At 43.2% G+C, this 142,700-nt stretch overlaps 8 protein-coding genes and 1 pseudogene across 31 annotated transcripts in view; 7 read left to right on the plus strand and 2 right to left on the minus strand.

The window, feature by feature from the left end:
• The window catches only part of LOC121543527 (V-type proton ATPase subunit E 1), a 3,756-nt gene extending 22 nt beyond the window's left edge, over positions 1-3,734 (minus strand). The window contains exons 1-10 of one of the 3 annotated variants that reach the window (XM_041853464.2): positions 3,656-3,734; positions 3,458-3,519; positions 2,718-2,783; positions 2,120-2,229; positions 1,770-1,836; positions 1,602-1,691; positions 1,182-1,250; positions 973-1,067; positions 721-808; positions 1-113 (exon numbers count right to left, since the gene is read on the minus strand). The exon at positions 1-113 is cut by the window's left edge and continues 22 nt beyond it. In XM_041853464.2, the coding sequence (XP_041709398.2) occupies positions 51-113; positions 721-808; positions 973-1,067; positions 1,182-1,250; positions 1,602-1,691; positions 1,770-1,836; positions 2,120-2,229; positions 2,718-2,783; positions 3,458-3,490 (681 nt within the window). In that variant the 5' untranslated portion in view covers positions 3,491-3,519; positions 3,656-3,734 and the 3' untranslated portion in view covers positions 1-50. Of the gene's footprint in view, positions 114-720; positions 809-972; positions 1,068-1,181; positions 1,251-1,601; positions 1,692-1,769; positions 1,837-2,119; positions 2,230-2,717; positions 2,784-3,457 lie in introns of all 3 variants that reach the window. The other 2 variants (XM_041853462.2, XM_041853463.2) reach the window with 2 other exon arrangements.
• Positions 3,735-10,415: 6,681 nt separating this feature from the next.
• Positions 10,416-15,207, plus strand: LOC121542482 (bcl-2-like protein 13). The gene is made up of 3 exons (XM_041851874.2): positions 10,416-10,557; positions 10,844-10,934; positions 13,977-15,207. The coding sequence occupies exons 1-3, from the start codon at positions 10,514-10,516 to the stop codon at positions 14,946-14,948; spliced, it is 1,107 nt and encodes a 368-aa protein (XP_041707808.2). The 5' UTR covers positions 10,416-10,513; the 3' UTR covers positions 14,949-15,207.
• Positions 15,208-20,736: 5,529 nt separating this feature from the next.
• On the plus strand, positions 20,737-22,654 carry LOC121542481 (transcription factor Spi-C-like). The gene is made up of 5 exons (XM_041851873.2): positions 20,737-20,780; positions 20,936-21,023; positions 21,231-21,334; positions 21,495-21,594; positions 21,814-22,654. Exons 1-5 carry the CDS (start codon positions 20,778-20,780, stop codon positions 22,347-22,349), a joined length of 831 nt encoding a protein of 276 aa, XP_041707807.1. The 5' UTR covers positions 20,737-20,777; the 3' UTR covers positions 22,350-22,654.
• An 11,799-nt stretch (positions 22,655-34,453) lies between these two features.
• LOC121543522 (myosin-binding protein C, slow-type) lies at positions 34,454-72,785 on the plus strand. 22 transcript variants are annotated; one of them, XM_041853447.2, is made up of 35 exons: positions 34,454-34,710; positions 42,690-42,713; positions 43,880-43,957; positions 46,438-46,656; positions 47,386-47,643; positions 48,486-48,536; positions 50,651-50,692; positions 51,336-51,377; positions 52,345-52,455; positions 53,040-53,188; positions 53,289-53,406; positions 53,513-53,561; positions 54,355-54,411; positions 54,934-54,942; positions 56,545-56,708; positions 56,902-57,034; positions 61,163-61,171; positions 61,592-61,716; positions 61,883-61,988; positions 62,067-62,233; positions 62,361-62,526; positions 62,795-62,901; positions 62,994-63,130; positions 63,242-63,506; positions 63,588-63,776; positions 64,430-64,564; positions 64,717-64,884; positions 66,968-67,056; positions 67,158-67,353; positions 67,655-67,794; positions 67,967-68,126; positions 68,478-68,689; positions 69,766-69,952; positions 70,702-70,740; positions 71,919-72,000. In XM_041853447.2, exons 1-34 carry the CDS (start codon positions 34,689-34,691, stop codon positions 70,716-70,718), a joined length of 4,101 nt encoding a protein of 1,366 aa, XP_041709381.2. In that variant the 5' UTR covers positions 34,454-34,688; the 3' UTR covers positions 70,719-70,740; positions 71,919-72,000. The 22 variants fall into 22 exon arrangements, with proteins under 22 accessions (XP_041709381.2, XP_041709372.2, XP_041709380.2 ...); XM_041853438.2 differs by lacking the exon at positions 70,702-70,740 and having other exon boundaries at positions 71,919-72,785; XM_041853446.2 differs by lacking the exon at positions 70,702-70,740 and having other exon boundaries at positions 68,553-68,689; positions 71,919-72,785.
• Positions 72,786-72,801: 16 nt separating this feature from the next.
• LOC121543526 (cholinephosphotransferase 1) lies at positions 72,802-86,509 on the plus strand. Its single transcript, XM_041853461.2, has 8 exons — positions 72,802-73,520; positions 76,843-76,990; positions 77,242-77,383; positions 77,546-77,630; positions 79,877-80,008; positions 83,650-83,808; positions 84,108-84,233; positions 84,444-86,509. Exons 1-8 carry the CDS (start codon positions 73,281-73,283, stop codon positions 84,558-84,560), a joined length of 1,149 nt encoding a protein of 382 aa, XP_041709395.1. The 5' UTR covers positions 72,802-73,280; the 3' UTR covers positions 84,561-86,509.
• LOC121543525 (N-acetylglucosamine-1-phosphotransferase subunits alpha/beta-like) lies at positions 86,510-107,604 on the minus strand. The gene is made up of 21 exons (XM_045214408.1): positions 107,321-107,604; positions 106,986-107,071; positions 106,718-106,837; positions 106,264-106,314; positions 105,556-105,758; positions 104,877-104,941; positions 104,519-104,653; positions 95,751-95,912; positions 95,275-95,454; positions 94,912-95,082; positions 94,576-94,699; positions 94,244-94,450; positions 92,549-93,729; positions 92,096-92,295; positions 91,721-91,940; positions 91,414-91,527; positions 91,229-91,314; positions 90,865-90,963; positions 90,290-90,457; positions 89,208-89,298; positions 86,510-88,422 (listed from the first exon to the last, which is right to left on the minus strand). The coding sequence occupies exons 1-21, from the start codon at positions 107,450-107,452 to the stop codon at positions 88,351-88,353; spliced, it is 3,867 nt and encodes a 1,288-aa protein (XP_045070343.1). The 5' UTR covers positions 107,453-107,604; the 3' UTR covers positions 86,510-88,350.
• A 7,744-nt stretch (positions 107,605-115,348) lies between these two features.
• On the plus strand, positions 115,349-119,426 carry LOC121580096 (DNA damage-regulated autophagy modulator protein 1). The gene is made up of 7 exons (XM_041895149.2): positions 115,349-115,698; positions 116,442-116,509; positions 118,025-118,167; positions 118,621-118,798; positions 118,899-118,957; positions 119,102-119,194; positions 119,293-119,426. The coding sequence occupies exons 1-7, from the start codon at positions 115,568-115,570 to the stop codon at positions 119,335-119,337; spliced, it is 717 nt and encodes a 238-aa protein (XP_041751083.2). The 5' UTR covers positions 115,349-115,567; the 3' UTR covers positions 119,338-119,426.
• Positions 119,427-128,598: 9,172 nt separating this feature from the next.
• LOC121580097 (DNA damage-regulated autophagy modulator protein 1-like) lies at positions 128,599-130,107 on the plus strand. The gene is made up of 5 exons (XM_041895150.2): positions 128,599-128,730; positions 128,834-129,011; positions 129,112-129,170; positions 129,315-129,407; positions 129,504-130,107. The coding sequence occupies exons 1-5, from the start codon at positions 128,599-128,601 to the stop codon at positions 129,546-129,548; spliced, it is 507 nt and encodes a 168-aa protein (XP_041751084.2). The 3' UTR covers positions 129,549-130,107.
• An 8,550-nt stretch (positions 130,108-138,657) lies between these two features.
• LOC121547879 lies at positions 138,658-139,627 on the plus strand (annotated as a pseudogene).
• The last annotated feature ends 3,073 nt before the right edge of the window (positions 139,628-142,700 follow it).

Here is a 142,700-nt window from a genome sequence, read left to right on the forward strand (position 1 = left end):
TCACACAACAAAAATAAATAACTCCTCTTCAAGACGATGGATGGCGACACTCAGTCCAGAAACTTGCGGTTCTGGTTCTGACCAAAAAGAGCCACTCGAACCTCAGGCATCATCTGAGCAGAAAGACAGACACTGGATTAGTGTCAAGCTGAACCTCATGAAAAACCACAGAGTAAGGGGCCAAACTATATCTGAGAATTTGCAGTACAATCATGTGCAAAACTTCACACAGCGTATACATCTGAAGAGTTTTGTTAAGCCGATAGCTTTATGTGAGGATATTCACACTGTTGGTTGTTTATATAGTCCATTAACTAGATGTGCTAGCTGTTCATAGTACATTTACATTTTAGTCATTTAGCAGACGCTCTTATCCAGAGCGACTTACAGTTTGTGAATACATATTTTTATTTTATTTTATTTTTTTATACTGGTCCCCCGTGGGAATTGAACCCACAACCCTGGCGTTGCAAACGCCATGCTCTATCAACTGAGCTACATCCCTGCCGGCCATTCCCTCCCTTACCCTGGACGACGCTGGGCCAATTGTGCGCCGCCCCATGGGTCTCCCGGTCGCGGCCGGCTGCGACAGAGCCTGGATTCGAACCAGGATCTCTAGTGGCACAGTTAGCACTGCGATGCAGTGCCTTAGACCACTGCGCCACTCAGGAGTACATGGGCGCCACTATAGTTCCTGTGAGAATGTCCCTGTGTCCTTACCTGCTGAGCCATGAGGTCCAGTCTGCTCTCTAGGGTGTTGGACACCTTGATCTTCCCATTAGCGTTGTAGATCTCAATACCTCCAGAACTGAAGGAGACACACAAACATCTTTGAATTAACTCATGAACCCTTGACTGACACCTTAGTCAATTGTTTTTCAATGACGTCGTGTTAATCAATCAATACTAATTCAAAGTAAAACCTATCTGAAATGAATGGGTTCACATTGAGACAAGGGATTGTCCTCTTACATCTCTGGGGACAGGAAGTTGTCCTGGTCGATGCGAACCTCAATATTGTTCTTCACTGCTGCTTTATAGATGGGAATGGTCTTCTGAATAGCCGCCTGAATAGGAATTCAACATAAACATCATATGAATCATGCATCAACCCAGCATACAAAGAAATACACTTGAACAACATTTAACTGTTAGGATAGAGTGAAAGAGTTAATTCTGACCTGAACCACCTGCAAGTCCTGTTTACGACAGCGGATGGTCACTTTGGCCTCAAGAAGCTGATAGAAACCCTGATATTCAACAGCAGAGCAACAGACACATGAAAAACATTTGCTTTAAATAAAAAAACACCTTACAACGCCTTTGACCTAAATAACTTGTAGGCCTATGTATATGCGTGTAACTGATAGACGCTACTGAATGTAAATGTAATTTATGAATGTAGTCCTATAGTAATAGGTCTCTGTTTCTCTCAGCGTTGTAGTTCTCCTTGAGCTGTTCTTGTCTATTAATGTTCTGTATAAAACACTAAACCCGTGTCAGTGACAAGTATTTTATTATTTCCATTTTAACTTAACGCGATTATAGTATTGAATACCCCCAACTTTATTGTACACAATGGTAGAAAGAAAAGGCCCCACCTGCAGAACCAGCCCATCCATCAGTGCTGGGTACCTGGCTGGGTCCTTGGCTATGTTGGCCAGCCGTTGACGCGCCTCGCTCAACATTTCCTGAGTGCACACATTGAGAGGGGTTAGCCTATTATTTACATAGAACGCGTTGCTGTAGTAGAACATCATGCCACTTACTGAAATCATGTCGTCGCGAGCCTTCAACACCTTAAGACGAGCCTGGTTCATCAGGTTAGACATTTGACTGTAGAGGAAGAGAGGCAAGTTAACAAGAGCCTGTGGCACAGGACCACATTACAAGTCCAAGCAGGTGTAAGCTATAGCTAATGTAACATATACTGTGCTTCTTACAATGGAGGAGCTGTTGGATGTGACTTCAAATTTCAAATATAAAAGATTTAAAAGGAAGTTGCGCGTCAGACAAATTCCTCTTTAGAGAAAAGAAAAAAGAGATTGAGCAAGTCTCTGAGGCAGCTGAGAGACTAGCAGCAACACTTCCTGAGCTGCAAAGAAAAAGAGTGACTTACATTTTCTTCTGCTGCTCGATCTGCTTCTCTTTCTTCTCGTAATACTCCATGATCTTCAACCTCTGGGTCTGCACCAGACGGCCCTTCTCAATGTTGAACTCCTCTTCCGCCTGCAGGGGGAGACACTTGTCACTCAGAGTAAAATAATAATATAATAATAATAATAATAATAATAAGCCATTTAGCAGACGCTTTTATCCAAAGCGACTTACAGTCATGTGTGCATACATTTTTACGTATGGGTGGTCCCGGGGATCGAACCCACTACCCTGGCGTTACAAGCGCCATGCTCTACCAATTGAGCTACAGAGGACCAGTATGCAATGAGGAGGCCCTGTCTTTATGATGGTAGGGTAATTTCCTCACTACTGAGGATACATTTTAAGAAGAATTGAACCAGTAGAATTGTTAAGGGGACAACTAAAATGCTTGCTTTCATTTAGTCAATTCTCATGATGTCTTAGAGGAGTGATTATGCTATCTAATTTCAGTTGAATGTGCCATCTTTTGCAAATCTTTTGAGGTTGTGTGTGCTGAAAACACACACTAGATTTGTGTGTGCTGAACTATGACAGTCACTTGTGAATGAGCACTGTACCTTGGCATCAATTTCCTCTGCCTTCTCATTGGCCTCCTGCTCAATGAAGGCCATCATGTGTTTGATCTATACAGGGGGATAGAACAGTGTGAATTTGAGAGGAGTTGACAGTAAAAGACTCACCACATTAGGCATGCTTTCCAAGTCATGTTTTATACTGAAGAAAGTCAAGAGGCAGACTTAGGAAGCTTCATTGCCCTGTACATTAATTAACTTGTGTCTTTTGGTTCCACCATGTGGTGTGGAATGTCTGCCTGGTGTTTAGCTTACATTTCTGTTTCATAATTGTCCCTGTAATGTTCATCTAACAAAACATAAACCATAAACCACAGAGGGAACTGTAATTATGAAGCCTCCTAATCAATTATACTTCATATACAGTGCATGAGAAGGATTGGTGAGACAAGACACCCAGACATAGGATCACTCAAGTTCCTCAGCTGACCATGGGTTTTCCCATCATGTGACCATATATTGCATCTCTCCCTCACAAATACAACACTGAGTAAATGTATTTTGCAATTAGATGTCTAAATTCAATTTATCAACAATTAAACGTCCTAATCATACTAGACATTGTGATTGTATTTTAGTAGTAGTATTTTAGATTTTTTTCAATGACAACGTTGGCATGATACAATCACAATTCTGCTCCTTACAAATATACTGTTGCAATCATTTATAATTGGACATTTAGATGGATAGAGGGTGAAGGTTAAAAGGCTGTAATTGCAATGTACCTGCTTCTGAACGTCGGCATCGCTGAGCGCCATGGTTGCAGCAGTCTAGGATATTCTGTTTCCTTGAAGAAAAGATAAACACCGTGATTTCAATACAATAAATGCAACCTGCTTTACAATATTGTAAATCCTTTAGTGCGATGTATCAATCAATTAATGAAATACCAGTGAAATACAGCTAGGAATGTATGAATTAACCGTTGTAGTCGTGACTAAAGATGTCTACGCTGGATCAGCTGATTTTCCACGTCACATGATGTTTACTTCCGGTCTCACCCACCAATAAGATGTGTGATGAGCAGACACCACTGGTACTGTATATCATGCCTGCTACGTTAGGTTAGGGGTATATATTAACAGAAACGAGTGAGTGCAGTGGATACATTTGTAAAATATATAATAAAGAGTGGTGGGAAAAGTACCCAATTGTCATACTTGAGTAAAAGTAAAGATGCCTTAATAGAAAATGACTCAAGTAAATGTGAAAGTCACCCAGCAATAACTACTTGAGTAAACGTCTAAAAGTATTTGGTTTTAAATATACTTAAGTATTAAAGTAAGTATTCAGCCCCTTTGTTATGATAAGTCTAAATAAGTTCAGGAGTAAACATTTGCTTAACAAGTCACACATATAATTGTATGTGTGGGATATAGAGAAGAGGTAGTCATTCACAGTGAATTTCAAACACAGATTCCACAAAGACCAGGGAGGTTTTCCAATGCCTCGCACAGAAAGGCACCTATTGGTAGACGGGTAAAAAATTGGTAGATTTTTAAAAAGCTGACATTGAATATCCCTTTGAGCAAGGTGAAGTCACTACAAAGATACAGGCGTCCTTCCTAACTCAGTTGCCGGAGAGGAAGGAAACCGCTCAGGGATTTCACCACGAGGCCAATGGTGACTTGAAACTCTTATAGAGTTGAATGGCTGTGATAGGAGAAAACTGAGGATGGATCAACATTGTAGTTACTACACATTACTAACCTAAATGACAGAGTGAAAAGAAGGAAGCACATACAGAATAAAAATATTCCAAAACATGCATCCTGTTTGCAATAAGGCACTAAAGTAAAACTGCAAAGAATGTGGCAAAGAAATTAACATTTTGTCCTGAATACAAAGTGTTGTGTTTGGGGCAAATCCAACAAAACACATCCCTGAGTACTATCCATATTTTCAAGCATGGTGGTGGCTGCATTATGTTATGGGTATGCCTGTCATCGGCAAGGACTAGGGAGCTTTTTAGGATTAAAAGAAACAGAATAGAGCACAGGTAAAAAAACTAACAGGTAAAAAACATAAGGCCAAATATACACTGGAGTTGCTTACCAAGATGACATTGAATGTTCCTGAGGGGCCTAGTTACAGTTTTTACTTAAATCGGCTTGAAAATCTATGGCAAGACTTGAAAATGGCTGTCTAGCAATGATCAACAACCAACTTGACAGAGCTTAACTAATTTTTAAAAGAATTATTCGCAAATATTGTACAATCCAGGTGTGCAAAGCTCTTAGAGACTTACCCAGAAAGACTCAGCTGTAATCGCTGCCAAAGAAGATTGTAACATGTATTGACCCAGGGGTGTGAATACTTATGTAAATTAGATATTTCTGTATTTCATTTTCAATACATTTGCAAAAATTTCTAAAAACATGTTTTCACTTTGTCTTTATGGGGTATTGTGTGTAGATGGGTGAGAAAACAAATCAATTTAATCAATTTTGAATTCAGGCTGTAACACAACAAAATGTGGAATGAGTCAAGGAGTATGAATACTTTCTGAATGCTTGTATTACAGTTTTTCTCCATTGGTTTGGCTCATTTCTTGAAACAGAAATTACATTCTCAAAACTACATGGACAAACCTCCAAACCACTTGGCAATTGTTCACAACAGAATTGAATTTCTCATTCATTTCATCAAATTGCAAATGTCTAAGTACATGTCTCAATGTCTCAGTACATCTTTGCAAATGATTAAGTACAGGTAGCCTACATTTAGCACAATTTCCAAGTGAATAGATCTTGTTGATCTAAACTGATTGTTGATTCTCAGTCTAATGGTTGTTCGCTCCAAAACGTGTCAGCCGTCATTTCATTGTATAAGTCATCACATGCACAATAGTCTGTTCAATTGTCAAAATTAGTCAAGAACATAATACCATGAATACCATATATGAATCCCTTGGAACATTTGATAAATTTATTACAGCAATTGACAGTCAGGTGAAACTAGAACTTGACTAACGAAGGAGGAGTTTCACACATCTCAGATGACCAATCAAACAGTATGTTTAGTTACCTGACAGGTGCTGTCCATGACTGTGAATGCTGCCAAACATGTATGTAAAGAGCTTGACCATGCAGGACCAGTACAATTTCTGAACATGGAGGCACCTGGCCAAGTAAATGAACAAGGGCAACTGCCTGCTCGAGGGAAGAGGAAGAAGAAGAAGAGGAGGAGGAGGAGTAAGGTGCGTGGTGGTGGAATAGGGGGAAGAGGCCGAGGAGCACGAAGACACCATGCTGTCCCGGATGAAATTCGGGGCCACAATTATAGACCATGTCATCAACCATGGCCTCACAATGGCGGAGGCAGGTGCGCCGAGTGCAGCCTAATGTGCCTCGCTCAACAGTCTCCTCCATCATCCAAACCTTTCGCAGGGAAAACAGGTATGTAGTCAGTCAATGATGGAATTATATGTTGTATAGGACAGGACACTGTGCATAGAGCAAGAAATATATTTATTTACATATTTACCTATTCATTTAGTGTGTGTGTGTGATAGGCCTACAGTAATATCTTACCTCAATGGGATGTTATGATACTAAAAATGACAAGAAAAAACATTGGAGAAAATAAACTATGGAATAGTTTATTTTCTACAGTATTGATGATACAGTTTACAGTAGTATTCCAGTCACTGTGCAGTGATGCATTAGAATTGTGGTAAAGTTACTGTAAGTAAAACAACAATACAATTACATAGGTAACTCATTCTGTAAGGAATACATAAGGTATACATTACGAATGGAGTGTTGTCCTTTGACTTCTATATCTAGGATTGGACGACAACCTTGCACAGGTGGCAGAGGAAAACTTCTCAATGAACAACAAGAACAAGAGATCTGTAACATGGTGATGGCAAATAATGCCATCACATTGAGACAGATCCGCGCTGCAATCCTACAAGACAATGCCATATTCCAAAATGTCAACTCTATAAGCATCTCCACAATAGACCGGATATTGAAGAAGCATCAGATGACAATGAAGCAAATTTACAGGGTACCATTTGGGAGGAGGTCAGAGATCTGGCCGTGTGGTGCCAGGACAACAACCTCTCCCTCAACGTGACCAAGACAAAGGAGATGATTGTGGACTACAGGAAAAAAAAGAGGACTGAGCACGCCCCCATTCTCATCGACGGGGCTGTAGTGGAACAGGTTGAGAGCTTCAAGTTCCTTGGTGTCCACATCACCAACGAACTATCATGGTCCAAGCACACCAAGACAGTCGTGAAGAGGGCACGACAAAGCCTATTCCCCCTCAGGAGACTAAAAAGATTTGGCATGGGTCCTCAGATCCTCAAAAAAATTCTACAGCTGCACCATCGAGAGCATCCTGACTGGTTGCATCACCGCCTGGTATGGCAACTGCTTGGCCTCTGACCGCAAGGCACTACAGAGGGTAGTGCGTACGGCCCAGTACATCACTGGGGCAAAGCTCCCTGCCATCCAAGACCTCTATACCAGGCGGTGTCAGAGGAAGGCCCTCAAAATTGTCAAAGACTCCAGCCACCCTAGTCATAGACTGTTCTCTCTGCTACCGCACGGCAAGCGGTACCGGAGTGCCAAGTCTAGGTCCAAAAGACTTCTCAACAGCTTCTACCCACAAGCCATAAGACTCCTGAACAGCTAATCATGGCTACCGGACTATTTGCACTGCCCCCCACCCCATCCTTTTTACGCTGCTGCTACTCTGTTAAGTATTTATGCATAGTCACTTTAACTCTACCCACATGTACATATTACCTCAACTACCTCAACTAGCCGGTGCCCCCGCACATTGACTCTGCACCGTTACCCCCCTGTATATATAGCCTCCCTACTGTCACTTTATTTTACTTCTGCTCTTTGTTTTTCTCAACACTTTTTTTGTTGTTGTTTTATTCTTACTTTTTTTGTTTAAAATAAACGCACTGTTGGTTAAGGGCTGTAAGTAAGCATTTCACTGTAATGTCTGCACTTGTTGTATTCGGCGCATGTGACCAATAAAATTTGATTTGATTTGATTTGATTTAGAGTGAAAGAGCTGCGGTACCAGTATGTACATGTAAGTCAGTTACTGGTTGTCCATCATTATAACATTTTTACAATTAAGCAGTGGTTCCCAAACTTTTTTGGCTTCAGTACCCACTTTACCTGATTTGTGTATCCAGGTAATCCAGGTATGGAAGTATTTGATTTATCTGACTTCAACATTTCGCCTAAAAACTGAACTGGGGCTTACTGTATGATGCAATTATCATTATAATCCTTATTTTGAAGAATATAACACAATAAGAAAAGGGGTCAAAGAGCTGCAATTAGTGCCTCCCATGTAAATCTATCTAATACTGTGGGTTTTACTGTAACATTTCAGTAAGTCTAGTCATTGATGATTTCCCCCTCCCCTTTCTGTCAAATACCCCTGTAGTACCTCTGCATGGGGTACATGTACCCCAGGTTTGGAACCACTGGAGTAGTGGCCAGTAGTATATTGAACTTGTGGAGAACATAGAACATTCCTATGTAATTGTCTGTAACTGTAGTGTATGACTCTTCTGTATGACTGATTTGATGTTTTCTTTTGCACGCTATTGTAGAGAATAATGGCATTGGAAGGAAAACGAGACCCATCACATCCTCGTGTTTGTGGAGTGAGCTGGTTCAACCTGGCCAGGAGCGAAGACGTGGCCGTGAATATTGGCCACCGGGCCATGGTGGATGTCCCAGGCCAGCGAGGGGGCAATATAACTATGTGTGCTGCCATATCGGAGAATGGTGTGGCCACTCACATCCCCAGTCGTTTGGCCCATACAATACACAGAAGCTCCTCATCTTCTTGGACCGCCTTCATGTTGATTTGATCCCTTGGAAATGAGAGCGGTCTCGTAGGGCCTCACCTACCACAATATGTCATTGTATGGGACAATGTGAATTTCCACCGTGGCCCGCTCATCAGGGCCTGGTTCACTACTCATCCAAGGATGGTCATGGTGTTCCTACCACCTTACTCTCCTTTCCTCAATCCTATTGAGGAGTATTTCTCCGCTTGGAGGTGGAGAGTGTATGAGCATCGGGCTCAAGATCAGAGGTCCCTGCTCCATGCAATGGGCAGCTGCGTGTGAGGATATTACAGGAGATCAGTGTAGGGGATGGTTGGACATGCACCGTTTCTTCCCTCGTTGCATCGCAAGGGAGAATATACGCTGTGATGTGGACGAGAATCTGTGGCCAGACAGACAGCAGCGTGTGGATGGCCAGGAGGGTGAGGACAGCGACCAGTGAAGAACTGTTAGTTGTGAAACTCCCAGCTTTATTTACAGCACTGTAGGCTGCATATAATTTTCATTGTTTTTTGTTTGTGTGTTTATATTACAGTATATTATGCTGTATACATTTTCTTTTACTCTGATGTATGGAAGTTACTTTATGTGTGTGAATGATAATGGTTACAATTTCCTTGCAGTATGAGTGCAATGTGTGATGTCAAACCTTGGAGGCTACTCTTACCTAAAATCCTATTTATTTTTTTCAGTTTTATACACAATTGTATTCTGTTAGCTAGACAAAAAACAGTACAGTAACCATTGTCAATGAAGGACTGGGCTAAGACTGAAAGGTGGACATGAGGGATATTTCAATGGTCCTCTGCCATAGTGACAAAACATCTAAACATTTTGACTTGCAGTGCTTACACAATGCCAAAGGACCGAAGCATTTTGGGGGCACTGACTGTTTAAATGAGAAGGAGGAATTTAGTTTTGACACATCGTGAACTGTTTTGGGAGAGGTATGAGCTTTTGCAGGTGAACCATGGTGTTGTGCCGAACCATCCACGTTATTTTGGCTAAAGCACCAAGAGTGTTGAGAACGTCCGGTCTGTTTCCAAGAAATGAGCCAAATCAATTGAGAAGGATCTTTGCCATTTTCGTGGCACTGACTCCTTATATGGGAAAGGGAATTTAGTTTTGAAGCATGAGTGAACAGTTTTAGGAGAGATATGAGCTTTTGCAAGTGAGCTATAGTGTTGTGCTGAACTGTAAGACTGTTTTGCCAAATGATCTTAGAGTTTTGAGAATGTAATTTCTGTTTCAAGAAATGAGCCAAACCAATGGAGAAAAACTGTAAATTAATTGAAGCTGTCAAGCATGGACTTCTCACTGAATATCTTTCTCAAATGTTAATATTTTAAATGATTTGATACATGATTGTAGCTAATACCATCAAAATTAGAGGGAAATCAATTGCAGATAATTTCATCATCAGAGGAGGCTGGTGGGAGAAGCTATAGGAGGATGGGCTCATTGTAATGGCTGGAATGGAATAAATGGAACGGTATCAAACACATCAAACATATGGAAACCACATGTTTGACTCTGTTCCATTTATACCATTACAATGAACCCATCCTCCTGTATCTCCTCCCACCAGCCTCCTCTGGTCAACCTTTATTTAAAGTATTTTTGTAATAATCCTCAGGAATAAATTGTCTGTGCAAACTGACTATGTAGTCAATGGTGCAGACCATGGTGCTGCAGACCATGTATGGGCCTTGCCAGTAGATGATGCTAGAGGGTTAGAGGGTTAGAGGAATTCCATAAAGATAGCACAGACTTTCCATTCCGTTTCTGACTCAGTCTGCATTCTTTCCTTCTACAGCACAGTGAATTACTGTCTGTCATCTGGAAGTGTGTCAGAAAACTTTGGCCAACTGCCTGTGTACAACACTAACCTCTCTGCCTCCTCTGTACTGTTAATTATGTCACTCAGAGCAAGGCAATAGGCATAATGGATAGCAGAGCTATTTTCCCAAGCTGGCACAATGATGAATAGTAAGTATTCAATCACTTTGCATGCTGTAATTCTATAGCAGCATCTTACAAATGGAATATATTTATTTTCCCCTCCATAAAACATGCATGGCCACATTGTAGCCAACTGTTACGTCATAGTCTGGGCACTGGACAGGGGATGGAGAAAGAGAGAGAGTGGAAGAGTGAGATAGAGAGGGAGAGAGATAGAGATAGGGAGGGGGGTGCTCCTGTGTCCTGTGAAGCAGCTGGTAGTCCATTGCTAACTACAGCGTGTATGTCACCCTCTCTATTGCTGTGTCCTCAGCCCTGACTTCCTGTCCGAGTGCACGTCTCTTACTCTATTTCAACATCTGTCTCTTGCCTTCGACTTTCAACACTTTACAGAGAGGAGCCAGGTAAGAAAGACACTTATTTTATTCTGCTCTTAATTAATGGAATGCAAGGCCGCATCACAGGATATCTTGTTGTTTTAGGGTAGGGCTTTCCAACCCTGTTCTTGGAAAGCTACCATCCTGTAGGTTTTCATTCCAACCCTAATCGAGCGCACCTGACTCTAATAATTAGCTGGTTGATACGATAAATCAAATTAGTTACAACTGGGGTTGGAGTGAAAATCTACAGGAAGGAAACTCTCCAGGAACAGGGTTGGATAGCCCTGTTTTAGGGGAATTGTGGTGTGTGGGTCCATAGTACTGTAGCAGTATTAGTAGTACATAATAGTACACACAAGTAGTAGTAATATATGTAGTTGAGGTGACAGGGCCTTGTAAAAGCTTGCTTTGTTAAACCAATATGGAAGGGGTCTATATCAGCCACCATGGAGCTCTTTGATGTTATGAAGGGCACAACTCCAAGAGGTTTTAACCTTGTGTACCACCTGTCAACATAAACATACCACCTGTCGCTGGGTGTTGTTTGGTGGTTGTCATTAGTTACTAATTAAATCAACAGGGACAGGATTATGTCCGAAGTCTTGTGTCCAGCTAACTTGTCATTGGCATTGGAAAATACTAGCCTTTTCTCGAGTGTGTGTGTGTCTGTACGTCCCTGTGTGTATGTTTGTGTGTGCACGCGCGTGTGTGTGTCTGTTGTCATGTGTCTGTTTCTAGAAATCCAATAGGATAAGATTATCAGATGGTTCTCGAGGGGCTGAGAATGTGTGGTTTCCTCTGTCTGATATTCAGACTGACCTTGTATCTTTGGGGCTCTGATATCATGACCATGAGTCTCTGACATCACTACCATGGGTATCTGATACTATGGGGAAGAGAGCAGACCTGGGTTCAAATACTATTCGAAATCATTTCAAATACTTTATCTGGGCTTGATTGAACTTGCCTGGCGCAATGGAACCAATAGCATAGTCACAAAAGTGCAAACCCCGTCCATCTGGCACTGCAGACAGACTACACCAAACACTAAATGTATCTGAAATATTTCAAATAGTAATTGAACCCAGGTCTGGAAAGGAGTGGCACTCCACATTATAGGGATTTGTTTTAATTAAACTCTGTGGGGGTTAAAAGCCATTGTCAGGGGGTGGATCATTAGGAATCCTATAACGCAAAGAGGGTAATAAGTGAATGAGGCTTATTAGACAGAGTAAGCAATTTATATGCTTTAGAACAGGCACTGTACAGTACCCTTCCACATAAACAAGTTTGTGGATATCTGCCTATAGGCCTACTCTATGCATTGCAGGGAGAGCGTGATCACCATGTCACTGGTTCCCCTTGTGCCAAAATGTCTAGTAACATACACCAGGCAGGCCTCGATGTTAGAGAGAGGGCAGCTTTCTGGGCATGGTGCACTGGTCACATGACAGCTGGTTAGTCACTGCATTTGTCACATGCTGAAGGCTATGTGACTTCTATTCCATGGCTCACTCTTCCAAGCTAAACAGTGTGGGAATTATGGGAAACGGGGTAGGGTTGTAAGAAATGAGTGGCTACTTAGAAACGTGACTTTGGGCTGATGAGAATTTCTTTTGCCTGTAATGACAGTGACATGAGTTCCAGCTGTGATGATTTGCATAAAATGACTCAACTATTACATAAGTGTGCTTCTTGTTGGGTGCACTGCAAACACTAGGTCCAATTTCTAGATATTCTAGGTATTTAAAATGATTCCCCCTTCCCAAACAGCTTGCACTCAGCTTTAGCCGACGGATATTTAATCCACGGTCTTTGCTGATGTGCCTCTCAGAGACAGTCCATCTCAGGACAAACACACAATACGTTCTATGACTGTGCAGAGGAACACAAGTAGAATGGTGCAAGTGCATGAGCTGTTTGATCATTCAATGTTGATCAAACCAGGAAATATTTATTGTACACATGGATAAAGGTGACAGATATAAATGTCCTCTGTCACTGTGGTTCTATGCTTTTTCATGAAATAAACGGCTCTGACTTGATCTCAGAGTTTTGACTCTGTGCCTGGCATAGGACTACATGTGATAAAAGACCACGTGCATGCATAATGATTAATCAGGGTCACTCAATGATGGACAGATGTATTTCATCTCAATATACAAGGAATGAACAAATAAATAGAGTGGCATTTGAATGGAAAGGATGGACTGAAAGACAAGGGGACAATGAGAGGATAAAGAGTGCTGACACACAGTGCTCTGTAGGGGAAGGGTTGTACAAATGTCCACTCTGAAATGGGGGGTGGGGTTGATAAGTATTTTCTGCATGCAGGCCTGAGACCTGGTGCAAGGGGTGAGGGGCTGCAGGAAGCTTTTACTGTGGGATTTCTGACGTGTGTGTTGGGTGAATATTTCTCTACCTCTAACGTTTTGTTCAAGTGCAATGCGTTGTGTCCTCTGTTTTAGTAAGTGTGTGTGAGACGTTTTCAACTTGACAACTTCCTGGGTTTCTAACATCACTTCTCCTCTATATCCCCCCTCTCGACTACGCATCACGTCATGTGAAACCTCTGAAATGGCTTCCGCTCCTGGCTGACATGGAGATACATATATAGAGCCTATACATAGTCAGATATGTGAGAGCCAGGCTATACATAGAAAAGAATGCTGCAACACGGAGCAGAGGGTGCTACTTTTTCCACACAGAACTTGATCAGTTCACGTCACTGAAGGACATCTTCTAATATATTGGTTAACATTTTCCAGGGACCACAGCTATGAGATATCCTAGTCCCAGATCGGTTTGTGCTCTTGCCAACTCCATTGCTGCCATTTTCAAGCCAAACAATTCCATAAGTAGTTGGCAAGAGAGAAGTAACAGACTGGCATCCAAAAAAAACACACAATCATTCTAACAACTATGAAGTAGTTATAATGGATTTATATTCAACTCACTATAGTTGATTTATTTTTTGTTGATTTTAAGAATGTACTTTATTTGTTGAACCATATTATCCTATATGTTTTCATGTTAATGGTTGGTATGTCTGTTGTTTCTCTCTAGTGGCCAGTCTTCAGTCTGGAGGGCAAGGTCTCAGCAGTGTCCAGAGGGGAGGACAGTGGTGAGGTCAGTTCCCTGTCTGGAGAGCAGAAGCCTGATTGGCTGGGCCCCGCCACGCTGCGGCTGAGCCAGGGAGACAGTGGCGGGTCTGGCCCCTGGCAGACAGAGAGCAGTCTGGCAGAGTCCTGGTCCACAGTGGGAGACATGATGGACCCCGAGGACACGAAGAGCGTGGACAGCAGCGACGGAGTGGTCCACCTAGCTGAAGAGCGCAGCGAGAACCACTCCTCTATCTCCGACATGGTCCACCTAGAGCGGGAGGAAGAGGAGGAGATGCTGGCAGAAGAGGAGGAGGACGGGAGCCTGGGGGAAGAGGAGGAGCTACAAGCCAGTGCGATGAGTGTGCTGGGGAGAGAAGGAGAGCTGGCTGAGCTCAGGGAAGAGGAGCTGGGCACCCAGGAATTAATACCTTCATCAGAGGTGTCAGCTGACCACCAAGAGACTATGGATTTAATTATGTCTGTGGCTGAGGAGCTATTTGTCCAGGAGGAGCCTGCTGAAGTATCCCATGCCACCACCGCCTCTATGCCCATGCCAGTTTGGAAGCTAGAGCCTCCCTCTTCCTCCTCTACTCCTGTCCCCTCAATACCTACACTAGCTGAGTTACATTCAGAGCTCCAATACTCTATGCAGGAGCAGCTCCACCCTCCCCCGGTCCTAGGACCAGGAGCACCACAGCCACCAGACGAGAGCCAAACTAAGAGCCAGCCAGAGTCCTCGGTCTCGCTCCCCGCTGCCCAGGAGACACAGGAAATCCCACCAGTGACGCAGGAGGTTCCACCAGAGAAGACAGAGGCTGAGCCTGTTACATCGCTCCCTGCCACTGAGCTACCTGTGCTGCTGTGTGGGGGCGCTGCTATGGTGGCTATTGTGGGAGTGTTGGCTTATGGGGCTGTGGCCTACTGCAGAAAGTAGCAAACCCCTATCCTGTCCCAGCAGCCACATAACCCAGGTCTTTTCAAATCTACTCTAAACTATTCCACCAAGTACATACTGGATTTTACACAATGCGTTTCTTTGCATCTATGTAGTATTATGAAGGTTGGTTGCATTTTCTATCTATTTCCTGTGCTACTTCAGTTCACGTAAGAGCTCAGGAGATTTGGAAGAGCAAGAATAGTTGTTTCTCTGTATATTCACAGGAAATTACACTTTTAAAGTATTTGAAAAATCAGATCTTTGTTTGTTGCTTATTTTTTGTCCCTGTCAATGCACTATAAAACAACACACACACACACACACACACATTAATTATAACTATAGTTGAGCCACTTCAAGGGGTATTGTATAATGGCTTGTTCTGTGTCACTGTGGGCAAACTCAGTGACTACGTTTGTTTTTGATCAAATGTATTAGTGGATATGAATCTGTATAGTGACTCAGCTGCAAATCAGCTAAGGGCCAAAGGTTTTGTAGCAGGTGTGGATATCTGGGGTTACAGTAACCACCCTGCACTGCCCCCTGCTGCTCAGTTTGCTGTAATACAGAACAACAGCTGCCATTTGTCTACACTCAGCAAACATTCCCAACCTTAATTCTCGCTCTGTTATACAAAAATTATAAATGTTAACACTTTCTATGAAGTACATATGTTTACCGCTTTTTCTTTGAATTGAAGGGTTGACTAAATTAGATGTATTATTATAAGGTGTGATGTCAGTCTTTACCACTTTTCTATAGAGTACCTGTGGTTAAATTGTCTCTATGCTTATTGAACCACAAGCCAAAGTTGATCTAAACTGTTAACATTGACTGTCTCAATTTAACATTTGTTCACTTTATTCTGTTAATAGAAACCAGTGGCATGTACAGTTACTTTGATATACACAAGCTCACAGAACGTGACCACCGAGTCCTGTAGCGCACAGCGTGTAAAAATAGTCTGTCCTCGGTTGCAACACTCACTACTGAGTTCCAAACTGCCTCTGGAAGCAACGTCAGCACAAAAACTGTTTGTCGGGAGCTTCATAAAATGGGTTTCCATGGTCGAGCTGCCACACACAAGCCTAAGATCATCATGCCGATGCCAAGCGTCGGCTGGAGGGGTGTAAAGCTCGCCGCCATTGGACTCTGGAGCTGTGAAAACGCGTTCTCTGGAGTTGAATCACGCTTCACCATCTGGCAGTCCAATGGACAAATCTGGGTTTGGCGGATGCCAGGAGAACGCTACCTGCCCCAATGCATAGTGCCAACTGTAAAGTTTAGTGGAGGAATAATGGTCTGGGGCTGTTTTTCATGGTTTGGGCTAGGCCCCTTAGTTCCAGTGAAGGGAAGGCCCTTTCCTGTTTCAGCATGACAATGCCCCCGTGCACAAAGCGAGGTCCATACAGAAATTATTTGTCGAGATTGGTGTGGAAGAACTTGACTGGCCTGCACAGGGCCCTGACCTCAACTCCATCGAACACCTTTGGGATGAATTGGAACGCCGACTGCGATCCAGGCCTAATCGTCCAACATCAGTGCCCGACCTCACTAATGCTCTTGTGGCTGAATGGAAGCAAATCCCTGCAGCAATTTTCCAACATCTAGTGGAAAACCTTCCCAGAAGAGTGGAGGCTGTTATAGCAGCAAAGGGGGGACCAACTCCACATTAATGCCCATGATTTTGGAATGAGATGTTCAACGAGCAGGTGTCCACATACTTTTGGTCATGTAGTGTATATGCCCTGACCATGTCGTGATCTCACTGATATAGTTTTACAACCCTGTGGCCTCACAAACTTTATTCCACTTATCTAATCTGTGACAGTGGCTTTGGTACTTCTTGATTTTCATTGAGTGCCAGTAAATAAAGAAGTTGAATAGGTGTCGACTGTGTTGCGGTTACACTGCCCTTCCTTCATTGGTGTTGATATAAATAGACCTTTTGAATAGGGCCTGCAGAGAAGGGGAAGGAGAATGCTTCTTTGTTTGAAGAGATAAAGTGCCCTCATGGCTGCTTTATGATTAAATGTAAACACCTTGGCACCGACACACACTCGTACGCACCCACGCGTGCACAGACCACTCTCAGGCAACTATTTCAACATCATTCTTCCTGCTATGGGTTAATTGTTAGAACTATAGCTGTGATGTTGTAATCAAAACATGTACTTGATCACAATTGTATTTATTGAACTGCAGTGTTGGTTAAGGGCTTGAACACTAAGCATTTCACGGTAAGGTCTACACCTGTTGTATTCGGCGCATGTGACAAATACAATTTGATTTGATTTGATTTGAATCTATACAAATACATTTAGCAAAAAGTGGGAGTCAAGGGAGTCTGTATTATTTGTTGCATGGTTGTTGTTGTTGATTTATAGTTTACATTTGACAGAAGTTTGACCATGTTAATGTTTACAATGGAAAGAAAGCTAGAGGGGGAGAATGTTTAGGTACTGTGGTTTCTAGCCTTCGAGCAATCCTAGTCACAGAGAGGAAACATCACACAAGCACACACACGCTGACACAGACCCACACATCCACATCTATACGCACACATGCACCCACCACACACACAGTATGCAGTAAGTTAAAACGTATTTTCAATACAAAAACTGGCTAGTTATATAAATTCATGGTCTAATTCAGTGAGTGTAGACAGCGGTTTTACAGTATATCCCATTGGATAGGGATAGATATCATCTGTGCATCTTTATTGCATTGTGTCCATAATCTTTTAATCTACCCATCCAGGCAAGATCACCGCTGTATTCACACTCAGCGAACCTGAAAGGGGAACTTCAGGAGTCAGTCAGTTGATATTTAAAACGTATGTCGGCAGCATGTAATAAATGAACTTCTCAAAAATCCCTTGTTTATTTGGAGAGGGAGGAGTTGGGATTTGCGGACAAGACAAATACTTATACTTGAACTATGAATCATCAACGATAGCTTTTATGACTCAGGTCAGAAGTCTGAGCCATAATGCACAGACCAGTTCCACAGTTTCAGTCAAACAACACATATATCTATGTGTTAAAATGAGTGATAGCTGTACAACATACGGTTGTAACATTGACCATATGGTGTGGCCCACATTGAGTTACTGAAATATGTAATAATTACATTAATCATCTCAAAAAGGTTCAATGTATGTAATCAACTCACAGCAAGTTATAGTTACAGTACTTATGTATTGTATTTTTTTGTAAATCATCACCTAGTTTGTTTAATGCTTTGAAGTTTTGAGGGTGAAAATTAAATCAACAATTGCTGTTCAAAATATAGTGACTGTGGTGAGTAAATTAGCAATCCCTAGTGGTTCAGAGGGTGCAATCATGTTACACAAGGTTTTAACATAGGTGCAGACGATTCCATCATAAGAATTCGGGAAGTATGGTTTTTAATCATCTACTTTTCAATCTCCTACTGAAATCAACACTCACCATGTACACCTTACTGTGTTTGTTTTAGGCATACAGTATTATCCATTACAAGTCAGGATAAATCAGCAACATTGTATCAATTCTAAGACCAACACATTGCTAATCTACTGAAATACAGAGAAACTATTTGCCAGACACGATGCAACACTTTTCATTACTTTTGATAGGTCAGGAGCCATCCCCAGTGTGTCCATAATAACTTACTATGGAAAACGGCTAAATGGGCTAAAGGCTATATGGAGCTTATACTCTGGCTTTAGAATGGAAAACAAATATGTTTTTTTAATCATTTGATGTCAATGACGGCAGTATGGTTACAGATACAGTGCCTATAGAAAATATACACACCCCTTTCTTCACATTGTATTATGTTACAAAGTGGGATTAAAATTGATTTAATTGTAAAAAAAAAAAAAAAAAGGTCAACAATCTACACAAAATACTCTGTAATGTCAAAGTGGAAGAAAAATGTGAATATATTTTACAGATGAATGAAAAATAAAACACCAATATACCTTTATTAGATAAGTATTCACCCCCCTGAGTCAATACACGTTAGAAACACCTCTGGCAGCGATTACAGCTGTGAGTCTTTCTGGGTAAGTCTCATAAGAGCTTTGCACATCTTTACTGTGCAATATTCGGCCATTATTCTTTAAAAAATTCTTCAAGCTCTGTCAAGGTATTGGGGATCATGGCTGGACAGCAATTCTTGCCATAGAGTTTCAAGCAGATTTAAATCAAAACTCTAACTCGGCTACTCAGGAACATTCACTATCTTCTTGGTAAGCAACTCCAGCGTAGATTTGGCTTTGTGTTGTCCAGCTGAAAGGCGAATTCCTCTCCCAGTGTCTGGTGCAAAGCAGACTGAAGCAGGTTTTCCTCTAGGATTTTGCCTGTGCTGAGCTCCCTCCTGTTTATTTTCATCCTGAAAAACATCCCAGTCTTTGCCGATGTCAAGCATACCCATACCATGATGCAACCACCACGATGCTTGAAAATAAGGAGGCAGTTACTCAGTGATGTGTTGTGTTGGATTTTCCCCAAACATAAGGCTTTGCATTTAGGCCAAAAGTGTAATCCTTTGCTGTGTTTTTTGCAGTATTACTTTAGTGCCTTGTTGCATACAGGATGCATATTCTGTATATTTGTATTATTATTTTCACTCTGTCATTTAGGTAATTATTGTGGAGTCACTACAATTTTGTTTCTCACAGCCATTTAACTCTGTAGCTGTTTTAAAATCATCAATGGCCTCATGGTGACATCCCTAAGCAGTTTCCTTCCTGTCCTGCAGCTCAGTTCAGAAGGACGACTGCATCTTTGAAGTGTCTGGGTGGTGTAATACATCATCCACAGCTTAATTATTAACTTGACCATGCTTAAAGATATATTAAATGTCTGATTTGTTAATGTTACCCATCTACTAATCACTGCCCTTCTTTATGAGGCTTTTGAAAGGCTCCCTGGTCTTTGTAGTTGAATCTGTGGTTGAAATTCAATTCTTGACTAAGGGACAGATGTAGTATGTATGGGGGACAGAGGAACGGGTAGTCATTCAAAAATCATGTCAACACCTATTACTTCACATATAGTGAGCCCATGTAACTTATTATGTGATTTGTTAAACCAAATGTTACGTCTGAATTCATTTTGGTTTGCCGAAACAAAGGGGGTGAAAACCTATGCAACGACTATATTTTAGTTATTACATTTGTATAAATTTGAAAAGAATTGTACATTTTTCATTTCACTTTGACATTATGGAGTATTTTGCAATTAAATCTATTTCAATCCCACTTTGTAACGCAACAAAATGTGAAAAAAAGTTAAAGGGGGTGTAGACTTTCTATAGGCTCTGTAAGTGTTAGCCATATCAGACAATAGACTCAAAACACTGAAGATATAATGCAAATTATATATTAAAAAAAAACCTACATGGAAATTTCCCCCAGCAGTTCAAGGCTCAGATTTCAATTTACAGTAAAGTCTATATTTACTGAAAAGCATTTATGATAAGATAATATGTATGTTGATAAATATCAACCCAGAAATGCATATTAGAACGCTATTGAAAGATATTCCTGGATAAATGAAGTCATAAGAGAGGTTATTGTTGTTCATGTGATCTGATCTAGTGATTGTGGGAGGTGTATCTGATCTGCTCTTCCAAAAAGAGAAGTATTGCCAACCACGAGTTGACGTTGACCCATTTAAATAAACCAATCTCTTTATCTGACACTTCGTTTTAGCCAAAAGGTGAATATTGGGGGCTTACACCACTATATATTTACCTGCACAAGTATATCCATCTCACACAGACAGTGATCAGACACTACTCGCCTTGTCTGACGTTTACGCTCAAACATACAAAATGGTGAGTCGTGATGAATTGAAGATCAATTTTGTTTTATTTTAAATACATTTCATGTTGTTTTAGAATAAGCATTTTATTCCTATTCATTCTGTGGCTGAACTTTTCTCCGATTTGATGACATTGTAGTTGATTGCATGTTATTGATGTTTTCCTAGAGCTCCCTGGATAATGACATCAACCAGCACTTCCAGGATGCAATTGATGTGATTCAATGGCACTCTGACGATCCGTATTGTGATACAGGTATACTTATACTCCAACACTCATGCCAGAAAACTAGATTTAAATCTGAACGCTAACAATCACCATCATTATATTAGGCACAGACATTATTGTTAATACTTTTTTTGTATTGAGCATGCCAGGAAAATTATTTCATACGTTTTAGTCTCCTTGGTTCTGGCAGTGAAGACTGTATTGAATGACTACCCTTTTTCTCCCTCCACTTAGAGTACAAGTACTTTGAGCCTCCAATGCGACCGAGCATAATGTGCTCCTACCCCATCACACACCCGTCTGATGTGCCAGGCCCATATGACTGGAATGAGCAAACGGTGAGTGTACAGAACAAGTGGTTCTATTTTACCAGTATAGTACTATTGACTGACTTCTCCAAGTTTGCACTATTGTGATGTGTGGTTACAGTACATGTATGTGTCATGTCTCATGTGGATGTGACTCACCTGGCCAGTCTTTCTCTCCTCGTCTTGCCAGTCATGGCCTCATGTTGTTCCTGACGACTCACTGGGTCCATCTGGAACCGTGGAGTACCCCCAGTTCTACTCCATCGCACCGCCACCGAGGAACGGCAAAGGTGAGCAGAGTTTGGCCATTAGTGATGAGCGATGACAATGTCTGTAAGAGGTGTGAGAGAGTACAACTACACATGCTAGAATTGAACATGTTTCTAATACGTTAGTATTCTATTACTTCAGATTTTTGATTGCCAAGTATCAAATTGACATCATTACAACTGAATCTATGTCTGTTTAGAATTGTATTATATCTAAAGTCAAACTTTTAATATCATCAGGTCGCAAGAAGATGCGTCTTTATGAGTACCTGCATGAGTCTCTGGGCGATCCCAACATGGCTGACTCCATCCAGTGGACAGACCGTGGCAGCAGCACCTTCCACTTCATCTCCAAGAACAAAGAGAAGTTGGCCGAGTGCTGGGGCAAGCGCAAGGGCAACCGCAAGACAATGACCTATCAGAAGATGGCACGGGCGCTGCGCAACTACAGCCGAACGGGCGAGATCGTAAAGGTGCGCCGCAAACTCACCTACCAGTTCAACCCGTTGATCATCCAGAGGCTTGGGGGCATCAGTCACGTCATTCCCCCCGCCGGGCACCCCGGGGCTGGTCACCCTGGGCGGGAGGTGCTCCTCCACCAGCAGCATGCCCCAGCTGAACAGGCCTACTATGGCTCTGCTGCTGCACCTGACTGGCACAGCTGGTATGGACATTACTCCCTCCAGGGAGACTGTGATCTTGCCACAAGCTTCACTTCATCCAGTCACCAAGATGTGAACTCCGGTAATGTCACTGTGGAAAATAACAGAGGTTAATAGCTGCTTTAGCTAGCTGTCAATTCATACTGCTACTTTTGTGGGGGCCTACAACTTTGCAGCCATTGTGTTACGTGTGTCAGGAAACGTAACAGTCATGGTAAAGAAAATGTAAAAATGTTTTCCCTTCGTTAGTCAGCACCTTGTGCAGTTTAAAATAAAATGTAATGACCAATGATCAGGTGTTGTGGATCATTGAATATGTAAATAATGAAAATATATTAACTTTTTTTTATCTATGAGAACTGTCAACCAGTTATAAGCATTTGGTGTGGGTACTGTACATATAAAGGGAAAAAACGACAATGTTGGTTTCAAATATGAACATGTATTACTGCATGTCATTTTGTAAATAATGAATTGAAATACTTTGTATCTCGCGCACATTGATGTATTTAAAAAAATATTTGTTTTATAATTTGTGTTCGTACTGTGTATACTGTTTTATTTTAGGCAATTAATTATTCAACACTGCATCAACACTGACTTCATAACTGACTTCATAACTGACTTCAACACTGACTTCATAACTGACTTCATAACTGTGCCATTCTTGCTTACCTAACAATGGTGAAAGTGTCATGAGGTCCAACAAGTGTCCCATCCTTGTTGTGTCCTAGGAAAAAAACAGGCAAAAAAATGAGAAAACCATGAACTTTGTTGAATGAGCCAAATATGTCTGCTTGTGCAACGGCAATAACAACACTGTCTACCCCTCACTCACAATTCCCCATCAATCCATACTCTGTAAGACATGAACACAAGGTGTATCGCTTTCCCAAAAGGCCAACCATGGTGATAAGTGGTGTTTTCCTTTCAAGAGAGCCCATGGCTGCTCTTATCTTGCACAGCGGGGAGGATGTGGTCAGTCCTGGGAGACAGTGCTGCTCTGGTGGTGGGCTTTGTGGGGTGGTGGTCATTGTTCCTGTGGTGAAGGTTTACTTCAGTAGCCTAGTTGTGGTGGGTAGTGCAAGCCAGGCGATAAGCAAGGCAGCCCCAACTGGCTGTCATGTTGCGGAGGCATAATAAAAGGCTGGGTGTCACACAGTGCCTCCATGCATTTCATCTAACACACAACTCTGTGAAAAACCTGGGATCAGGACCTGTGACTGCAGCAATCTACGTGCATCCGACAATGATGGTAAATATGAGACTGTTATAAGCTTAAGGATAGACTGCACAGTGATGTATTTTGTCATCACACACACAAAAAACACGGGCGCATTGCTTTACAGAACGCTCCCAACAATCGGAACTGTATGTGTGAGTCTGCTGTACAATTTGAATCGGTTATCTTTGTCAGAATTCTTTCGAAGATAACCAGACAGATCTGGAGGTGATTTTGGACTTTCTGGAGGAACACTACAGACAGGGCACAGGAGGAGATGGTGAAGAAAAAGGTTATTCTCTATTAGTGTTACGAATCATACAAATAAATTGATTATTGTATATTTTTAATGCCACCTCTTGTTTTACACTATTGCAGTGGGAGGTGTCTGTGCTTTGCCTACCCCAGTGACCATGGAAGGAAACATTGGTGAAACTTGTTGTGATCACTGGTGCCATGAGGAAATGGTACGCATACAATGACAGCACTTTGATCTGTGAAAGATACACAGTACAGGGCTATAGTTCATTGGGTGATGTTTTGCTTGTCTCAATCATACAATTAAAACGTGTTTTTCAGGCTATGCAATCACACGGTGGCTACCCAACAACACTACTGGACCAAAACACCACTACACCGCCTGAGAAAGGGACAGACCACACATTGTCACATACTATGCCAGCAAGGCCAGCGCCCACACACCACACTGGACCTGCTGAGAGAGGCAAGTTCCCTTTTTGTGGTTAGTAGATACTGCCACTGGAGCTCATGCTGCCCTGAGGGACCAATACCTAAAGAGACCTGCCTTTAACTGTAAAGGACAATGGTCCCATACACCGCTTATCTCTGTACGTTTTACATACATATCAAATTAGCTAAATGTTTACAACTTTACCACTTAGCTGCGCCAACACCATCACAGCTGGGCATCTCACAAAGGGATTTTTATTATCAATTTTGAGGGGATATTGTTAACCGCTCCGCTCTATCTTATCATTGTTACTGTGGTTACAGGTAGAAAGGTGCGTCTGTTTCACTTCTTGTTTGAGATGCTGGAGAACCTTGGAATGGCCCACTGCGTTTCCTGGGTGCCAGCGGCAGCAGATGGAGTGTTCCGCTTCTCTTCCCGGAACAAGGAACAGGTAGCAGCACTCTGGGGGCAGAGGAAAGGCAACAGGAGGCCAATGACCTACCAGAAGATGTCCAGGGCGCTGAGGAACTACGCCCGGTCTGGAGAGATCTTCAAGGTGAAGAAGAAACTGACCTATCAGTTCAGCAGAGCCACCTTGAGTGCCTTGCGGAAGTGCCATCAGGGAAGACTGTAAAGGACACATTTTCACATGAAAAACTGTAATCCATTGTAAATATCAATCATCAATTCAATCATCATCAATTCAATCATCAATCATTTGAAGACTGACTTGATTTAGGCTATAGATTTTTATCAGTAGCTAGGCCTGTTGTGAGAGATTTTACACAGACAGAGGTATATGACTAGCATGTAGTCTAGGCTTTTGCTATAGGATACTACACTGAGTGTACAAAACATTAAGGACACCTGCTCTATCCATGACAGATTGACCAGGTGAATCCAGGTGAAAGCTATGATCCGTTATTGATGTCACTTGTTAAATGCAACTCAATATTCGGAAGGTGATCCTAATGTTTGGTATACTCAGTAATAAACATTTTAATACTACATGTGTCACACATATATGAGCATATAAGTATTATACATACATACTTATACATATATTATGCACATATACACTGAGTATACCAAACATTAGGAACACCTAAGGTGTCGAAAGTGTTCCACAGGGATGTTGGCCCATGTTGACGCCAATGCTTCCCACAGTAGTGTTAAGTTGGCTGGGTGGTGGACCATTCTTGAGACACATGGGAAACTGTTGAGCATGAAAAACCCAGCAGTGTTGCAGTTCTTAACACAAACTACTGCGCCTGGCACCTACTACCATACCCCGTTCAAAGTCACTTAAATATTTTGTCTTGCCCATTCACCCTCTGAATGGTACACATACACAATCCTTGTCTCAATTGTCTCAAGGCTTAAAAACGATTATTTAACCTGTCTCCTCCCCTTCATCTACACTGATTAAAATGGATTTAACAAGTGACATCAATAAGGGATCATAGCTTTCACCTGGATTCACCTGGTCAGTCTATGTCATGGAAAGAGCAGGTGTTCTTAATGCTTTGTATACTCAGTGTATATTTAGGCAATAAGGCCAGAGGGGGTGTGGTATATGGCCAAGGGCTGTTCTTAAACACAACGCAACCCGGAGTGCCTGGATACAGCCCCTAGCCGTGGTATATTGGCCATATACCACAAACTGCAAGGTGCCTTATTGGGGTTATAAACTGGTTACCAACGTAATTAGAAGAGTAAAAATTATTGTTTTGTCATACCCGTGGGCTTTCAGCCAATCAGCATTCAGGGCTCGAACCACCCCACTTTATAATAGATATTTTATAATATTTATGTTTCATAATGTTTACTTATGTTTCTTTCTTGTTAAATGTTAATAAAGTCTAAGAAATCTCATGAAAAATTATGTAATTGAAACGCATACCCAGACCTCCTAACCATGTCAGGTGACTAGTTTGGCATTGATGCATTTTCAATTAATGAAATGACATAATCCATTCAGTTTTTCAACTAAATGTAACAATGTTTCATGAGCGAAGTCTTCACATTTGCATGATGGGAACTACATTCACGGCGGGAAAAATCTGAGGCAGCCATGGAGCACGTGCATAATTAATCATCTCACCTGCCCAGCTGTTGACTCCACTGAGGTGTAATAAGAACGGTTGACACGATCGAGAGACGCCATGTTTCCACCTGATAAACGTTTCTTTGAAAAAGTATGTAGTAGGCCTATTGCTTATACATTAAAAGGAGTTCAGACAACGCTGCAGAGTGCCAAGGTGAGTTCGGGCTACTGCATTTTCTTTCATAGGCCCATATTTTGTTCGAGGGCATTTTCCGTTTGAAGTTGTTTGTGAAGAGTAGGCCTGGGGTCAGTGTATTCATTCCGCCAGTTGCAAAACGAAACAAGTTTCTATTGGACAAATTCAGGTATGTCCCGCCCCGTTTCGTTTAAACGTTTAAGAAACGTTTTGCAACAGAATTGGCGGAATTAATACGCCCCTACAGGAAGATTATAAAGTTATAGAGCCAACTGACTGCATCACAATATTTAGATTGGCTGTTAGCCTAATTGCTACAGATGTGACTGATTGAAGTTCGTTTAGGCCTACAATGGTTGGCTGTTCCTAGGTGTCATTCTACAATGCTACCCATACAATGGCCCTAAACAGTGCCAAATACTGTTGGTTAAAGGGGCCCATATTGCAGGAAAATATTTCAAGGCTATACATAAATATTAGGATAGAATTTAGGCAATAGACCTATTATGTTACTACAGTAGGCCTAATAAAGCATTTTCTTTGTCATTCAAGCTCCACATTTCTTGGTACATGGACTGGAGAGCTGGAGGGTTTGGATAACTTTTGTCAACCAGTCCAGAGAGAGTCATATTGTTATATCTAGCCTAGTTGTAAAAGAACGGACATCTGCACAGTTTCACATTGAACATCACTCTGTCGTTTAATGACATGTGCCACGCATTCTGACAACCCATTCATCCGTAACGCAGCACACTGTCGTAAACCATAACAACGTACAGTACGACGTACAGCACGTCGTACCATACATAACATTTCCCCCCCCTTTCCAAAACCAGGGACTGGTACCATATATAAAATGTCCATAGGGCAAGAACCTAGAGTGATACCTGTAAGAAATAAACATTAACCCTTAAACGGATGGACTCTCCAAACTAGCCAGTTCAGTCCATTAACCTGGAGGTTGACTAAGACACCTAACGGAGCCTAAGAATGAAAAGAGGTTAAGTAGTCCCCCAGATAAGCAGGGCGAGTTCGTGCCCGCATAGGCCTTTCTTCCACCGTCACCGCTTGTGGCTCTGGCCCTTGGGGAACCCACAGAGGCTGGGGCTCAGGTGGTAGTGGTGGAGGAGGTCCATCCGGTGGCGTCTCTGGCCTGCATGTCTGTTTTGTGTGCCTTCGTGTTCCTTGAGGGGCAGGGACTTTTCTGAGGCGGCTGGCGTGCCAGCGTGATCCATTGCTCATCATGAATGTGGCGGGCCCCAGTTGTCGACTGACCTGCAAGGGGTCCGACCAGAATGAGGCCATTTTGTTGCACCGCTGAGGCCGTCGGGCTCGGACCCAGTCTGACACTTGAATGATCGACTTCTTCACCCTGTGTGCCTTGTCAAAACGCTGTTTCATTGCTCTTTGGTGCCCAGGTCACTGCCTGCTGTTCTTGGGTGCGCCTAGTCGCCGGTTCTGCTACTCTCTGTGTTCTGAGTCTGTCCAGTGGCAGTTCCATCTCACGACCTAGCATGAGGGATGCCGGGAGACCTGTGTTGTTGTGTGTTTGCTTGCTCTGTAGTGCATTAGCGTTTGATTCAAAGCAGTTTGGAACGTGCACCCCTGGACCAGGTGCGCTCTGATGCCGTTCTTCAGCGTTTGGTTGAAGCGTTCCACCCCTCCGTTAGCTTGTGGGTTGTAGTAGGCCGTGCGGATGTGTTTGATTCCCTTGTTGCTGAGATATGAGGAGAACTCGGCAGAGGTTAGCTGGGGCCCATTGTCCGTGGTAAGGGTGAGGGGTAGGCCCCACCTTGTGAACAGGCTGTCTAGGATGTCCACGATGGCCTGTGCTGTGACAGTTCCGACAGGAACCACTTCCTGGCCACTTAGAGTGGAGGTCATACACCACCACCAGGAAGCGCTGATGGTGAGGGACTGCGTGTCCATGGATCTCGCCACAGATGTCCAGTTGGATGTGCTCCCAGGGGTGGGACGGCCATGCGAGAGGCTGCAGGGGGGTGGGGCGGACTGTCCTGTTTTCCCACTGAGGAGGCATGCAGCACAATCCCTGACCAGGGCTTCAATGTCGTGGTCGATGCCTGGCCACCACACAAGGTCTCGACATCGCTGTTTGACCTTGACTATCCCCAAGTGACCCTCGTGCGCCATGGATAGAACACGCGCACGCAGGCCACTCGGGACCACAGTGCAAAACCCTCGAGAGACACAGACTTCTTCCCAGCAAGAAAGTTCGTGCTTCACTCTGGCGAAAGTCGCCAGCTCTTCCGGCACATGTGCTGGCCATCCAGTGCGTATGTAGGTGCGCAGGGGTAGACAGTGTGGGATCCTGTTCCGATGCTTGCTTCAGCTCCTCCAGTGAGACGACTGACTGAAGAGGAGCGTAGAGCATTTGTGCAAGCTCTGTTTCGTTGTCGTCTGGCAAGACGGTTGGAGTAGGAGCGTCAAAGGAGCGTGAGAGGAGGTCTGCCACCACGTTATCCCTCCCCGGAGTGAACTTCAGCTGATAGTCATACTGTCTGAGGCGGTCGGCCCATCTGTGCAGCCGAAGTGGCTTGTGGCCAGTTCCTGATGCTGACAGTAGCGTTGTGAGGGACTGGTGGTCGGTTCGGAGTGTGAACAGACGGCCATATAGGTAGAGGTGCCACCTTCGCACGCCCAGACACAGGCCAGTGCTTCTCGTTCGCCCACAGAGTACCGTTGTTCTGTGGGGCTCAGGGCCCTTGAGGCGAAGGCGACGGGCCTCTCAATGCCATTCTGCAGCTGTGAGAGGACAGCTCCTAGTGCTCCAGCTGAGGCGTCACATGTGACAATGGTGTGGCAGACGGGGTCAAAGTGAGCCAGGACTGGGGCTGTGGTGAGCTGGCTCTTCAGTGAGCGGACCGCGTCTGAGCAGGCTGCCGTCCAGGCCCATGGCTCATCCTTCTTGAGGAGCTGGCGAAGGGGCGCTGTGGTCTGAGAGTAGTGGGGCAGAAACCGGAGGTAGTAAGCTGTCATGCCCAAGAATGAGGCCACCTGAGAGGCTGAGGTCGGTTCCGGGATCCGGTGGACGGCTTCAATGTTCGACATGAGTGGGGCAATGCCTTTGGCCGACAGGCGGAAGCCCACAAACTCGACGGCTGGAGCTGCAAAGGTGCACTTTCCACCGTTCAGGGTCAGGTTGTTCCGCAGTAGAGCACTGAATACTCTGTGGAGTCGATAATCATGGATGTGGAGGTCAGGGCCGTGGACCACGATGTCATCCAGATAGACCGCCACCCCAGGTATTCCAGCGAGGATGGTGCTCATCACCTTCTGGAAGCAGCTGGGGGCGGAGCTAAGTCCAAAAGGCATGCGTGTATATCTGAACACGCCAGCGTGTGTGACAAAGGCCGTGAGGTCTCTGCTAGCTGCATGGAGGGGTACCTGAAGATAACCCTGACGAAAGTCAAGCTTCGTGAAGATCGTGGAGCCATGGAATTGTGCGGTCAGCTCCTCAGCTGTAGGCAAGGGGTACTTATCCGGGACAACGGCCTTGTTCACAGCACGGAGATCCACACAGGTCCGGATTCCACCGGACTTTTTGGTTGCAATGACCAAGTTTGAAATCCCGGGGGCAGCGTTGACTGGCTCAATGATGCCTGCATCCAACTGTGACTGGAGATCTTTTGTGACATCATCACGCAGTGCAAAGGGAATGCGCCGCAGGGGGCTGCATGACTGGGGTCACTTCCCGGATTCACTAGGGGCCTGTGAGTAAAGGCTGTGAGGCAGCCCAGTCCATCAAACAGAGTCGGCCAGTTCTGTTGCCATGTGCAGGTAACCTGGTAGATAGCTGACCCACTGTCATCTCTCAGTGTGAATCCCAAGCCTGTGAAGAGGTCGAGGCCCAGGAGGTTGGCACCCGGCTTTGCAACATGAAATGTGAATGATGGCAGATGTTTGGTGCCGTAGTGTACTGGGACCTGGAGGGTGCCTACAATGTCTATCTTAGATCTACCGTACCCACACAGGGCAGTGGAGGGGGCTGTTGGAGTGGTAGGTGACTGAAAAACTTGTAGTAAGTGGCAAGGTTGAGCAACGACACCGCAGCGCCAGTATCCAGCAGCAAAGGCAAACCCACCTCACCCAGCTGCACAGTGCATGTCCTGAATGACACATGGTTGGTGGAGACGGTTCGGATTTCCGTGTGTTCATGTTGAGAGTGAGATGAAACGAAGGGCCTGTTCTGGGTGGAGCTAGTAGCAGGGGCAGAACGACACTTTCGCAAAGTGATTGTATTTTGAACAGTTCTTGCATATTTTCCCACGGGCTGGGCAGTTTGAAGCCCTTGAATTGTGAGAGCTAGCCCCACAGTTGCCACAGCTAGTTCTGTTTGTTTGTCTGTGTGCCTGCTGCACGGGCATGTCGGTGTCTGTGTCCATGCAGCTATCGACGCGGGAGGCGTGCGCAGGCGTGATCGTTGTAGTGCGCCTGCTCGGGCTGAAGCTGCTGTGTGAGAATGGCTGGGGGCCGAGTGTATGCTGCAGAGCTGTCTGTTAGCATAGAAGAGCATTCCAACGCCTTCAACCTGGAGTGCTATTTTAATAGCTCCATCTAGTTGTAAATTATCCGATTCCAAAAGCAGTTTCTCCCTTGTCTTTTCACATAACGTCCCCTCTATCAACTGATCCCTGATGATCTCGTCCTGAAGTGTCCCGTAGTTACAAGAGCTAGCCAAATCCCTCAGATTAGCCACGTAGCTTTGAATGGACTCACCCGGCCGTTGGTGTCTCTTCCGTAGCCGGTAGCGTCGGAGGAGCACTCGCTCTTTCCCGGCGAAGTGGTTCCGTAAGAGGCTGACTGCAGCAGTGAATGTAGGAGCCGATCCAAGCGCTCTGAAAATCCTCTGTCCCTCTGTACCAAGGCAGTGACGGAGCAGTGCTGTCCTCCGCTTGTCGGAGATTGTAGAAAAGTCCATAGCTTCTAAATAAGTGTTAAAACTATCAAGCCAGTTATTCCACGGGACTGGAGGTTCGCCAGGCACGGCGAGGAATGGTGCTGGCGGTGGTAAACTGAATTCAGCCATCTTCGTCGCCAATGTTATATCTAGCCTAGTTGTAAAAGAACGGACATCTGCACAGTTTCACATTGAACATCACTCTGTCGTTTAATGACATGTGCCACGCATTCTGACAACCCATTCATCCGTAACGCAGCACACTGTCGTAAACCATAACAACGTACAGTACGACGTACAGCACGTCGTACCATACATAACACATATGCCTCTGCTCTCAGGAAGGCCCCTGGGCTCAGTTTTTCAAAAGTTATCCATCCGTATTTCGCCTATCCGATAGGATTAAATGCATAAAAATAGAATGAATAGAATATATGAATCATTGACTTGAATGGGGACCCCGTTCTATTCATTCTATTTCTTTGCATTTATTCCTATCCGATAGCCGAAATCCAGATAGATAACCTTTAAAAAACTGGGCCCTGAAGTCAGAGAGACATTTGATCAGAGCATGGGGAGTTCCATCACCATAAGGAGGTAGGAGTGAGTCTATTTACAGTCTACTTTCCATGCTACCCTCAACGTTTAAAATGGGCCATTCTCCTCTGGGAACAGAATTATGCAGTAATGAGCATCACTGTAATAGCAGTCTCTTGGCTGAGTGTGATCCTTTGCCTGGTCTGTGTGATTGTCATCTCTCCTTTTGTGTGAGGTTAACAATTTGATGTAATCATTGACTAGAGTATGTCTACATACTATTGGTCTGCATGTGTACATGCCTGGGAGCATGTCATGCGTATGTGTTGGTGTTAGTTTCATCATGTGTTCATGGGTAGAATCGTAAGAGCTGTTATGTCCTTGTATTACCAGCAGGGGTCAGTGTAGTTCCTCTGAGGGGCACTGTTGCCCCCTGGTTGTCCCTATCAGCTCTCAAGGGTGACCTCATGGCTAAATCTCCCCTGTGATGCCAACTCCTGCCCAGACCAGGCAATTCCAAATGGTTTTGTGTGCTCTTTGTAGCAGACCCACATGATACTGCCCTAAGCCTTGCATTTACCGCTGGAGCCCACTCTGAGTTATAAATGGGGTACAGAGCCTGTGTGTGTCTGTTACCAAGAAAGGCCACATACTTCAAAACTATCTGTGAAGGCAGTCACCTAACACTAGGCCTAAGTAAGGTCACGTTTTTTTCTTCATGAAATCTGTCTGGTGTGAATCATTAAAGTCTTCCACGTCATTAGGAGACAATGTGCATAGTAGGTGTGCAGTATCATATGTAGAGATTCAACAAATTAGTTGTAGGGTTTCTTTATGAAGGGCTTTACTGTCCCATTTCAATAGGATAGCCTGAAAGGCTGCAGGCAGAGATGTCGTTTCAGATACAGTAAACACTCTTCTGTGGTCTTTGTGTTCAATGGACAGGGGCAGCACTGCGCTGATATTGGACACACCTCAGTATGTTGTTGATACAGTGAATGATAGCGCAAGATGCAGTGGAACTGTTTTCAGGAACAACTGACGTGTTGGTGAAATGGAATCCTGCTGTTGAGTGGTTATGTTATGTTAAGTCTCAGCAGGAGCCTGGGACTGCCCACGATAAGAAGCCCTCATAGTTTGTGTTCTAAAAGCACCAAGATGACCTCTCCTTTTAAGTCCCAACAGCTTTAAGCCTTGTTGACTGAATCGTCACTGCCTGATTTATCACTCACCCAACGTGCTAAAAGGTTAATTAGCCTCCTAGCAATCGCACCAATCTCAAAATTCTCTATCAAACCCTCTTTCCATGTCGGATATGTCAAATGTCAAGGTTCATGACAGCTTTTTATAAGCAATATAACCACCGCCCTGGCAGCTCTCCAGTATTTAGTGGCCCCACAGGCAGGCCTACTTACTTGGACAGCATCCCCCGAGGATTACACAGATCTCTGACACTTGGCAAGTCTATATAAGCTAGTCTTCTCAATCTTTTTATGTGCAGCGAACCCACAAAGTTACTCAAATAGCACTTAGTATAGGCCTAATGAATGTAACTGAATCATGAGGAACTGATTAATCTCACGCCCCGAAATGTCTCATTGCCTTTTATGCCCTATTTACCACTGTTCGTAACTGACCAGACCTCTCTCTCATTGCCTTATTTTGTACGCTACTTTTTGCATTCTGGAACCCTGACTGATGTGTAGGGTTGCAAAATTCCTGGAACGTTCAGTAAATTCCCTGGTTTTCCAGAAATCTTGATAGAAGGGTTGCAGATTTCCTGCTTATTCCCTCCTGACTCCGGGAATCCTCCAACCGGGATTCCGGGAAAACCAGGGAATTTATTGAAAGTTCCAGGAATTTTACAACCCTACTGATGCGTCATTTTTAGCTCCACTCACACAATGTCCACCTCATTCAGGGTTGATGACCTGGGCAATGGTGGCATCCATTTCACGGAACACTAAATAAACTCCCAAAGTGTTGTACTCCCAAAGTGCTGTCTATTTTTATACTGTATAGGCAACGGACGGCCCAAGAGCCTCTTTCTGCCTTCTATATATTACATTAATTAATTTAGAAACAGTTGAAATGTTCAGTCCCATTTCAGTTTTTTAAATGTGCATGTATTACTCCTAAAAGTGCATCTATTTCACAAACAATGTGTTATCTGTACCGGTTTTGATATGGTATTTTAGAGTTCCAGGATAGTAGTGTATGTACCCCTATCAGATTACATCACACCTGTACAGCAAGACATTTGACGCCACACAGCCCTGAGGGACCAGTGTAAAATACAAAGTAAACTAGCAGCTGGCCAGTTATGTACGTCATAGTGCTAACCTCAGCATCTTTTCATCTAACAACTTTCAGCAAATCAGAGGAAACCAATCATCCACCACTGTTTGGACGAGGAATTAGAGCCTTTAGAATAAGACCCCCCCCCCCCCCCCAGCACCATACAGAAGCCCTGGGAGAGCAGGCTATAGAGCTGGCATAGAGGCCAGTGAGGACAGTGATGCTGGGGGCAGGATGGAGCTGTACTGTCAGCTAGAGAGAGGAGGGGCCTGCTGCCCTGCTATATAAAGACAGGAAGCCAGTCTCCTCTAGATGTGTCACTGTGCCGCCTCTCCCCCATTGAGATTCCCACACTGTGCCCTCCTCATCTCTTCCCATCACTCTGGTCTGAGGGTCCCAGGTGGTAGCCCATCTTCATCTCTCTCCCTCTGGACTGAGGGTTCCCACGCCCCACCTGGCCTCCCATACAGTCACGCCGATCTGAAGGCACGTACCTACCTGCAGCTTTTCATTCGTTGACGCTTTTCTTGGGACCCGGCTCAAGATGCCAGAGCCCACAAAGAAAGGTAGGAGTGCCCCTGTTCTCCTCACTGAGTGTACAGAAAGGATTTCAGCATAGTGTACTGTACAACCTGTCCTGAAGCAACGCTTTGTTAGAATTTCAGACTGCATCTAGGATCCTGCTTGTTTAATGTATTAACAACAGCTGATTAACTGGTACTGTTAATTGTAATGCATATGTTATTTTACTTTCATGTTGTAATTATTGGTTGGTTTTCTCTACTGGCATACAATATGAGGAAAAGTTCCATTAACTCTTCATTCCTTTTTCTTGTTGTGTAAATAAAGGCAAAATATTTTGCATGGTTTCTTTTGGTGTTTGTTTGTTTGTCGGCATTATTGAGTAGATATTTTGCATTACACAAAATAAGTTCTCTAAACTATACTTTGAGAGTTCCCAGGAATTTGCTCACGGTAATTGAGAAAGTGACTTTGGCGACAACAGTACTGTATTTCTGCTTGGATGTTTCTTCCTCATCTGTGGAGATAGAGATCCAGGAGGTTTATTTAAAAAAAACTGCTGTTGTTGCTGCTGTTGGCATGATGGACAGTGGTCTCATGGTGATTAGGAGCCCACTGGAGGGAGACGTGATGAGCCCTGGTGGAGGAATGTTGATGAGCCCTGGTGCTTGGCGCTGGGCTGAGCTGGACACCAGCGAAGAAGACCCCTGAAGGGTGATGCAATCTGGATGGACTGTCTTGGGATCGTGTTGGGATGAAGATGCTTTCCGGATGATGGATACATTCCGTCCTCGGTCTTGCTGATGACTGATGAATGGATGGCACGGTGGATGACATGTTATTTTGCAGCAGAAGCCAAACAAGATCCCTCAAACCCATCCCAACTCCATATTCATCTCCCTCCTCCTTTCTATGGTAGAGCCTTCAATAGCATACCGCTGCTTGTCTGCATAGACCTAATCACTCTGTGTCCGTCTTGTCTGTAATTCTGTGCTAGTACTTCCTCCCTCTCCATTAGTTCAGGTCTTTGGGGACTTTGCTCAATAGTAAGACATGCCCATGTACAGGAACAGTACAGTATATTAATCGCTTGGACACCACCCCAACGGAGTGAATAACAAGTTTTATTATAAACCGTTTATTTTCTGGTGGACCGTAGCTTTATCTGCAGCAGAACTCGCACATCAGGAATGGCACGCACTCTCTTCTCTCCACACATACATCCAGGCCACTCGGCCAGTGCATTCTCTCCCCTGTAGGACAATGGGGCTTATAGGCTAGAATGGGAGGGCTTTGCAATATTGCTTTCATGGAAGTTATTCAATAAATATGGTGGCAATAAATATGAGGACTAGACCAGGTATGCAGCAAACGGTCCAATCCACCTTTTGGCATCTTTAAACAGTTAGCTGTGAGCTCTAAAAACATACCATTCACTTTACTGGCCTTATTCGGATTTCAGTACCAGTTTATTACTTGCCCGTGTTGCTTTGATAGGGCTCTCAATAAATGTCGACATCTGAATGTAGTGTAGCAGAGGCTGGGTGAGCTAGGAGAAGTTTAAAATCTATTGCGTCGCTTCGGAGTGAGGCACCATGAAACTGTTGGACAGGTTAGCTTCCTCTTGTACATGTATAACACACAGCACTACTGTAAAGTGTGTTTTATTAGTACAGGAGACATGCCTCCAGAAAGTTCATCCACCATAATAAACATTCATGATCCCGTCGGAGTCAAACACACAGGGGAAGGGGAGGCAGTTGCATGCCAGTCCACCGCAACCACCTTCCATAAATAGCTGCTCTGTTGCAGAAGACTAGATAAATGACTGTGAAAAAAGTATTGTTCTTATAAAGGACTGAACAGCTGAAGAGGAGGAGGCTGCTGGAGGTGGTGTTGGTTTAGACTGCAGACCCAAGTCTTTAAAAAGCAGGATGAGAGATGATGGACTGAGCTGGCTGGCTGACTGGCTGGCTGGCTGACTGACTGGCTGGCTGGCTGAGTGGCTGGCTGAGTGGCCCTTGGAGCTCTTGGGACCTGGATTCCTTGGTCCCTGGAATAGTTCAGAATGAGCAGACTTTTAATCCCCATCCTTCATACTCTCTCTCGCTCTCTCTCTCTCTCTCTCTTGCGCTGTCTCACTCACTCCCTCACTTTCTCCCTCACCATCCGCCATTGTCACACCATCATTTTAGATTATGATTCACTCAGGGCACTCAGGGGTCAGACGTACGGTCATTGAATATCTCACCCGGAGTCAAGAGGCCAGCATCGTCCACTACACCCACTGTGCCTGCTTTCAGCAAAAGTCTTGGGTTTCAGTGGGAAGAAAGCCCACATCCTCAGCTCTGTATATTTACAACCGCTCAGCCCCAATCACTCTCCCTGATCTGTTACCTCAGACAGTGTGGTCGTCGCTTTCCGAATTCCACTCCATAAATCAAGCCTTTAGTTAAACAACACAGGGAGACCCTGTCAGCTGCTAATCGCCAAACCACAGCCCCACATCCACACTGAGGCAGTCAGCAGTTCCTTTCTGTGGCCTTTTCACTTCTAGCAGCACTCATTCTCAGAACTCCTAGGAATGGACACACTCCCTTATGTGGACTGCCGGTCCAACCGACACACAATAGTCACAAAGAAGAGTTGATAAATGGTGTGCATTAAAAAGTTCTGGGGGTCTATATTAAGAAGCAACGGCAGCTTGGCTCCCGTTGGAGTCACCATGAGCCCATCTGTCTGCACCACAGCATGGGCGACAGCTGAACATACCTGCAGAGTGGTCAGCTGCACTGGGGAGTTCGCAGAGGTGAAACAAAACCCTTCTCTGCGCTCATGATCTCTGCGATTAGACAAAGAATGCCTCCCTGTAGTGCACATTAATGTGTGTGTGACCCTATAGGATTCTGATGTGATGAGCCAACGGCAAGTTTTTGGTGAGGTGTGACAATGAGTAAATCTGAACTGGAGTGTCCGGCGGGAATCACAAAAGAGTGGCTGGACAACAGGGTTTTGGCTGTGTTGCAGACTGGAGAATAAAGGGGTTGAGAGGTCGTTATGGTTCCAATAATGATAATTGTGTATGGACTTTGGATTACAGTATGTACATTATTACTGTAATTAGGCACACAGGGACTTAGGAATGAGAGATGGATGGGAGTTACAGTATATCAAAATGAGAGGAAATTGGCAAAGGCAATAGATGTGAAGAGAGAGGGGAGTGGACAGAGAAGTCACACTGGGGCACATTATGGTCCTGGGACTCTGGGACTTTGGACAGGAATGGCACAGTAATCCACAGTATTTCTCCGGATCATTAACAAAGGAGCCGTCGTGCCTGGCACAGGGCAGGGTGGCAAGGCTGGCATCCCTGCAGAATTCACAGGCTGCTGTGCCAGGCCCAGTGCTCATCGCTGAGTTCCACTCTCTGTGTAAATGGACAGGCTAGCAACAGAGCTGTGGGAGTACACTGTCATCACCCTCCAAAAATCCCCCCTACACCCCATCTCTTTTTCCTCTCGGTCCCTTACTCACTCACTCAGTCAGTGGCTGTGTCCAAAATCTGGCTTGCCTACTACTTACTTTAACTGCATACTGTGTACTAATCGTACTATGTACTATTTAGCACACACTGTTTAGTAAAAAGTATGCAGTATGCCATGGCCGAAATGTACTACTTTTGGTCCGTTCAAGACAACTGGGAATACGGAAACAAAACGAGCTCAGAATGGGGAAAAATTGGGACGTTGGTGATCTTCAGATCGGAGAAGTCAGAGCTCAAGGTTGATGCGGTCCTCTGTAGCTCAGCTGGTAGAGCACGAAGCTTGTAACGCAAAGGTAGTGGGTTCGATCCCCGGGACCACCCATACAAAAAAATGTATGCACACATGACTGTAAGTCGCTTTGGATAAAAGCGTCTGCTAAATGGCATATTATTATTATTATTATTATTATTATTATTATTATTATTATTATTATTATGCCCGAGTTGGATGACCGTTCAAAACTATTTTTCCCAGTCGTAGCACGTTTTTTTCCCAAGTTCCCTGCTGTCTTGAATGCACCGTCAGTTACGTCTTCATATGAACCGGAAAGGCTTGTCTGTAGCCCCACCCAGTGACCTTTCCATGTTGTTGTTTTGGGCTTATGTTAGCTAAATAGCTAGCATTTTGAAATATGTATTTGGAGTAAACTTGAGTGTACCGTAGGCCTACGCATGTATTAATTGAAGAGTCACCTGAAGCTTGAGAGTAATGGAGATGCAGTAGAGGAATGCAGTGCTGAGGCAGATGGCTCGTAATGAGCACGACTGGCTACTACTCTGAACTGTGTGTGAGCTTTCTGGCGCCCAGAGCTGCTGAGGCATCACCCAAGTGGGTGCTATACATTGTGAAGGAGAAGTTCAGTGGCTACAGGACTCAGGCTGGTTTCCAGAGCAGCCCACAACAAGATCGTCACCAGACTCCATCTTCATCAACCATCTCCCTGAACACATTCCTCTGATCAAGCCATGAACTGTCCTTCTCCATCTTTGGAGGATGCATGCACTCTATTGGTTGACCTAGCCAACTGTAGCTGGGCTACTCATGATGTGTTGCTTGTTTGTTTTTTTACTGTTGATGCACTTTGAGATTATGAAAAGCGCTATTGAAATGTAATCAATTATCATACCAAAGAACATTTACTTAGTTTAGTAGAGCAGAAAGCTCTACCGAAGGCTGAGAGCAGTGTGCGGGTTTCTTTCAATTTATCTACAGTGAGGGGAAAAAAGTATTTGATCCCCTGCTGATTTTGTACGTTTGCCCACTGACAAAGAAATGATCAGTCTATAATTTTAATGGTAGGTGTATTTGAACAGTGAGAGATAACAACAAAAAAATCCAGAAGAACGCATGTCAAAAATTTTATAAATTGATTTGCATTTTAATGAGGGAAATAAGTATTTTACCCCCTCTCAATCAGAAAGATTTCTGGCTCCCAGGTGTCTTTTATATAGGTAACGAGCTGAGATTAGGAGCACACTCTTAAAGGGAGTACTCCTAATCTCAATTTACCTGTATAAAAGACACCTGTCCACAGAAGCAATCAATCAATCAGATTCCAAACTCTCCATCATGGCCAAGACCAAAGAGCTCTCCAAGGATGTCAGGGACAAGATTGTAGACCTACACAAGGCTGGAATGGGCTACAAGACCATCGCCAAGTAGCTTGGTGAGAAGGTGACAACAGTTTTTGCAAATGGAAGAAACACAACATAACTGTCAATCTCCCTCGGCCTGGGGCTCCATGCAAGATCTCACCTCGTGGAGTTGCAATGATCATGAGAACGGTGAGGAATCAACCCAGAACTACACGGGAGGATCTTGCTATGATCTCAAGGCAGCTGGGACCATAGTCACCAAGAAAACAATTGGTAATACACTACGCCGTGAAGGACTGAAATCCTGCAGCGCCCGCAAGGTCCCCCTGCTCAAGAAAGCACATATACAGGGCCGTCTGAAGTTAGCCAATGAACAACTGAATGATTCAGAGGAGAACTGGGTGAAAGTGTTGTGGTCAGATGAGACCAAAATCGAGCTCTTTGGCATCAACTCAACTCGCCGTGTTTGGAGGAGGAGGAATGCTGCCTATGACCCCAAGAACACCATCGCCACCGTCAAACATGGAGGTGGAAACATTATGCTTTGGGGGTGCTTTTCTGCTAAGGGGACAGGACAACTTCACCGCATCAAAGGGACGATGGATGGGGCCATGTACCGTCAAATCTTGGGTGAGAACCTCCTTCCCTCAGCCAGGACATTGAAAATGGGTCGTGGATGGGTATTCCAGCATGACAATGACCCAAAACACACGGCCAAGGCAACAAAGGAGTGGCTCAAGAAGAAGCACATTAAGGTCCTGGAGTGGCCTAGCCAGTCTCCAGACCTTAATCCCATAGAAAATCTGTGGAGGTAGCTGAAGGTTCGAGTTGCCAAACGTCAGCCTCGAAACCTTAATGACTTGGAGAAGATCTGCAAAGAGGAGTGGAACAAAATCCCTCCTGAGATGTGTGCAAACCTGGTGGCCAACTACAAGAAACGTCTGACCTCTGTGATTGCCAACAAGGATTTTGCCACCAAGTACTAAGTCATGTTTTGCAGAGGGGTCAAATACTTATTTCCCTCATTAAAATGCAAATCAATTTATAACATTTTTGACATGCGTTTTTTTATTTCTTGTTGTTATTCTGTCTCTCACTGTTCAAATAAACCTACCATTAAAATTATAGACTGATCATGTCTTTGTCAGTGGGCAAACGTACAAAATCAGCAGGGGATCAAATACTTTTTTCCCTCACTATAATTGTTACCATGCACCTGCAACAAGCACAGGAGGTTGGTGGCACCTTAATTGGGGAGGATGGGCTCGTGGTAATGACTGGAGCGGAATCAGTGGAATGGTATCAACTACATCAAACACATGGTTTCCAGGTGTTTGATGCCATTCCATTTGCTCCATCCGGCCATTATTATGAGCCGTTCTTCCCTCAGCAGCCTCCACTGGGCCAACAACATAGCTCAGATGTGCTAGTGCATTTTTGAATGTTGAAATGTTGAAAGTAAACACACCAACAGTAGATGTATTGGTGTCAACTATTTTTATTTTTTTTTACAAACAAGAAACACTTTTTAATTAGAAAACAGAAATTCACTCTGGGTTTAAATAAAGGACAACACCAAAAACAGTAGATAATTCATAAACGAATAGCTATAAATAAAATACATAACTACTTCTTAATCATGGCCACTAAAATGGCCATAAGGCGTGCCTCCCTGGCAGTCACCTCCATCTCCCGCCTCCACATCTGGACCCTTCTGGGAGGAAGAGGAGGAGACGATGACCAGTGGGGTGATGGAGTGGCATCCCCTGCAGCACCTCATCCATCACCACATACCGCTTCCAGTATGCTGCTGTGGCCCGTCCCTCCGAACTGACTCCGGTGGGGGGAGATTTCAACTCTACGTACTACATTTACATTTTAGTCATTTAGCAGACGCTAAAGGTATAATGCCAATTGCAGTATATTTATCTGGAATACTTGCACTTTTAAAACATTTATCTTCACACTTACATGAATGTGCCAGTGAAGCCTAGGAAATAGCTGGGAAAGTGTTGTTGCGAACACGGCATTCGGGTATTCGGACATGGCCACGCTCATTTTTCCTTTTGTCAATGACCAAGACTCCACTAGAGGGAGTTTTGCCCTTTTCATTTTAATTGTATCTACTTTATGTGTGATGCCAGTACATATGACCTACCTGTGGCTGAATGAATAGGGACATAGGCCTACATGGAAAGCTATTGTATAATGATAATACTGTAGTAATATTTTTGTTTTGATTGCATGTTTTCCAGCCTGTGTTTTCTTGTACTATATGCAAATGTGAGTGGTGTAAGCGTGGTTATCAGGCTCAAGATAGAAATCTGTTGTTTTTGGTGCCAACGTCCCTGTGGGCTGATATCAGTCTTGGTGTAAGTGCTCCTCTTGTAGCCTCTATCTGTCACTGTCTGCTGGCGTCTCCATGTCTGTGTTTGCCTGTTACTGTGTAATCCATCCTCAGTCTACCAGGCTAATGTGACGATTGGGTGGAATTCCCTGTCCTCCAGTCTGCATATGGAAGATTGTCAAACTTGCATTGACTTTCAATAGGAAGAGGAAAGAGGAAGAACCACTGTGTTGCGCAAGAGTGAAGATTTTCAATCTAACATTCTCGTAAGGACCAGGCGAGAACTCACGTGACTCTGTTTCACTAACCCATTAATAACACACAAGGTAAATGTTTAAACCCGATAGGCTAGGGCGTACCAAGGGATGGATAGAGACTTTGATCCACTGATGGCTAGCTTTAAGTCCCTTAATAGGTTTAGATTGTAGTGTCCAAATATGTGCCATGACCCTCTGTGCGGGTTTGATCAGTCCAAACTGTGCAGAGTAAAGAAATGCCCCCATTTTGAATTGTTCTCTTTTGTCTCTGTTTTGCAGATGAGATGCCCAATGGTGAAAAAGGTCAGTGAAGGGTGACGCCCAACAATGTTCTTTCACCTCACACATCACTGGCTTTGAGCAGAGAACTTTGTATGAGATAATTATTATGGGAAACTTTGGTTATGTCTTGCAGGACAGAATGTATCCCATATTAGGTTGGCAGTCTTGGTCTATTGGATGGTGGAAACCATGTTTTTGCAAATGTGAAAGCACATTAAGGTACAACTGAGGCTGCATGTAATGTGGCTATTCCACCTCCGACTTCAGTGTGAATGTGTAAACACGGTCGCTGGTTTAAACACTGTAAATGTGGAGGGTCTACATGTCCTTGGCAATAGAACTGTTGTACTACTGTGGCTCAGTGGTCAGTGGTGACGACCGACTGGTCAGAATCTACACATTCCCCCGGCGGACCGGCTGATCCAGGCCTGTTGATTCAGCTGACGCTCCTGCCCCCCCATGTGACCATCGCGCTGGCATGTTATTGGCCGCCTGCCGATGGCAGGCTTTGACCTTGGGAGCAGCGGCAGCATCTTGGGCCTGTGGCTTCGTACAGTGGGGGGCATAGTTCTGCTCCCACACACAGGTTTAGGCTAAATTTATCCCTGGGCGGGCACTGCTATGATTTTATGTACTTCTCTGAATGTATTCAATCGTAATTGTGCCAAAAATACTGTAATTGTGCTTCAGAATGAGAATCGTCTCAGATTTTAAAGTCAAAAATAAGATTCAGTCAGAATTTGCACAAAGATGAAGTCTGAGTAAAACTATCATACAGTAAGTAAATGACACATTTTAACCCTGTAATGTATTTCATCCATCAACTAAATCCCCTCACGGTTAAGCACCAAAACAGTGAATCTGGTTCAGCCAAATGGTTGTAAAAGTCTTCTGAATTTTTCTCCCTATGTATCGTTGAAGGGAAATTTTGTTTTAGGTGATCATCTACACTCAGAAAATATCCCACTGTATTGATATTGTGCACACGTGTACGAACGAATACAGTGTATTTTACTGTACGTGTCCCAATCTGTGTGTGACTGAAGGGAAAATGGCGAGTGAGATCGGGCATACAGTGAGTAAGTATGCCCATTTGTGAGAGAGTGAGTATGTTAGAGGCTAGATGTGGAGGTTTTGTGCTATAAAAAGCAGCTCTTCCATCCCTGTTATATTTGTCACATACTCAGAGAGTGTTGCCCCAGACAGTAGTGAGGCGCCCATGCCCACACCTGAGATATCCCTCAAGGTCTCGCCTCCACCCCCAGGTGGGTACCCATGCACTGGTGTCATACTCCTCCTTTCTCCCCTTCCTCCCCCTTTATTATGTTCCACCTTGCATACCCCTCCTTTCTCCCCTCCCACACTCTTCCCAGGTGATTCGTTTGCACACCATACTGACAACACGCGTGTTTGTTGTTGTGTGTCCACCGTTCTTATTTCTCTTCTTTTATAATGGGATTTCTCGACGGTTCCTCGATGACACACACATTCACACACAAACAATATGCATATAAGTCAAAATAGTCTACGTGCGATCCGAATAAGTCAACTTCCTGATAAGCAGCACATATGATGCACATAATTACGTAGTTGCACTGCTGCTAACACACTCCCGTGCTTACGTTGCTGTGATGCTCTGTCCCCAATACTGGCTTGTGCTTTCTCTACCAAGTACAGTGGGGAGAACAAGTATTTGATACACTGCCGATTTTGCAGGTTTTCCTACTTACAAAGCATGTAGAGGTCTGTAATTTTTATCATAGGTACACTTCAACTGTGAGAGACGGAATCTAAAACAAAAATCCAGAAAATCACATTGTATGATTTTAAAGTAATTAATTAGTATTTTATTGCATGACATAAGTATTTGATCACCTACCAACCAGTAAAAATTCTGGCTCTCACAGACCTGTTAGTTTTTCTTTAAGAAGTCCTCCTGTTCTCCACTCGTTACCTGTATTAACTGCACCTGTTTGAACTCGTTACCTGTATAAAAGAAACCTGTCCACACACATCAAACAGACTCCAACCTCTCCACAATGGCCAAGACCAGAGAGCTGTGTAAGGACATCAGGGATAAAATTGTAGACCTGCACAAGGCTGGGATGGGCTACAGGACAATAGGCAAGCAGCTTGGTGAGAAGGCAACAACTGTTGGCGCAATTATTAGAAAATGGAAGAAGTTCAAGATGACGGTCAATCACCCTCGGTCTGGGGCTCCATGCAAGATCTCACCTCGTGGGGCATCAATGATCATGAGGAAGGTGAGGGATCAGCCCAGAACTACATGGCAGGACCTGGTCAATGACCTGAAGAGAGCTGGGACCACAGTCTCAAAGAAAACCATTAGTAACACACTACGCCGTCATGGATTAAAATCCTGCAGCGCACGCAAGGTCCCCCTGCTCAAGCCAGCGCATGTCCAGGCCCGTCTGAAGTTTGCCAATGACCATCTGGATGATCCAGAGGAGGAATGAGAGAAGGTCATGTGGTCTGATGAGACAAAAATATAGCTTTTTGGTCTAAACTCCACTCGCTGTGTTTGGAGGAAGAAGAAGGATGAGTACAACCCCAAGAACACCATCCCAACCGTGAAGCATGGCGGTGGAAACATCATTCTTTGGGGATGCTTTTCTGTAAAGGGGACAGGACGACTGCACCGTATTGAGGGGAGGATGGATGGGGCCATGTATCGCGAGATCTTGGCCAACAACCTCCTTCCCTCAGTAAGAGCATTGAAGATGGGTCGTGGCTGGGTCTTCCAGCATGACAACGACCCGAAACACACAGCCAGGGCAACTAAGGAGTGGCTCTGTAAGAAGCATCTCAAGGTCCTGGAGTGGCCTAGAAAATAGAAAATCTTTGGAGGGAGCTGAAAGTCCGTATTGCCCAGCGACAGCCCCGAAAGGTCTGTATGGAGGAGTGGGCCAAAATCCCTGCTGCAGTGTGTGCAAACCTGGTCAAGACCTACAGGAAACGTATGATCTCTGTAATTGCAAACAAAGGTTTCTGTACCAAATATTAAGTTCTGCTTTTCTGATGTATCAAATACTTATGTCATGCAATAAAATGCTAATTAATTACTTTAAAAATCATACAATGTGATTTTCTGGATTTTTGTTTTAGATTCTGTCTCTCACAGCTGAAGTGTACCTATGATAAAAATTACAGACCTCTACATGCTTTGTAAGTAGGAAAACCTGCAAAATCGGCAGTGTATCAAATACTTGTTCTCCCCACTGTATGTCACCGTTGTGTGTGTGTGACTGTATGAGGTACTGAAATATTGTATTGGAATATGGAATTATCCACAGGAAGTCCATTCAGTGTGAATGAGGAAGTATAGGTTTAATTGTTACATTCAGCAGGTAGCCGTCAATAGATTCCATTGCTTGTGTTACATTGTAATTAAGTCTTGTACAAGCTTGCTGAATAAGTAAAACTCTACTTCCTTGAAGTTTCCAGGACTAGCTATAGATGTGCAATGACCAGATTGGTAACATCCCTACATTTTTACTTGGTAGTTGGCAATGAGATGGAGAACTATTTATAATTTGTATCAATTTTGAACGCCTGTCATGCATTCAGACATGACTGTCAATGGAAAGACCCAATCTGGTTGCTGGCTATCTATGCTCATCCATGCCCAGCCAGCACCTCATATATACTGCAGTGTTTTGAGAGGCTGTCAGTGCTTTTGCTCGAGGCTTGCTGCTCCAGCTTGGCGTTGTTATCTGCCGTACAGAACAACCGGTAGAGACTGAGGGGAAGGATCCACAGCCCATAGAGGTGCTTAAGCCTGTAGAGCCTCAGCCTGTGGTTGCTAAGGAGCCAGAACCAGTAGAGAATGGGTCTAAAGAACCAGAACCAGAGGCGGTTGCGGTCAGGGCTAAAGAGCAAGTAGAGTCTGTGAACTCTGAAGTAAAGGAGGAGGCCCCGTCCCCTTGCTCACCCCCACCGCCTGGTAAGTATAATTCACTCAGTCTCAAGCCATTCACAGTAAAAGCGCATGCTGTTTACTATAACTAAAGCTATAACTGAAGGCCCAGAGTTTTTCCTGATCAGGTCATGTAGTTAGGAAAAACTCCAGGCTCTACTCATAAATAGTAACAAGCGCTTCCGTTCAATTGTCCCACTCTCAAACCATTGATTGAAGCAGTTTGACTCTAGTCTGTGCTAGAGTCAGATTCATAGTGTTGGTCTTGGCTAAGGCCCTTTATATTCTCCCAATAGATTGTATGGGCCAAAGTTCCATTCAAATCAGGCAATGTATTGATTGAATCTGTATGAATCAGGGTTTTATTTGGATTGAAGCGCTGTTTATAATGACAGACAGAGACACCCTTTCCCTCAATGGCCGCTATGACCCAATGTGATGGACTTCATTGGCATTTACAGGACAACAGCCATACATTGGTTCATGCTTTGCTTTCTGCAGAGTGTCGACTAGTGCATTTTTATATACATTAAGTTCTAAGGCCCCCAAAGTTGTGACTGATAGCTTTTTCATGGTAAAACGGCACATGTAGGCTACATGTAAATGCAGCACAGTTCAGTGTGCACTTTATGGCACTTACAGTTGGAGTTAACAGTTTGCTTGTATTAGAAAATGATGACTGAAAGAAACTTAGTGCTGTGTGAGTGGAGGAGATAGACGGTAAGTTTAATCTGTGAGAGCCTTGTCCCAATTCAGCAACCCCCTTACCTACGGTGAAGGAGGAAGCAGAGCCAGTTGTTATGGAGGTTACCCAACCTCCAGAACCAGTTGTTACAGTGGTTACCCCACCACCACCCCCACCTCCAGAACCAGTTGTTACGGTGCAGGTTACCCCACCACCACCCCCACCTCCAGAACCAGTTGTTATGGTGCAGGTTACCCCGCCACCACCCCCACCACCAGCAGGTCTGGAAGAGTGTGTGTCTGTGCGTATGCAAGAACGTGTGTATATAGGTAGGCTACGTTTATGTGCGTATGCACGAACATGTGTTGGTGTGTGTGTGTATGTGTCTATGTTTGTGTGTGTGTGTGTTTTCTGTGTCTTTTCTTCTCAGTACAGTTTACAGACTGTTTCTAGCTGAGGGTCTAGGTTTCATAGTGAGATTATAATGTAGCAACAAGCCCTTGAACGCTCTCTCTATAACGTCCTTATTTTAAAGAAATAGCGCCCCTTGTGTGCACTTCCAGTAATACCGTATACCCAGGTATGGTACAGAAACGGTATGAAAATCTGGATACCACCCAACACTACTCTCTATAATGTCTCTGGAGGTGGAGCTGAGCTCAGTTACTCTTTTGATCGACGACAAGCAGAGGGTTTCTCAAGTAACAGGGCTTATCTTGGATAGTTAGGTCTTAATCTTTCGTATCCCTTGTGGACATTCTTGTGTTCTTCTGGCTGCTGCTTGTCAACTTCAATCTCTCTCTTCCTCTCACAGTGCTTCTCACTTGTGCTTCCAGCTTTCCTAAACCAAGCTTGTGGTGTTACGCATAATTCCTTTATCTTACGTACACGTGTGATCTCTCACATCACCGTCCACTCCCATCCCATAGACACTGGTGTGGTCTCTCACAGGACACGCTTCGATCTCATGATAAACACGTTTGTGGTCTCGTACACTTCATCTATCCATTTCAAAGACATGCATATGTGGTGGTGTTGTGTCGTGTCAGTCCCATGTTCTGTCTTGTCTTGCATGCTTTGTCTTGTGGCTTGTCTTGTTGGCCTGCCGTGCCGGTGATGGACTTGGAGCTTTTTGATAGGTGGGTCTGTGTCAATCACACCTTTATTGCAGATAAAGATGATGACGCTACAACCAACACCCCATCACCACCGCCCCCACCAGGTTGGTAACCATGACAAACCATCCCCCCTTTCCCACCGTTTCAAGTCAGTTACCATGGAGACTCCACTATGTGACAGTGCTCCCATCAACACCCCAAAAGTCATTTTTGCTGGAGACAGTTACTGTGGGGAAGAGTCTAACTATAGAGAACACTATGGATAGATTGTGGATGGGTCTCTTACCTGCCAGTCTTTTAAACATCAGGTTTTTCTCAGACCTTTGGAATATATATTCCTGATGTGCATTTAATACTTGCACATGGCATCTTGCTGGTTAGAATATTCAGGATCAGCTCTTAAACTATTGCAATATATGTTTGTGCATATCACATACATATGTTGTTTACATGCATGCCAATTCAAAAATGCCAAAGCATAATTCTTACAAGCACATAAACCTTTAATTATTATAATTCTCAAATAAAGGTATGGATGTGAAGATCACATCTCACATGTATACTGTATATATACACACACACCTTGACTTTTTCTACATTTTGTTGTCTTACAGCCTGAATTTAAAATTGATTAAATAGAGAATTTGTGTCACTGGCCTACACACAATGATGTCAAAGTGGAATTATGTTTTTTTGTTTTTTTTAACAAATTACTTAAAAATGAAAAGCTGAAATGTCTTGAGTCAATAAGTATTCAAACCCTTTGTTATGGCAAGCCCAAATAAGTTCAGGAGTAAAAATGTGCTTAACAAGTCACATAATAAGTTGCATGGAATCACTCTGTGTGCAATGATAGAGTTTAACATGATTTTTGAATGACTACCTCATCTCTGTACCCCACACATACAATTATCTGTAAGGTCCCTCAGTCGAGCAGTGAATTTCAAACACAGATTCAACCACAAAGACCAGGGAGGTTTTCCATTGCCTTGCAAAGAAGGGCACCTATTGGTAGATGGGTAAAACAAAAAAAGAGCAGACATTGAATATCCTTTTGAACATGGTGTAGTTATTAATTACACTTTGGATGGTGTATCAATACACCCAGTCACTACAAAGATACAGGCGTCCTTCCTAACTCAGTTGCCAGAGAGGAAGGAAACTGCTCAGGGATTTCACCATGAGGCCAATGGTGACTTTAAAACAGTTACAGAGCTGAATGGCTGTGATAGGACAAAACGGAGGATGGCTCAAAGACATTGTAGTTACTCCACAATACTAACATAAATGACAGAGTGAAAAGAAGGAAGCCTGTACATAATAAAAATATTGCATCCTGTTTGCAGTAAGGCACTAAAGTAAAACTGCTAAAAATGTGGCAAAGAAATTAACTTTATGTCCTGAATACAAAGTGTTATGTTTGGGGCAAATCCAACACACCACATCACTGAGTACCACTCCTCATATTTTCAAGCATGGTTGTGGCTGCATCATGTTAAGGGTATGCTTGTCATCGACAAGGACTAGGGAGTTTTTTTGTTTAAAAAGAAACGGAATAGAGCTAAGCACAGGCAAAATCCTAGAGGAAAATCTGGTTCAGTCTGCTTTCCAACAGATACTGGGAGACAAATGCACCTTTCAGCAGGACAATAACCTAAAACACAAGGCCAAACATACGCTGGACTTGCTTACCAAGACGACATTGAATGTTTTCACTTTTTCATTAAGGGGTATTGTGTGATGGGTGAGAGGGGAAAAACCAATTTAATCCATTTTGAATTCAGGCTGTAACATGACAAAATGTGGAATAAGTCAAGGGGTGTGAATACTTTCTGAAGGCACAGTATATATATACACACATACCACATATGCTCATAATGTATACTGTATGTATATTATATGTTATGTATATATGATGATATTATACATGTATTGTTTTGGTTTGTCCTAGACCTCAACTATGTTGATACCATCCCGGTTCTCTTATCTTGAATTGTCTTATATGTATTCATATTTAATTCATTGGAAATTGTTGGTAAGAGTAATTGGAAGTTTCATGTCATACTTTTTCCGATTACAAGGCCATAAGGACAATTTGTCATACTTTTTTTTGTCAATCATCACAAAGGGTCAATAGCAATATTCCTCACCAGAGTCAAATAAATTGACTAGTTAAAAACACAAATTAATACCAATAATACTGTGCTTTCTTTCACAGAGGATGCCAATACACTCAAGAAACTCTCTATTGAGATGCCTAGTAAGATCTCTCTGTTAATCATACAACTATAGCTCTGACCAAACTGGTCATTTTGATCAGAATGTTACAACTGCCTGGATGTAGGAAACATGTTTGGAGACATGTTTATTTCTAGAAGGTGTTTTGTGTGATTTTTTTAAGTTAGTTATTTTTCCAACCTTAAGATATGAGATTGTTAACGGTGAAATATATTGCATTAACACCATAATTGACAAGATTTTATATATTTTTATGAAAAAGGAATTATACGAATTTAAGGATTTTAAGGGTCTCCTTTTCTGCAATTTTTTGTTTGGCACATAAATGTTATACATATTTATGTGAACACATTTGGAACTCTGATCATAATGCAACGATACATTTAGTATAAAACTGTATTTTAAGAAATACAAAGGCATCAAAGAAGATTCAATACTGATTATCCTCCCTGGTGAAACCTAGCAATATACAACAATGTACATAGTTACGGCTTTTGATTAGCAGCTTGCATCATTTATGTCAGAATTCCTCAGGGCTCAGCTTGCTTACTGTTAGATGTCTTGTATTGCTTGCTGGTCCTGTATGTTTGTGTGTGCTTGCTTCCGTGGACTTTACAGTACTATTTCTTATAATATGCTGTAAATTTCTCTCTGTCTTTGTTTAGATGATAGCGTCCATGTGTCAGCCATGGGGAGAAAAGACTCAGGTAATACTATGTAACAAAAGCCATAATAACCATCCTATCAGATGTGAAGTTTTCAATAGCAGAGCTCCAGAATAGCAGTATTCTCTATGGATCAAGCCCACCCACAAAAAGTGTTAGTCTCTTAGCTAGCTCTTTTCATTTTCCCTGCATAGCTGGTCCAATGGAACCTGGCTTGGCATACTTTAAAAGCTCCGTTTTATTTGGACTATGTTGTGCTCCATGAAAAATACTGGTTTTCTAAAATGTCATAGTTCAACTCCTTCGTTCCTCTCCAATGCTTGTAGGACGCTATAGGACTTTTTGACATTTTCATCTTTTTCAAACATCATGGGAAAATGAATGACATTTCACATAAGGAAGAAGTAAATTCAATTATTGAAGTGCCCTAGTTGAGTGTTAGTCTTTGAGTCAGGGATGAAATAAACTGGGGTAGTGTAGCTGGGTCTTTTGCAGTAGGTAGCGAGGGTTTGGGCTAAAGGGACTCCCTACGTAGGTCTGTCTATAGCAGTTTCAACACATGTGGAGCATGGCGACTGCTGACATGAGTCCTAGTCCACTTAGTCTTTTGAGATCTCAAAGAAGACCGGATCATCTAGAAAATGAAGAACGTATCAATCTATATACTTTTGCACACAGCAAAGGAGTCCACTCCGAAATGGTATTCATTAAAAACCCGTAGCGCTTTTTCCAGTACAGGTATTTGTTCTATGTTCCATGTTCTTATGCTTTCCATGTTGCACAATGTTATGCTTTCCATGTTGCAGCTGCCATGAACAGCTGAGGAACAGTGTGAATGTATTTCTGTCTGTCTATCTACCTTGGGAAGTATATAACTTTCAGATGAATTCAGAGAAGTGTGCTGACGGATTGTTGAATCCCTTGAGTACAGTATGCGAGGAGTGTGTGTTGGTCTGTTGGTGTTGCGTTTTTGTGTGATGGTGTGTGTCCGTCTCTCCTGATCGACCAGTGTGGTCTCTAGGAGAGGGACAGGCTCCAGAGGACCTTGACAAGCCCATAGACACCCCACCGCTGTCCAGCCTGCTCATAGAAAGTCCCCAGGGCGGATCCATCACTGTGGGTGAGTGCCTGCTGAGTGAGCTCTCCTCTCACAGCTGCTGTAAACCAGAGATGATATACTCGTAGAGACATTTTAAAACCCTTACATGTATTAGATTTGTACTGGTCAAGGTCTTTTAGATTTGACTCTCACCCCTGTTAAGATGAAAGATAGCCTCTCTCTTTCTCTCTCTGCCTGTCTCTCTCTCTCGCGCTCTCTCTCTCTCTCTCTCGCGCTCTCTCGCTTTCTCTGCCTCTCTTTCTCTGCCTCTCTTTCTCTGCCTCTCTTTCTCTCTCTCTCTCTGTCTCTCTCTCTCTCTCTCTCTCTCTCTCTCTCTCTCTCTCTCTCTCTCTCTCTCTCTCTCTCTCTCTCTCTCTCTCTCTCTCTCTCTCTCTCTCTCTCTCTCTCTCTCTCTCTCTCTCTCTCTCTCTCTCTCTCTCTCTCTCTCTCTCTCTCTCTCTCTCTCTCTCTCTCTCTCTCTCTCTCACACACTATTGTATTTATTCTCTCCAAGAGAAGGGACCTCTGGTAACCATGTGTAGGACATCTATCCACCTCAAAGGCTATTCCCAACATGGACATGCTGTGTTTTACATGTTCACCAGGTGGAGACATCTCCTTTGTTGCCAAGGTGGAGGCCAAAGACCTGCTCCGTAAACCCACCATCAAGTGGTTCAAAGGGAAATGGATGGACCTGGCCAGCAAGACTGGAAAGCACTTACAACTTAAAGAAACCTTTGACCGACGCACCAAGGTAGACACCCTCCCATGTATGGCTCTATGTATGTTAACACACACACACACACACATTGATCCCCTAGCTGTCCATCCGATTCCTATGTATCGCCCCGCAGATTCACACATTTGAGATGCATATCATCAAGGCCAAAGACAACTATGCTGGAAACTACAGGTGTGAGGTCACCTACAAGGACAAATTTGACAGCTGCTCCTTTGACCTAGAAGTGAAAGGTTTGTTGCACTGTTTGAGTCTGTCATACAGCAAAGAACACACACTGAAACACAAGCAATAATAATATAATATACTGTGTTATTGTTTTGCATTATTGTCTTTCAGAACTGGAACAGTCACAGAGTGTTGATATTCGATCAGCTTTCAAAAGAAGGTAATGAGAGCAACACAGTCTGACCACATTATTTAGATTTTTTTAAACAGCCAGTTAGTAGACTAGCCAAGTTTTCAGTCAACAACAGAGTGATATTTTTACAGTTAGCGTTTAGATTTAGCGTTTGACTTATGAGTATCCTTTTTTCTCATAATGATAAATATGACAATAATAACATTAAACAAAAACTTCACTGGTTTCGAGCAAGATTCATTACACATGGCAAATAAACTTGAAAATGTACATTTGAGTATCAGATACGTGGGATACATTGTGGCTCAGTAGGAAAACCATGGCACTTATCACAAACCAACATGAGAACATAGTGTTTGAAACATAATGGCCATGAAATCGGATGTGATTAACCTTTATTAAGGTAATTACCAATCAACGTGTTCAACAGCTCAAAGGCCAATGCTTGCATTTGAAACTCCCTCCCAACAATGTGTCAGAAAGCAACGCAAAACATCCCAGACCCATAGCATTATCCCAACGTAGCTGCTCAGTGATGCTCCTGCAACACAGCAGAAACATTGTGGAAATGTTGTCATATGCTGGCTGGGATCGCTCTCGATACTCCTTACACAAACCAGTTCGTTAGAAGCATTTAATTGGAAATGAACCGAAAGGGTTTTTGTGTAAGCCACCAATCATGTGTTAGTCTGGACCTAATGCATTTGATTGAAGTCAGTAGCCGCTGCTTTGCGTTGTTCTTTTAGCATTGTTTATCTAGTTGCCTGTTACTGTTTCTACTCTGATTAAATCTCCATTAATCTCTTCTTGTTAACAACAGCAGTGAAGGACACGAGGATGCAGGGGATCTTGACTTTAGTGGTCTTCTTAAACATAGGTGAGAGTCACTGTCGGTCCTCAAGGGGACAGTCTTATTTTCATTGTTATTTTTTACTATGCCCTTGTTTTGGGTGTTTACCTCTTTTCTCTTTATTTTAGTTTGCCCCAGCAACCTCCATTGACTCTTTTACTCTTCCAAATTGGTTTCTTATTTTAACACATGGTATATATGTGCATTACAATATAGTATAATATATTAAAGAGTGCAGTATATTAGTTAGTACATAGGTGAAGTACCACGTACTGTAAGAGTACATCATTTCATTAATATCAGGTGCTACAGTGAATCACATACAACGTTACTATTTAGTACACTATCTACTCTCACATATTGATAACTTTTGAGTTTCTTTTTTCATTTGTAAATACAAATCTACATTTTTTTTCTTGGTTCAAACAACAGCATGTTTTTTCAATGTACTGCCATGAGTACAATAGACCTAGGCAGACCGTGACACTTCACTGAGGTAAAATTACACATTTATTTGGGCTTGTCTCTTCTTCTTCCCTACATATTCAGAAACCAAAGGTTAGTAGAGAGAATACCCTAGGTAATTAAACGATTAGACCTTACTGCGGGGTAAGTACTATAATCCTGTAGCGTCCCCAGCATGGAATGTAGCTCTAGGATCTGGAACAAGCAAGAGTGTTGGCCTACTGTAGCACGGTAACACTTCATTTACAGCCGACATTCTCAAATGCTCCATTAACAATCAGTAAGGATGGAAATGGACTTTGCGTCATAAAGTATCTCTGCTGTTTGGGATGACCACTTTTTTGATCAACAGTAGAGTTCAATAATACTGTGTTTATGAGGCAAAATGACTCCCATTTCGGATCATTAATGATCTGCTAGTGGACCATTTTATGAATGATGCTGTGAAATAGTGTTATCGCTACATTGTCATTTTATTTCAACTTAGAAATACAAGGCACATATCACAATGTTTATTTCAGTCTACACAGTAATTGCCTGAAAATAAACAAGAAGAGAGATGCATAAGAATGAAATAATAATTTCATGCTTTTTTACCTCCAAAGCTTTCCGACATTTGGGAAAATGTCCATGAAAGAACGGACTGATTGAATGATCTTTATTTAGCTGCCTAATGTATCTACTCACGCCCAGGGCAACATGCTTATTAACCTGGATCTCACAGATCTAACATCCCCTATGGACGCCTAGCCTTCCATCTCTAACACGGTCAGAGCGTCTCTGAAGTGGTGATGAGTGAACACACTGAGACACAAGGCAAAGGGATGGGCAATGTGAATAGAAAGAGAAAGAATGTAGACAGTCTTTATCAGCAGCAAATCTCGGAGTAAGAGCTCCCCATATTCCTGCATGCAGAACCTAGCTCAGTAGTTTTTTCCCAAATTGTTTCATTCTATTGAGGTGTCATGTTTATCCCACCCCCAAGGAACAAAAGTAGCCTAATAGCATTGATCAGTTTATGACCTTCTTTGATATTCATTAATACAGCACTGATAAAATCCTAACTTTAATTTAGTTTCTCCTGCAAAATCTCACCCTAAAGGCAAGTAACAATTTCCAGACTAAAAGAACTCGACCCTGGTCAAAACCCCTACCTGAAACATATTCAACTCCCTTGTAATAATCTGATCCCTCTACTTGCCTCAGCAGTAAAACCCTTCCTATATGATATAATACATATAATAGACTAGCCACCCCCTCTCCCCTCTAACGCCTCATCCAGAGATGATGTCAGAGGACAGGTACAGTGCTTCAGAACACGCCCATCCCTTTGTGTGACATGTCCTGAGGAACTCAGTGGGGAGAGAGAGAAGGGAGTGAGAGAAAGTGTGTCTGATAAAAGGAGAGAGAGAGCGAGAGAGAGGGAGAGAGAAGAAGAGAAATGACTATAGAAACAAAGCAGATCAGTAGAACAGATGAGGGGAAACACTCTTAAACTCATTTAGTAGGTAGTTCCTATCTACAGTAGATGCAACAGAGAGTAGTCTTCCTTCACCACAGTCACCGTCCCTTTTCTAGTACCCTATCCCATTTCCCCACCCAATACCCCCCATAGGGAGCAGTTCCTCAGGACACGTCGCGATAGCCCATCGCGTGGCCCCAGCCCTCACACCCTCCCCTCGTGTCCTGCCCCAGGGAGCCCAAGCAGGAGGAGACCCCCGAAGTGGACGTGTGGGAGATCCTGAAGTCGGCCAGGCCAGACCAGTACGAGAAGATCGCCTTTGAGTACGGCATAACAGACCTGCGGGGTCTGCTCAAGAGGCTGAAGAAGACCAAGAAAGAGGAGAAGAAGAGTGAAGGTGCTGAATTGAGTGTTTGTCCATGCGACTGTGTATCACTGTTGGGATTATGCTGCACAGATGCACTATGGATTTAGATTGTTTAGCTCATAATCAGCTAATCTGTGATTTTTTTTAGGGGAAAGGCACACGTTTCAGTGGTTTTCTATAGGATGTGTAACCATTGTCATGGAATGTTGTATTTTTTGCAAAGCTTTTGCCAAGAAGTTGGATCCAGCATACCAGGTGGACAAAGGAGGGAAGATCCGATTAGTGGTGGACCTTGCAGACCCCACAGTAGAGCTGAAATGGTACAAGAACGGCCAGGAGATCCGTCCAACTCCAAAGTATGTCAAGCTTTTTCTTCTTTCTTAATGTGTTAGTCTTCTATATGTTTTTCTCTATTTCGTCTTTTCACAAATGAAAGGCATTTTTGGGAGTTCCTCATGAAATGTGTTTCATTCGTGGTTTAGTCCTCATTGCCAGTCCCCTGGTACTTGTAGTTTTTATCTGTTCCTTGTCACGTCTCTCAGCGTTGAAAAGCAATGGTTCACATGCTAGTGTTTCTGATGGTCTCGCGGTGTACACAAGCAAGCAAGGACGCATACACCCACACGTGCGCATCAAAATACACATTGTTTTACACCAATAATTGCTTTCACATAATGACACACACACATAGCCCTGTGTGACCCTGTTATGAACAGGGGTTTTCCTCTACTGCCTCACCCCTTGTAAACCAGGGACAACGCTGACCCTACATGCCCTTTACACCCATACAGAGCTCCCATTGTGCCCAGACACACACAGCCACAGCCCAGATCTCTGCACTGTAAACCATTGCCAACTGATGCCCAGTGAACAAATAACGTTCTCTCAACACTAATGTGGTGTTAATAAGATGCCACATGCATCTCACCAGCGCATCAAGAACGTTATGTGTTTGCAGGGCAGTGCGTGGCCCTGAGCTACATTTGAGTGGAAATGTACTGTTTGATGTTTTAAATAATGGTCCTTTGCTATTAACTACAGGTCCTTCTCTGTACAGGGAAATGGCAGTACCTTCTTCACAGGTCTTTAACTGACTCTGGCTTTGTAACATTCAATGGATGATCTATTATTTTGATAGCTGTGTACCCCACCAATGTTAGTGTACCAGAAATATAATATGGCGTAGTTTAAGTGTATTGATCTTACCACATCGTTAATGGGAATGTATAACGAAAAGTGACTTTTGTTATTTTCTTAGCTCTCTCTGGAAATCATTTGTATAATTAAGTGATAATGCCCGAGTAGCCAGTGTTTGGAGGATATATTGCCACGGGTGTTGTTAGGCCTGAGACAAAGTCAACGGCCGGCAAACCGTGTCAATATATCCTCCAAACACCGGCTTCGAGGGCATTATCACTTTTATACAACGGGTAAAACATATTCAAATAATGATTGACATATTTTCATTAAAAACATTATTTAGATGAATGCATTCATACTATTTCATCCTTCCACAAGATATAGTCCCGACACAAATCTAGGGTTGCTACCCAAGCCGGCTGGTCGTTCGTTCTATTGGTTCGGTTGCCAGAGACGCGACCCAGTCGTTCAGTCTTTTTGTTCTGTATCTATGGACGCAACCCAGTCGTTCGTTTTAAATGTTCCATTGCCATACTGGCTGGCAACGTTCTTATCCCTTGCTTGCTAGCAAGTCAATTACGGCTAATTTACAGTCACGTCAAACAGTACAGCCAGAATAACAACAGTAGCTGCATTTGCATTTGTTTAAGCTGTTTTCTAGTGACATTTATTCGGACACATCCATAACACTGAGCTAATGAGGCGATTTCACCTGGCATAGAAAATGTGCTCTCTCATCAGGATACTGTTGTTCAGAGGAGCTAGCCAACAACACAGCTAACACAATCACTTAAAACTGAAGCTGGAAAGACTTCAAACTAGCTGTGCTTCGTTTCGTTGTACCTTTTTTCAATTTAATTTTTTTTGTATATACAGTGGGGAAAAAAAGTATTTAGTCAGCCACCAATTGTGCAAGTTCTCCCACTTAAAAATATGAGAGAGGCCTGTAATTTTCATCATAGGTACACGTCAACTATGACAGACAAAATTAGAAAAAAAAATCCTGAAAATCACATTGTAGGATTTTTAATGAATTTATTTGCAAATTATGGTGGAAAATAAGTATTTGGTCAATAACAAAAGTTTCTCAATACTTTGTTCTATACCCTTTGTTGGCAATGACACAGATCAAATATTTTCTGTAAGTCTTCACAAGGTTTTCACACACTGTTGCTGGTATTTTGGCCCATTCCTCCATGCAGATCTCCTCTAGAGCAGTGATGTTTTGGGGCTGTCGCTGGGCAACACAGACTTTCAACTCCCCTCCAAAGATTTTCTATGGGGTTAAGATCTGGAGACTGGCTAGGCCACTCCAGGACCTTGAAATGCTTCTTACGAAGCCACTCCTTCGTTGCCCGGGCGGTGTGTTTGGGATCATTGTCATGCTGAAAGACCCAGCCACGTTTCATCTTCAATGCCCTTGCTGAGGGAAGGAGGTTTTCACTCAAAATCTCACGATACATGGCCCCATTCATTCTTTCCTTTACACGGATCAGTCGTCCTGGTCCCTTTGCAGAAAAACAGCCCCAAAGCATGATGTTTCCACCCCCATGCTTCACAGTAGGTATGGTGTTCTTTGGATGCAACTCAGCATTCTTTGTCCTCCAAACACGACGAGTTGAGTTTTTACCAAAAAGTTATATTTTGGTTTCATCTGACCATATGACATTCTCCCAATCCTCTTCTGGATCATCCAAATGCACTCTAGCAAACTTCAGATGGGCCTGGACATGTACTGGCTTAAGCAGGGGGACACGTCTGGCACTGCAGGATTTGAGCCCCTGGCGGCGTAGTGTGTTACTGATGGTAGGCTTTGTTACTTTGGTCCCAGCTCTCTGCAGGTCATTCACTAGGTCCCCCCGTGTGGTTCTGGGATTTTTGCTCACCGTTCTTGTGATCATTTTGACCCCACGGGGTGAGATCTTTGCGTGGAGCCCCAGATCGAGGGAGATTATCAGTTGTCTTGTATGTCTTCCATTTCCTAATAATTGCTCCCACAGTTGATTTCTTCAAACCAAGCTGCTTACCTATTGCAGATTCAGTCTTCCCAGCCTGGTGCAGGTCTACAATTTTGTTTCTGGTGTCCTTTGACAGCTCTTTGGTCTTGGCCATAGTGGAGTTTGGAGTGTGACTGTTTGAGGTTGTGGACAGGTGTCTTTTATACTGATAACAAGTTCAAACAGGTGCCATTAATACAGGTAACGAGTGGAGGACAGAGGAGCCTCTTAAAGAAGAAGTTACAGGTCTGTGAGAGCCAGAAATCTTGCTTGTTTGTAGGTGACCAAATACTTATTTTCCACCATAATTTGCAAATAAATTCATTAAAAATCCTACAATGTGATTTTCTGGATTTTTTTTCCTCAATTTGTTTGTCATAATTGATGTGTACCTATGATGAAAATTACAGGCCTCTCTCATCTTTTTAAGTGGGAGAACTTGCACAATTGGTGGCTGACTAAATACTTTTTTTCCCCACTGTATGCATAAAAATGATGCCAGCTGATTCATGATTTCGACTGGCTGAGAAACGCTGCCTGCCTGTCTGTCTCGTCCTGACTCCCGACACTTTCATTACAATGGGACAGCTGGAGATTGTTTCAATATTAAAATTCAATGTTGCAAATGTCGGAGAGACAGACAGCAAGGTTTATACAAATCTCTGCTGTTAAAAACTAAATGTTAGTCTAAAAGAAATGTGAGATAATGTCTAGATGCTTTTTATAGTGGAGATCATGTTTATAAATTGCCTGGCTAGGCTGATGAGACAGTGGATTGCGCAGTCAGATGGAACAGAGTAAATAAGCATTTTAACGTCATAGATTTAGCCGGTGGTAACTTGTGGAAAAGATAACGGCTGGAATGCGGTTTTAACCAATCAGCATTCAGGATTAGACCCAACCGTTGTATAACTACTTTTAATACACATACTTTTGAAATTGTCGGAAGGTAATCTCATCACTCAATCTAACACCTGTATTAATCGATGTTACGAGACCTCTATGTACCCTCAAAATGGCAAGTCTGTCCTTAGATTATAAAAAGTGAAGGGTCAATCTCAGGCTACTCTCAGTAGAGGTTGTTCAAAGCCAAGCCAAGTTAAAGCCATCTGGGAGGTTATTTCAGTTTTCTGGTCCCTTGTCTCCAGTGGTGTATTTCCCAGAATTCCCTGTTATAAAGATCTCTCTCTCTCTCTCTCATTTTGTTGTAACACTATTGGTTGTTACAGTCCCCTCCTCTATCCTTCTGTCCTATCTGTCTGTCTGTCTGTCATGGTGCTCGTCCCTTCTCTCTGCTATAACCACTTCCTCCTCTGGCTCCATTCTGGCTCCACTGCTGACCTTAAGTCAAAGGAAGTAAGTCCACCCGTCCTACATCTCTGACCTCTGGCGTGACCCCAACCCTCTGTCTACTCTGTTCCCCTGGATGTGCACTGACAACCCACGCTGATGCATGTTGGGATGTGTTTGTTTGTGAATGGGGGCAGGTCTCTGTAAATAAATGTGGTTGTATATCTGCACATTACTATGACTTCAATGACAAAGGTTTTTGATTAATAAACTAGCACAACTTTTTATTCTTAAAATGATTAAATAAAAAATAATAAAATAATACGTATTTCTGCTTTTAGAAGACACAAGTAAGCAAAGGCAACTGTCTTTAGCTCAGTGGATGATATGAAGTCTTGAAATAAATAAAAACTTTCTCTCCAAGTGCATATAGTCACAGTATGTGGATATACAGTGATTTTATTGATTGATGGACTTGCTGCATAGGTTTATCTTTGAGCAAAAGGGCACACAGCGGATCATGGTCATCAACAACTGCTGCCTGAATGATGACGCTGCCTATTCTGTAGCCGCGGGAGAAGAGAAGTGTACCACAGAGCTGTTTGTCAAAGGTACCCCTCTCTATTCCATCACCCTTCCATCATCCTTCCATCATCCTTCTCTCTTCCTTTTTATGTCGCTCTGAGTAATTAGTGTGACCAGAATGTGGTCTCTCCACAATTTCACACTCCACTGTTTGTAATTATATTGATGCCTGCCCCTCTTACCTTTCTGCAGAGTTACCAGTGAAGATTACTAAAGAGATTGAGGCAGTGAAAACGACAGTGAACGAGAGGATTGAGTTGGAGTGTGAAGTGTCTGAAGAAGGAGCTCAAATAAAATGGTGTGTGTGTGTTTTCCCTTGTGTCCCTGTGTGTGTGTGAGTGCCTCTGAGGCTATAACCTTTTGTCTTCCCCCTCAGGTGTAAGAACGGCGTGGAGGTCCCGACCGGGCCCCGGTCACGCTACCGTGTCAAGTCTGAGGGGCTGAAACACTGGCTGATCATTGACGATGCCTCAAAGGAGGACACAGGAACCTTCTCTGTCATGGCCTCTGGGGGCACCTCTGAGGCCAAAGTCCAGGTCGACTGTGTGTATTTCACTTCTCTCTTTTCTTCACACTTCCTCTCTTACTGAGAAACTGTAGATCAACTATATTGATGACTATTTTTACTTTGTTCTATCCTCTTATTGCTTGCCGTTCTTCCGTTTATCAGTGAAGCCACTGAAGATTATTCAGGATCTGCAGGACATGACAGTGCTTTTGGGCCAGCCCCTGAAGATGCACTGTGAGATCTTCCCTGGGAATGTTCCAGGTCGCTGGTACAGGAACGGACAGCTGATCCAGTCCAACGACCGCATCAACATCCTGCAAAGAGCCAAGTACGTCACCTCCCTCCCACTCGCCCATCTCCTCAGCCCCATACCTGTGTTCATGGGGGTTTCATACCTGGTCAAGTCATGTGGACAGGAAAGATTCTGGGCCCAAATCATGATTCACCATTAGGCCCATGTAACCTGAGCAGGAAAAACTCTGGGCCTTAGCCCTTCCCTCTGTCCTCCTGCTTGTCTCTAGTGTCTTTTTCATATTGGTTAAGCTGTCTTCTCAGGAGCAAGCCTACAGTATTAACTTGTTTTCTTGTTTTGACAGGAACCACCGATTAGAAATTGCGAACAGCACCATTCACGATGCCGGGGATTATACCTTTGTGCCAGAGGGATACAGTCAGAGCCTCTGTGCCAAAGTTCATATCATTGGTACAGTCATTTTAATGATACAAAACCATCCGAGGGTTGATAGGAATACTATAGAGCACTTACTTGTTTTCTTCCTTGTCCCGTTCCTACAGATCCTCCCAGGGTGCACCTGGAGAGCTTGAACTTCCCTGACAACACGGTGACCATTGTGGCAGGAAATAAACTTCGCGTGGAAATCCCCATCAGTGGAGAACCAGCACCCAGGGTGGTGTGGATGAAGGGAGAGAGGGTGAGTGCTGACCTGGGTCAAAATAGGCTTCATTGTGCTTAATTGTTGTTGGAAATACAGTCTACATACTGAATGTATGGGTACAACACAATCTACTATTTGCCATCGTAGGTAATCCTTGACTCGGGCCACCGTGTGCGAGCTGAAACCTTCACGGACCACACCAGCCTCACCATCGACATCGCAGAGAAGGAAGACACAGGAAACTACAAGATAGTCCTGCAGAACGAGGCTGGGGAAGCAACGGCTAGCGTCAAAGTCAAGGTGGTGGATATCCCAGACCCTCCTGAAGTTCCCCTAGTCCCGGAAGTGGGGGGAGACTGGTGCTCTATGACATGGGACCCCCCGATCTATGACGGAGGCTCACCCATCTTAGGTAGGTGTGTTTGGGGGATATATGCTAACAAGTTGGATATTCTGGTGTGTGTGTGATGTAGAACGATGCTTTTCCCCAAAGGCTACTTCATCGAAAGGAAGAAGAAGCAGAGTTCCAGGTGGATGAGGCTGAACTTTGACCTGAACAAAGAGACCACATTTGAGCCTAAAAAGATGATTGAGGGTGTCCCGTACGAGGTGCGCGTCTTTGCTGTGAATGCCATTGGCGTGTCCAAACCCAGCGAGCCATCCAAAGCCTTTGTGCCCCTGGGTGAGTTCTGAGTACCCACTGTTCGCTTGGCAATGTAAACCTTTGTGACAAAGCCAGTGAGGTGACACCTATAGTACAAAGGCATTATCCTGTTATATAAGCCAATACAGTTTATCCTGTGGTTATATCATACCACGATAGTAGGAGAAAAATGAAAGAGCCGGTGCTGTGATACTGTGTGATAGTGCAGGCCATTGCGTGGGCTGCCCTTCCCCTTTGCAGCTGTTCCTCTGACACCCCACTATTCCAAGCATTCCGCATTTTGCCTGTGACCTCCACTGGACGTGGCCAGAGCTTTAGGAGATATTAAATATGTCTTTATAATGGCTGCCAAATCATCTAGGGCTTATAGGTTTAGGAGATCAGCCTCCCACAGGGTTCAATAGGAGTTAAACGTGATGCAGAATGTAAGAATAGACGTTAAGAGCCGCCCCCTAATGAGATCTGATGAACAGATTGATGGCATACCAGCGCCAGCTAGAGGGGTTTCCCACACATATGGGCATGGGGTGTTTGTTAGGTATACTACATTGTATGCATTATACTGTACTGTAGATCCACTTTTGACAAGTCATAAAACATATGCTGTACAAGCAAGGACATGTTTGTGTGAAGTTCAAACCTTGTAACACTCTCACACTGATTGCCCTCAGCTGTGACCAGTGAGCCCACCATGCTGGTGGTGGATGATATCACAGACACCACAGTGACTATGAAGTGGCGTCCCCCAGACACCATCGGAGCTGCAGGCTTAGACGGCTACCTGGTGGAGTATTGCATCGAAGGAAGTAAGAAACATTCAATTGACATGCCTCTGTCAACGAATAGACTTTGTATTTTTTAACTAGAACCCACTTGACTTTTCATGATCAGGAGAAACTCCTGGCCCTGTTAATAAGTATCACCTGCTATGTTAAGTGTATGGACATGTTCTCCACAGCTGATGACTGGAGAGTAACCAATAAGGAGCTGACAGAGAAGACTAAGTACACTATCACTGGCCTCCCTCCAGAGGCTAAGATCCTGGTAAGGGTAAGGGCAATTAATGCCGCCGGCGCCAGCACTCCCAGAACACTTCAGCACTCTATCCTGGTCAAAGAGGTCATCGGTGAGTCCTAGCCACTCTCCACTTCTCTTTTTGAAGTCTGTATTTATTATTTATTAGCAAGGCTTAAGCAACAGGGCTAGGAATATGACATTTGATACACAAGTCCAAAGGACAAGTGTTCATGAAAGATTTACAGTGCCTTCGGAAAGTATTCAGACCCCTTGACTTATTCCACATTTTGTTACGTTACATCCTCAGCAATCTACACAGAATACCCCATAATGACAAAGCGAAAACAGGTTTTTAGAAAAAAGTACGAATGTATTAAAATAAAAAAACAGAAATATCTTATTTACATAAGTATTCAGACCCTTTGCTGTGAGACTCGAAATTGAGCTCAGGTGCATCCTGTTTCCATTGATCATCCTTGAGCTGTTTCTACAACTTGATTGGAGTCCACCTGTGGTAAATTCAATTGATTGGACATGATCTATCTCCCGAGTGGCGCAGTGGTCTAAGGCACTGCATCGCAGTGCTAGCTGTGCCACTAGAGATCCTGGTTCGAATCCAGGCTCTGTCGTAGCCGGCCGCGACCGGGAGACCCATGGGGCGGCGCACAATTGGCCCAGCGTCGTCCAGGGTAGGGGAGGGAATGGCCGGAAGGGGATGTAGCTCAGTTGGTAGAGCATGGCGTTTGCAACGCCAGGGTTGTGGGTTCGATAAAATAATGTATGTGCTAACTGTAAGTCGCTCTGGATAAGAGCGTCTGCTAAATGACGTAAATGTAAATGTAAATTTGGAAAGGCACACACCTGTCTATATAAGGTCCCACATTTGACAGTGCATGTCAGAGCAAAAACCAAGCCATGAGGTTGAAGGAATTGTCCATAGAGCTCCGAGACAGGATTGTGTCGAGGCACAGATCTGGGAAAGGGTACCAAAAACGTTCTGCAGCATTGAAGGTCCCTAAGAACACAGTGGCCTCCATCATTCTTAAATGGAAGAAGTTTGGAACCACCAAGACTCTTCCTAGAGCTGGCCGCCCGGCCAAACTGAGCAATCGGGGGAGAAGGGCCTTGGTCAGGGAGGTTACCAAGAACCCGATGGTCACTCTGACAGAGCTCTAGAGTTCCTCTGTGGAGATGAGAGAACCTTCCAGATGGACACCCATCTCTGCAGCACTCCACCAATCCGGCCTTTATGGTAGAGTGGCCAGACGGAAGCCACTACTCAGTAAAAGGCACATGACAGCCTGCTTGGAGTTTGCCAAAGGGCACCTAAAGACTCTCAGACCATGAGAAACAAGATTATTGAGTCTGATGAAACCAAGATTGAACTCTTTGGCCTGAATGCCAGGCGTCACGTCTGGAGGAAACCTGGCACCATCCCTACGGTGAAGCATGGTGGTGGCAGCATCATGCTGTGGGGATATTTTTCAGCGGCAGGGACCGGGAGACTAGTCAGGATCGAGGCAAAGATGAACGGAGAGATCCTTGATGAAAACCTGCTCCAGAGCACTCGGGACCTCAGACTGGGGCGAAGGTTCACCTTCCAACAGGACAACGACCCTAAGCACACAGCCAAGACAATGCAGGAGTTGCTTTGGGACAAGTCTCTGAATGTCCTTGAGTGGCCCAGCCAGAGCCCGGACTTGAACCCGATCTAACATCTCTGGAGAGACCTGAAAATAGCTGTGCAGCAACGTTCCCCATCCAACCTGACAGAGCTTGAGAGGATCTGCAGAGAAGAATGGGATAAACTCTACAAATACAGATGTGCCCAAGAAGACTCCATGCTGTAATCGCTGCAAAATGTGCTTCAGCAAAGTACTGAGTAAAGGGTCTGAATACTTATGTAAATGTGATATTTCCGTTTTTTTATTTTTTATAAATTAGTCCAAAAAATCTAAAAACATGTTTTTGCCTTGTCATTATGGGGTATGTGGGTAGATTGATGAGGGGAAAAAAACTATTTAATCAATTTTAGAATGAGGCTGTAACATAATGTAGAAAAAGTAAAGGGGTCTGAATACTTTCCGAAGGCACTGTAGATACAAAAATACACTTTTCCCCCATAGTTTCAGTATTTAAAAAAAAAGCGGAAATCACATTCCATCCACTTATCTGACCTGTCCTCTTCTCAGAACCACCTAAGATCCGCATCCCCCGTCACTTGAAGCAGACGTACGTTCGTAAAGTCGGAGAAGCCGTCAATCTCGTTATTCCATTCATGGTAAGGCAATAACAGCAAATGGTTCAACTACCTTCATTGAAAGCCCTTTAGTAAATCATATTTAGTTAGATTCATGATCCTATGCGATATGTGACATGTAGGGCAAGCCCAGGCCAAAGGTGAGCTGGCTGAAGGAGGGCCAGACGGTGGACCCCACGCAGGTCACTATACGCAACACAGACTGTGACAGCATCATCTTCATCCGCAAGGCAGAGAGGAAGCACTCTGGGAAGTACGATATGAAGGTGGAGGTGGAGAAACACGTGGACACAGCCATCGTAGACATCCAGATAGTAGGTGGGTCCAGGGACACTGACAGGAAGGATATCCTGATCTCACTTATAGTTAAAGTTGCTTAGGCATAGATCAATTAAGCATTTGTATCGGTCATGTTACAGGTTGAATCAAACAGGAGGTAGAAAAATAAATACTATAATAAGGAAAGATCTCATAATAAAGAGTTGATCGAGTTGAATGTTTTTTGCTTTGTTTTGTCCTTGATTCCCTTCCAACTTTTTCACAGCAGCTAATGTCTAGCACATGCCAATAAGACCCAAACTGATGTTAATGATGTTAACTAATTCATCTCTCCACTCAGACCTCCCAGGGCCTCCACAGTGTGTGAAGATAGATGAGGTCTGGGGGGGAAACGTGGCTCTGGACTGGACCCCTCCAAAGGACAATGGCAACGCCGCTATTACAGGCTACACCATCCAGAAAGCAGACAAGAAGACCATGGTATGAGTCTGCTGAATGCATCACTCAGTACTGTACTGTATGGAATCAGTATGAGGGATAGATTTCTACAGGAAATGTACCTCTGTATGTACTATGCATATGGAATCCAAGTGTATGTGCTACTCAATGTGATCCCCAGTATGTTTGAACTAATCTGCTCTCTGTGTGACAGGAGTGGTACACGTGTATTGAGCACTACCACCGCACCTGCATCACCATCACAGAGCTGGTGGTGGGGAACGAGTACTACTTCAGAATCTACTCTGAGAACATGGTGGGTTTGAGCGAGGGTGCCACCCAGACCAAGGACAGTGCCCTCATCGTTAAAGAAGGTATGTGTGAGCTCCTCTGTGGGGGGGGGAGATACCGTATGGAGAGCAATGAAAAATATGTCATCCCCCTCTACTTTCTAATATTATGGACCAACTCATTCAAATAGCAGATGAACATCAACCTCAGTCACTTTTTCTTTCATTTTCTTCTTTGTCTTTTGTCACAAAAGGTAGTGATACGTAGTGATAAAATATAAATTTGTACAGAATTGGACCAGTTGCTTTCATTCAGAGATGGCTTATACACTACATATCATGTTTCATTGTACTGTACTGTTAATGCAGCTGTTGCTATCTCAGACTGCAGATGATTAATTCAAATATTGTCTCTCCTTCAATCATGATCACAAGGGAAATTCCCCCATGATACAGCTCAGCACCTGTATCATGCACAACCCCATTCTTCCTCCCTTCCTCCCCCTGCAGGCATGCAACTGAAGAACCCTGAGTACATCGACCACGACTTCAAAGAGCCTCCCAAGTTCACCCAGCCCCTCATCAACACCTTCGCCATCGCTGGCTACAACGCCACCCTTAACTGCAGCGTCCGCGCCAACCCACGGGTAGGTGTAGCCCGAGTCCCAGATCTGTTTGTGCTGTCTTGCCAAGTCCATTTCAGCAATGGAGTTGGCAAGACGGCACAAACAGATCTGGCACTCAGACTAGGGTAGGTGTGTAGGACCGTACTCAGACAGTGCCTACACCAACCCTCTTGGAATGTTGTTTCCAACTAAACTCCTGGACAGGGTTGTGGTATCATTGCTGCTGATGTTCAGTCCTGCTTATTAATTAGTGATTGATTTAGACATGGAAAACCAAGTATGTCTACTGTATTGACTCTGGCCAATCAATGACATTAATTAATGAATTAGGAGCCAAACCCAAAGACTGTGAAGCCCTGAAGCCCTGAGGCTGGGACATCCAATGCCCTTGCCTAGTGGGTTATCTTAGGCCTTTAGTCGGCCTGTTCCCCATACCCCTCCAGCCTGTTCCCCCTACCCCTCCAGCCTGTTCCCCATACCTCTCCAGCCTGTTCCCCACCCCTCCAGGATGACCCCATATGGCCCAGGCCTCAAGCTGTATGCTGAAAGCTTTACACCTGCAGCCTGCTCTTTCTGACCGCCTCTCAATCACGTTAGCCTTTACACCTGACAGCTATCCTCTCTCTAACAACACATCTCTAGTCAGCTGCCTGAAGTTCTTTGTTGAGAGGTTAAAAAACAGATTAGATAAACAGACAGAGGACAACATTTGTTTAACACTTGGGCCTTATTACCATGGGCACTATGTAAATGTAAGGGTTGATCTGATTAATGCACTCTTGGTCATAAGATATGACTGTTCATACACTGTTCTGATTAGGTTATCTCTAACTTGAACAATTTATAGGTCCTCTCACCGAGAAAACAGTAAAAATCCACAGACCAGTAAAAAATTGCAATGTATTGAATACTTTTAAAATTATGTACTACAACATAATGAGTTGACAAATGGTTTAATGATACAGTAGCGATGCCTTTTATACTACATGATAAACATTATGGGGAGTAACTTGCGAAACAGCCCTGACTTAATTGAGTATTGATATTTTAGAGGCTTCTGTAGGAAACTGGCTAACCTCCACTGTTTTTGACTTCAGCCCAAAGTTATTTGGATGAAGAATAAGATGGCCATCATTGACGACCCACGCTACCGCATGTTTAGCAACCAAGGGGTCTGCACCCTGGAGATCCGGAAACCCAGCCCCTACGACGGGGGCATGTACTCCTGCAAGGCCATTAATGACCTGGGTGATGCACTGGTGGAGTGCAAGCTGGAGGTTAAAGGTCAGTTTGGGCTTTGGGGGTACCTGGTAACCTGTGGTGTAGGTTATTCACCTGTGTGCAGTATTAGGTGTCTAGACTAATTGGTGATGTAGCTCAGTACATAGTTTGTTTCAGTGAGTACTCCACCAAGGGCCCGTCCGTATCAGCTCTGGACCTGTAAGTATCCGTTGTACATATATCGTATATGATATATGCTTATACAATATCCAGGGGGTTGTCATTACATCACCCCTGCTACTCCAATGAGGAACAACGTATTATATAATGTAGATTAAATCAATCTATGCATTTCCTTTTCATTTTAGACCATTTTGAACATGTTCATCCAGTCACAGGTGTTCATACAAGACTTCAGTAATGTCACTTGTATTCAGCCGAATCCTGTACATCCGACTACCACTGTTATATTTTAATTTCCTACAACAACTTCAAATTCACCACGTCAAATGTAGCGTGCTTCACCAATACAGCATGTTCCAATTCTTCCTAAGGCGTCATCACACACCAACACCTCACAACTCAAACACACATCAATACATATTGTTCTAGATGTAGTTCCCTTGTTAGATGAAAAATAACTAGTGGCTCCATGTTTAAATGTTTCCCCTCAACAGATGGTGATGTTCCTTCAAATACGTGTTTAACTCCTCATCTAAAATGAGTTCAATAACTGACCAGTATTCCCTGGAGCACACATAACTCCCCCATGTAAACATTTGGATAACCCCTCTTCTCTTCTCTCCCCCCAGTCCCCACTCAGGAATAGTGAATGTATGTTCTCATCCAAGGTAAGCTTTCATATGGTTTTGGCATATGAAGCTTATATCATTCATTCTGCATCTGTCAAATGCCAATAATACAGCTTTTCTCAGCAGTACTAGGTAGTCTATTTAAGTTCGCACCACCCGTCTGAAAGAGGACCAAGGAAAGGAACGCAAGAGTTCAGGGCTTGCCTGCTTTAGTCAAAATGGATGTGTGATATGTACAGTAACATAATAGATTGTTGTGTATCTGGCTCTAGACACTGTATTGGCAGTGTTCATTGGAGCCAATTACTTTCAAATAACACTCTAGGGTTGCTGTCTAGGGTGGCTGTCTAAAGTCAAGTGTACCCCTAACATTTCAGAAGTATATTTTAACGGTTGGTGTGACGTGACTGCTTGTATGACATGTGTTTCCCTGGTAACCGTGCCTGTTCCTCATCTAACATATGCCACACACAAAAGGTGAGTAACCTTCAAAGTGGTGCAAATGGTCTGATCTTGACATCAGAGTAAATACCAACATCTGCAGAGGATGGCTCTTTGTTAAAGGTTAAAGGTTGACATTATGCTTACATTCTTTTCCAGACGTCGTTACTCCAGGATCGTGTCCTGTACATACGTGTTATGATATTTACTGAGGTGATAAGATACAATTCATCCATAGATCACCTTCTCCTGATTAATAAATAGATTATATATCTATAGTAGGCCTATATTTGACACACTAGGGTTATTATCATTTGTGTAAATGCACCATCTATTATGTACTAGAGAAGGCAAAATCCAGTAAATGTTCCTGATATTTGAGCTTCTTAGTGAATGGCCATGTCATGGCTCCTATAGCTCTGCCTATGTAAGCCTGAGCAGATCTAGATTTACTCACAGACTCAAAAGTGACATGTCTTGCACCTTCCCTTTACTGACGCTATCTCTATTTTCTCTCCTCTCACTGCTGTCCACTTTGGTATCTCTTCTTTTTTTTTACTGTATGGTGTCTCTCTTCTGTTTCTTTGTTGCAGACTCACCCTCTTTTCACTGTTGCAGTGTCTGTTTCAATGTTGCACACTGACCCTCTGCTATTGCTGTTGGACTCCTATGATCTTCTCTCTGTTAAAGATTGATAGTCTTCTCTCTCTCTCTCTCTTTCACTTTCTCTCTATCCCTCCTAACAACACATTGAGTGTCTCTCCTTTCTCCCCCAGGGGGCTTTACCTTCTCTGAGCTCATGCAGCGTGGAGTGCCTTTACACCTGATTGATAAGTACATGAACGAGACCAAGGCCGTGTTGCAGCCAGAGAAGTAGTCGGACTGAGCAACCGCTGATACACCTAGGCTGCCTAGAAACCTGTCGTCACACCACTAGTGACCTGCCTCTCACCAGCAGTCAAGGGAGGGGCTGGAGGGAGAGGGAGGGATTTACTAGACTTTGGCATGGCATGCTGTTTGCGGGTATGGAGCTAGTTACCATAAAATAAGCCAAGTCATCACCAGCTTTGTGTCATCTCCTAGTATTTAAAAGGCTCTGTTTAAGCTCAGTTGCATGTTGGCAGTGTTTTGGCTGTAGCTTTTTATTTGAGATGAGTAGTGTGGGAAATGTACAGTAGGACAAACTGTAATGTCCACCTATCTGGACATGTTTTGTCTCTGTTGGGATTGGGAAGTGTGTTTGGGGGGGCTAATGTTGAAATGTATAAACAATATGGCTTCATGTCTGTAATGCAATGTCTTGTGATTAAAGATTGAAATTCAAAAGATACAAATATTAAAACATATCTGATCAGGTGATTTGCAATGAGAAGTGACAGTATTTCATCAGTCCCTTTAACATGCTTCACATTAGGATTTGAGTATGAAAAGTATAGTTGTCTGATTAATGTTGAGATTTGGGCTTTCAGACAGTTATCCCTACTTTTTTTTAGCCTTACACTGCATGACACATTGTGCTTTCTGTGCTCATACTGTACTTGAGGCTTGGGTATATTCTTAGCTGTAAAGCCATCTGCGCATGCTTTCATCTTCAATTTGTAATTTATGACTCCTGGAATAAAATAAAAACATGTAACATATCATCCTTTATTTATGTGTAAATATTTTCTAAAACAAGTTTCTACAGTACACAATAGGAAAATAATTCCAGTATTAAGATGTTTAAACAACACGCCATATTCACTCCAGAGTGCACTCAGAAATTTTGCAACCGCAGGGCAACTACAGAATAAAATGATACAATGTTACATTCAATGGAGCCATGAAGCTGCAGTAGCCTACTGCAGTTGTAGTTCACTGCTCCTAGCCGTCAAAGGACTACATTTCATTTGAAATTCCCGGCCTCATTCCTTTCCGGAGACTTGCTTCCTGCTGAAACGCAATTCTCAATCACAAACGGAAAAAAATATCGACAACTCATGGTTCCGCTCTAGAAAAAGGACTATTCACACATAACTGCCAAATGAGCAAGTATTTTCTGGGCGGTCGCGAGAAGATAGCAGTGCCTGAAACCCACAGGAACGTCAAGAGTATCGCTGGGTGATAGGCTACGTTTCGTAGCGCCGAAGCTGAAAACAATGCCACATTTCTTGTGGCCGGAGCCGCTGTCAGCCGCACAACTCAAGCGGCTAGAGGAGCACAAATATAGTGCCTCGGGTCGATCCCTTTTCGAACCTCCTTGTCAGATATATTGGAATTGGCTGGTCCAACAAATTCCAACCTGGGTAGCGCCTAATACTCTGACTATAATTGGACTGGTAATAAATATAGTCACAACTGTAGTGTTGGTGTTTTACTGTCCAACCGCAACAGAGGAGGTAAGTGCTTTGCGACCTTGAGGGGGAAACTTTCGAGTAGCCATGTAGCAACACCCCATGACCGCCCCATGACCGCATTGTAACTCTCTGAGATCATGTGTAACATTGTTGCAACTCGAATCCATGTAACGTTACAGCGCTATTATTACTATACAACTGCTCAAAGCATCAGAATATTCGGTGGAAAATGTTCACAGTCCCACTATCAAATGTTTTGTTCCTTGAAAATGTGTTGTTGGCTAATAGAATATTGTTGTTGACTTACTACATTTGCTTGATTAAAATGCCAAATAAGAGTTGGTGTCAAAAAGTTGCCACCGTGTTTGCGTAGCCACTCATAAATCAAGCGAATAGTAAATAAAGGTAAGGAGTACGTGTGGCAGAATGTTTGTTCAAGAAAAACTAAAGTAATATTAACTTTACCTATTGCAAGTTTGAACTTTGATTGGATCATGTAAAATAAGCAAATATAGATAACAATAGGTAAACAACTTCAACCATAGTCAGCAAACCAAAAACAGGGGAATACCTAGGTTTTAACCATGCCACGTGTTCATACTATGACCTGTCGTCCACTTAGGTCGATTATCTGAAGAGAGAGAGGGTGTGTGAATCTACCCATTGCCTGTTTGGCTTCTTTTCCTTCCTTTGTATAGGGTGCTTTCAGGCGCATGCCTGTCAGGTGTTCAGATATGTGTTACAGTATGTTTATCAGTTCTATACCTTTGTCCACCCATCCCACAGTACAGATTGAAATCTCACCACTGACACAAAGTCCAGATTCCATCAAGCTCCAGGCAGGTTTGTGCAGCAGACAATTCAATGTCACTGGCCAATTGAAAAGATGTCAAGGGTGACCCCGTATGCCTATACTCAATACAGAAGTTGCCTGAGAGCCATTTAACTAAGATGACTACCTGTATACAGAAAGGGCTTTTTAGGACAGGGACAGGGGTTACTGAAGAGCAGTTTGTTGTTGTTGGCAGAGGAAGGGACTGGAGAACAGAAGGATATCTAGAAAGAGAAAACATTAGTGTTTTAGGAGAGAGAAAACGGTCAAAATAGTTGTGGTGGACAAACCAATGGGACAAACACACAGTTAGGCCAATACAGTACAGTGTTCTGTCGAGAGAACACAGTTAGCACAGTGTTGTGTAGAGAGTTAACATAGTTAGACAAGTGCAGTGTTGCAGAGAGAGAACACGGTGTTGTGTAGAGAGAGAGAACACAGTGTTGTAGAGAGAGAGAACACGGTGTTGTGTAGAGAGAGAACACGGTGTTGTGTAGAGAGAGGGAACACGGTGTTGTGTAGCGAGAGAGGGAACACGGTTGTGTAGAAAGGAAAGAGTTGTGTAGAGAACAGAGTTGTGCAGAGAGATAATTACAGAGTTGTATAGAGAGATAACAGAGTTCGGTCAGTACAGCACAGTACATTGCAGCCGCGTAGGCACGGGTGGACCCAGGCCCACCGTATCAGATTAGGCAACAAAAAAATACAAGTTTGCTCTCTACTGTCAGTGTTCTAAACGGGACATTATTTGCCTTTTTACCTAAACATGCAAACACCATCAGCTAGAATTCATAGCAAGCAGTGCACTGGAATGGCATTTAGATTAAGTGGAATGACATTCACTCATGGGATGGGTGGCCAAAAATAACTAACTGAAAGCCACACCCCCAATAAGCCATGAATATGACTGCATTGAGGCATATGTCACTGTGCTTCTATGGCTATACAGTGCATTCGGAAAGTATTCAGACCCCTTGACTTTTTCTCACATTTTGTTACGTTACAGCCTTATTCTAAAATGGATTTTAAAAAAAATACAATTCCTCATCAATCCACACACAATACCCCATAATGACAAAGCAAAAACAGGTTTTTAGAATGTTTTGCACATTTATTACAAATAAAAAACCGAAATACCTTATTTACCTAAGTATTCAGACCCTTTGCTAAGAGACTCAAAATCGAGCTCAAGTGCATCCTGTTTACATTGATTGGACATGATTTGGAAAGGCACGCACCTGTCTATATAAGGTCCCACAGTGCAAAAACCAAGCCATGAGGTCGAAGGAATTGTCTGTAGAGCTCCGAGACAGGACTGTGTCGAGGCACAGATCTTGGGAAGGGTACAAAATAAATTCTGCAGCATTGAAGGTCCCCAAGAACACAGTGGCCCCCATTATTATTATACATTTGGAACCACCAAGACTCCTAGAGCTCCAGAGTTCCTCTGTGGAGTTGGGAAAACCTTCCAGAAGGACAACCATCTCCGCAGCACTCCACCAATCAGGCCTTTCTGGTAGAGTGGCCAGACGGAAGCCACTCCTCAGTAAAAGGCACACGACAGCCCGCTTGGAGTTTGCCAAAAGGAACCTAAAGGACACTCAGACCATGAAAAACAAGATTCTTTGGTCTGATGAAACCAATATTGAACTCTTTGGCCTGAATGTCAAGCATCACGTCTGGAGGACGGGTGGTGGATGTGTTAATAAAATAAAATAAGTTAGCTGTTTTACTAAATTTTTTTTTTTTTTTAAGTGTATTTAAAGATAATAAATTGTCCCACCCAAATTTCATTTCTGGCTAAGCTACTGGTACATTGTTGTGTAGAGAGATGATAAACACTGAGTGTTGGTTCACCCCTGATGTCCAGATGGCTGGTAATACTTGAAGTCCCAGTGGTAGGAACTCACCCAGTAGAGTTCATCTTGCCTTTACCATACTTTGACGTGTGTATGGTGGGGGTTGGGAGGGTCCCCTGTGTAAAAAGCATTCCAGGCTGGATGAAGACACGTGTCTCATGTGTTGTTTGTGCTTGGCACTTCATTTCTTTCAGTCATTAGCTGCATGTCCTTTATACTGATTTGCCTTTCAAGGGAAAACACGTTATTTATGCTTACTACAGCTGTTTTCTAGAAAATGTTAAACCGAGAGAATGTATTATAAGATGTCTGTTAGAGAAAACAAACCTGTGTTGAAGGAAATAGTAAAACATCTCAACTTGTCAAACACAAGCAACTCTCTGTTTTGCAAGAAGTGCTCAAAATAAGATAACTTTCCCCAATGTGTGTCATGGCTTTCTTCACTGATTAGATTTGGAAACGCACCCTGCGTCTCATGTAACCAAGTCTGTTTGTTTACTCACAGTCAGAAGACAAAGACCGAGACCTTTCCCTTCAACGGGTGATGGTGGAGGAAAAGTTTGTGTCCTAGTTGAAATAGAAACCAGGTTATTCCATCCCCTTGTTTAATCAAATTTCTCTCCCTCCATTTCTCGCTCTCCTTCCCTCCCTCCGTCTCCCTTCCTCTCTCCAGGCTCCAGCATGGGCCTTCATCCTGAGTGCGTTGGGCCTGTTCATCTATCAGTCGCTGGATGCCATCGATGGGAAGCAGGCCCGGAGGACCAACAGCAGCTCTGCGCTGGGGGAGCTCTTTGACCACGGCTGTGATGCTGTCTCCACAGGTGCGGCCCCAAAGTTTTTTTTTTGCCAGTTTTAATTTGTGTTGCTTTACAGTACCTGACCAAGTGTATTTCAAGCAGTGGGCTCCCCTGTACTTTTGTCTAGAGTCTGGACTAGACTGCATTTAGTGTTTAGCATCATAGCAACCAGTGTATCATATTGACTGACAACGTACATTATTCTATGCCTCAGAAGTATGATACATCGTTACTCATTAGTTCTCAACTTTCTCCCTCTCTCTCTCTCTCTGCAGTCTTTGTTGCCGTGGGAACATGTATATCCTGTGGGATAGGAAGCTACCCTGATTGGATGTTCTTCAGTGGCTTTGTGGGGATGTTCATGTTCTTCTGTGCACACTGGCAAACCTATGTTTCCGGAACACTGCGCTTTGGCCTGTAAGTAGGAATGATGCCCAATTATATTATTTGTTTACCTGTTGCTGGGCAGATAACGACTACTATTCGTTTTTGACGTAGTACTTAAGTCTAGTCCATCGTGCTTCATAAAATATACAGTCTGGTTCTGATCTATGAGTTGTATAAATTCTCTCCACCCAGGGTTGATGTGACGGAGGTCCAGATTGCCATCGTTGTCATGTATGTGATGTCAGCTTTTGGTGGAGTGGCCCTTTGGGACTACAGGGTATGGCTCCAATACACTTATCCATCCATGCACACAAACCTAACACACACTCCCATACCCACTCATACACTCTTTCTCTCTTTCCTTTTCTGGCATCTAAGCCGTAGGATTTGTAGACTTCGAAATTTTACACCAACATTTGGCACTATATGACAACACAAATTTTACGCCAACATTTGGCACTATGTGACGACACAAATTTTACACCAACATTTGGCATTATACAGTGGGGGAAAAAAGTATTTAGTCAGCCACCAATTGTGCAAGTTCTCCCACTTAAAAAGATGAGAGAGGCCTGTAATTTTCATCATAGGTACACGTCAACTATGACAGACAAAATGAGGGAAAAAAATCCAGAAAATCACATTGTAGGATTTTTAATGAATTTATTTGCAAATTATGGTGGAAAATAAGTATTTGCTCAATAACAAAAATTTCTCAATACTTTGTTATATACCCTTTGTTGGCAATGACACAGGTCAAACGTTTTCTGTAAGTCTTCACAAGGTTTTCACACACTGTTGCTGGTATTTTGGCCCATTCCTCCATGCAGATCTCCTCTAGAGCGGTGATGTTTTGGGGCTGTCGCTGGGCAACACAGACTTTCAACTCCCTCCAAAGATTTTCTATGGGGTTGAGATCTGGAGACTGGCTAGGCCACTCCAGGACCTTGAAATGCTTCTTACGAAGCCACTCCTTCGTTGCCCGGGCGGTGTGTTTGGGATCATTGTCATGCTGAAAGACCCAGCCACGTTCCATCTTCAATGCCCTTGCTGATGGAAGGAGGTTTTCACTCAAAATCTCACGATACATGGCCCCATTCATTCTTTCCTTTACACGGATCAGTCGTCCTGGTCCCTTTGCAGAAAAAACAGCCCCAAAGCATGATGTTTCCACCCCCATGCTTCACAGTAGGTATGGTGTTCTTTGGATGCAACTCAGCATTCTTTGTCCTCCAAACACGACGAGTTGAGTTTTTACCAAAATGTTATATTTTGGTTTCATCTGACCATATGACATTCTCCCAATCCTCTTCTGGATCATCCAAATGCACTCTAGCAAACTTCAGACGGGCCTGGACATGTACTGGCTTAAGCAGGGGGACACGTCTAGCACTGCAGGATTTGAGTCCCTGGCGGCGTAGTGTGTTACTGATGGTAGGCTTTGTTACTTTGGTCCCAGCTCTGCAGGTCATTCACTAGGTCTCCCCGTGTGGTTCTGGGATTTTTGCTCACCGTTCTTGTGATCATTTTGACCCCACGGGGTGAGATCTTGCGTGGAGCCCCAGATCGAGGGAGATTATCAGTGGTCTTGTATGTCTTCCATTTCCTAATAATTGCTCCCACAGTTGATTTCTTCAAACCAAGCTGCTTACCTATTGCAGATTCAGTCTTCCCAGCCTGGTGCAGGTCTACAATTTTGTTTCTGGTGTCCTTTGACAGCTCTTTGGTCTTGGCCATAGTGGAGTTTGGAGTGTGACTGTTTGAGGTTGTGGACAGGTGTCTTTTAGACTGATAACAAGTTCAAACAGGTGCCATTAATACAGGTAACGAGTGGAGGACAGAGGAGCCTCTTAAAGAAGAAGTTACAGGTCTGTGAGAGCCAGAAATCTTGCTTGTTTGTAGGTGACCAAATACTTATTTTCCACCATAATTTGCAAATTAATTAATTAAAAATCCTACAATGTGATTTTCTGGATTTTCTTTTCTCAATTTGTCTGTCATAGTTGACGTGTACCTATGATGAAAAGTACAGGCCTCTCTCATCTTTTTAAGTGGGAGAACTTGCACAATTGGTGGCTGACTAAATACTTTTGTTCCCCACTGTATGACAACACAAATTTTACACCAACATTTGGCACCATAAGACAACACAACCAATCTTTAACATGTACTGTATAACCAACCAACCCCACAACAAAAATCTGACTACTAGTCTTTAAATAGTCCTTTTGTTTCACTTTCACTCTGTGCTGCCTGTGGAGGCTTAACGACTAAACGTCACAATCAGAAGTGAGAAGAAGGTAATTATGGGTAGCTAATCCACCGTGGCGTAGACATGATCACATGATCTGGCTAGCAAACAGCTGATGTCACCACGCAATATTATTGGCTTCTACTCCCATCATGGCCTCAACAGCATGCCCCACCCATCCACAGCTTACTGGTGTAAACAACGCTAGCTGCTGTGACAGAAGTTGATTAGTTCTGTTAACTGAAACTCTTGGTTGTTTTACCCTCTTGTAGTTGCCCGTCCTTGGGGTGAAGCTGCAAACCTTCCCCATCTTGGGCATTATTGGGGGAGCCGTGTTCTCCTGCTATAACTACTTCCACGTCATCCTCAACGGGGGCGTCGGCAAGAATGGCTCCACTGTGGCTGTAAGTATTATGTAATGACATGTTTAGCTAAATATTTGGGTTGATTAGTGTTTTTTTAATTACACTTAAGCCTAAACAGCTGACGTGGTAGTAAAATTTAGCATACAGTGCCTTCAGAAAGTATTCATACCCCTTGACTTATTCCACATTTTGTTGTTACAATTAATTCAAAACTGATTTATTTATTTTTACACACAATACCCCATAATGGCAAACATGTTTCTTGACATTTTTGTTAATGTATTGAAAATGAAATGTAGAAATATCTCATTTACATAAGTATTCACGCCCCTGAGTCAATACTTTGTAGAAGCACCTTTGGCAACGATTACAGCTGTGAGATTCTTAAGAGCTTTCCACACCTGGATTGTGCAACATTTGCTATTATTATTTTCTAAATTCTTCAAGCTCTACCAAATTGGTTGTTTATCATGGCTAGACAACCATTTTCAAGTCTTGCTATAGATTTTCAGGTAGATATAAGTCAAAACTGTAACTTGGCCACTCAGGAACATTCACGGTCTTCTTGGTAAGCACCTCCAGTGTAGATTTGGCCTTGTGTTTTAGGTTATTGGCCTGCTGAAAGGTGAATTAATCTCCCAGTGTCTGGTGGAAAGCAGACTGAACCAGGTTTTCCTCTAGGATTTTGCATGTGCTTAGCTCCATTCCATTTCTTTTTGATCCTGAAAAACTCCCCAGTCCTTAACGATTGCAAGCATACCCATAACATGATGCAGCCACCACTATGTTTGAAAATATGGATAGTGGTACTCAGTAATGTGTTGGATTGGATTTGCCCCAAACATAACACTTTGTATTCAGGACAAAAAATGAATTGCTTTGCCACATTTTTTGCAGTATTACTTTAGTGCCTTGTCGCAAATAGGATGCATGTTTTGGAATATTTTGAGTTAGGAAGGACGCCTGTATCTTTGTAGTGACTGGGTGTATTGATACACCATCCATCCAAAGTGTAATTAATAACTTTGCCATGCTCAAAGGGATATTCACTTTTTTTTTTTTACCAATTCTACCAATAGGTGCCCTTCTTTGCGAGGCATTGGAATACCTCCCTGGTCTTTGTGGTTGAATCTGTGTTTGAAATTCACTGCTCGACTGAGGGACTTTACAGATAATTGTATGTGTAGGGTACAGAGATGAGGTAGTCATTGAAAAATCATGTTAAACACTATTATTGCAAACAAGTGAGTTCATGCAACTTATGTTATCTTTTCAGCAAATGGTTTACCCCTGAACTTATTTAGGCTTGCCATAAAAGGGGTTGAATACTTATTGACTCAAGACTTTTAATTTTTTATTAATTAGTTTAAATAAAATGAAAAATAGAATTCCACTTTGACATTATGGGGTATTGTGTGTAGGCCAGTGATAGAAAATCTAAATTTAATCAATTTTAAAATCAGGCTGTAACAACTAGGGCTGTTACGGTGACCATATTACCACCACACCGGCGGTCACGGGTCATGAAGGTAGTCAAATTCCATGTCACGGTAATTAGGCTTCTCCAAGCACTGATGCTGCTGATGGTCATTAGTAGCCTACCAAACTTGCTAGCTGCATGGTACTCAGCACTCTATTGTCCCTCTAATCACTCTGACATCAATGCAAATGTATTTGAAAATCATAGTCTCACACCTCATGTAGCCTAGCCCATAGGCCTAAATGTTTTGTTAAGGTTTGTATTACAACTAAAGTGGCCAAATAACTTCTTAAAATTAAGCACATTCATCCGCTTTACAATGGGTGTAGAGCCTAACTGGCATACATACGCAGCGTGTGAGTTTCAAGTTTGGGAAAGATAATGTTCACCATAAAAATGCACCTTTTATAATAAAAGCATAACATGCATAATCTCATTTGCGGTCACTTTTGATAATGGTGTTTTCCTGCTATTGGAACATTTGTGCTTAAAGCCTACTGCCGTGTGCACATTACTGCGCTTATAATATGAAGAAATAGCCTAATAGTTTATCAACATTTTAAACTAAATGTTCTGATCTGTTGCGTCAGCCTCGTTGCGTAAAAAAGTTGTTTTGATGCTAGTGTTTGTATTTCATTTGGGATCTATTGCATCCCACAACTGTCCCAGACTATGTTTGAAATATGTATTTCTCGCACAGAATAGAATAGGTCAACTTTTGTACTATGGGGGATAGTAGATTGACATAGGCTAGTGCTTTTGCTGTTCGTTAGGCCTAGTCATCTTGTTGGCTGACGAAGTAAATGTGGACAGTTCTTCCAATATCTTCAATAAGCGCCTCTGAATTGGAAAAGGACACGCGCAGTTGCGTCCTCGACGTGTCGGTCTTCACTTGTAGCCTGTGAGAAAGACCCGGTTATGTGACGGAGAGCCATGTGAGTGAAAGGTGCTTCTGAGCACGCAGGGAGAAGGGAATTAAAATGATTATATTCAGCCCAAGGGCAAAACGGCCACTGGCCGCAAAAGGCATGGATCTTTTTAGGGGGCATTATGGCCACACATTATGCTGCCGGGAAATTCAAGGCATTATCAAGTGGTTGTCAAATTGTGAATGAGAGACTGATGAAGTGTGTTCAGCCTGCACAAAAAACAAAGCAGAGCTCTGTAGCTCAGCTGATATAGCACGGCGCTTGTAACGCCAGGGTAGTGGGTTCGTTCCCCGGGACCACCCATACACAAAAAAAATAAAAAATGTATGCACACATGACTAAGTCGCTTTGGATAAAAGCGTCTGCTAAATGGCATATTATTATATTATATTATTATTCCTTACATGCAACTTTTTTTAAATCATCATTCGAGTTGCATCATGCAGCCATAGAATGTATTAAAAATCAAAACCTATAGCCCAACGTTTGTATCACAACTAAAGTTACATAAATAACTAAATTAAGCATGTAGGAGTACTTTTTCTTTGTTAACCGCACAACACAGAATTAGCCGTATGTGCGCACTCCCTCAAATCGTTTGGAGAAAATATCCTTTCTATTTTAATCAGCTTTGCTAAATGTGTTTATGTTAATTACGGGTCAATTACCGTGAGACTGGCAGTTATTTGCTTGACAATCACCGGCTAACGAAATTCCGTGACCGCCACAGCCCTAGTAACAACAAAATGTGGAAAAAGTCAAGGGGTGTGAATATTTTCTGAGTGCTTTTAAGTTATGTACCCAGTAGGTCCCTCAGGTCCTCTGGCACTGGCCTTTTAACTATCCCAAAGCCTAGGACCAAGAGGCATGGAGAGGCAGCCTTTAGTTATTATGTGCCCAGCCTCTGGAATAGCCTGCCCTACAACCTGAGGGGGGCTGAAACTGTGGACATATTTAAAAGAGATCTTAACACGCATCTTTTTAGCTTTGCTTTTCCTTAGGGTTCTTTTTAGTTGTTCAGTTTGTCATTCTTTTGTTTTATTTATCTTATGTTTGTTTGTGTAGTAAATATTTCAGCTTTTATTTTCATTGTTTTATATTCAGGGTTTTTTCTGTAAAAGACATTGCGTTGCATTCCATGTCTGACGTGCTGTATAAATAAAGCTTGATTTGATTTGAAGGCACTGTACATTTTAGGACAATCAAAAAATGTTGGCTTCTATTCTAGGTTAACAATTCAGTTATTTACTATGTTGCTGTGTGTTGCTTAGGACACCAGTGTGCTGACACCAGGTATGCACATCGGCCTCATCCTTACACTGGCCTTCATCATCTTCAAGAAGTCCTCCAGCAAGCTTTTTGAGCTGCACCCCTGCCTTTACATCCTGACTTTCGGCATGGTCGTTGCCAAGATCTCCAACAAGCTAGTTGTGAGTACTCCATTTAAATAAATAGTCTTCACTTTCTTACTTTGCTGTCATCTTCCAATCTATTAGTATCTCTAGTCTACTGACTCTACTGCCTGAAGGGAAATTCTTTTAAAAAATGTTTTCTTTCTGTCTGGAGTGTCTTATCAAGCAAGCAATTGATGCTTTTCCTCTCTCATCAATGGGACCTCACCCATATGTAACTGTACAAGCCATACTGGTATTCACAGCTCATTCATTAGCTCTCTGCTCCTCCTCCAATACCGGTATGTTCCACATGTGTTCCTCTGTCCTTGTGTCAGGTGGCCCACATGACCAAGAGTGAGCTTTATCTCCCGGACACAGCTTTCATTGGGCCTGGCCTCCTGTTCCTCAACCAGTACTTCAACAGCTTCATCGACGAGCACATAGTCCTCTGGATCGCCATGGTGAGTTCCCACCCCAGATTTGTCTTCACGATTCTGTAGTTCTCTCATCAAACTAATGTTTTAATACAGGTCTGGTGTCATTTTCAACCCATTTCAGTTGATGTCTTCCATATAGATAGGACCAGGAGTTTCCCCTAACCACAAACTGAACAGGAACAACTCTAGGCCCTATGTACATTTCTCATGCCGGTCCTTGTATTTCCTCCACAGGTCCTTTCGTTGATTGACTTGACGCGCTACTGCACAGGCGTCTGCATCCAGATCGCCTCTCACCTGCGCATTCACGTGTTCAGCATCACAGCACAGGCTGCCCCCAAACGCGACTGACGTTTTGCCCGGCGGAAGGAGGCGGAGGACGCAGCCCCGCTCTTGAAAGCAGACTACGATGAAGAGGTCCCCTCCACCCCAAACCTCAGCAGCCTTGACACAGTGACCACCTCTAAAGTTTGTCTGTAACACTAGAGTAATGACAGGAATGACATAACCACCCCTGATTAGAGCCATTATCAAGGTTAACACACACTGGTCTGTCTGTATCTCACTGGATGAGTGCAGTGCAGCCGTCCTGGAAATAAGTTGGTTGGTTTCCCTTTGTCTCCATATAGGAAGTAATCACTATCTGAGATAATCTAAGACTCAGATTTGATAATGTCATTCAATTCAGACTAAATCATACACTATGGGTAGAAGCTACAATACATTTTTGGGCAAAGATCGAATAATGTTTCTCAGTGATCAGATAAAGGAGTTGCTTTGTGTTTTTCCCGCTTGAATTTGGTTTCTCTCAATTATTGTTTTGACTGACAATTGATACATATTCCTTTCATGCTCATTTCTAATTGACCTATATTCAATGCTGTAAAGTTAGAGGCTACAGTACTAGACTCCTCTGTCTCTGTACTTAACAGCCTCTTGTTAAAAACAATGTGATAACTCAACCCAATATAACATGTTTGATCATTGCCCAAAATTGATATTGTAGCTCTTGAAATCGTTCATTAGTCATGTATGTTTATTTATTTAATGAATGAGACCCAATCTGACATGAAATTTACTCAATCAGGGCTAGGAAATTCAAAATAAATCAACCTTTCAACCTCGGATAACTTCCAAAATGAAGTTTGAAGTAGAATGAGACATTCCTAATGAGGTATGGTACGCTAATTGTCAAGGACTGCAAGTGAAGAAGGGGCAAGGGTCTGGGTTAACGCTGAAAACAGTGACATTTCTTCTACAAGGGCTTCCATCTGACTGAGTCCCCCTCCAGTCTACAGTGTATCCAGCATCATTTACTTTTTCCAACTCCCTCCGTAACCTCAACTCTACTCCAGGTGAAGTCCTTGTAGTCATGTTGATGATGCGTTAACGCCAGAGTCCCGTCTGCTTTCAACGTTCTTCTCCCTAAAGGGCTAATTCTTTGATTGTACAGAATTCTGTTTGGCGCCTTAAATGTTTATTTGAATCCTTTTCTGTTAAATTTTTTTAATTTCCGTGAATATTTGAAGCAGTTTAGGAACAAGTACTAAAATGTTTGTATTTTCTGCATCAATTGCAGAAAGCGTAATTATGGAACCAGTATTTATGGTTGTAGTATCGGACAATATACGGAACACTGAGAAATAACGTTGTACTGGAACTTATTTTACTGTTTACTATAATTCTGTACTGGAACCATCTTTTTTTTCATCACACATTTAGAATATGTATAGGGGAATGACTTTGGTACATTAAACTCAATGATTTGTGGTTATTGTTGAACAGTATGATTCTAAACTGTTTCGGGGCATAGCTGAATGCATTGTTGTTTGGTCATTGCTCGACTTTAGGATAGACAGACAAAGGGATGCAACGGTGCTGGAAGAGGTGTGGATGTATTATTTTGGGGATGTTTTGCCCCTGTGGCCATGTTTAATGTAACTATTGGAACAAAGAGATATAAGTAAATCAAGAACCCCTACTCTAGGAATATGCCCACCATACCATAAAGACAATGTCCCTAAAAAGGACATTTTGACTTGCAGATATTGGTGGGTAGAATTCCAATGAGAGCCTTCAGATTACGTGACTTTCAGTCTGGAAATAACAGCCAACCTTATGTTAGCCACCCGTTTTTGTTCAATCAGGGTTTGAACTCCAGGTGAACTTTGAAACTATGCATTGAAAAGGCCACACGCTCAATTTTAACATGGTATTGCACTTTTCAATACAAGTAAAACAACTTTATACTAACAAAGTTCAAAATGATTGTAATAAAGAAATATTTTCCATTCAAGAAATTCAGTTTCATGATTTAAAGCATGACCAAGCGAGTCAGGTTTATTTTTGATTTTGGGATTAGCCAAAGTGATGACTAAACTAAAAATGTGAATTTGACACTCCCAAGAGACTCACTTCAAAAATGTACATGCATACCACCCATTTGTGGAATTCAACCTGGTCTCAGAACATTTTGTATTATTCTGTACATATATCCATGGCACTCCATTTAGTGTATGGTATGTATTTTGTGGATATCCAACATTCATTTCGTATGTTACAAATTACAATTCATGTTACGAATTTACAAAACGCACAATGTTACAAATTGTTGGCGAGGTTTTAGGGTTAGCTAACATGCTAAGTAGTTGCAAAGTAGCTAAAAAGTAGCTCAAAAGTTGTCTGAGATCCAAACATACAACCTTTGGGTTGCTAGATGTTCGCATTATACGCCCACCCCGACCAACCACCCTCCTCATTTTTGCCTTAAGTAACCTGTCTTATGTTACGTTTGGTTATGGTTACACATCATACTAATTTGAGTGTCCAAGATTTGGATGTTCTATGTTACGTCTATTCTGAGACCAGGCTGTGTAATCTGGCACACTACAGTACACCAATACTACAAATATTCAGCGATAGTAAGGCAGCAAAACATCATGGTTCTACTGCTGTTGGCAATAACTCGCGTGTTATCATAATTAACATCACAATACACCGCTTGTAAACGGAGAGGAGAGCTACCAAAGTCAGGCATGGAAGGCTCAACAGAGAGACCATAGAACCGGAAAAGAATTGAGGGTCAGTAGTAGAACACTTGGGGAGCTAAATTAACATTCCGTGTCATTCGTTAAGGACGCATTCACTGAACAATACAATCAGTTACAAAGCATGCTGAAGAGATCTGAATTTCAGACACTAGCAGAGCTAAACGTACAGTATCCCACAGGGACACATTTTGTATGGATGGCTGATCGCTGTGTGGTCTACTGTGTGAAACATTCATGATTAAAAACAGTGTGGCATTTTTCACCCAGAACCCCCATCCCCTAGAACAAAATCACTTATGACATGTAAATACCAAATCCAACCAAGACATTTAAAAAGGCAAGCAGGGACAATGGGTAAACAAGGTCATACAGTCTAACTGAAATACTTCAGGCTTCAGACAGCACTCTTTTTAAAATAAGGCACTTGTGTTGAATGTAGACATTGACCAGGAGTGACATGGTGAAACAGGTCAAATGGCATAATTCCTGTTCTGATTAACCCCTTCCCTCCCCTATCCCTTTTTCCTTCTGTGGAATAAAAGTTAAATAAAAAATTATAATAAAGTGTCCAACCTAACCTCTGGAACACTTCGCAAGGTTACAGCCCTCATGGTAAAGGTGCTGTAAACCCACACCACAGAGATGGTGTCTCCCGTCAATCACTTCCAGATCATGGTTAACAGTTTTAGCAGTTTAGCACATAGTTGGCTCAGTCAGTGTCTTTCTCCACAGCCTGGTGTGTGGGCGGCATGTGGGTGATAAGTCTCTCTGGCACCCCGGGTGGAAGGGAAGAGAAGTGTCTGGTTTCTGGCTTCTTCCGCTGGCACGGCATCACATGACATGGCTCCAGCATCTGTCCCAGCCAGGTGATGCCTGTCAATCATCTTACCCACCACACATGATTGACGTTGTTTGCAAGAGTCCCTCTCTCCTTGAGCCATGCTGACTCAATCCCGGGTGAGGACGTTTCGAGATATAGGGATAGCCCTCCTCGCTCTCCACCTACCCCTGCATGGCCCTCACTTTGAACTCAAGGAGAGAGGGGACAGAGGTAGGAAGGGGAGGAGGATAAGGATGTTTTCCCTCGTTCTTCACACGCGCTCTGGGTTGACATCGTTGCTGACCCTGCGTCTGGGAAACAGCTTGCGCTTCAGTAGAATCAGCTGAGGGAAGAAGAAAATACCACAAAGGACTGTGTCACAAAACACAAAACACTGAAAGACGAGTGAAAAAGAAGGAAGCGACATTACTCTGTCAACATGTGGCTAGCTCTGAGCAGGAGCTTTTTGCTGTATTTTTCTTGACTTTGAACAGATCAGGGCAACAGCATTTCGGGAGAGTCAACTTAAGTCCTGTAAAGTCACCAAAAGGTTGTTTATTGGTCCAAGCCTGAACCAATAAACCAGAGAGATTTAAACAGCTCTCCAACTTCATGAGGCAGTTTACGAACAAAGCACCTGATGCCTATGAAAAGTAAGGAGGGGTGGTGGAATGGAGGAGTGGAGCCTTAGGCCTGAGGAGAAGAATGATTCTTGGGACAAAGACAAGATGGCTCCCCTCAGATTCCTCCATGTCCCAGTGGCCCAGTGCACAGTGTGGATGCTCATTCCTCCATGGTCGCTCTGGCGATTAACCTTTATTAGGACCACTGAAGGAGAAACCTTACCTGACCCCCTCAGGTCTGACGGGTGCCATGGTCAACAAAGCAACCATTCAGCCATCATTCACTGCTCACGGTCCAAGAGGGACAGATTTCAGTTACATTTCAGTGACGCCATTTCAGTCATTCCAAAGCTCAACCGATAGTGAGGGATACGTGACACTGTAGAGGTCCCTCTGTGGAGCACTGGGGCTAACTAAGTGCTAAATCGCAGATCATTAAGCTACAAGTGTGCTGTTTATATTAGCGAGGCCGGAAATATACATGACAGTGTAAAGTCCTACTGACCTGCTCGGCAAAGAAGGAGATGACAGTAAAGATCACCAGAGTCACCAATACACAGTGGGTCCAGAACTTCAGCTTGTCCCGATATACTCGCCTGTAATACAGAGACACTAAGACAATCACTGCATTGTCCCTGAAACAGCAAACATTAACTATTATGGGCCATCAATGAATGCATGACAAAGCAGATTACTCTCTGAAAGTCATCACTCTCATATTCTGAACCCAGTCTCCAACATGACATTTGATTGGGTGACGGACAGGGTGAAATGTTTTTTGGGAGTATCAATTAATACAAAACAGAAACTCGATGAAAGTCACTACTATCATATTCAGAGTCCAGTCTCAATTATGAAATATTTTAGGCTTGGGTGACAGGGTTAAAGGTCATGATGAAATGCCTGTGGTTCCAGGGGAGAGGACAAAAATGTGACATCACCAGACACCAGGCGACCTCTGCCACCACCCGCCTGTCACTTCACTAACACTAGCACCCTTGTGACTCTTGGAGTGTAGTGTGTGTGGATCATACGAGTCTAATTTTAAAGTCTCAGTATCTGGATAGATTCCTCCAGCTCAGGCCTGGAGCTATAAGAGCAGGATCCTATTCTAACCCCCTGGGATTCCCAGCGATCATCCCTGACAGTGCTGAGCACTGAGGTGCAGACAGCTAGGATCCTTCATTCTTCTCTTGGAGAAATGGGGAGAGACCTCTGTCTCACATGACCCTGATACAGTAAGATAATGTATCTGTCCATCTATCATATAGGACAAATAATACGATTGGCAAAGTGTATGTACAGGCATCTTGTATTGTGGTTCACATTGAGCTTCTGCATTGCCACCAATTAATGGTATAATAAAAAAATTATGTAACTAAATGCAGATCACATATTCAACTGATACACTCCAAGATATCCTTCCAACTCTCTAGTATAAACCACCCCAGTCCTACCATTCCTCTAGTATAATCCACCCCAGTCCTACCATTCCTCTAGTATAAACCACCCCAGTCCTACCATTCCTCTAGTATAAACCACCCCAGTCCTACCATTTCTCTCTAGTATAAGCCACCCCAGTCCTACCATTCCTGGAGCTCTCCCATGTGGAGGAAGCGGTTGCGATATTCTCTGGGCAGCTCGAACTGGGAGGTCAGGGGGAACATGGACTCATAGAAGTCCTTCAGCACCGCCTTGACAGTCCCTGCGTCCTTATGGCTGTGGTCAATGTTGTCATTTAGACAGATGAACTTCCTGTGAGGAAACACCGTGATGTGGTCAAATCATAATCAACAACATCATGGTCAAATGAAAAGGTAGTATAACAATAAAACAGGAATCAGTAGTACATATTAATTAGGCAGCCACTAGGCGTGACACTTAATAATAATAATTTGGGGGGGTGCTTATATTTGTCCTGTTACACACAAGTAATGGAAATGTGTTTCTTGCATATCCCAACTCCCCGAGACACCCGCAGGGAGTGGGGTCACAGCCAGGGTCACTATTGTACAGCGCCCCTGGAGCAATTAGGGTTAAGTGCCTTGCTAAAGGGCACAACGGCAGATTTTTCACCTTGTCGGCTCCATTATTTGAACCAGCGACCTTTCGGTTACTGGCCCAACGCTCTAACCTCGAGGCTACCTGAGAGGACATCTCACCTGGGGTTCTTCCTGATGTCATCCAGCTGGCCCACCACATGGGACACGTTGGTCCGCACCATCTTAAAGGCTATCTCCTCCTCACCCATTATCTCAAACCTGGCAAAGGAGAGGTTGCCATGTTTACTATGATCTTAAATAGGATCAGGATATCTGGAGAAAATGTAGTGATGTGAGATGAAGTGGAATATTCTTTAAGGGTAGGATGGGTGATATATATAGATTAAGGACAGTGGATGATGGTAGAGAACAGGAGTTTTTTATTTATTTGATTTTCAAAAAAATAAACGTTGTTTTTACAGCTTTTTCCTTTTGTTGTTACACACATGACATACATGTTGTTTTTTTTTAGAACAGGACTTACTTGTACTTGTTCTGGTCTTTGAAGGCCTTGTGGATGCGCTCTGTGATGGCTTTACAGTGGACCACCAGACCTTTAGTGACGGGAGGCTGTGGATTCAAATACACTAGTCAGTCTCTGCACCTCAAGTCTACTACAGCTTAGAAATGTTGTTGGGATACAGCACAGAGGCCATGTAGAGTAGTCACCATGCTGGGCTCGTAGTATGCCTCCTGTGTAGGGCTAACAATATGTAGCTGGGTCAGGTTGGTGGGCAGCGTCTTAGAACAGTTGATCAGCAGCTGCTCCAGACCTGTCAGATCCTGCAACACACAAACACATTAACCTCACTGTACCACTGGTTTGAGATCAGCTTTAAAAACAGGAGTAAACCAGGGTCGGTATTAATAAAGTGTCTCAGAGTAGGCGTACCGATCTATGATCAGTTTGGCCTTAGACGATAGATAACATGGACACTGGGGACCTGATCTTATATACCCAGATGCATCTACTGACCTGTAGGTTGAGGGGAAGCTCATGGATGCGCGTGGCCAGCGTTCGGATCTCGCGGTCAGACAGAACGCCGGAGTGGTCCGTGTCGATCTCGTCGAACACCTGCGAGATGTTGAGCGGCTGCAGGGCCGACATCAGGAAGTAAAAGTAGGAGAAGGAAAACTGCATGTCCTCCGGGTGACGCACGCGATGGGACGACGTCAGGTCAAACTCCTGTGGGAATCTGAAAGACGGAGACACAGAGTTTGTTCAGCAACTAATTCATTTTAACGAGGTAAACAAATGAGTTCTTGTTGTTAGAGCACTCACAACAGCTACGTCAGTCTACTATATTACTAACCCAGTATGTCCCATATGACATCATTTCCTGCTACTCACATGTCCTGGAGCTCCTGCATGATGAGCCTGTCGATCATGTGGGGCATGTGGGCGGGGACCTTGCGGGAGGTGAAGCCGAACTGGCCGTTGAGCAGCTTGTTGACGTAGCGGAGGGAGTCGGCGAAGGTGTCATGCAGCCTCCGGCCAGCGGCGGCGCTGTCTGCCTGGTACGCCAGCTCTCCCTCCAGACGCTCCTCCTCCTATAGAAGCCATTGAAAGAGCCATAAAGAAATATGATAATACACGATTAACATTCTGATAAAATTCCGATTAACATTCAGATAACATTCCGATTCCCATTTGGCACATTAAAAGTTTAACAAACAGTTTGAGTAAAGTGTTTGCGATTCAATCCAAAGCACTGTTGTTCTCGATTCTATGTTCTTCATCTCTAGAGCCAGGATTTTTTCCTGACTGACCTTGTGACATTATTACAACCTAACCCCAGCTTACCTCCAGCAGGTCCTGGAAGTACTTCCGTCTCTCCCAGGGTAGGAAGCCTCGGTCTGAGGAGGTGTAGTGCTGCAGCTTCCTGCCCACAGGAACCCCCCGAGCCCACTCTGCTCCCTCCTCCGGTCCCTTCTCGGCCCCTGCCCGCTGCTGCTGTGATTGGCCCTCTGAGCCCTTGACTTTGGACATGCTACCCACCAGGGTGCTCAGCAGCTTGGAGGACGGTGGAGGTTTCTCTGTGGTGGTGGTGTCCTGGGCTTTAGCAGCTTTCGGAAACTCCCCATCCACTAGAACTGGGATTGGGGTTGCTGGAGTCTTTTGTGCTTTCGGTTTCTCTTTCTCACCAACGATGCTCGACTTGGGCACCTCCTCTGGTGCCTCAGGCTTCTTGGTTCCCTCTGGGTCTTTGGTCTTCTCTGCTTCTTTTCTTTCTGGATCCTGTTGTGCTACTGGGTTAACCTCCACTAGCTGTGGTGCATCTGCCTCTCTGCTCACCACACGTCCTACTAGGTCTTTAAAAGGCTTGTCCTGGGGTTTGACCTGGTCAGCTGGTGCTAACCTGGGGCCCCGATTGGCCAGAGCCTTGTACGACCCCAGCAGTGTAGCCTTGGTGAGGTTATAACCCTTCATCGTGATATCACCCACCAGGAGCTTTCCCTGCAGCCTCTGAAGCTCACTCTGCAAGGCCGCCGGTAGCAGGGACACGTTTAGTGCAGGCACCTCCACGTTCACCTCATTTTCCCCAGGTGGCCTCTTCAGGACCCGGGGACCTCGTTTCTCCAGAGGGACATCCTTGAAAGGGACCTCAGGCTCTACGGTGGTGGTGGGCTTGGCCTCTTTGGATCCATCTTTGTGGAGTGGGTCGGACACGTTGGACTGGGGGAGCTGGCGGGTGTCCACGGCCACGCTGAAGGTCAGGGAGAACTCCTTGTCGTCATCCCCTTGGACAGTGAGGTTGTAGTGGACCAGCGAGGCATTGTGGCCCGAGTGGAGGAGCAGGTGGACCGTCTTCCACTTGTTGGCCACCGAAGTATGGCGTACGGCTGAGTTGTCGCTGACCTGGGCCTCGGTCACCCGGCGAGCCACGCCTGCAAAGCTGAAGTATGGCCTGGTCTCACCCACCGGCAGGGTGTACAAGGTCCTGTTCTTCAGCAGGGTCACGCTGTAGAGCTGGGTAAAGTGATCTACAACACACACAAGATACATGATTAACACTGCTCTTCCACCTCACTAGATGAGCTAATGTGACCAGACCAGGATAAACACTTGGTTGACATTCTGCAAATTTTTGTAAATCTCAATACAGTCTTCTCTTCCCAAAAGTAGAATCTGTTACTGACAAATTGCACTACGTTTTGTAGACTTGACCCTGTGCCAAAGTTGTAAAAAAATGGCATTGTTTAAAAGGAGTGCAAGGGCGAATTGAGTTATTGCACATGCGCACTTCACAGAGTAAGCGTTCCCTCACGGAAATTGGTAAATACATGTTAAAACGAGCCAATAGGATCTGACTAGCTCGTGCTTGGCACTACCCACCTCTTTGCTTGTTCTGCCCACTGTGCTCATTTGCTAATATTGTAAATAACACATAACATATCTTGGGTTAGCTACCAATATCTTTGCTATAAATAAGGCACAGAGTTTTTCTAGGTCAGGTGGTTAAGAAAAACTCCTGGCCCTACTTCTGAGCACCCTCACCTTGTCCACAGTCGCCCACGTCGAAGCCACAGGAGAGCACGTTGCAGACCTGGTCGCAGAACTTGTCTGCCAGCCAGGAGTTGGCACAGCCTTGGTTACAGTAGGACACGCCCCCGATGCCACCTAGACCTCCTGCAAACTGCCAGGGCTGATTACCCGCTCCTCCCGCACCGCCCACACTGGCCCCAAACCGGCTGCCCCCAGCTCCTGTGGGGTGAGATGGAAAAGACGAAGAATATTAAGCTCAGTGAAGGACGGTTTGTGATGGAGGAGAGAAGGGGAGAAAGAGAAGAGGCAGATTGGTACAGGGAGTGAGAAGAAGTGATTCTCACCCAGGCAGTCTCCACCATCCCAGTTACAGGCAGAGTTGTTGCAGGCCTTGTCACAGTAGCCATCTTTGATCCAGGAGCCTGGACATCCTTCAGCACAGTTAGGGACAGGCCAGGTGAGGTACACCTGTAGGGAGAGAGGACAGGTGAGGTACAGTAGGGATGTTAAGACATTATTACAACATAACAGCACTATTCCCCAAAACATAACCCAATCTCATGCTAGCGAGATATGTCATATTTATATGAAATGATCCAGAGTCTACATTATCAAAAACTTGAGCTAGTGAGCTAAATTCAAGACCATGCATCTAGTAACACTTGAAGTTAAGTCTAGACCTTCTGTCCTTTGGAGTGACTGAAGAAGTCGTCAGGCCACACGTCCTTCCCGAACATGACGTCGTCGTTGAGGTAGATGAACTTCTGAGACAGGCCTGGGATTCGGTGGATGTGGGTCTCAATGGCAGGGGAACTGAAGGTGGGCAGGTGGGTGTGGTTCTGGAAGACATCCTACACAGGAGAGACAACCATATGGCAACTTGTATTTTTTCGTGACCCGGGTAAAGCTCTGTTATAGCTTATTTATAACCTTTAACTAAAGGCCCAGAATTTTTACTGCTCCGGTCACAACATCCCTTATTTTCTGTTATTGTCAACAATCATATCTGTGAGAGTAGTACTGTAGGTCAAGCCTAGGTGTACCTGGTGTGTTACCACGGTGACGCGGGGGTTGTCTAGGTTCAGCCAGGAGGGAATTTGCCCATTGGTCACGATGAAGATGTGCCGCACCCAGGGGGCGTGTCTCTCCACCGAGCGCAGCGAATAGCGCAGCTCCTCGTTGTCCTCGAAGCGACTGGCCGAGACGTCCTCGTCCTGCTTAGACTAGGGGGGCAGAGAGCAGAGCAGAGGGGTCTGAGACATGCTTTTACCATGCTCTGAAAAGAGACCAATCCAAAATGTTTGTACTTATGAAACTACATGTCATTGTATTTTATCCTCACGTCGTATGGTAGAGAACAATGCAAGTTCTCGGTCCAGGAGTTTAGTTTCTCTCAGTGATACCTACTACAGTAGGACTGCATTAGACAAGAATTATCGCTCCTATTTAGCTTGACATACACTGTAGATTTTCCCTGATAGATAGTGAGTGACGGGACAGAGGCAGAGTGAGGTTTTACCTGAGTGATGGCAGTCAGGTCCCAGAAAAGATAAGCAGCGCTGATGGTCAGCTCTTTCCCATCCAGGGTCAGGTTCTTTTTGGCCTGCTGGATCAGGTCAGTAAAGTCCTGGGGGCTGTTCAGATGGAGCAGGGCGATACTGGCCTCCGTATACAGCTGGAACTATGGGAGAGAGAGAGAGACGGAAACGCAAACATGTCAGTGTGGCATGAGAGGTGGCAGATAAAGTGAGAAATGTAACTACTCAGCATAGCAGCGCCATGAGAAAACAATTCCAAATGTCACAGCCTTTATTTGGAGCCAAGGACACCACCTCCACAACAAGACAAACAGACATCAAGCCAGAGATATTTTGATGAACCTCTTTAGACGTAGTGGCCACGTCAAAGGTTACATGGCGCTGGGCCTAAAATCCATTATTGTGACTTTGGTTACCGCTCCTGTCCCTGGGAAGAATTCTGTGTGACAGAGATGACAGACAGAGCCACCACATGACGGGTGCATACACAGACTACTAGGCTGAACGTGAGCTGGGTTCAAAGCAGCCATGTTGACCTATAACCTCTGACCCGTAGCCAGTTTAAAGGATGGAACACATCAAAGCAGAGGACTCATCACCACCCACCACAACTACTGTACCCTTCAAGAAAGAATACCCCACAGTCATGCCTGTGTGGATATGCGAACAAGAGTGTGTGTGTGTGTGTGTGTGTGTGTGGCAGGGAGGGAGGGTTCGAAGGAAGGAAAGAGTGGGGGGGGGGGGCTCTTGGAAAATTCTGTGATGTCATTTCTGTGTGGGGGACGGATGGAGCTGGTATTGATCATAGGGTTGGAATGGAAGGCATGGCTCGGTTTCCTTCCGTGTGCGTGTCATCCCAGTCATTGCCTCTCCTAACCATCTGTCCCTACTCTCTCATCTCCTTAGTCTCTAGCCTTCCAGAAAACCCACAAACCACCAGAACCCAAACACCTTACTACTGCATGTCTCTCTCAGCCTTGACAGGTTGTCTCTGCTCCTGTTGCTATATAAATCCTTAAGAAGAGGCAGGGACAGCAAACTGGAGATCACATTTCCATTTTTATTAGTATTTTATAGGAGCTGTTAACACACAGCTCCATGGGTCTGTACGTGTACACACACACACACACACACACCTCCCCCTCCATGTCACGGTAACACAAAGACAATAGTAAACATGGCTTTATATAGCTTTACTAGGAAAGGCATTGGCTATTGGAAGTAACATCAACATTCTCGTCCACATCTGCCTGTCAGCAGCCCGTCAAAAGATGCAGGCATTTAGTTGAAGTATTAAAAGGTCATGTCATACCCGTTATCATGAGCCAATGTCAATAGTGACTAGAGGATCCAAACATCAGCTGTTTTTCCTACTCCTGATATTTTAAACTATTTCATTACTGTTTAAAAACGTAATTAAATCAGTTGAGACAAAAGTGTATACGTACAAACCACAAACACACTAAAACCTTGAACCACATGCTCTGGAAGCAAAAAGCTAAAGCCGAAATATACCTAACCAAAATCTTGTGTGTGTTATGAGAGTCTAACATACCCGAGCCCAGTAATTATTTGACCATGTGCGTGAACACATAGTAAATATTTTCACACAACCAAAATTAGTCAGAGCAAGACCTCACAAGTGTTGAGTGAGGGGGAGGCTTCATAATGTCATACGGTCATTGATCCATCATCCCCCACGTTCAGACTCTACTGCAGGGATCATCAACTAGATTCAGACCATTTTCTTCTTGAGAGGATGGTTGGCGGACCGGAACATAATTACAAATAATTTGTAGACTGCAAATAGACCGCAAGAAAACCAAACAGATTAAATATTTGACTAAAACATAATAATTTCAAACCTTGCTCACGTTTGTGTACGATCACATCTCTCTATTATGCATGGGAATAGTTGGGAACAGGTTTCCAAAATTAAAAACAGCTAATTTCCTTGGTGTTTTTACAGTCTTTTCTGTCCAACAATAAATTCTAAAAAATATATTATAATAATATGAATGTTTTTGCTCAGAAAAAAACTTGGGGGGCCAAATTGGCCCACCAGTTGGGAAACCCTGGTCTACATTATACCAAAGGGGCCCATTCCAGTTATATGATGAAGGCCAGTGAGGTGAATGGGAAAATGATGAGTCTGTAGAATGGCCTGGCTCGTCTAGCGATAGTGCTGTAGCCTCTGGCACACGTCTTCAATATCAGCATGGGTTCGAATCCAGCCTACTGTCCTTTGACACAACCTCTCCATCTTTTCCCAGTCATTCTCGCTCACTATCTGTTCAATACAAATCTGAAAAGACCTAAAACACACACACACACAATATTATATTATATTATATATATATATATATATATATATATATATATATATATATATATATATATATATATATATATATATATATATATATATATATATATATACACACACACACACACACATACATACATATAAAAAATTATGTATGGTTTTCCCACCAAAACAGTACTACTGTGTGGCTCGATCATGGCTTTGAATGTAGTTACACTTTGCTGCTTTGATTCATTTCCTCTTTTAGTATATTCTTTATATACAGTTGAAGTCGGAAGATTACATACACCTTAGCCAAATACATTTAAACTCAGTTTTTCACAATTCCTGACATTTAATCCTAGTAAAAATTCCCTGTTTTAGGTCAGTTAGGATCACCACTTTATTTTAAGAATGTGAAATGTCAGAATAATGGTAGAGATAATTATTTATTTCAGCTTTTATTTCTTTCATCACATTCCCAGTGGGTCAGAAGTTTACATACACTCAATTTGTATTTGGTAGCATTGCCTTTAAATTGTTTAACTTGGGTCAAACGTGTCGGGTAGCCTTCCACAAGCTTCCCACAATAAGTTGGGTGAATTTTGACCCATTCCTCCTGACAGAGCTGGTGTAACTGAGTCAGGTTTGTAGGCATCCTTGCTGGCACATGCTTTTTCAGTTCTGCCCACACATTTTCTATAGGATTGAGGTCAGGGCTTTGTGATGGCCACTCCAATACCTTGATTTTGTTGTCCTTAAGCCATTTTGCCACAACTTTGGAAGTATGCTTGGGGTCATTGTCCATTTGGAAGACCCATTTGCGACCAAGCTTTAACTTCCTGACTGATGTCTTGTGATGTTGCTTCAATATATCCACATCATTTTCCTTCCTCATGATGCCATCTATTTTGTGAAGTGCACCAGTACCTCCTGCAGCAAAGCACCCCCACAGCATGATGCTGCCACCCCTGTGCTTCATGGTTGGGATGGTGTTCTTCGGCTTGCAAGCATCCCCCTTTTTCCTCCAAACATAACGATGGTCATTTAGGCCAAACAGTTCTAATTTTGTTTCATCAGACCAGAGGACATTTCTCCAAAAAGTACGATCTTTGTCCCCATGTGCAGTTGCAAACTGTAGTCTGGCTTTTTTATGGTGGTTTTGGAGCAGTGGCTTCTTCCTTGCTGAGCAGCCTTTCAGGTTATGTCGATATAGGACTCGTTTTACTGTGGATATAGATCCTTTTGTACCTGTTTCCTCCAGCATCTTTACAAGGTCCTTTGCTGTTGTTCTGGGATTGATTTGCAGTTTTCGCACCAAAGTACATTCATATCTAGGAGACAGAACACGTCTCCTTCCTGAGTGGTATGACGGCTGCGTGGTCCCATGGTGTTCATACTTGCGTAGTATTGTTTGTACAGATGAACGTGGTACCTTCAAATTGCTCCCAATGATGAACCAGACTTGTGGAGGAGGTCTACACATTTTTTTCTGAGGTCTTGGCTGATTTCTTTTGGTTTCCCATGATGTCAAGCAAAGAGGCACTGAGATTGAAGGTAGGCCTTGAAATACATCCACAGGTACACCTCCAATTGACTCGAATGATGTCAATTAGCCAGAAGCTTTCCTGGAATTTTCAAGCTGTTTAAAGGCACAGTCAACTTAGTGTATGTAAACTTCTGACCCACTGGAATTGTGATACAGTGAATTATAAGTGAAATAATCATTGGAAAAATGATTTGTGTCATGCACAAAGTAGATGTCCTAACCGACTTGCCAAAACTATTGTTTGTTAACAAGAAATTTGTGGAGTGGTTGAAAAACGAGTTTTAATGACTCCAACCTAAGTGTATGTAAACTTCCGACTTCAACTGTATACACTAGCTGCACATTCTAACCTAGAGTGCATAAACAATAGGCTATCCTATACAAGTTAGCTACAAATGAATAACACACAACACGTGTGAATGACAACATGCCAGTTACAGAGGAACACACACACAAACGGAGGGCAGTATTTTCTAGGCGACAGTGTGAGCAGATGATGGGGGTCGTGAGGCAGCTTTCATCACCATTGCACTCAGTTTAACACTGTCTATAAATACTGTCCGTCTCTCAGCACCGCCACCCTGCCCATCCCTCACCCTCGCTCCCTCCATCTCTCTGCATTTTGCCCATCCCTCACCCTCGCTCCCTCCATCTCTCTGCATTCTGCACATCCCTCTTTCACAGAATCGGTCCGACAGCACAAGGAAGACCACTGAAACTGGATCCATGCATTGTGATACTGATGGACGAATGGACACCCCTGCCCTTGCCTTCCTGAACCCCCTGTCCCCATACCCTCTGCTTATAAAGGCTACCTCACCTGTGGGGTATGTAGAAAGGTCTATGTGAGACAGAGGGAGTGAGTGAGTGGAATAGAAAGAGAAAACAGAGGGGGATAGAGAAGGGAAGGTCAGTAAGATCCTGGTGACCTTTCAGTGTGCTGCCTGGTGCCACACCACCCAAAACAGTTGTTCTAATGTTACCACCCCCCCCCGGCCGCTCCCCAAGATAGGGTTTCACCCTAATACCCTGCTGTTATCAAATGACCATTGACGAGAGATAGAGAAACAGAGAGTGAGACAGAGAGCGAGACAGAGACAGCGAGAGAGCGAGACAGAGACAGCGAGAGAGCGAGACAGAGACAGCGAGAGAGCGAGACAGAGAGAGAGTGCGAGACAGCGTGAGAGCGAGACAGAGAGAGCGAGAGAGTGAGACAGAGAGCGCGAGACAGAGACAGCGAGACAGCAAGACAGAGACAGAGACAGCGAGAGAGCGAGACAGAGAGAGAGACAGAGAGCGAGACAGAGCGAGACAGCGAGACAGAGAGCGAGACAGCGAGAGAGCGAGACAGCGAGAGAGCGAGACAGAGAGAGAGACAGCGAGACAGAGAGAGAGACAGCGAGCGAGACAGAGAGCGAGACAGAGAGCGAGAGAGAGAGAGCGAGACAGAGAGAGAGCGAGACAGAGAGAGCGAGAGACAGAGACAGCGAGAGAGCGAGACAGAGAGAGAGAGCGAGAGAGCGAGAGACAGAGACAGCGAGAGAGCGAGACAGAGAGAGAGCGAGAGAGAGCGAGACAGAGAGCGAGACAGAGAGCGAGACAGAGAGCGAGACAGAGAGCGAGACAGAGAGCGAGACAGCGAGAGAGCGAGACAGAGAGAGAGCGAGACAGAGAGAGCGAGACAGAGAGAGCGAGAGAGCGAGACAGAGAGAGAGACAGAGAGCGAGACAGAGACAGCGAGACAGAGACAGAGACAGCGAGAGAGCGAGACAGAGACAGCGTGAGAGCGAGACAGAGAGAGCGTGAGAGCGAGACAGAGAGAGCGTGAGAGCGAGACAGAGAGAGCGAGACAGAGAGAGCGAGAGAGCGAGAGAGCAAGAGACAGAGAGAGACAGCGAGAGAGCGAGACAGAGAGAGACAGAGAGAGCGAGACAGAGACAGCGAGAGAGCGAGCGAGACAGAGACAGCGAGAGAGCGAGCGAGACAGAGACAGCGAGACAGAGACAGCAAGAGAGCGAGACAGAGACAGCAAGAGAGCGAGACAGAGACAGCAAGAGAGCGAGACAGAGACAGCAAGAGAGCGAGACAGAGACAGCGAGACAGAGAGAGCGAGACAGAGACAGAGAGAGCGAGACAGCGAGAGAGCGAGACAGAGACAGCGTGAGAGCGAGACAGAGAGAGCGAGACAGAGAGAGCGAGAGAGCGAGAGAGCAAGAGAGCGAGAGAGCGAGAGAGCAAGAGACAGAGAGAGACAGCGAGAGAGCGAGACAGAGAGAGACAGAGAGAGCGAGAGAGCGAGACAGAGACAGCGAGAGAGCGAGCGAGACAGAGACAGCGAGAGAGCGAGCGAGACAGAGACAGCGAGAGAGCGAGCGAGACAGAGACAGCGAGACAGAGACAGCAAGAGAGCGAGACAGAGACAGCAAGAGAGCGAGACAGAGACAGCAAGAGAGCGAGACAGAGACAGCAAGAGAGCGAGACAGCGAGAGAGCGAGACAGCGAGACAGCGAGACAGAGAGAGCGAGACAGAGAGACAGACAGCGAGACAAAGACAGCGAGACAAAGACAGCGAGACAAAGACAGCGAGAGAGCGAGACAGACAGAGAGAGAGCGAGACAGAGAGATCGAGCGAGCGAGACAGAGAGCGAGAGAGCGAGACAGAGAGATCGAGCGAGCGAGACAGAGAGCGAGAGAGCGAGACAGAGAGAGCGAGAGAGCGAGACAGAGAGACAGCGAGAGAGCGAGACCGAGAGACAGCGAGAGAGCGAGACCGAGACAGCGAGAGAGCGAGACCGAGACAGCGAGAGAGCGAGACCGAGAGAGCGAGACCAAGACAGCGAGACCAAGACAGCGAGACAAAGACAGCGAGAGAGACAGAGACAGAGACAGCGAGAGAGCGAGACAGAGACAGCGAGACAAAGACAGCGAGACAAAGACAGCGAGAGAGACAGCGAGAGAGCGAGACAAAGACAGCGAGAGAGCGAGAGAGCGAGAGAGAGAGAGAGAGAGAGAGAGAGAGAGAGAGAGAGAGAGAGAGAGAGAGAGAGAGAGAGAGAGAGAGACAGAGGAGAAGGAGAGGGGAGAGAGGCAGTAGGAGGATAAGGAGGGCTCACTGTATTCAGGAGGAGTCTGCAGGTCAGACACTTTGTAGTGTAGGTTGACCACAACCTTTTTTATTCAGTGTCTATTATTGTCCCAGAGCACCAGTGTGACCATTTCTGATGTGCATTGGGCTGTTCAATTCCATATAGACAAAAGTACTTTTAGGGATGGAATGTGACATGTCGGCCCAGTGTTATTAGACAAGGCTGACATACAAGTGTACAAAACATTAGGAACACCTGCTCTTTCCATGACAGACTGACCAGGTGAATCCAGTTGAAAGCTATGATCCCTTATTGATGTCACCTGTTAAATCCACTTTAAAAATCAGTGTAGCTGAAGGGGAGGAGACAGGTTAAATAATGACTTTTAATCCTTGATACAATTGAGACATGGATTGTGTATGTGTGCCATTCAGAGGGTGAATGGGCAAGACAATATTTAAGTGCCTTTGAACGGGGTATGGTGGTAGGTGCTAGGCGTACTGGTTTGTGTCAAGAACTGCAACGCTGCTGTATTTTTCACACTCAACAGTTTCCTGTGTCTATCAAGAATGGTCCACCACCCAATGGACATCCAGCCAACTTTACACAACTGTGGGAAGCAACCCTGTGGAACGCTTGTGACACCTTGTAGAGTCCCTGCCCCGGCGAATTGAGGCTGTTCTGAAGGCAAAAGGGGGGTGCAACTAAATATTTGGAAGGAGTTCCTAACGTTTTGTACACACAATGTAGCTTTGTATGGATATAGACTCCCGAGTGGTGCAGTGGTCTTAAGCACTGCATCGCAGTGCTAGCTGTGCCACTAGAGATCCTGGTTCGAATCCAGGCTCTGTCGTAGCCGGCCGCGACCGGGAGACCCATGGGGCGGCGCACAATTGGCCCAGCGTCGTCCAGGGTAGGGGAGGGAATGGCCGGCAGAGGATGTAGCTCAGTTGGTAGAGCATGGCGTTTGCAACGCCAGGGTTGTGGGTTCGATAAAATAATGTATGTGCTAACTGTAAGTCGCTCTGGATAAGAGCGTCTGCTAAATGACTAAAATGTAAAAATGTAAAATGTGATATAGCCTGTATCAATGCCTGTGGTGAGACCGACCTACAGTACAGTAAACTATCACTGGATTGTTTTCTTTGATTATCTCAGAGTAATCCGGCGTGTTACTGGAATTCCTCCTCCCAAAATATCTCGGACAGAGTTCTGATTAGAGAAAATTATTAGATAGACAATCCGTGGCCAAACTAAACCAGGGCTCTTTCCTACCATAATAACTGTTTAAAATAGATGGAGACCTCTTCTGCTTAAGTGTTATTACTCATTTAATTCAACTTAATATTGTTTAAGGTCTGTGGTTATGGCAGACAGACAGTGTCCATGTTCAGTTTGAACACAATTGATTCGGTCTTGATCCTGTCTGATATACAAACGTTTGGAGCACGGCAATGACTAGCCTATCTTTCATGTCATGATTCTGAGGTACAGCAAGGGTGACATCTTGTGGCTATATGAATAGTTACATGTTATATATTATTTTAATTTATCCTGGAATTGTATAGTATTATTTCCTAAAATGAGCATTTCTCTTTAAATGTAAAAAAAAATATGTTGTCTGGTTAAGAAAACAACTAATGTGTTCACGTGATAAAATGGCATTCTGTATTATGTGAAACACTGCCCTCTATTGAAATAACAGAGACACAGCTCCCTGTCTAAAAGAAATACAGTTTTTGATTTGGTATTGTGTTTTCCTGCAGATTATTCCATTTGTTTTCCTTTTTCCATCCAGGTTAGTCTTACCTGTTTGATCTTGCCAGTGACAACAGATGGCAGTTTGACTCTGAGCTGCTCGGTCTCCTTGAAGGATGCTGGGAAGCCACTGAGGTAGGCCAGGCTCTGCATGCGGACCAGACCTGGTGCTTCCTTATCTGTGGTCTACAGGAGGAACAACAGCACAATATCTTATTGTTACCACATGACAATGATAGTTGTGTCCATTGTGTCCATTGCTATTCATCCTTACGTAAGGACCAGTGTATCAAATTGGGAGGAATGCTCAATCATATAATTGTGCTAGAATTAGAAATGTCTTAGAAGTGTTGATTGCGTCAGGTGCAATAGAAATGCTATTAGCAGACTATAGAGTCAGGTAACTCACCAGGTAACATCTAGAAACAGAGCGCTTCAGAGCCTCACGGGGCGCATCCGTGTAGGCCTTATCCGCTATAGGAGGGGGGAGAAGAGAGAGACAGAGACAGAGACAGACAGAGACACAGAGAGACCGAGAGACCGAGAGAGCGAGAGACAGAGAGAGCGAGAGACAGAGAGAGAGAGCGAGAGACAGAGAGAGCGAGAGACAGAGAGAGCGAGAGACAGAGACACAGAGAGAGAGACACAGAGAGAGAGACACAGAGAGAGAGAGACACAGAGAGAGAGAGACACAGAGAGAGAGAGACACAGAGAGAGAGAGACACAGAGAGAGAGAGACACAGAGAGAGAGAGAGACACAGAGAGAGAGAGAGAGACACAGAGAGAGAGAGAGAGAGAGACACAGAGAGAGAGAGAGACACAGAGAGAGAGAGAGACACAGAGAGAGAGAGACACAGAGAGAGAGAGAGAGAGACACAGAGAGAGAGAGAGAGAGACACATAGAGAGAGAGAGAGAGAGAGAGACACAGAGAGAGAGAGAGACACAGAGAGAGAGAGAGAGAGACAGAGAGAGATTTTACTGTGATGACATGATTGGTGGTCTCGTACTGAGTGGTGGCAGAATTGTGAACTGAAATAGCATGTGTGTAAAGTGCCAGTTAGGAGTGTTAGTGTCAATGACTCTTTACCATCAGCCTGGGAGTGAAAGATCACCACAGACACTGTGGTGGAGGGGTGGAGGGGCTTGGCCACTTGCAGCAGCTGCTTGGCGGTGGAGAAGGAGGGAGAGAGCGACGGCAGCTCCTTCAGAGTGACGTTGGCTGGCAGAGCTGGGTCCAGGGCTAGCATGGGCGCTAAGATACAATGGGACAGCAGACATTCTGGCTTCACACTGCAAACAGAAACACAGAAATAGAAGGAGAAAGAGAAAGCTAAAAAGGTCACAAAACATCTAGATGGTGTCTACATTTGTTGCAGCAGCATGATAATACAACTCCAATCCAACATCACTACTTCCACCAAACCACTATCGCTAGTGCAAAACCCTGCTCTGTCTTGCTGCAGTTTGCACCACTTGCACAAGGCTTCCTTTGTGCGGTCGTTGCATCTCACGCCTTAATGTCTGTGGTCAAAAGTAAACAGTTGTTGTAGATTGGTGAACAACACTGAGGTCCTTTCTCACAAACACTCAATAAGACAGTTGAGAGAGAAACAGGAAATACCAGCAGTGATGTCAAAACCCTTGGTCTACGACCGTAGTGTGTCTCAATAAGATGGTGCATCATCAACTCCCTGCACTTACAGTGTTTGGAAACATCCATATTGAGCTATATATGTAAAGAGTCAGTGTGGAAACTACAGTAAATGTACAGGTGTTTCTATCTTATCAGACTCACCTGTCCTTTGGCAATTCAGTCAGATCACTTGCATTCTTCCCCAGCCGTTCCCTATGGTGAGAAACAGTCCAGAAAGTCAATGCACTGATCCATTAATGCATGGAATGTGTTGTTGGGGCATGTTCTAGTATTGTGATTGAAAATGTACCTTTGAGCTAACAGAATCTCCCACTGGCAATATTAGCTAACTACTTATTTGGTGTAACCCTAGTCTACACAACAGGATAAATGGGAATGATTCAATCACAGTAATCATCTAATGTGAATAAGTAACCGTTTCCTTTATGTGCTAATGACCATCGCTCAGAAAATTCTGCAGACCACACTAACCTTCTCTCTGTCAGGCACTTACCAAAACAAATGCTCAGCTTGCATTCATGCAATAATATTTGTGTAGCCTTATGTGTGTGACATGTAACTGAAGTCCCAGTGACCATGTGACCATGCGCAGTACCTCAGTGTCCTCTGCTCCTCCTCCAGTTGCTCTCTCACACCACGTAGCTGCTTCATCAGGTCTGTGTCCGTGCCATTCACCCAGGTGTACACCACATCTATGGGCATGGGCAGGCACAGCCTACAGCGACACAACAACGCCATTGAGAAGATGCAAATCAATTTCAATCAGTAGACAGACAAAGGCACCATATGGAATACTGAATTGAGACATTGAAACACTGGTTATCCCTGTAGTGGATAGCACTTGGGCAGGGAGGGTTTCTCACCGAGTCTGGAATGATTTCCCAGCTACATTGTCTCTATACGAGTCAAACAGTACATGGTACTGATCCCTACTCCACTCCACCACCACCTACACACAGAGAGGGGGATGATATTATTTGCCACTGAATGTACTGTATACTTCAACATAACCAGCCAGAACAGGCCATGCCTTACTTAACTTACAGAGTACAGAGTTTGATAAACACACACACACACACACACACACACACACACACACACACACACACACACAGCGAGTGAGAGAGAGAGAAATAAGTTAACTGCTGCATCATTGCTTTTGGCAAGGGTTAGCTTGTTAGCTAGCTAAGCTACTTACTTCTCCAAACTGGAAGGCAGAGACGATCATGAGGACTATCCCACCAAAGCAGAGGTACAGTCCATAGCGGTGGGACAGACAGGTGTAGGTCTGTCTCTGCAAGAGTTTCAGTACTGAATTTATTATCACCATGGTTCTCCTTTGCAATCCATATCTCTTCAGTCATTCACCGAAGACGCATGAGCATATCGGAGTTAATATAAAATAAACGCTCCAAAACGAACGATGTCTTCTTTGTCACCTGACGCCTAGCAAAACTGTCAAAACTGACCAAATATTGCACTTCCTTTATGGTGACGATGCGCCTTGTCTCAAATGTTCCGGGTGCTGCTTTAAAAAAAAAGAAATTATATAACGCCCTCTATCGACTAGGAGGAGTTGTACTATGCATTTAGCTTGATGTGTCCTATGCATAGAAATACACTGAGTATACCAAACATTAGGAACAGTTTCTTCCCCCATTTGCCCTCAGAACAGCCTCAATTCATCGGGGCATGGACACTTTTATTCATTTGTATTTATTTATTTTACCCTCATTTTACCAGGTAAGTTGACTGAGAACACATTCTCATTTACAGAAACAACCTGGGGAACAGTAACAGGGGAGAGGGGGGGGTGAATGAGCCAATTGAAAGCTGGGGATGATTAGGTGGCCATGATGGTATGAGGGCCAGAGAGGAGAATTTAGCCAGGATACCAAGGTTAAAACACCTACGATAAGTGCCATGGGATCTTTAGTGACCACAGAGAGTCAGGACACCCATTTAATGTCCCATCTGAAAGACGGCACCCTACACAGGTCAATGTCCCCAATCACTGCCATTGGGCATTGGGATATTTCTTTATACAGAGGAAAGAGTGCCTCCAACTGGCCCTCCAGGACCAACCCTGCTTAGCTTCAGAGGCAAGCGAGCAGTGGGATGCAGGGTGGTATGCTGCTGTCTCTACAACGTCAACAAAAACAAAGGAGCTGATCGTGGACTTCAGGAGACAGCAGAGGGAGCATGCCCCATCCACATCGACGGGGCTGCAGTGGAGAAGGTGGTAAGCTTCAAGTTCCTCGGTGTACACATCACTGACAATCTGAAATGGTCCACCCACAGAGACAGTGTGGTGAAGAAGGTGCAACAGCGCCTCTTCAACCTCAGGAGGCTGAAGAAATGTGTCTGGGCCGCTAAGACCCTCACAAACCTTTACAGATGCACCATTAAGAGCATTTTGTCAGGCTGTATCACCGCCTGGTACGGCAACTGCACCGTCCACAACCGCAGGGCTCTCCAGAGGGTGGTGCGGTCAGCCCAACGCATCACCGGGAGCACACTGCCTGCCCTTCAGGATATCAACAGCACCCGGTGTCACAGGAAGGCCAAGAAGATCATCAAGGATCTCAGCCAACCGAGCCACGGCCTGTTCAACCCCCTATCATCCAGAAGGCGAGGTCAGTACAGGTGCAACAAAGCTGGGACCGAGAGACTGAAAAACAGCTTCTATCTCAAGGCCATCAGACTGTTAAATAGCCATCACTAGCCGGCCTCCACCCAGTAACCTGCCCTGAACTTAGTCACTGTCACTAGCAGGCTACCTCCCGGTTACTCAACCCTGCACCTTAGAGGATGCTGCTCTATGTACATAGACATGGAACACTGGTCACTTTAATAATGGAATACTGCTCACTGTACATATACTGTTCTATCCTACATATTCTTCAGATATACTATATATTCTATCCACATACTGTTGTCATGACGTGACTTTCATTATTGTGATGACTATTATTTATAGAATAATTACCTACTATGTTTAATTGTTACTACATTAAATTAATCATGTAACAATTAACTAATTAGGAATTTGGGGCACCACAGGAAAAGTTGTTTAACGAGTTACCGAATTAACTCTAAAGATATCTAGATATCTCTTATCATTTAACAGTCATTTATTAATAATTTACCTCATATCAGTCTCATTCTGAAAGTCGTAGGCTTTTTAAGTCTGCACAAACCCGGGTCTTACTGATCATTCCGTACCACACAAATTGATTTAATTATTTATTTACTAACTAATTAAAAATGATAACACATGATACAAACACGTACACGGTATAAGTAGAGATTAGAAACTTAATATAATGAAAACTGGTCCCTAGCGGACTAACACAATATGACACTTGTTACAAAAGATGGCGAGTTAAAGAGAGAGAGAGAGAGAAAACACTTGGATACATGAACCTACGCTCATAGTAATCTTAATACTTTGCTCAGAACTGCCGCCCATTTGGTAAGAAGTAATGCATGTATTTACGTGGAGGTCTTCGTCGTGTATCTCTGTTGGACCCAGGCCTTCGTGGGAAGGGGTCGATTGGTCTTTCTATTTAGGATGGCCTTGTAGATGTAAGGCTCTGATTGACCACAAGAGGTCACAATGTCCTTCTTCTTAGTTGTCTGTTTACTTTCACTTGTTCTGGAAGTGGTCTTAGGACTCTAATCAGCCGTGTTGATGATCCCCTGTGGGGTGATGAGAGCAGTGTAGTAGACAATGGTTTGAAGAGAGTAACAGGATGGTCCCACTTAAATGCACCTTCTTAGATACAGTACTTAGAACAGCTACTCAGCCGTAACATTGATTGTTAGTGGAGGAAACTTTGTCATCTTCAACTCTTGTTGATTTTCAGGGTCTGGACCAATATGGACAAAAGCTGCAGCTTGAGGTCCGTCTAGTCTGATCTGATAATTCTTATCTCAGTCTTTTATGCACTCTGGTAAAGAGGGGCGTTTCCGTCATACTGACACGCTCTCTGAGCTCCCTCGGGCGTGGCTAGTTACGAGGCAAAAGTATTATCATCACTATGATTTCGTTAGAAAGCTAAAATCACATTCCCATCTTCACGAAAACATTGTCTTCCTCCTTGATATTTTCTACACAAAGTAAAGGATGCAAACCTGATATACACAGTGTAAAAGCTCTTCAAGCTCTTCAACACTTTTTTGGTTACTACATGATTCCATATATGTTATTTAATAGTTTTGATGTATTCACTATTATTCTACAATGTAGAAAATAGTAAAAATAAAGAAAAACCCTTGAATGAGTAGGTGTGTCCAACGTTTTGACTGGTACTGTGTATATATACTCCAGACTCCGACATTGCTCGTCCTAATATGTCTATATTTCTTAATTCCATTATTTTACTTGTAGATTTGTGTGTATTGTTGTGTATAGTTAGATATTACTGCACTGTTGGAGCTAGGAAAACAGGCATTTCGCTACAGCCGCAATAACATCTGCTAAATATGTGTATGCGACCAATAACATTTTATTTTATTTTATTTGACACGGTGATGAAAGCATTCCACAAGAATGCTGGCCCATTTTGACTCCATTGCTTCCCACAGTTGTGTAAAGTTGGCTGGATGTCCTTTGGGTGGTGGACCATTCATGATACACGCGGGAAACTGTTGAGCGTGAAACACCCAGTAGCATTGCAGTTCTTGACTCAAACTGGTGGGACTTGCACCTACTACCATACCATGTTTAAAGGCACTTCAATCTTCTTTTGACTTGCCCATTCACCAGTGGCGGCTGGTGAAAAATATTCTCGGTGGGGCTGTGCCATACTTTTTTTTTCCTGTAACCATCGCGATATATTTTAACACAAACTGCAGGACAGCAGTGCTCAGTGAAACATTCAGTAATTATTTAATGCCAATATTAAAAAGTTGAGGCATTCTTACACAAAAACATATTACACAAACCCAAGCCTTTCATTTGCATTTAAAGTGAACTTTTCACCATTGGTAGTAAACAGGCAACGCAACAGGCATGCTGTCAGAACAGAGTGGAAAGTGGACAATAACATGAAATTATTATAAAGTTTATAGGAAATCTTACACTGTATAAAAGGATGTATAATATAGAAATGGATATCAAGTGGATGAACTCAAACCTTTGACTGGAAGAATAGCATACAGTATTTTATGATCATACTAAATGTGACTAATTGTTAATGTGCTCCAGAACTGCAACAATTAATTGATACAAACAACATATATACAGTAATATTAGCAAAGACACTATTAAGACTTTCTAGAGTACCATATATAACTGGATTTTTTTATGCTAAGGTCAACTATATACAAAGAAACATGCGGCCAGAGCTGCTCTGTGTGTGTGTGTCTGTCATCTTATTTGTACAGGAATTTTGCCCGTCTGTCCTTCTGAGTGGCAAACCTCTCAATGACCCTTTGATTAAAGTCAGGAATGTCCCTGACAAGTTTCTTCTCCATGGAGAGCATGGCCAGAGCGTTCAGGCGATCCTGTGTCATGCTGTTTCTCAGGAAGGTCTTGATCCTTTTCAGTGTAGAGAAGCACCTTTCTGACTCAGCAGTTGTCATGGGTGTGGTGATGAGGATCTTGAGGAGGCTGGCAGTCTCTGTGAAAGTGCTCTGAAGGTTGTTCTCCATGAAGAACTGGTACAGGGGCACTGCACCACTACAAGCCTTGAACTCACTGTTCTCATAGATGAGGGACAGTTCGGTTTTGAGCTTGGCCTTGTTCAACATGGGGTACGCCTCCACGGTTGTTTCAAGCGCTGTATCGGGGAACTTCACACTGTGTTGTGGGAACAACTCTCCGTGCAATAGTGTTGCGCTGATGAGGTGCTGGGTGAAGGAGAACCTCTCTTTGGCATGACTCAGGATGGTATCACATACCTGTAAAGATACATCATCAGCTTTAATTTGCAATTAAGCTATTTTGATGCAAGTGATCCTGACTGACACATGCCTATGTCCAACTCAAGTATATGATTACCAAGGTGCTGATTGTTCAGGGTTTTGGCTACATACTACCAGGCCTGAAAATAGTTCTAGGGGGAAACACTGACAATTACATCACAACTTACCTCTATAGCCAACCTCTGTTGTTCTCCTGGTCCCAGCATCCTCCGTCGCTTGATGGGCTGTTGCTGCTCGTCAGATGCGCTGTCCCCACACAAAGAGGGAATTGAGGCCCTGGGTCCAAAAAATAAAGTTTAATTTGATAACTTGCAATCAGACTTCTTAACTCACTGTAATTCCCCCTCAACACACAACCAGTGACTTTTATATATATATATATATATATATATATATATATATATATATATATATTTATATATATATATATATAGACAGACAGACAGACAGACAGATAGTGTGTATATACACACAAACTATGTCTAGTAACTGCTTTTAACCTGTGATGTACATAATTAACTGATGTTATTACGTTTTAAAGCCTTTTTCTATTACATTTGTGAGAGGGATGCAACATCATTTTGTTCTGCTGTGCACTTAGCAATAAAGTTAATCTTCAATAACAACTAGGCCTCTTCTAGAAATTGACCTGGTGGACACCTGAATAATTATTACAAACTGTGTAGTACTTTCCTGCATTATTATCAACGTCTGATTGTGTCTTCTCTTTCCTTTTAAAATACTAAAACAAATATAATTGTGACGGCTCTATGATAATCACTCACTTTGATGACCAGACACATTTAGGCTTTTAAACTGTTGTAAGTGAACTATTCATCTTTCTAACAACATCTTTATCAGCCAATAGTAAATATAGTTATTTACCTGATTGTTAGCATGCTGTCTGTGAACCTCTGGACAAGTGCTTTAATGAAGACAGGGTCGATGTTCCTCTTCTGCAGCTGGCTGAAAAGCATGTCCACATTTGGCATGATCTTGTGGAACAGTGCCAGGAAAAAACAGAAAGCCTCGTCTTCGAGCATCCTCACAAAGCCCCCCGCCTCTCTGACAGTCGGGGCATCAAAGTTCCCAGAGTCTCTGATGGTCTGGAAACACGTTAGGAGGTCATCCCTGTACTCGTACACAGTGTTTACAGCGCGACTGTGGAAGTTCCACCGTGTTGTAGAGGCTCTGGGGAGTCTATGCGCAACCACTTCGTCAAGCACGGTGGTTCGCTTGGGAGACCTGGAGAAGAAAGCAGAAAATCCTGCAAGGTCGGAAAAGAAAGTGCCGATCCTGGGGATGCGTGAAGTAGCCTGCTGCATGATGAGGTTCAGCTGATGTGCATAGCAGTGGACGTAGTGCGCATTTTCGTACACATCCACTATTTTACGCTGCACTCCGCGGTGGCTCCCCTCATCACACTTGCTCCGTCGTAAGCCTGGGCAATAAGTTTGGCCTTTTGTCCATGTGAGAGTATGGTGCTGAGCCTCTCCAGCAGCGCTGTAGCGATGGTGTCGGCGGTTGCGTTCTCGATCAAAATGAACTCGAAAACGCTCTTGGACGTTACTTTTAGCATCGATGTAGCGTATCACAAGCACCAACTGGCAGTGGGTGGAAACGTCAGTCGTCTCGTCAGCTTGAATGGCGATAAAATCAGCACTCTTTACTTCCTCCAGGATGTAATCCTTAAGCACTGACAGCATACAGTCCAACAGCTCGTTCTGTATCGTCTTTGACGTGCCCTTAAAAACGGTAGCTGTCTTCAGGTGCTCCTCCAGCACACTGTCGAGGGAGGCAACAAAATCCACTAAGCCCCGGAAAATGCGGGGTTGTCCGAGGAGTCAGTCTCCTCGTGCCCACGCAAGGCCAACTCAAAAGCCCCACAGAACTTCACACAATCGATAATTTTGGATAGAATGTGCCTGTTTTTATCCACCTCCTCATTGTGTTTCCTCACCGCAATCCTGTGGCCGTCATCCAGCTGCGTAGCAATGTTCACCCTTCCTAATACAGCTAGCTTTACAGAGTTGTCCATGTGTGCCCTGGTGTTCTCATGTTTCTTTACCTTCTCTGACAGGTGCTTCATATCCCTCACTCCGGTACCTGTCCATGCTGAATCTGACCCCGTCGTTTTAAAAAGCAAGCACGGAAAGCAAAATAAAGCATTAGCATCAGTGCACCCAGCTAGCCAAGCCTTCCTGGTGTACCAGCTACGGGAGAAGCCGCGCATATACTGCTTCCCTTTCTCGCTAGCCTGCTGTCTGATTGAGAGGTCAGGTTGATCTGGGCCCAGCTCTTTCACCCGAACTTTCTCTGACAAAGTTCTCCTCTCAAACGGATCTTGGAGGAGAGATTTCACAGAGTTAGGGTTGGGTCTTGGAGGAGTAACGTTTGCGCTCGCCATTGTCGTCTAGTAAAAATGGCGCCACTGGAGCCCGGTCCTTATTTCATCAGGGGCGAGCTTGGGGCGATAAAATAATCGCCCTCCTTGGATTCGAATTAAAATCGCTGATTAGCTACATTTTATGTCATACATTCATATCTTAAATTAGCAATTGGCTTAACTGCTACGTAGACCCGCCTCCTCGGGGCACTTTCTGTATCGCCCAGAGCTGACGAGGCGTTTGACAGGCAGAGGAAAGGTTGCGAATATGATTTTCTATCATATCTTACACATATTACTGTGTGCATTCCATATTTCAAACACACAAATATTGACATACTGATGTTTTTATTATTATTATTATTATTTTTATTTATTTTTTATTTTATTTTTTAAAATAATTTTATTTAAGGGGGCGGCGCCCTAGCGCCCTCTATCGGCCAGCCGCCACTGCCATTCACCCTCTGAATGGCACATATACACAATCAATTTCTCAATTGTCTAAAAGCTTAAAAATCATTATTTAACCTGTTTCCTCCCCTTCATATACACTGATTTAAGTGGATTTAACAAGTGACATCAATAAGGGATCATAGCTTTCACCTGGATTCACCTGGTCAGTCTATGTCATGGAAAGAGCAGGTGTCCTTAATGTTTTGTATACTCAGTGTAGAATGGATGCATCCCTCTACAGGCCTACACACTCAGATTAGAATGAATAATGAAAAAAAAAAGTTAGAAATTAATAAATAAATAAATGTTGGTTCAGAAGAGGATTACAAAAAAATATGTGTGTGTAGCCATTTTATGTACAGCTGTGTGTCTTATTTTCTGTTACATGCGGAAATGATCAGAAGAGGTACCGAAGGAAGCCCACACTCAACATGACTGGAGTTCAATACTGTCCAGACCACGTGACTGCAACGTAGCAGTTTACAGTATAGGTTACAGTAAGAGATGTCACTTTTTGGTGGACGATTAGCCTAATTATACTCCTACTTCAAATCTCAACTCTGAGGAATATTGGCAGAGGATTTTACCTGTCAGTATTCTGCATCGTATTTAATCTTTATAATTTGTACTAAGGTCGGTCTGTCTGCGTGGTAACTTTTCCTTATTGCTGACAATATGTTTTGGTTCATGGAGGGAATATGCTTTTTACCAACTTTTTTGGTCATCTGGTCATCCAGCACGTTTATTGTTTCCTACCTAGTTGCATTGTTCGAGCATGATGTGGATGTTATTTTCCCCTATATAAGGTAAGATTATGATTATTTATCAGCAGCCTGAGCATTTCTTTTTCCACGAACTTGCCGTTCTTCATTAAACCGTGATAATAGCATACACTTCTTATTATTTAAATCAGTGTGGGTAATGGAAATAATGTTTCTTTATTTCCACTCTTCAAAACCGGCGATATTAACGGAAATCATATCGCATTCTTGCAACAAAAATAAATCAGTTTCGTTTTCCCCACCACAGTTGAACGCTGTACTTGGCTGCAGTTCCCAGCTGTGTAGTCTACAGTGTAGGGGCCTGTGAACTACTTAATGCACGGCGTGTGTCCTCATTTGACATTTAAACAGCTTTGTTTATTGACCAGATAGACAATTAACACATTATGGAAACTCAACATTAAATAGGCATAGATAATTAATAATGGTTGAACTAATTAGCGCTCTATTCAAACGATGAAAGCCCTCTATTCAGTAATATTTTCTGTAGATATAACTTAATTATTTGTTTGTCATCAACTGGTATGGTTTGATAACTAATTCAATTGAAATGCAATTGTCTATTTGGTTAATCAATGGTATATTGTTTTGATGAGCATTTTTGATTTAATTTAATAACAAATTAAATCATTTTCTGTTCTGTTATAATTGAATGTGTATAATAATGTTTAATATAATGTATTGTTGAAGTTAAATCCAGATCATTTAAAAAGACTTCCAGACATAGCTTTAATACACACATTAACCCTGAACTCTTCTTTCTTTAGTGACACTGGGGCTAATCCTCCAGAGAGTTGTATCTTTGGCTTGATGACGGTCATCACTGCATTTGCAGGTGAGCACAGAAAGACACTAAAATCATGAAAGGGCTTTTTGTCTTAGCGTAAAGGGATGGTTCACCCAAATTAAAATATTACATATTGGTGTCCTTACCCTATGAACCATATATGACAGCAATCCATGCTTTGATTTAGTTTACCTGGCACTGTTTCCACATGCTAACGTCATGGGACCTATATTAGCATTTTTTCACGCATCATGTTCAAATCATCTATAAGTGGCTTTGTTGAGCTTCACACTCAATTGTAGATACTTTTGGATGATTTGGACATGATGCGTGAAAAATACTAATATTGGTCCCATGACTTAAATGGGATTTGTGCCACAAATGCTAAAACGTTAGCATGTGGAAACGGTGCTAGGGAAACTAAACCAAAGCATGATTTGCTGTCCTACCTTGTCCATAGACTGCTTACAGGGTAAGGAAACCAATGTGTTATTTTGTAATTTGGGTGAACTATCCTTTTAAGCAACTCCATGGGTTTTCCCAGGTCAGAGACTGTGCCAAAAGCTTTTCACACTTCCCATTTTTGACAAAATGAAAGTAGAAATGCATGGTTAGACAGGGTGTGATGCATGTGATAGGAGTCAGGCGCAGGAGGGTAATCACTGAATGCAGAGTTTATTCCGTCGTACACAAATTGCGCTGGATAGCGACATACGAAACAGGCACAGGGGAAAATCTACATTACATACATTTTACATTTAGCAGACGCTCTTATCCAGAGCGACTTACAGTTAGTGAATACATATTTTTTTATACTGGCCCCCCGTGGGAATCGAACCCACAACCCTGGCATTGCAAACGCCATGCTCTATCAACTGAGCTACATCCCTGCCGGCCATTCCCTCCCCTACCCTGGACAACGCTGGGCCAATTGTGCGCCGCCCATGAGTCTCCCGGTTGCGGCCGGCTGCGACAGAGCTGCAACAGAGCTTGGATTCGAACCAGGATCTCTAGTGGCACAGTTAGCACTGCAATGCAGTGCCTTAGACCACTGCGCCACTCAGGAGCCCAATCTACCCTGGCAATACAAGGTAACGGTAGCTCCAACAATAACAGGCACAGGGAAAGAACAAGGTGCGAGTCGCTACACTACTCTCACAAATAAACAATTACCCACAAGGACAAGGAGGGCAGAGGGAACACTTATACACAGACTAATGAGGGGATAAGAACCAGGTGTGTGTAATTAACAAGACAAGACAAATGGAATGATGATATATGGAGTGGCAGTGGCTAGTAAGCCGGTGACGACGAACGCCGAAGCCTGCCGGAACAAGGAGGGGAGGCAGCCTCGGCGGAAGTCGTGACACAGGGCTGGGATCAATGGTATGACATTGCGTTTTACCGAATATTACGGTTCACTTCACTATGTTTGTCTTTCTTTGTTCCCTCTGTTTTAAGGTGCAAATAAATAAATATTGCAGCAGGTGAGCGTGTAGTGTCGACATGTGAAAAGTGTTAATAAAAACGTTCACTCCATGTGCCATACCAATTCCTCTACAGGTATGGCCACCATGTATGCCAGATACAAGTTTGTGGAGAAGCTCAATGAGAAGGCAGGTGGTGTGCCCCCAGCACTGAACCAGGCTGCTTTCTGGATTGGAATGCTTTCTTGTTTGGGGATGTGTTTTGTTGCTACTTTCCAGGTAGGTGCCCTCTGGGCACAGACATCAGTTCAACAACTAGTTTTGATTTACATTTGGTTGAGTTGTCAACTAACGACGTGAATTCAACGTGAAATCAATAAAAAATGTCACAATCCCACTGGGCACAGATGTCAATTCAATGCCTACTCAACGTTGATTCAACCAATGTGTGCCCAGTAGGATTTCATTGGATTGAAGATAGAAGTAGGGTGAAAAATAAAATGAAATTCCCTTACATTGAAGACTTTTTAAAAAATCCAATCAGTTTTCCACGTTTATTCAATGTAATCACATTGAATTTCTTTGTTAAAATGAAATGGAAACAACATTGGTTCAACCCGTTTTGCCCAGTGGGTTGTCACCCCTTTAGTGAGAAGATGAAGGGGTTTTGTACCTTTAAGTGACAGTATGATATTCCATACATGATCTCTCTGGTGTGTTCTTTTTCCCCAGGAGACAACGGTTACGTCAGTTCATGATGCAGGTGCATTGCTCTTCTTCTTTTCTGGTGTGCTGTACACTATCCTCCAGTCCATCATATCCTATAAGGCCTACCCCTATGGATGTTCCTTGGCCTTGTGTCATACGCGCACCGGAATTGCAACCATCGCCTTCCTGGCAGTTTCCCCCAGTATCCTTGAAAACAATAGTAATCCATGGTGTCTAAATTATTTTAATCATTAATGATAATTTTTTTATCAAAGAAAATATCTCCTTCATTTTCCATCCAGCTGTTATCTGTGCTGTCTTTGTGACACAAACCACACTGCATAGAAAAACAGAAGACGAGGTACAGTATGAGCACATCTTTACAAGAACACAACTCACATAAACAACAAAGATGGACGACATTCTGAATCCATATAGGCTTTATAGGCTAGAGAAGCTATACGTGCAAATATCAGTCTCTCTCCGACTCTCCCTGTCATTACAGGACTATGTGTTCCATCTGGTGAGTGCTGTGAGTGAGTGGATCGTGGCCTTCAGCTTCATCTTCTTCTTCTTTACCTATATCCACGACTTTAAAGTGAGTTTTCAGTCACCGCTCTGTCATTGTGGTGGGAATGATTCTCCTTTTCTTCTCCTTAAAAGTGTTTTTATTTCTCTTTGTCTTGTTTCTTACAGAAGTTTACTCTGAAGCTGAGAACAGAGTTTGTGGACTATTCCTGATGAAACATTGATTTGAACCTTTTAATCTGAATATTTACAAAATCAAATGTATTTTTTCTACTTTTATAAAGCAAATGTATATGAAATTATCTGAACGGTATGATTTCTTTCTTTATACTGTATCCATTGCAACATAACTTCAATATTAAGGGTTAACCACAAAACAAACATATCCTGTGACCAGCAATTAGAGAAGTTGTTGGGTTAAGGAAAGAGTTAACCCATTGTTCATAATCCAGGGGGTACAAAGGTCAGTATTGTGCAAGAAAATCACAAGATCAAGTTGATCAGGGCGCAACTTTGGTTTAAGAAGTGGGGGGGGACATAATTATACATGTCCCCCTGTCCCCAGTGAAGTTGCGCCACCTGAAGTTGATATAGAAAATGAATTTCACGCATCACGAGTTTATTGATAGAGGCTGTATATACACTTACCTACTCCAAGGTTAATCATTTTATATTACAATGTACATGTTTGTCTAGTTAGGTATTTTGCTCAAGAAAAACTCAGGGTATTGAGGCATATCTATACCATTGTAATAAAGTAATTCAAAATACATACAGGGCTATGTGTGAAGTATTTCACAAAAACTAAACGGTGTCTGAATAAAACGACGGCCACATACAGTACCAGTCAAAAGTTTGGACACACCTACTCATTCAATGGTTTTTCTTTATTTTTTACTATTTTCTACATAGTGAAGACATCAAAATTATGAAATAACACATATGGAATCATGTAGTAACCAAAAAGAGTTAAACTAATCAAAATATATTTTATATTTGAGATTCTTCAAAGTAGCCACCCTTTGCCTTGATGACAGCTCTGCACACTCTCTCAACCAGTTTCATGAGGTATTCACCTGGAATGCATTTCAATTAACAGGTGTGCCTTGTTAAAAGTTAATTTGTGGAATTTATTTCCTTCTTAATGCGTTTGAGCCAATCAGTTGTGTTGTGACAAGGTAGGAAGATATCCCTATTTGGTGAAAGACCAAGTCCATATTATGGCAAGAACAGCTCAAATAAACAAAAGTCCATCATTACTTTAAGACATGAAGGTAAGTCAAATCTTTCTTGAGCCTTGCAGACAAACATTTTAGTCATTTTAGCAGATGGTCTTATCCAGAGCGACTTACAGTTAGTGAGTGCATACATTTTCATACTGTGTTTATCCGACCGGAAATAAAAAATATATAATAATAATGTCCCCCCCCCACTTCTAAAACCAGTTGCGCCCCTAGTTTTATATGCATTATAATCATCCACTTTGTCATATGGGTGGACCAGCAGTGAACAGTGTTTTTCCTTAACAAAAATGCTGGAAGTGAGGGGGGCTCGAACCTGCGCCTAATCAACAGCTTTAGCAGTGGTTTCCACCAGGAGAGTAATAGTGGTTACGGTACATGACAGCTATTTGACAAGTACATAAGACTCTTCAACGTTTTTGTTTTTTTACGATGAGATTTCTTCGAGCCATGGTAGCCAAAATAATGGGCAAATGGGCATTTTTATAAATGTTTATACATGACCCTAAATTACCTGAGGTAACTACCAAAATAAAGGAAACACTTGAGTAACTGAGGATACAAAGTAGGTGGTTCCAAACAGGTGTGGTTCCTGAGTTAACTAAAGGTCCAATGCAGCCGTTTTTATCTCTATATCAAATCATTTCTGGGTAACAATTAAGTACCTTACTGTGATTGTTTTCAATTAAAATGGTCAAAAAGAAACAAAAATAGCTTCCTAGCAAAGAGCAATTTCAAGAATTTTGCTCGGACTGTCTGGGAGTGGTTTATGTGGGGAGGGAAAAACAGAAAATAAGTTAAACATGTGCTCTTTAAGACAGAATGTTAAAATTAGGTAAAATCTAACGTTTTTCTGGCCAAGCTACACTTCTCAAAAGGTACTGGGTTGGTGGAACGATCCAATTAGTGACCCGACCTTCGGCCTCCCAACATTAGACAAACCTATGAAATGAATAAATAAAAATGAATTTAGAATAGAAAGAAAGAAAAGTGTTTTGGTTCAGGCGTTGGTGCTAAGGCTATTTCTGAATATGAGTCACATTGGCCAAAAAGATCAACAAGGATATCAACCACCCGAGCCACTGCCTGTTCACCCCGCTATCATCCAGAAGGCGAGGTCAGTACAGGTGCATCAAAGCTGGGACCGAGAGAATGAAAAACAGCTTCTATCTCAAGGCCATCAGACTGTTAAATAGCCATCACTAGCACATTATAGGCTGCTGCTGCCTATTGAAATCATTGGCCACTTTAAGAAATGGAACACTAGTCACTTTAATAATGTTTACATATCTTGCACTACTCATCTCATATGTATATACTGCATTCTATTCTATAATATTCTTCTGTATCTTAGTCCATGCCTCTCTGTCATTGCTTGTCCATATATGTATATATTCTTAAATCCCATTCCTTACTTTTGTGTGTGTAGTGGGTATATGTTGTGAAATTGTTAGATATTACTGCACTGTCGGAGCTAGAAGCACAAGCATTTCACTACACCCGCTATAACATATGCTAAACACGTGTATGTGACAAATAAAATTTGATTTGATTGTTTATCTGTCTACAGCATAATGAGTATATGCCTGTGTTTTCTGTGTGTTATGGAATGAGTGTGTGTGTGTGGGGGGGGGCAATCTTAGAAAAAAAGGTGCTATCTAGAACCTAAAAGGTTTATTCGGCTGTCCCCATAGGAGAACCCTTGGAAAATCCCTTTTTGGTTCCAGGTAGAACCCTTTTGGATTCCATATAGAACGGGTTCTTTATGGAATCCAAAAGGGTTCTACCTGGAACCAAAAAGGGTTCTACCTGGAACCACAAAGTGTTCTACCTGGAACCAAAAAGGGTTATCCTATGGTGGCAGCTGAAGAACCATTTTGGAACCCTTTTTTCTAAGAGTGTGTGTATGGCCATGGAATGTAGGGCTGTGTGTGTCTTATTTTCTGTCACATGTGGAAATTACCTGAAGAGGTCTGGCCCAACCCATATAGGTCCAACCGCAGCCTACACAAACACTCAACATGACTGAAGTTCCATCTTGCCTAGACCATGTGACTGCAAGATTACAGTTGAGTGTAGCCTACAGAAAGAGATGTCACTTTTAGGTGGCCTATAAATGATGTTCCTCCTTCAAATCTCAACTCTGAGGAATATTGGCATGAGGGATTTTACCTGTCAGTTTTCTGCATCTTGTTTTTTCTTCCTGAATTGCACTCAAGGGCGGTTTTAGCTCAAAGGCCAGCAGATGGAGATATTGAGTCGTTTCATCTTACCCATTTTACCTTAATCTTATTTTATATGAAACAACTCAATATCGCCATCTATATCAGGTAAGTAAGAACAAGATTAGGCTATGATTATTTATCAGTTGCCTAATAGTTTGTATTTTCCAAGAATAATTACACACGTCTTTATTATTTAAATCAGTGTGGGTAATGGAAATAATGTTTATTTATTTGCACTCACCAAAAGCTGCGATTATTAACAGAAATCGTATTGCATTGTAGGGCCAAAAATACATCAGTTTCGTTTTCCCAAATTGAGCACTGTACTTGGATGCTCATATCAGATCTTTTCACATCAGAACTTCTTCAAAGCTGATCTGATTGGTCAAAAGACCAATTAGTGGAAAAAAGGTCAGAATTGGGCAGCCTGTGTAGACGCAACCTTAGTGGAGCGTGCCAATATATTTTTGCATGATGCTTTTTGAAATAAGCTAAGTTGCGTCAATTCAAATCTGGTATTGGGAACAAAAGAGGTCAACACCACTTCTAAGATATACTAGTATTTTAATTAATGCAAACACTTCAATGGTAAATATGATGTTCGTATATAGGGGTCCACTGAAATACCACACAGGGCACTCAGAGAACTGATCCATTGTTCTAAGTTCTTCTCCAAATACTCTAACAGAGATAGTTCCCGCTCCCTGCTGGCCAATCAGAGTAGAGACTGAGCGTGATTTAAACTTACTCAGCCTATCGTTGGCGCACAGGCTGGTCCCAGACCCTTGGCGCTTCACTGTTGCCAGGTGTTTAGTTGTTTTGCAACTTCAGACATAGTCTGTTCCTCTCCACTGTAGCAGAACACATGTCCTTGAGCGCGGTTTAACAAAGAGGCAGTGTTTGTGTATGTGAGACACAAGTTCTTATCTCCCCCTACTCCCTAACAGCTCCTCACATGAATCACAGCTTGTCATGTTAAACAGTCTATATCAGTACAGCACAAACCTATTATGTTTAATCATTAATGCATTCCTTCTAAGCTAGGCATCACATCCAGTTATAAGAAAATAGAACCCCACACATCTTACAAAATTCAAAAGGGTTTTCGAATTCATGACCAAATTACATGGTTTTGCTCATCCATTTAATAACACACTTCCATGTACTTTCACTGAAAAAAGTTGGAGGATTATATATCATGAAACTTTGTATTCAGACGTCGTAAAAGTAAAAGTCTTTGGCTCAGTGGTGTTGTCAAATAGCAGTAATTTACCAACGAGCCTGCTGCTAGCCCGGAGAGGTTGCATGATCCACTAAATTGGTCTACTCTACGGTGTCGGAGGTCGGCTGAGGTCAAATCCCATTCAGGGCTAGATTATTTTTGATCTACTCCACTGCTGGTCCTCGAGTGAAATAGCGTAATGTAGCGAAGTAGACGATTATAAAATATTGTACAATTAAGTACACTGAACAAAAATATAAACGCAACATTTCAACGATTTACAGTTCATATAAAGAAAACAGTCAATTGAAGTCAATTCACTTGGCCCTAATCTATGGATTTCACATGACTGGACAGGGGCGCAGCCATGCGTAGGCCCACCCACTTGGGAGCCAGGCCCACCCACTGGGGAGCCAGGCCCAGCCAATCAGATTCAGGTTTTCCCCCAAAAAGGGCTTTATTATAGACAGAAATACTCCTCAGTTTCATCAGCTGTCTGAGTGGCTGGTCTCAGACGATCCCGCAGGTGAAGAAGCCAGATGTGGAGGTCCTGGGCTGGCTCGGTTACACGTGGTCTGCGGTTGTGAGGCCAGTTGGACATACTGCCAAATTCTCTAAAATGACGTTAGAGGCGGCTTATGGTAGAGAAAATAACATTAATCTATCTGGCAACAGCTCTGGTAGACATTCCTGCAGTCAGCATGCCAATTGCACACTCCCTCAAAACTTGAGACATCTGTGGCATTGTGTTGTGTGACAAAACTGCACATTTTAGAGTGGCCTTTTATTGTCCCCAGTACAAGGTGCACCTGTGTAATGATCATGCTATTTAATCAGCTTCTTGATATGCCACACCTGTCAGGTGGATGGATTGTCTTGGCAAAGGACAAAATGCTCACTAACAGGGATGTAATCAAATTTGTGCCAAAAATGTTAGAGAATTAAGCTTTTCGTGTGTATGGCAAATTTCAGGGATCTTTTATTTCAGCTCATGAAACACACTTTACATCTTGCGTTTATATTTTTGTTCAGTATAATTTTGCCTATATTCATTGTAGTGATGAATATTTATGTATAGAGCTCACCAGCTTGTAGTCCTAAAAACTGGAAATTAGTTACCTCTGGTTCGTTCAGTCATTCCTATGGGGAAAATGAATGGGGGAAGAATAGGGTTTTGGGATAAGCGCCGAAAAATAAGGTCTGAGGTTAACACAGGCTTAGGAGATCATATACTTTTTGTTCTATGAGATAAAATCAGTCAGTTAACATGACCTTTATGAATTATGAAGCCTTTTATGTGCTTTTTTTATTACATAAATGCTTAACAATTCACAAAAGTGGCGTTAGCTGAAGAAGACGATCTCATAGAACAAAACGTATAAGATCTCCTTTTACCACAGACCTTATTTCCGGTGTTTATCCAAAAACCCTAGAAAAACGCCATTAATTTTCCAATAGGCTTTGTCTAACAAACCATGGCGGAGTTGGGCCTACAAAAAGACGCCATTACTATTGATCTCTGTTAAGCCTATCCTAATAGCCTGTGTTTAGGTCTGACTGACTCCTTTCATATTATTAATTTACTACATGTTGCCTGTTCTTCGATTCACAGTACAAGCATTATTAGAGTAGGCCTAATAAATATTTTAAGTGTATGCTACACTAAAGTCCCATTTACAATAGGTTATAGCAAGGATGACACTATCTGGTGTGAATGCCTGCAACATTCTACCTATAATAGCTATTGTGTCCAAAAATGGCAACCTGGTCTCAGAGCATTTCGCATTATTCTGTAGGTAAATCCGAGACACTCCATTTAGTATGATATGTTATGTTTCATATGGTATGTATTAATTTGTGGTTGTCCATCACCCATTTCTTATCATAAGTTACGAATTACAATTCGTATTATATGTTACAAGTTTGCAAAATGTACAATATGTTACAAATTGCGAAATGTACTATATGTTATGAATTTGCAAAACGTATGATATGTTATGAATTCTAGCTAAGTGGCTAACGTTAGCTAGTTGGCTAACATTAGCTAGGGGTTAGGGGTTAAGTAACCATCTGTCTTATGTAACCATACAAAACATATCATATCATACTAAATGGAGTGTCACAGAGTTACATACAGAATAATATGAAATGCTCTGAGACCAGGTTGGAAAATGGTGTTGATATAAGCTAGCACAGCTAATAACACATCCATCACAATGAAAATAGCTCTATTGTTGACCTGAATGTCTATATAGGCTAGGGCTGTCAGTCAATAGCATGTGTTACAGAATTGACAGGAAGGGAAGATCAGATTAAGGGCTCTATTCAATCAGATCCACTTTAGCCGACATCTACATAGAGGATGTTTTGGTGGTGTCTGAGATAGAACTGCATGAGAGTTGTCAAATCTACAAGTGCCATTGGTTGCACAGAGTCACATTAACAGAAATTCCATGCCTTGATTAGGCTACAAGTTTGAACACTGAGATGTAATCTTTTACCTCTATTATGAAAATGGAATTCCTCATTATTTAGTTGAATGATTTTTCAATTTGAGTCTAATTATTTCTATATAGCCTACACTTTCTCGCTCTGAACTTTTAATGCCCCTTTACAACGTGACGTATTTCATTACGTCTTCTTGATCCAAACCAGTCAGGTTTCAAGACTGGTCATTCCACTGAGACTGCTCTTCTCTGTGTCACGGATGCTCTCCGCACTGCTAAAGCTAACTCTCTCTCCTCTGCTCTCATCCTTCTAGACCTATCTGCTGCCTTTGATACTGTGAACCATCAGATCCTCCTCTCCACCCTCTCCGAGCTGGGCATCTCTGGTGCGGCTCACTCTTGGATTGCGTCCTACCTGACAGGTCGCTCCTACCAGGTGGCGTGGCGAGAATCTGTCTCCGCACCACGTTCTCTCACCACTGGTGTCCCCCAGGGCTCAGCTCTAGGCCCTCTCCTATTCTCTCTATACACCAAGTCACTTGGCTCTGTCATATCCTCACATGGTCTCTCCTATCATTGCTACGCAGATGACACACAATTCATCTTCTCCTTTCCCCCTTCTGATAACCAGGTGGAGAATCGCATCTCTGCATGTCTGGCAGACATATCAGTGTGGATGTCGGATCACCACCTCAAGCTGAACCTCGGCAAGACGGAGCTGCTCTTCCTCCCAGGGAAGGACTGCCCGCTCCATGATCTCGCCATCACAGTTGACAACTCCGTTGTGTCCTCCTCCCAGAGTGCAAAGAACCTTGGCGTGACCCTGGACAACACCCTGTCGTTCTCTGCTAACATCAAAGCGGTGAGCCGATCCTGTAGGTTCATGCTCTAAAACATTCGCAGAGTACGACCCTACCTTACACAGGAAGTGGCACAGGTCCTAATCCAGGCACTTGTCATCTCCCGTCTGGATTACTGCAACTCGCTGTTGGCTGGGCTCCCTGCCTGTGCCATTAAACCCCTACAACTCATCCAGAACGCTGCAGCCCGTCTGGTGTTCAACCTTCCCAAATTCTCTCACGTCACCCCACTCCTCCGCACACTCCACTGGCTGTCCCACTGTCTATCATAAGGTGAATGCACCAATTTGTAAGTCGCTCTGGATAAGAGCGTCTGCTAAATGACGTAAATGTAAATGTCATGTAATGTCATCTTCACAGAGTCTGCTACAAAACGTCAAAGCTAATGTTAATTTGACAAAAGCTGGATCCCTTTTAGCCATGACCGTTTAGTAGCGGGGCAAGACTCCGTGGAGATGACGTACGGTGCAATGAAATACATCACGATGTAAACGGGGCATTAGTGTCTTTTATTGCATCGGCTTCATAAATTGTGAAGCCAAGAGGAGGCTTCATCTCAGTGGATTCCTGGAGTAGCTGCGCCCACTACTGGACACTTAGTGAACCTAGCCAGATCAGTCAATTACATTTACATTTTAGTCATTTAGCAGACGCTCTTATCCAGAGCGATTTACAGTTAGTGAGTACATAAATGTTCATACTGGCCCCCTGTGGGAAACGAACCCACAACCCTGGCGTTGCAAGTGCCATGCTCTACCAACTGAGCTACAGGGGACACTTGTTACACTTGTTAAAGGGTAGGCTAGATAATGATTATAAAAACACATATAAAACGTTTTAATGATTACCTACATGTAGGCAAGTGTACACATCCATGTAGCGTCATTTAGTGTTAGGCCCAACAGTGTGTTTGTGAAGAAGGCTGAACAAAGTCGTAGCCCTAGCTCCTTATGAAATTCATTCTTAATCTTAATTTTTAAGGTGATGACTGCACTTTACTTCTCAACACCATACCACAATGAATGTAAGTCCACATGTCAAAGGAAAATGATGACCCCATGGGGGATTCGAATACATCACGTGGTTAAAAGGCCAGTTGGTCAATGAGAAAAGCTAGCAGCTAGTCTTGTTAGACCAATGGTTTAAAAACCATGGTCTTAGCAAAAGTTCACAAGTATGGCCCCCAAGTGTTTTACAAGGTCCGAGACTGTGCCAAAAGCTTTAGTCACACATCCCATGTTTGAGAAAATGAAAGCAGTAATGCATGGTTAGACAGGGCTGGGATAAATGGTATAATAATGCATTTGACTGAGTATTACGTTTCATTTCACTATGTTTGTCTTTCTTTGTTCCCTCTGTTTTAAGGTGCAAATAAATAAATATTACAGCAGGTACAGCGTGTACTGTCGACATGTGAAAAGTGTTAATAAAAACGTTCACTCCATGTGCCATGCCAATTCCTCTACAGGTATGGCCACCATGTATGCCAGATACAAGTTTGTGGAGAAGCTCAATGAGAAGGCAGGTGGTGTGCCCCCAGCACTGAACCAGGCTGCTTTCTGGATTGGAATGCTTTCTTGTTTGGGGATGTGTTTTGTTGTTACTTTCCAGGTAGGTTGTCACTTCTTTAGTGAGAAGATGAAGGGGTTTTGTACCTTTAAGTGACAGTGTGATATTCCATACATGATCTCTCTGGTGTTTTCTTTTCCCCCAGAAGACAACGATTACGTCAGTTCATGATGCAGGTGCATTACTCTTCTTCTTTTCTGGTGTGTTGTACACTATCCTCCAGTCCATCATATCCTATAAGGCCTACCCCTATGGATGTTCCTTGGCCTTGTGTCATATGCGCACCGGAATTGCAACCATCGCCTTCCTGGCAGTTTCCCCCAGTATCCTTGAAAACAATAGTAACCCATGGTGTCTAAATTATTTTAATCATGAATGATCATTGTTTTATCAAAGAAAATATCTCCTTCATTTTCCATCCAGCTGTTATCTGTGCTGTCTTTGTGACACAAACCACACTGCATAGAAAAACAGAAGACGAGGTACAGTATGAGCACATCTTTACAAGAACACAACTCACATAAACAACAAAGATGGACGACATTCTGGATCCATATAGGCTTTATAGGCTAGAGATGCTATACGTGCAAATATCAGTCTCTCTCCGACTCTCCCTGTCATTACAGGACTATGTGTTCCATCTGGTGAGTGCTGTGAGTGAGTGGATCGTGGCCTTCAGCTTCATCTTCTTCTTCTTTACCTATATCCACGACTTTAAAGTGAGTTTTCAGTCACCGCTCTGTCATTGTGGTGGGAATGATTCTCCTTTTCTTCTCCTTAAGTGTTTTTATTTCTCTTTGTCTTGTTTCTTACAGAAGTTTACTCTGAAGCTGAGAACAGAGTTTGTGGACTATTCCTGATGAAACATTGATTTGAACCTTTTAATCTGAATATTTACAAAATCAAATGTATTTTTTCTACTTTTATAAAGCAAATGTATATGAAATTATCTGAACGGTATGATTTCTTTCTTTATACTGTATCCATTGCAACATAACTTCAATATTAAGGGTTAACCACAAAACAAACATATCCTGTGACCAGCAATTAGAGAAGTTGTTGGGTTAAGGAAAGAGTTAACCCATTGTTCATAATCCAGGGGGTACAAAGGTCAGTATTGTGCAAGAAAATCACAAGATCAAGTTGATCAGGGGCGCAACTTTGGTTTAAGAAGTGGGGGGGACATAATTATACATGTCCCCCTGTCCCCAGTGAAGTTGCGCCACCTGAAGTTGATATAGAAAATGAATTTCACGCATCACGAGTTTATGGATAGAGGCTGTATATACACTTACCTACTCCAAGGTTAATCGTTTTATATTACAATGTACATGTTTGTCTAGTTAGGTATTTTGCTCAAGAAAAACTCAGGGTATTGAGGCATATCTATACCATTGTAATAAAGTAATTCAAAATACATACAGGGCTATGTGTGAAGTATTTCACAAAAACTAAACGGTGTCTGAATAAAACGACGGCCACATACAGTACCAGTCAAAAGTTTGGACACACCTACTCATTCAATGGTTTTTCTTTATTTTTTACTATTTTCTACATAGTGAAGACATCAAAATTATGAAATAACACATATGGAATCATGTAGTAACCAAAAAAGAGTTAAACTAATCAAAATATATTTTATATTTGAGATTCTTCAAAGTAGCCACCCTTTGCCTTGATGACAGCTCTGCACACTCTCTCAACCAGTTTCATGAGGTATTCACCTGGAATGCATTTCAATTAACAGGTGTGCCTTGTTAAAAGTTAATTTGTGGAATTTATTTCCTTCTTAATGCGTTTGAGCCAATCAGTTGTGTTGTGACAAGGTAGGAAGATATCCCTATTTGGTGAAAGACCAAGTCCATATTATGGCAAGAACAGCTCAAATAAACAAAAGTCCATCATTACTTTAAGACATGAAGGTAAGTCAAATCTTTCTTGAGCCTTGCAGACAAACATTTTAGTCATTTTAGCAGATGGTCTTATCCAGAGCGACTTACAGTTAGTGAGTGCATACATTTTCATACTGTGTTTATCCGACCGGAAATAAAAAATATATAATAATAATGTCCCCCCCACTTCTAAAACCAGTTGCGCCCCTAGTTTTATATGCATTATAATCATCCACTTTGTCATATGGGTGGACCAGCAGTGAACAGTGTTTTTCCTTAACAAAAATGCTGGAAGTGAGGGGGGCTCGAACCTGCGCCTAATCAACAGCTTTAGCAGTGGTTTCCACCAGGAGAGTAATAGTGGTTACGGTACATGACAGCTATTTGACAAGTACATAAGACTCTTCAACGTTTTTGTTTTTTTACGATGAGATTTCTTCGAGCCATGGTAGCCAAAATAATGGGCAAATGGGCATTTTTATAAATGTTTATACATGACCCTAAATTACCTGAGGTAACTACCAAAATAAAGGAAACACTTGAGTAACTGAGGATACAAAGTAGGTGGCTCCAAACAGGTGTGGTTCCTGAGTTAACTAAAGGTCCAATGCAGCCGTTTTTATCTCTATATCAAATCATTTCTGGGTAACAATTAAGTACCTTACTGTGATTGTTTTCAATTAAAATGGTCAAAAAGAAACAAAAATAGCTTCCTAGCAAAGAGCAATTTCAAGAATTTTGCTCGGACTGTCTGGGAGTGGTTTATGTGGGGAGGGAAAAACAGAAAATAAGTTAAACATGTGCTCTTTAAGACAGAATGTTAAAATTAGGTAAAATCTAACGTTTTTCTGGCCAAGCTACACTTCTCAAAAGGTACTGGGTTGGTGGAACGATCCAATTAGTGACGACCTTCGGCCTCCCAACATTAGACAAACCTATGAAATGAATAAATAAAAATGAATTTAGAATAGAAAGAAAGAAAAGTGTTTTGGTTCAGGCGTTGGTGCTAAGGCTATTTCTGAATATGAGTCACATTGGCCAAAAAGATCAACAAGGATATCAACCACCCGAGCCACTGCCTGTTCACCCCGCTATCATCCAGAAGGCGAGGTCAGTACAGGTGCATCAAAGCTGGGACCGAGAGAATGAAAAACAGCTTCTATCTCAAGGCCATCAGACTGTTAAATAGCCATCACTAGCACATTATAGGCTGCTGCTGCCTATTGAAATCATTGGCCACTTTAAGAAATGGAACACTAGTCACTTTAATAATGTTTACATATCTTGCACTACTCATCTCATATGTATATACTGCATTCTATTCTATAATATTCTTCTGTATCTTAGTCCATGCCGCTCTGTCATTGCTTGTCCATATATGTATATATTCTTAAATCCCATTCCTTACTTTTGTGTGTGTAGTGGGTATATGTTGTGAAATTGTTAGATATTACTGCACTGTCGGAGCTAGAAGCACAAGCATTTCACTACACCCGCTATAACATATGCTAAACACGTGTATGTGACAAATAAAATTTGATTTGATTGTTTATCTGTCTACAGCATAATGAGTATATGCCTGTGTTTTCTGTGTGTTATGGAATGAGTGTGTGTGTGTGTGGGGGGGGGCAATCTTAGAAAAAAAGGTGCTATCTAGAACCTAAAAGGTTTATTCGGCTGTCCCCATAGGAGAACCCTTGGAAAATCCCTTTTTGGTTCCAGGTAGAACCCTTTTGGATTCCATATAGAACGGGTTCTTTATGGAATCCAAAAGGGTTCTACCTGGAACCAAAAAGGGTTCTACCTGGAACCACAAAGTGTTCTACCTGGAACCAAAAAGGGTTATCCTATGGTGGCAGCTGAAGAACCATTTTGGAACCCTTTTTTCTAAGAGTGTGTGTATGGCCATGGAATGTAGGGCTGTGTGTGTCTTATTTTCTGTCACATGTGGAAATTACCTGAAGAGGTCTGGCCCAACCCATATAGGTCCAACCGCAGCCTACACAAACACTCAACATGACTGTAGTTCCATCTTGCCTAGACCATGTGACTGCAAGATTACAGTTGAGTGTAGCCTACAGAAAGAGATGTCACTTTTAGGTGGCCTATAAATGATGTTCCTCCTTCAAATCTCAACTCTGAGGAATATTGGCATGAGGGATTTTACCTGTCAGTTTTCTGCATCTTGTTTTTTCTTCCTAAATTGCACTCAAGGGCGGTTTTAGCTCAAAGGCCAGCAGATGGAGATATTGAGTCGTTTCATCTTACCCATTTTACCTTAATCTTATTTTATATGAAACAACTCAATATAGCCATCTATATCAGGTAAGTAAGAACAAGATTAGGCTATGATTATTTATCAGTTGCCTAATAGTTTGTATTTTCAAAGAATAATTACACACGTCTTTATTATTTAAATCAGTGTGGGTAATGGAAATAATGTTTATTTATTTGCACTCACCAAAAGCTGCGATTATTAACAGAAATCGTATTGCATTGTAGGGCCAAAAATACATCAGTTTCGTTTTCCCAAATTGAGCACTGTACTTGGATGCTCATATCAGATCTTTTCACATCAGAACTTCTTCAAAGCTGATCTGATTGGTCAAAAGACCAATTAGTGGAAAAAAGGTCAGAATTGGGCAGCCTGTGTAGACGCAACCTTAGTGGAGCGTGCCAATATATTTTTGCATGATGCTTTTTGAAATAAGCTAAGTTGCGTCAATTCAAATCTGGTATTGGGAACAAAAGAGGTCAACACCACTTCTAAGATATACTAGTATTTTAATTAATGCAAACACTTCAATGGTAAATATGATGTTCGTATATAGGGGTCCACTGAAATACCACACAGGGCACTCAGAGAACTGATCCATTGTTCTAAGTTCTTCTCCAAATACTCTGACAGAGATAGTTCCCGCTCCCTGCTGGCCAATCAGAGTAGAGACTGAGCGTGGTTTAGACTTACTCAGCCTATCGTTGGCGCACAGGCTGGTCCCAGACACTTGGCGCTTCACTGTTGCCAGGTGTTTAGTTGTTTTGCAACTTCAGACATAGTCTGTTCCTCTCCACTGTAGCAGAACACATGTCCTTGAGCGTGATTTAACAAAGAGGCAGTGTTTGTGTATGTGAGACACAAGTTCTTATCTCCCCCTACTCCCTAACAGCTCCTCACATGAATCACAGCTTGTTATATTAAACAGTCTATATCAGTACAGCACAAACCTATTATGTTTAATCATTAATGCATTCCTTCTAAGCTAGGCATCACATCCAGTTATAAGAAAATAGAACCCCACACATCTTACAAAATTCAAAAGGGTTTTCGAATTCATGACCAAATTACATGGTTTTGCTCATCCATTTAATAACACACATCCATGTACTTTCACTGAAAAAAGTTGGAGGATTATATATCATGAAACTTTGTATTCAGACGTCGTAAAAGTAAAAGTCTTTGGCTCAGTGGTGTTGTCAAATAGCAGTAATTTACCAACGAGCCTGCTGCTAGCCCGGAGAGGTTGCATGATCCACTAAATTGGTCTACTCTACGGTGTCGGAGGTCGGCATTTTTTGATCTACTCCACTGCTGGTCCTCGAGTGAAATAGCGTAATGTAGCGAAGTAGACGATTATAAAATATTGTACAATTAAGTACACTGAACAAAAATATAAACGCAGCATTTCAACGATTTACAGTTCATGTAAAGAAAACAGTCAATTGAAATCAATTCACTTGGCCCTAATCTATGGATTTCACATGACTGGACAGGGACAGGGGCGCAGCCATGGGTGGGCCTGGGAGGGCGTAGGCCCACCCACTCAGACGATCCCGCAGGTGAAGAAGCCAGATGTGGAGGTCCTGGGCTGGCTCGGTTACACGTGGTCTGCGGTTGTGAGGCCAGTTGGACATACTGCCAAATTCTCTAAAATGACGTTAGAGGCGGTTTATGGTAGAGAAAATAACATTCATTTATCTGGCAACAGCTCTGGTAGACATTCCTGCAGTCAGCATGCCAATTGCACACTCCCTCAAAACTTGAGACATCTGTGGCATTGTGTTGTGTGACAAAACTGCACATTTTAGAGTGGCCTTTTATTGTCCCCAGTACAAGGTGCACCTGTGTAATGATCATGCTATTTAATCAGCTTCTTGATATGCCACACCTGTCAGGTGGATGGATTATCTTGGCAAAGGACAAAATGCTCACTAACAGGGATGTAATCAAATTTGTGCCAAAAATGTTAGAGAATTAAGCTTTTCGTGTCTATGGCAAATTTCAGGGATCTTTTATTTCAGCTCATGAAACACACTTTACATCTTGCGTTTATATTTTTGTTCAGTATAATTTTGCCTATATTCATTGTAGTGACGAATATTTATGTATAGAGCTCGCCAGCTTGTAGTCCTAAAAACTGGAAATTAGTTACCTCTGGTTCGTTCAGTCATTCCTATGGGGAAAATGAATGGGGAAAGAATAGGGTTTTGGGATAAGCGCCGAAAAATAAGGTCTGAGGTTAACACAGGCTTAGGAGATCATATACTTTTTGTTCTATGAGATAAAATCAGTCAGTTAACATGATCTTTATGAATTATGAAGCCTTTTATGTGCTTTTTTTATTACATAAATGCTTAACAATTCACAAAAGTGGCGTTAGCTGAAGAAGACGATCTCATAGAACAAAACGTATAAGATCTCCTTTTACCACAGACCTTATTTCCGGTGTTTATCCAAAAACCCTAGAAAAACGCCATTAATTTTCCAATAGGCTTTGTCTAACAAACCATGGCGGAGTTGGGCCTACAAAAAGACGCCATTACTATTGCTCTCTATTAAGCCTATCCTAATAGCCTGTGTTTAGGTCTGACTGACTCCTTTCATATTATTAATTTACTACATGTTGCCTGTTCTTCGATTCACAGTACAAGCATTATTAGAGTAGGCCTAATAAATATTTTAAGTGTATGCTACACTAAAGTCCCATTTACAATAGGTAATAGCAAGGATGACACTATCTGGTGTGAATGCCTGCAACATTCTACCTATAATAGCTATTGTGTCCAAAAATGGCAACCTGGTCTCAGAGCATTTCGCATTATTCTGTAGGTAAATCCGAGACACTCCATTTAGTATGATATGTTATGTTTCATATGGTATGTATTAATTTGTGGTTGTCCATCACCCATTTCTTATCATAAGTTACGAATTACAATTCGTATTATATGTTACAAGTTTGCAAAATGTACAATATGTTACAAATTGCGAAATGTACTATATGTTATGAATTTGCAAAACGTATGATATGTTATGAATTCTAGCTAAGTGGCTAACGTTAGCTAGTTGGCTAACATTAGCTAGGGGTTAGGGGTTAAGTAACCATCTGTCTTATGTAACCATACAAAACATATCATATCATACTAAATGGAGTGTCACAGAGTTACGTACAGAATAATATGAAATGCTCTGAGACCAGGTTGGAAAATGGTGTTGATATAAGCTAGCACAGCTAATAACACATCCATCACAATGAAAATAGCTCTATTGTTGACCTGAATGTCTATATAGGCTAGGGCTGTCAGTCAATAGCATGTGTTACAGAATTGACAGGAAGGGAAGATCAGATTAAGGGCTCTATTCAATCAGATCCACTTTAGCCGACATCTACATAGAGGATGTTTTGGTGGTGTCTGAGATAGAACTGCATGAGAGCTGTCAAATCTACAAGTGCCATTGGTTGCACAGAGTCACATTAACAGAAATTCCATGCCTTGTTTAGGCTACAAGTTTGAACACTGAGATGTAATCTTTTACCTCTATTATGATAATAGAATTCCTCATTATTTAGTTGAATGATTTTTCAATTTGAGCCTAATTATTTCTATATAGCCTACACTTTCTCGCTCTGAACTTTTAATGCCCCTTTACAATGTGACGTATTTCATTACGCCTTCTTGATCCAAACCAGTCAGGTTTCAAGACTGGTCATTCCACTGAGACTGCTCTTCTCTGTGTCACGGAGGCTCTCCGCACTGCTAAAGCTAACTCTCTCTCCTCTGCTCTCATCCTTCTAGACCTATCTGCTGCCTTTGATACTGTGAACCATCAGATCCTCCTCTCCACCCTCTCCGAGTTGGGCATCTCTGGTGCGGCTCACTCTTGGATTGCGTCCTACCTGACAGGTCGCTCCTACCAGGTGGCGTGGCGAGAATCTGTCTCCACACCACGTTCTCTCACCACTGGTGTCCCCTAGGGCTCAGCTCTAGGCCCTCTCCTATTCTCTCTATACACCAAGTCACTTGGCTCTGTCATATCCTCACATGGTCTCTCCTATCATTGCTACGCAGATGACACACAATTCATCTTCTCCTTTCCCCCTTCTGATAACCAGGTGGAGAATCGCATCTCTGCATGTCTGGCAGACATATCAGTGTGGATGTCGGATCACCACCTCAAGCTGAACCTCGGCAAGACGGAGCTGCTCTTCCTCCCAGGGAAGGACTGCCCGCTCCATGATCTCGCCATCACGGTTGACAACTCCGTTGTGTCCTCCTCCCAGAGTGCAAAGAACCTTGGCGTGACCCTGGACAACACCCTGTCGTTCTCTGCTAACATCAAAGCGGTGACCCGATCCTGTAGGTTCATGCTCTAAAACATTCGCAGAGTACGACCCTACCTTACACAGGAAGCGGCACAGGTCCTAATCCAGGCACTTGTCATCTCCCGTCTGGATTACTGCAACTCGCTGTTGGCTGGGCTCCCTGCCTGTGCCATTAAACCCCTACAACTCATCCAGAACGCTGCAGCCCGTCTGGTGTTCAACCTTCCCAAATTCTCTCACGTCACCCCGCTCCTCCGCACACTCCACTGGCTGTCCCACTGTCTATCATAAGGTGAATGCACCAATTTGTAAGTCGCTCTGGATAAGAGTGTCTGCTAAATGACGTAAATGTAAATGTCATGTAATGTCATCTTCACAGAGTCTGCTACAAAACGTCAAAGCTAATGTTAATTTGACAAAAGCTGGATCCCTTTTAGCCATGACCGTTTAGTAGCGGGGCAAGACTCCGTGGAGATGACGTACGGTGCAATGAAATACATCACGATGTAAACGGGGCATTAGTGTCTTTTATTGCATCGGCTTCATAAATTGTGAAGCCAAGAGGAGGCTTCATCTCAGTGGATTCCTGGAGTAGCTGCGCCCACTACTGGACACTTAGTGAACCTAGCCAGATCAGTCAAATACATTTACATTTTAGTCATTTAGCAGACGCTCTTATCCAGAGCGATTTACAGTTAGTGAGTACATACATTTTCATACTGGCCCCCTGTGGGAAACGAACCCACAACCCTGGCGTTGCAAGTGCCATGCTCTACCAACTGAGCTACAGGGGACACTTGTTACACTTGTTAAAGGGTAGGCTAGATAATGATTATAAAAACACATATAAAACGTTTTAATGATTACCTACATGTAGGCAAGTGTACACATCCATGTAGCGTCATTTAGTGTTAGGCCCAACAGTGTGTTTGTGAAGAAGGCTGAACAAAGTCGCAGCCCTAGCTCCTTATGAAATTCATTCTTAATCTTAATTTTTAAGGTGATGACTGCACTTTACTTCTCAACACCATACCACAATGAATGTAAGTCCACATGTCAAAGGAAAAGGATGACCCCATGGGGGATTCGAATACATCACGTGGTTAAAAGGCCAGTTGGTCTATGAGAAAAGCTAGCAGCTAGTCTTGTTAGACCAATGGTTTAAAAACCATGGTCTTAGCAAAAGTTCACAAGTATGGCCCCCATGTGTTTTACAAGGTCCGAGACTGTGCCAAAAGCTTTAGTCACACATCCCATGTTTGAGAAAATGAAAGCAGTAATGCATGGTTAGACAGGGCTGGGATAAATGGTATAATAATGCATTTGACTGAGTTTTACGTTTCATTTCACTATGTTTGTCTTTCTTTGTTCCCTCTGTTTTAAGGTGCAAATAAATAAATATTGCAGCAGGTACAGCGTGTACTGTCGACATGTGAAAAGTGTTAATAAAAACGTTCACTCCATGTGCCATGCCAATTCCTCTACAGGTATGGCCACCATGTATGCCAGATACAAGTTTGTGGAGAAGCTCAATGAGAAGGCAGGTGGTGTGCCCCCAGCACTGAACCAGGCTGCTTTCTGGATTGGAATGCTTTCTTGTTTGGGGATGTGTTTTGTTGTTACTTTCCAGGTAGGTTGTCACTCCTTTAGTGAGAAGATGAAGGGGTTTTGTACCTTTAAGTGACAGTGTGATATTCCATACATGATCTCTCTGGTGTTTTCTTTTCCCCCAGAAGACAACGGTTACGTCAGTTCATGATGCAGGTGCATTACTCTTCTTCTTTTCTGGTGTGTTGTACACTATCCTCCAGTCCATCATATCCTATAAGGCCTACCCCTATGGATGTTCCTTGGCATTGTGTCGTATGCGCACCGGAATTGCACCATCGCCTTCCTGGCAGTTTCCCCCAGTATCCTTGAAAACAATAGTAACCCATGGTGTCTAAATTATTTTAATCATGAATGATCATTGTTTTATCAAAGAAAATATATCCTTCATTTTCCATCCAGCTGTTTTCTGTGCTGTATTTGTGACACAAACCACACTGCATAGAAAAACAGAAGACGACGTACAGTATGAGCACATCTTTACAAGAACACAACTCACATAAACAACAAAGATGGACGACATTCTGAATCCATATAGGCTTTATAGGCTAGAGAAGCTATACGGCCAATATCAGTCTCTCTCCGACTCTCCCTGTCATTACAGGACTATGTGTTCCATCTGGTGAGTGCTGTGAGTGAGTGGATCATGGTCTTCAGCTTCATCTTCTTCTTCTTTACCTATATCCACGACTTTAAAGTGAGTTTTCAGTCACCGCTCTGTCATTGTGGTGGGAATGATTCTCCTTTTCTTCTCCTTAAAAGTGTTTTTATTTCTCTTTGTCTTGTTTCTTACAGAAGTTTACTCTGAAGCTAAGAACAGAGTTTGTGGACTATTCCTGACGAAACATTGATTTGAACCTTTTGTTGGGTTGTAATTTGAAATAGTTGCTACAACAGAAGTGAATGGTTATATGTAGGAGAAATGTATATGGTGGGGTCAATGGAGGTTGGATAAGAGCCAGGGGCTTGGAGAGTTACTAAGTAAGGGAAAAGGCAATCACATGGTTGCGGTCACTGATGAGGGTGGTTAGCTATGCATTAGTGAGGAATGTGGGCCGAGGTCAGGTCAGGTCACACGAAGGGAGAAGGAACAGTTTATTACCCACATCATTTAACTTCCTGCCTAGCAACAAAGATGTAGTGTTTAGAGAAAAGGAGGAAACTCCGCCTAAAGGGGGGTATAAATACTTGTGCTGGTGGAAACATGTCTTTGTCTTTGCAGCTGTTTGACCCAGTGGGTGAATAAACTTGGTTTGAGCTTTTCCTAGTTGTCCGTTAGTTTTTTACTCTGTTTATTTAGAATCTAACACTTTTCATCTGAATATTTACAAAATCAAATGTATTATCACAAGATCAAGTGGATATAGAAAATGAATGTTATGCATCACCAGTTGATAGATCTACATACAAATTCTACAAATGTTAACCAATTAATAAAAATGTAATAACTAAAATATAGTTGTTGCAAAAGTATTCACCCCTTTTGTTTAGGCAAGCCTAAATTAGTTCAGGAGCAAAATGCTGCTTAACAAATTACATAATAAGTTACATGGACTCACACTATGTGAAATAATAGGGGTTGACATGATTTTTGTGAATGACTACCCCTTCCTCTGTCCCCCATACATACAACATCTGTAAGGTCCCTCAATCAAGTATTGCATTTCGAGCACAGATTCAACTACAAAGACCAGGGAGCTTTTCGAAAGCCTTACAGGGAAACACAGTGATTGGTGAATTTGGTAACAATAACAAATCAGACATTGAATATCTCTTTAAGCATAGTCATGTTAATAATAATAATAATAATGCTGTGGATGATGTAGCATATTAAACTACCCAGACACAACAAATATATAGTTATCCTTCTGAACTGAGCTGCAGGACAGAAAGGAAACTGCTCAGGGATGTCACCATGAGGCCATTGTTGATTTTAAAACAGCTACAGAGTTGAATGGCTGTGAAGGGAATGGCTGTGAAGGGAGAGAACTGAGGATGGATCAACAACATTTTAGTGACTCCCCAATAATGACCTAAATGACAGAGTGAAAATAATAATAAAAATATACAGTAGGGGTGTAACGATCCATCTACTACATCGATGTATCGATTTATATTCCTATGATCCAACTACATCGATCTGTGCTCGGCGAGTTGGCCTTTTGGACAACATATATCGATCTAACATCGTTTTAAAATGTAATAAATCGATTGTATCGATACTAGGAAATAACCCATTGGATTTAAGCACGTCAGACTTTATATGGATGTTTTTTCTTAGCACTTTTAATGATAAAGGCTTTAAACATTACTCGATTCAGTCTGCCTATCCGTGACATCATCGCGCCAACAGCAGCGCAAAGGCGCAAAGACAACCAAACATAGCATGGCGGACTACAGAGGAGAAGCCACCATTGCGGTCCAGTGTGTGGAAACACTTTGGCTTTTGCAAAGACGGAGATGTTCTAAATAAGTCGCTCGCTGTTTGTAGGATATGTAAAGGTCAAGTAAAGTACAACGGCAACACGACAAATCTCTCCAACCACCTACTAAGGCGCCATGGGATTTCACACAACACCGACCGTCCAGGCACCTCTTGCAGCGTTCCCGCTGCTACAGCAGCGAAAGGTAAAGTAAACTCTGCAGAAGCCTCAGGTCTCGCCTGCATGTTTAGTCAGAGACTAGGCCAAAACTCAGCTCGGGCGAAAAACATCACGGCAACAATTGCCAAGTTTATCTGCAAAGACATGCGACCCTACAGTGTGGTTGAAAATCCGGGATTCCGTGAAATGATTCAAACATTGGAGCCAAGGTACACAATACCAAGCCGACCACACTTCTCAGAAAAGGTTATTCCTGCATTGTACGAAAGTACTAAGAATGATGTGAAGCTGTCGCTTTCTCAAGCTGAACGAGTAGCGATAACGACAGATGGCTGGACGTCATGCTCAAATCAAGGGTATGTGACAATTACCTCTCATCACATTGATCCGGAGTGGAAAATGAAGACCTTTGTTCTGCTAACCAGAGTTTTAAATGAAGCCCATACTGGTAAAAATATTGGCGCGTTACTGCGTGAAGCCTGCATGGAGTGGAAAATCTACGACAAGAATCCTGCCATCATCACAGATAACGCCAGGAATATGATTGTGGCCGGTGCAGAAGCCCAGTTCAGTCCACACATTACCTGCTTCGCACATACACTCAACCTTGCCTCGCAGAAGGGTTTGGGGTGGACCGTGCTTCCAGGTTGTTGGGGAAAGTGCGAAAAATTGTTGGATATTTTCACTGCAGCCCGATTGCTTGTCACGCCCTACAGGAAAAACAAACTGATGGATTTACCAAAACATAAACTGATCCAAGACATAATCACCAGATGGAACAGTTCATTCGAAATGCTTGAACGTTTTTTGGAACAACAGCCAGCTATAATGGCAACTCTGATGTCCAAGGATCTACGAAAGGGGGTCACAGATGTAGGCACGCTGAGTGATATTGCCAACATGGATGACATTGTTCAGTTGATGGGTCCTGTCAAAATGGCAACCACTGTGATGTGTGAAGAAGACCAGCCAACTCTCTCTGTAATTGCTCCTCTTCAAGCAAAACTGCTGAAACACCTACAGCCATGCGAAGACGACTCAACCCTGGTTGCAGAGATTAAGAGGGTGATGGCCAGTGACCTCTCCACACGCTACAGAGGCACCCAAGATGCTCTCAACATAGGTAATTAATTTGGAGTCTTAATTAAAATCAACTTGGTTAATATTTTAGGTTATTAGACTGTATTAATTTGTAAAATGCCACACCTTTGCGTTTTCAAGTTTGAATTTGAGTTGTTTTTTCATATGGAAAAGTAAACAAGATATCTGCAATACAATTCTTAGTTCATGGTGGCTTTACATCATCACTG

This window comes from Coregonus clupeaformis, unplaced genomic scaffold, assembly GCF_020615455.1.
Source record: "Coregonus clupeaformis isolate EN_2021a unplaced genomic scaffold, ASM2061545v1 scaf0249, whole genome shotgun sequence".
Classification (NCBI taxonomy): Eukaryota; Metazoa; Chordata; class Actinopteri; order Salmoniformes; family Salmonidae; genus Coregonus; species Coregonus clupeaformis.

What these genes read in the sequence shown, in the direction of transcription:
- LOC121542481 (XM_041851873.2), top strand. An exon ending in ATGACTGGAATGAGCAAACG is followed by an intron (nt 21,335 to 21,494) that starts GTGAGTGTACAG and finishes TCGTCTTGCCAG; the next exon opens with TCATGGCCTCATGTTGTTCC. An exon ending in GCCACCGAGGAACGGCAAAG is followed by an intron (nt 21,595 to 21,813) that starts GTGAGCAGAGTT and finishes TAATATCATCAG; the next exon opens with GTCGCAAGAAGATGCGTCTT.
- LOC121580097 (XM_041895150.2), top strand. Translation starts at nt 128,599, where the DNA reads ATGTATGCCAGATACAAGTTTGTGGAGAAGCTCAATGAGAAGGCAGGT. An exon ending in GTTTTGTTGTTACTTTCCAG is followed by an intron (nt 128,731 to 128,833) that starts GTAGGTTGTCAC and finishes CTTTTCCCCCAG; the next exon opens with AAGACAACGATTACGTCAGT. An exon ending in ATAGAAAAACAGAAGACGAG is followed by an intron (nt 129,171 to 129,314) that starts GTACAGTATGAG and finishes CTGTCATTACAG; the next exon opens with GACTATGTGTTCCATCTGGT.
- LOC121543526 (XM_041853461.2), top strand. Translation starts at nt 73,281, where the DNA reads ATGCCACATTTCTTGTGGCCGGAGCCGCTGTCAGCCGCACAACTCAAG. An exon ending in GTCCAACCGCAACAGAGGAG is followed by an intron (nt 73,521 to 76,842) that starts GTAAGTGCTTTG and finishes TCCTCTCTCCAG; the next exon opens with GCTCCAGCATGGGCCTTCAT. An exon ending in CTGTGATGCTGTCTCCACAG is followed by an intron (nt 76,991 to 77,241) that starts GTGCGGCCCCAA and finishes CTCTCTCTGCAG; the next exon opens with TCTTTGTTGCCGTGGGAACA.
- LOC121543525 (XM_045214408.1), bottom strand. Translation starts at nt 107,452, where the DNA reads ATGGTGATAATAAATTCAGTACTGAAACTCTTGCAGAGACAGACCTAC. An exon ending in ACTGAATTGCCAAAGGACAG is followed by an intron (nt 105,759 to 106,263) that starts GTGAGTCTGATA and finishes TTCTGTTTGCAG; the next exon opens with TGTGAAGCCAGAATGTCTGC. An exon ending in ACTTCCAGGACCTGCTGGAG is followed by an intron (nt 92,296 to 92,548) that starts GTAAGCTGGGGT and finishes TGGCTTCTATAG; the next exon opens with GAGGAGGAGCGTCTGGAGGG.
- LOC121580096 (XM_041895149.2), top strand. Translation starts at nt 115,568, where the DNA reads ATGTTTTGGTTCATGGAGGGAATATGCTTTTTACCAACTTTTTTGGTC. An exon ending in CTTCCTGGCAGTTTCCCCCA is followed by an intron (nt 118,799 to 118,898) that starts GTATCCTTGAAA and finishes TTTTCCATCCAG; the next exon opens with CTGTTATCTGTGCTGTCTTT. An exon ending in ATAGAAAAACAGAAGACGAG is followed by an intron (nt 118,958 to 119,101) that starts GTACAGTATGAG and finishes CTGTCATTACAG; the next exon opens with GACTATGTGTTCCATCTGGT.
- LOC121543522 (XM_041853438.2), top strand. Translation starts at nt 34,689, where the DNA reads ATGCCAGAGCCCACAAAGAAAG. An exon ending in GGAGTATTGCATCGAAGGAA is followed by an intron (nt 64,565 to 64,716) that starts GTAAGAAACATT and finishes TGTTCTCCACAG; the next exon opens with CTGATGACTGGAGAGTAACC. An exon ending in CGTAGACATCCAGATAGTAG is followed by an intron (nt 67,354 to 67,654) that starts GTGGGTCCAGGG and finishes CTCTCCACTCAG; the next exon opens with ACCTCCCAGGGCCTCCACAG.
- LOC121542482 (XM_041851874.2), top strand. Translation starts at nt 10,514, where the DNA reads ATGGATAGCAGAGCTATTTTCCCAAGCTGGCACAATGATGAATA. An exon ending in AGCTGGCACAATGATGAATA is followed by an intron (nt 10,558 to 10,843) that starts GTAAGTATTCAA and finishes CTGTGTCCTCAG; the next exon opens with CCCTGACTTCCTGTCCGAGT. An exon ending in ACTTTACAGAGAGGAGCCAG is followed by an intron (nt 10,935 to 13,976) that starts GTAAGAAAGACA and finishes GTTTCTCTCTAG; the next exon opens with TGGCCAGTCTTCAGTCTGGA.